The sequence below is a fragment of the Epithele typhae genome (assembly GCF_022376455.1).
Source record: "Epithele typhae strain CBS 203.58 chromosome Unknown BXZ73scaffold_103, whole genome shotgun sequence".
In the NCBI taxonomy this organism is placed as follows: domain Eukaryota; kingdom Fungi; phylum Basidiomycota; class Agaricomycetes; order Polyporales; family Epitheliaceae; genus Epithele; species Epithele typhae.
This window is the reverse complement of record NW_025954294.1, coordinates 1-111,141: the sequence shown is the minus strand read 5'-3', so window position 1 is coordinate 111,141 and position 111,141 is coordinate 1. Positions and strand designations below refer to the sequence as shown.

General features: G+C 58.4%; 34 protein-coding genes across 34 annotated transcripts; 14 read left to right on the top strand and 20 right to left on the bottom strand.

Annotated features, from left to right (window-relative positions):
* Positions 1-1,401: 1,401 nt before the first annotated feature.
* On the bottom strand, positions 1,402-4,594 carry BXZ73DRAFT_82151 (uncharacterized protein; the record flags this gene model as incomplete). The annotated part of the gene is made up of 10 exons (XM_048023655.1): positions 1,402-1,956; positions 2,005-2,747; positions 2,800-2,879; positions 2,933-3,084; positions 3,198-3,344; positions 3,391-3,723; positions 3,785-3,985; positions 4,051-4,271; positions 4,460-4,494; positions 4,563-4,594. 10 exons carry the CDS (start codon positions 4,592-4,594, stop codon positions 1,402-1,404), a joined length of 2,499 nt encoding a protein of 832 aa, XP_047872003.1.
* A 6,079-nt stretch (positions 4,595-10,673) lies between these two features.
* On the bottom strand, positions 10,674-10,835 carry BXZ73DRAFT_3265 (uncharacterized protein; the record flags this gene model as incomplete). The annotated part of the gene is made up of 1 exon (XM_048017825.1): positions 10,674-10,835. A coding segment is annotated over one exon (162 nt), but the record flags the coding sequence as incomplete, so codon positions are not given.
* A 1,667-nt stretch (positions 10,836-12,502) lies between these two features.
* Positions 12,503-16,726, bottom strand: BXZ73DRAFT_55857 (uncharacterized protein; the record flags this gene model as incomplete). Its single annotated transcript, XM_048021405.1, has 10 exons — positions 12,503-13,282; positions 13,342-13,517; positions 13,588-13,774; positions 13,828-13,924; positions 13,979-14,139; positions 14,195-14,399; positions 14,452-14,645; positions 14,697-14,876; positions 15,999-16,217; positions 16,298-16,726. 10 exons carry the CDS (start codon positions 16,724-16,726, stop codon positions 12,503-12,505), a joined length of 2,628 nt encoding a protein of 875 aa, XP_047872001.1.
* Positions 16,727-17,763: 1,037 nt separating this feature from the next.
* Positions 17,764-18,706, bottom strand: BXZ73DRAFT_55866 (uncharacterized protein; the record flags this gene model as incomplete). Its single annotated transcript, XM_048021409.1, has 3 exons — positions 17,764-18,220; positions 18,287-18,462; positions 18,515-18,706. Coding segments are annotated over 3 exons (825 nt in total), but the record flags the coding sequence as incomplete, so codon positions are not given.
* A 1,727-nt stretch (positions 18,707-20,433) lies between these two features.
* On the bottom strand, positions 20,434-22,329 carry BXZ73DRAFT_55858 (uncharacterized protein; the record flags this gene model as incomplete). Its single annotated transcript, XM_048021406.1, has 6 exons — positions 20,434-20,875; positions 20,953-21,104; positions 21,155-21,349; positions 21,401-21,761; positions 21,785-22,035; positions 22,207-22,329. The coding sequence occupies 6 exons, from the start codon at positions 22,327-22,329 to the stop codon at positions 20,434-20,436; spliced, it is 1,524 nt and encodes a 507-aa protein (XP_047871999.1).
* Positions 22,330-22,992: 663 nt separating this feature from the next.
* Positions 22,993-23,859, top strand: BXZ73DRAFT_93080 (uncharacterized protein; the record flags this gene model as incomplete). Its single annotated transcript, XM_048026582.1, has 5 exons — positions 22,993-22,995; positions 23,051-23,092; positions 23,203-23,352; positions 23,562-23,700; positions 23,789-23,859. The coding sequence occupies 5 exons, from the start codon at positions 22,993-22,995 to the stop codon at positions 23,857-23,859; spliced, it is 405 nt and encodes a 134-aa protein (XP_047871998.1).
* A 586-nt stretch (positions 23,860-24,445) lies between these two features.
* BXZ73DRAFT_55872 (uncharacterized protein) lies at positions 24,446-26,329 on the bottom strand (the record flags this gene model as incomplete). The annotated part of the gene is made up of 6 exons (XM_048021411.1): positions 24,446-24,535; positions 24,586-24,756; positions 24,809-25,312; positions 25,395-25,729; positions 25,788-25,869; positions 26,159-26,329. 6 exons carry the CDS (start codon positions 26,327-26,329, stop codon positions 24,446-24,448), a joined length of 1,353 nt encoding a protein of 450 aa, XP_047871997.1.
* Positions 26,330-27,612: 1,283 nt separating this feature from the next.
* On the bottom strand, positions 27,613-28,741 carry BXZ73DRAFT_55877 (diphthine synthase; the record flags this gene model as incomplete). Its single annotated transcript, XM_048021414.1, has 5 exons — positions 27,613-27,961; positions 28,037-28,306; positions 28,375-28,499; positions 28,555-28,626; positions 28,679-28,741. 5 exons carry the CDS (start codon positions 28,739-28,741, stop codon positions 27,613-27,615), a joined length of 879 nt encoding a protein of 292 aa, XP_047871996.1.
* A 1,139-nt stretch (positions 28,742-29,880) lies between these two features.
* Positions 29,881-30,833, bottom strand: BXZ73DRAFT_55859 (ERV/ALR sulfhydryl oxidase domain-containing protein; the record flags this gene model as incomplete). Its single annotated transcript, XM_048021407.1, has 7 exons — positions 29,881-30,085; positions 30,134-30,162; positions 30,216-30,335; positions 30,398-30,425; positions 30,480-30,512; positions 30,560-30,720; positions 30,786-30,833. 7 exons carry the CDS (start codon positions 30,831-30,833, stop codon positions 29,881-29,883), a joined length of 624 nt encoding a protein of 207 aa, XP_047871995.1.
* A 531-nt stretch (positions 30,834-31,364) lies between these two features.
* BXZ73DRAFT_55853 (asparaginyl-tRNA synthetase) lies at positions 31,365-33,255 on the top strand (the record flags this gene model as incomplete). Its single annotated transcript, XM_048021404.1, has 4 exons — positions 31,365-31,709; positions 31,771-32,097; positions 32,152-33,120; positions 33,172-33,255. The coding sequence occupies 4 exons, from the start codon at positions 31,365-31,367 to the stop codon at positions 33,253-33,255; spliced, it is 1,725 nt and encodes a 574-aa protein (XP_047871994.1).
* Positions 33,256-33,766: 511 nt separating this feature from the next.
* BXZ73DRAFT_55873 (uncharacterized protein) lies at positions 33,767-35,564 on the top strand (the record flags this gene model as incomplete). The annotated part of the gene is made up of 2 exons (XM_048021412.1): positions 33,767-34,030; positions 34,086-35,564. The coding sequence occupies 2 exons, from the start codon at positions 33,767-33,769 to the stop codon at positions 35,562-35,564; spliced, it is 1,743 nt and encodes a 580-aa protein (XP_047871993.1).
* Positions 35,565-35,968: 404 nt separating this feature from the next.
* On the bottom strand, positions 35,969-36,807 carry BXZ73DRAFT_82143 (necrosis and ethylene-inducing protein 2 precursor; the record flags this gene model as incomplete). Its single annotated transcript, XM_048023654.1, has 3 exons — positions 35,969-36,331; positions 36,402-36,525; positions 36,581-36,807. 3 exons carry the CDS (start codon positions 36,805-36,807, stop codon positions 35,969-35,971), a joined length of 714 nt encoding a protein of 237 aa, XP_047871992.1.
* Positions 36,808-37,791: 984 nt separating this feature from the next.
* On the top strand, positions 37,792-38,898 carry BXZ73DRAFT_55888 (uncharacterized protein; the record flags this gene model as incomplete). Its single annotated transcript, XM_048021417.1, has 3 exons — positions 37,792-37,920; positions 37,980-38,167; positions 38,223-38,898. 3 exons carry the CDS (start codon positions 37,792-37,794, stop codon positions 38,896-38,898), a joined length of 993 nt encoding a protein of 330 aa, XP_047871991.1.
* A 4,088-nt stretch (positions 38,899-42,986) lies between these two features.
* BXZ73DRAFT_4888 (uncharacterized protein) lies at positions 42,987-43,985 on the bottom strand (the record flags this gene model as incomplete). Its single annotated transcript, XM_048020142.1, has 3 exons — positions 42,987-43,437; positions 43,485-43,672; positions 43,899-43,985. Coding segments are annotated over 3 exons (726 nt in total), but the record flags the coding sequence as incomplete, so codon positions are not given.
* Positions 43,986-44,832: 847 nt separating this feature from the next.
* BXZ73DRAFT_107221 (uncharacterized protein) lies at positions 44,833-46,410 on the bottom strand (the record flags this gene model as incomplete). Its single annotated transcript, XM_048016866.1, has 5 exons — positions 44,833-45,250; positions 45,318-45,499; positions 45,555-45,752; positions 45,807-46,175; positions 46,234-46,410. 5 exons carry the CDS (start codon positions 46,408-46,410, stop codon positions 44,833-44,835), a joined length of 1,344 nt encoding a protein of 447 aa, XP_047871989.1.
* An 827-nt stretch (positions 46,411-47,237) lies between these two features.
* Positions 47,238-48,663, top strand: BXZ73DRAFT_93073 (uncharacterized protein; the record flags this gene model as incomplete). Its single annotated transcript, XM_048026581.1, has 4 exons — positions 47,238-47,309; positions 47,370-47,480; positions 47,535-48,105; positions 48,557-48,663. 4 exons carry the CDS (start codon positions 47,238-47,240, stop codon positions 48,661-48,663), a joined length of 861 nt encoding a protein of 286 aa, XP_047871988.1.
* Positions 48,664-48,882: 219 nt separating this feature from the next.
* BXZ73DRAFT_82139 (uncharacterized protein) lies at positions 48,883-49,542 on the top strand (the record flags this gene model as incomplete). Its single annotated transcript, XM_048023653.1, has 1 exon — positions 48,883-49,542. One exon carries the CDS (start codon positions 48,883-48,885, stop codon positions 49,540-49,542), a length of 660 nt encoding a protein of 219 aa, XP_047871987.1.
* Positions 49,543-51,196: 1,654 nt separating this feature from the next.
* Positions 51,197-51,514, top strand: BXZ73DRAFT_107219 (uncharacterized protein; the record flags this gene model as incomplete). The annotated part of the gene is made up of 1 exon (XM_048016865.1): positions 51,197-51,514. One exon carries the CDS (start codon positions 51,197-51,199, stop codon positions 51,512-51,514), a length of 318 nt encoding a protein of 105 aa, XP_047871986.1.
* A 227-nt stretch (positions 51,515-51,741) lies between these two features.
* BXZ73DRAFT_107218 (Conidiation protein 6-domain-containing protein) lies at positions 51,742-52,319 on the top strand (the record flags this gene model as incomplete). Its single annotated transcript, XM_048016864.1, has 4 exons — positions 51,742-51,757; positions 51,809-52,006; positions 52,059-52,199; positions 52,252-52,319. The coding sequence occupies 4 exons, from the start codon at positions 51,742-51,744 to the stop codon at positions 52,317-52,319; spliced, it is 423 nt and encodes a 140-aa protein (XP_047871985.1).
* Positions 52,320-55,847: 3,528 nt separating this feature from the next.
* On the top strand, positions 55,848-56,510 carry BXZ73DRAFT_55884 (NAD-P-binding protein; the record flags this gene model as incomplete). Its single annotated transcript, XM_048021415.1, has 1 exon — positions 55,848-56,510. The coding sequence occupies one exon, from the start codon at positions 55,848-55,850 to the stop codon at positions 56,508-56,510; it is 663 nt and encodes a 220-aa protein (XP_047871984.1).
* Positions 56,511-58,787: 2,277 nt separating this feature from the next.
* BXZ73DRAFT_55864 (uncharacterized protein) lies at positions 58,788-60,357 on the bottom strand (the record flags this gene model as incomplete). The annotated part of the gene is made up of 3 exons (XM_048021408.1): positions 58,788-59,441; positions 59,906-60,124; positions 60,184-60,357. 3 exons carry the CDS (start codon positions 60,355-60,357, stop codon positions 58,788-58,790), a joined length of 1,047 nt encoding a protein of 348 aa, XP_047871983.1.
* Positions 60,358-61,288: 931 nt separating this feature from the next.
* On the top strand, positions 61,289-61,824 carry BXZ73DRAFT_107215 (uncharacterized protein; the record flags this gene model as incomplete). The annotated part of the gene is made up of 2 exons (XM_048016863.1): positions 61,289-61,688; positions 61,784-61,824. The coding sequence occupies 2 exons, from the start codon at positions 61,289-61,291 to the stop codon at positions 61,822-61,824; spliced, it is 441 nt and encodes a 146-aa protein (XP_047871982.1).
* A 3,040-nt stretch (positions 61,825-64,864) lies between these two features.
* BXZ73DRAFT_93070 (WD40 repeat-like protein) lies at positions 64,865-66,143 on the bottom strand (the record flags this gene model as incomplete). Its single annotated transcript, XM_048026580.1, has 5 exons — positions 64,865-65,018; positions 65,074-65,564; positions 65,614-65,727; positions 65,792-65,903; positions 65,950-66,143. The coding sequence occupies 5 exons, from the start codon at positions 66,141-66,143 to the stop codon at positions 64,865-64,867; spliced, it is 1,065 nt and encodes a 354-aa protein (XP_047871981.1).
* A 472-nt stretch (positions 66,144-66,615) lies between these two features.
* BXZ73DRAFT_93069 (kinase-like protein) lies at positions 66,616-68,389 on the top strand (the record flags this gene model as incomplete). Its single annotated transcript, XM_048026579.1, has 6 exons — positions 66,616-66,931; positions 67,321-67,550; positions 67,602-67,817; positions 67,868-67,897; positions 67,933-68,228; positions 68,287-68,389. 6 exons carry the CDS (start codon positions 66,616-66,618, stop codon positions 68,387-68,389), a joined length of 1,191 nt encoding a protein of 396 aa, XP_047871980.1.
* Positions 68,390-71,880: 3,491 nt separating this feature from the next.
* BXZ73DRAFT_93068 (SNF2 family N-terminal domain-containing protein) lies at positions 71,881-76,418 on the bottom strand (the record flags this gene model as incomplete). Its single annotated transcript, XM_048026578.1, has 10 exons — positions 71,881-72,430; positions 72,495-72,569; positions 72,625-73,235; positions 73,256-73,264; positions 73,306-73,895; positions 73,949-74,433; positions 74,483-74,725; positions 74,752-75,554; positions 75,606-76,167; positions 76,333-76,418. The coding sequence occupies 10 exons, from the start codon at positions 76,416-76,418 to the stop codon at positions 71,881-71,883; spliced, it is 4,014 nt and encodes a 1,337-aa protein (XP_047871979.1).
* A 1,549-nt stretch (positions 76,419-77,967) lies between these two features.
* On the bottom strand, positions 77,968-78,771 carry BXZ73DRAFT_93067 (macro domain-like protein; the record flags this gene model as incomplete). The annotated part of the gene is made up of 3 exons (XM_048026577.1): positions 77,968-77,997; positions 78,051-78,522; positions 78,578-78,771. The coding sequence occupies 3 exons, from the start codon at positions 78,769-78,771 to the stop codon at positions 77,968-77,970; spliced, it is 696 nt and encodes a 231-aa protein (XP_047871978.1).
* Positions 78,772-79,019: 248 nt separating this feature from the next.
* Positions 79,020-80,860, bottom strand: BXZ73DRAFT_93066 (uncharacterized protein; the record flags this gene model as incomplete). The annotated part of the gene is made up of 5 exons (XM_048026576.1): positions 79,020-79,346; positions 79,407-80,260; positions 80,311-80,419; positions 80,474-80,617; positions 80,669-80,860. 5 exons carry the CDS (start codon positions 80,858-80,860, stop codon positions 79,020-79,022), a joined length of 1,626 nt encoding a protein of 541 aa, XP_047871977.1.
* Positions 80,861-81,834: 974 nt separating this feature from the next.
* On the bottom strand, positions 81,835-84,071 carry BXZ73DRAFT_55876 (uncharacterized protein; the record flags this gene model as incomplete). Its single annotated transcript, XM_048021413.1, has 3 exons — positions 81,835-81,916; positions 83,563-83,630; positions 83,742-84,071. 3 exons carry the CDS (start codon positions 84,069-84,071, stop codon positions 81,835-81,837), a joined length of 480 nt encoding a protein of 159 aa, XP_047871976.1.
* Positions 84,072-84,599: 528 nt separating this feature from the next.
* Positions 84,600-86,104, bottom strand: BXZ73DRAFT_107208 (uncharacterized protein; the record flags this gene model as incomplete). The annotated part of the gene is made up of 3 exons (XM_048016862.1): positions 84,600-85,032; positions 85,252-85,991; positions 86,048-86,104. 3 exons carry the CDS (start codon positions 86,102-86,104, stop codon positions 84,600-84,602), a joined length of 1,230 nt encoding a protein of 409 aa, XP_047871975.1.
* A 2,919-nt stretch (positions 86,105-89,023) lies between these two features.
* Positions 89,024-90,702, top strand: BXZ73DRAFT_55886 (mitochondrial carrier; the record flags this gene model as incomplete). Its single annotated transcript, XM_048021416.1, has 6 exons — positions 89,024-89,104; positions 89,203-89,271; positions 89,704-89,902; positions 89,976-90,197; positions 90,256-90,411; positions 90,473-90,702. The coding sequence occupies 6 exons, from the start codon at positions 89,024-89,026 to the stop codon at positions 90,700-90,702; spliced, it is 957 nt and encodes a 318-aa protein (XP_047871974.1).
* Positions 90,703-92,404: 1,702 nt separating this feature from the next.
* BXZ73DRAFT_55851 (alpha/beta-hydrolase) lies at positions 92,405-94,487 on the top strand (the record flags this gene model as incomplete). Its single annotated transcript, XM_048021403.1, has 12 exons — positions 92,405-92,625; positions 92,668-92,733; positions 92,787-92,833; positions 92,885-92,962; positions 93,028-93,172; positions 93,225-93,362; positions 93,421-93,655; positions 93,726-93,992; positions 94,051-94,070; positions 94,127-94,270; positions 94,328-94,355; positions 94,410-94,487. The coding sequence occupies 12 exons, from the start codon at positions 92,405-92,407 to the stop codon at positions 94,485-94,487; spliced, it is 1,467 nt and encodes a 488-aa protein (XP_047871973.1).
* Positions 94,488-96,813: 2,326 nt separating this feature from the next.
* Positions 96,814-99,121, bottom strand: BXZ73DRAFT_107205 (uncharacterized protein; the record flags this gene model as incomplete). Its single annotated transcript, XM_048016861.1, has 2 exons — positions 96,814-97,266; positions 97,793-99,121. 2 exons carry the CDS (start codon positions 99,119-99,121, stop codon positions 96,814-96,816), a joined length of 1,782 nt encoding a protein of 593 aa, XP_047871972.1.
* Positions 99,122-103,985: 4,864 nt separating this feature from the next.
* BXZ73DRAFT_55867 (uncharacterized protein) lies at positions 103,986-105,641 on the bottom strand (the record flags this gene model as incomplete). The annotated part of the gene is made up of 1 exon (XM_048021410.1): positions 103,986-105,641. A coding segment is annotated over one exon (1,656 nt), but the record flags the coding sequence as incomplete, so codon positions are not given.
* A 317-nt stretch (positions 105,642-105,958) lies between these two features.
* On the top strand, positions 105,959-106,402 carry BXZ73DRAFT_82126 (acylphosphatase isozyme Ch1; the record flags this gene model as incomplete). The annotated part of the gene is made up of 3 exons (XM_048023652.1): positions 105,959-106,078; positions 106,151-106,203; positions 106,273-106,402. The coding sequence occupies 3 exons, from the start codon at positions 105,959-105,961 to the stop codon at positions 106,400-106,402; spliced, it is 303 nt and encodes a 100-aa protein (XP_047871970.1).
* Positions 106,403-111,141: the final 4,739 nt, after the last annotated feature.

The window sequence follows — 111,141 nt, the reverse complement described above, 5'->3', positions numbered from 1 at the left end:
GCTGATGCGACAGTGATGGGCTCGGACCTCGCCTCGCCGTATTTTCAAATCCAGGCCTCCAGTGACGCCAGTATCAACTTCAGGGCATTCATATCCGTGGGAATATTGTCGGAAAAACCAAATCGGCCTCGCGAGGCCTCGCGAGGCATTCCGGACTGATCGGTGTTGCGAGGCCTCGCGAGCTAGGCTAATTAGCTCGCAATGTGATTACCGCCGTGACAGCGCCTTGCAATTTGCTGACAGCATGTCACAATCTGCCTAGCTCGGCTTGCAAGCCCTTGCAAGAGCCGCGCGCCAGCTTGCAATCAATGCGGTCACGCTCGCGATTGAGCCTCCGGCGGTTGCAAGCGGCTCGGCATGTTGCGACAGCCAAGCGGAGATCGCAATAGCAGCAGGTCCCATTGCAATTTAAAGCGGAGATTGAAAAGAGGCAACACGCGATGCAAAAGAAAGGGTAATACACGGGTTTTAGCTTCCTTCAGTCGCTTCTTACCCTCCTAATGATCCTTTCTATGAGAACATATCACATATTCACTTGCTCCCTTCTATAAGGCGTATTATTGATTATTGACTCGATCTAAACGGACTACAATTGGTACTATTTCGCCGACACTAGTACTCTACTAATACTCTACAACTACGACTAGATTCACAACTATGGCATACAAATTACGCTACTAGATGATTAGTATATTGTGATTACACTGAACAGAAATGACTCACAGTATGGGGATCGAACTCGCGATTGCACGTCGTTAAAGAGTGAAGGTCTATTGAGGCGTGAAAAACCATTAGTCCATGGGTCTGTTAAGCAGACTGTTACATACCTCTATATACCACATCGTTTCAGCGCGCTTGTGAACTTGCTACCGTCACCTGGCAGTATCCCGTGCTGCCCAGTTAACGGGCATGAGCCCAATAATCTGCAACTGTGTGTCCAGTCAATTTTGCCAGCATCAAGCGACCAGTACCAGAGCGTCGGTGTGTGCACATGAGCCGCGCTCTCGGCCAAACAAACCTAAGCTACCACCGAGATACGCGTCGACAACGACCTTGAGCTCCGGGTCCGGGTGCTGAACATGCAGTCACTTAGACAACAGCGCGATAGATGGGGCTGATGGACAGGGAGGGGCCGAGATGGGCGGCTGTTTCGGATATTGCGTTGTCTGAGGTGTTGTCGGCGACGTAGGACGAGGCGCGGCAACGGAAAAAGAGTGGGTGTCGGAGAATATGAATGAGGGGGAAGCACAAAGAACGGCGCGGGCGATGCGGAGACAATGAGAGCTCAAAACGGCTGGATCGGGATGTTTCAGGATGCGGGAGAGTCGAGGGCGGCGGGTTCGCCAAATATCGGCGATGTAGAAAGAGGCGGCGCGACTGAGCGTGGGGGGAACGCGGAAGTCAAGCATCCAGTTCGGAAGGCTCGCGCCGCCACCTTCGCCCGCTGACGAGATCTAGACGCGGGGTGACGACAACGATGAGGCCGTCCCAGTTGTCGTCCATGAGGACGATGTCGGACGCTTCCTTCGTGACCTCGGTGCCCGTGACGCCCATCGAGAAGCCGACGTGCGCAGCCTTGAGCGCGGGCCCGTCGTTAGTGCCGTCGCCGGTGATCGCCACGATCTCGCCGAGCTCCTTGAGGGTGGTGACGAGGATGCGCTTGTCCTCGGGCGACGAGCGCGCGAGCACCTGGAGACGCTGCACGGTCACGCGGCGCTCGGTGTCTGACAGCGCGCGGAACCGCGGGCCCTCCATGACGATGCCGCCGGGGGTGAAGATGCCACACTGAGTGGCAATGGAGCGCGTGGTGAGGACGTTGTCGCCGGTGCACATCTTGACCTGGACGCCTGCGCGGGCGCAGTCTGCCACCGCTTTGCGAACGCCGGGGCGAAGAGGGTCCTCAAGAGCGAAGAGGCCAGCGAGCGTGAGATCGCGTGCGAGATCCGTCCATGAGACCTAAAACAATGGTCAGAGAGGGCGTTCAACAAGGATGGGGTGACGTACTTCGTCGGCCTTGGGTGACCAGTCGTCCAAGTCTCGATAGCATACAGCGATGGTGTGGAGCGTCTGCGACGCGTACGACGTGATGCTCTCCAAGATCCGCGCCCGATCGTCTTCGTCGGTGACCTTCGTGACCACATTTTCTCGTTCTGTGACAACAACCTGGCGTGCGCACGCCGCGACGAGCACCTCGCTCGCGCCCTTGACGTACAGCCGCGCACGACCTCCCGGAAGACGCACCACGACACCCATCGCCTTGCGCTCGCTCGGGAACGGGAACACCTGTAGAGCCTCAGCAGCCTCTCGAACGGCCTTGTAGCCCGGCCATCTCGAGTCGCGCGCCATCGCCAGCAGTGCGGTCTCCGTCTTGCTGCCCACGAACACGGAGACGCCGGTGTTTGCGTCCGCATCTTCGAACGCGGTGCAGTTGATCGCAATGGCGTCGTTGAGGAGGGCACGAAGGGGAGGAGGAAGCGCGCCGCTGAGGCAGCGGAGCTCGATGGGAGTGGCGTCGGGTGTGGCGCGCTCGGGATTCTGGGCCAGATCGCGGACGAAGGCGAGGTCGCCGCCGATGGTGCCCGCCACGACGGTCATGGCGTTCTGCGTGAGCGTGCCGGTCTTGTCGGTGCAGATGACGCTGGTGTTCGCCATGGTCTCGCAGGAGTTGAGGACTCGGACGAGAAGGTTCTCGCGTGTCATCCGCTTGGTGGCCAACGCCAACGCGAGTGCGATGGCTAGAGGTAAACCTAAAGATGAATTAGAACGCATGCTTCGAGACAGCGCGAGCGATGGGCGTACCTTCAGGAACTGAGGCGACGACGAGCGTGAAGGACAAGATGAGAATGTCCACGAAAGCCAACCCTTTTTGGCTGGGGCTCCTACAAGGGACGTCAGCGATACACCGTCAGAGACGATCGCGAAAGATCCGCACATGTGGGGAGTGTCAGTGCCGATCTTGACGAAGTATCGAATGAGCAGCCCGATGAAGAGCATCAAACCGCCAAGTGAGCCTGCGACGGCGATCCTGTTAGCTAGATGCTCCAGCTTGCGCTGAAGGGCCGTGCCCTCTGCTGTCGCGGAGCGCTGTCCATGTCCCGTCAGAGCGAGGTGCGTACGGAGTGACAAGCATACATACAGGTCATGATGCGCCTATGGAACGAACGAGGCCTGACGGTGATGACAACGTACGAACCTACGCCCTCGAGGATCTTGCTACCACTGATGAGGAAGCAGTCGGTATGCGGAGAGGCGTCCTTCTTGTCGTGGTCGAGCGTCTTCCGCAGCTCCAAACAATCCTCGTACTTCATCTTCTTGATGACGTCACTCTCCCCTGTCGCGCCCGACTTGTCGCAGCGCACGTTGTGGCCTGAGAGAAACACACCGTCGCACAGCATGATCTACGTCGCTGACGACGACGGCATGCACGTCTATGAGGCGCTCTACACCCCCACGGACGACCTTGACGGTGCGCTCGTCCTTCTTCGCGTTGAGCACGCGGAACTGGCGCTCCTTCTGCCAGTCCGTGAGCGAGCCGACGAGCACGACGACGACGATCGCGACCATGATCGCGACGCCCTCGACCCACTCCACCGCGGGCTCGTCCGGGTCGCGCCCAGGCCCAAAGTCCTGGAAGAGGCCGAGCGCGAGAGAGATGACGGCGGCAACGGAGAGCAGGATCTGGACGGTGGGGCGCGGGTTGGAATGTGACGAGGGTGGAATGAGCTGAGGAGGGGGAGGGGGAGGAGCCAGGCGGTCTACTAGGACCGGATAGATCATGGAGGACGCACCACTCCTCCATCTTGAGAAGCTTGCCGGCGGCGACGGCCTTGACGACGTAGCCCTCGAGCTTCGCGGTGTCGAAGCTGCCCGGGCCGTACGCATGGACGGCAAACATGTTGAGCGTGGCGCAGCCAAACCTCGCGGCCTGCATGGACTCGTCGAGATAGGACTCACCGCTGGTCGTCACGAGAATCTGTTGCGCTGCCTGAGCACCACGTACCGACCCCGAACCCCACGAAGAGACAGCCAGGTGAGAAGGGAGGCACATACCGAGCTGTTCGACCCGAGCTGGTTCTTGATCGTCTGTGCGCGGTCGCGCTGCCACTGCGTGTGCGCGGCGATGTAGTCCGGGCCCTTGTCGACCTCATGCTCGGCCTTGAACGCGAAGATGTATATGAGCACTTTCTCCTCCCACAGTTTCGCGTTGTGTGCTCGTGGTGTAGGGTGTAGTACCCCAGCCGCCCGTCGAACACAGCGGTCTGTGGTGCAGCCTGTTCGTAGAAGAAGCCGGTACCGTAGATCGCGCCGTAGATCAACCGTAGACGTCCCCGGCTGCGAGCACGTTGAAGCTGTGCATCGAGATGAGAGCTGTGGGCGTGGAGGTGAGCTTGGGGTTGCCCCACAGGAAGGAGGGGGTCGGAGCGAACCTTGATCCCGAAGGAGTGGACCCTACACTCACTTGTACCCCGAGCATGATCTGACGCGTGCGCCGGGCTATCCCAGAGCGGTATAGACAAAAGTTGGGTGTCTGGGGTTGAATGTGACGGAAACGGAGTACTTACACTGGGGGCGTGCCCTTCGCACATTTCACCATCGTGTCCGCCGTGTCCTCCGGGTCCGCGTCCGCGTCACTGGAGATTGTGCGCCATCTTCTTGGGTGGCTGGCTGCTGGCGTGGTGGTTGAGTAAGCGGGATGTGGATCGAATGGAAGTGCGAGGGGTGCGGTTGAGGTCAGGGAACATGATGGTGGACAGAGGAAGAGAGCAATGCCTGCGCTTATCCACGAAATCGCGCCCATCTACACATAGACGCCGGGCCGGTGCGAGACTCATCTGCACGGGCTGAATTGTGTACCGCTGTTCAGGTCTCGCGGGGGTATGAAACCCACGCAGAACAGATTAATGACATCCGTTTGTGTTGCCAAAATACATCATATGTTTCCGGAGTAGCAAGCAATATCTGAAATGTGTAATACATTCACGGTCAAAGTATCTAGTAGCGTGAGCCTAAGGCTGACCGGCCTTCCTACAGTAGTGATTCGCCAGGTGCATCCGTTGTGACAGCCTATCAGCAGGTGCGGATGCATCTGGTGCCGGCCGGCCCGGTTGCGCTCGACACCGCCTTCCCCAAGCGCGCTCGCGCACCCCCTGGGACAGCGTCGCACCCGGATGTCCAGACACCGGCGCCTCAGGCGCCGCCACCTGAGCTCGCTGTCTTGGACAGTGAGCTCGCCTCCCTCTTTGTTTCACACCACATCTTGTATATGATTAGTGATAAAAATATATTTATTAGTAAACTGCTACATAGGTGTGCTAGTAAGTAACACCATGCCCCTCGGGACAAGGCGGAGGAGGTGGGCGAGTGGGCGACGTGAACGCGGGAGACGCGGAGGCGGGCGACGCGAAGGCAAGTGACGCAGAGGAGAGCGACGTGGAGGGCTCGCGGAGGGACGCGGAGGGCTCGTGGAGGGACGCGGAGGGCCGGGACGAGGCGGAGTAGGTGGTGGGCGACGCGGGCGGGGGTGTGTGGTGTGAAGGGGGAGGAGGCGCAGAGCACCGAGGGCGGGCGACGCGAGCGGAGGAGGCGACGTCGGCGGAGGAGGTGACGTGGGCCGGGACGACGCGGAGGAGGGCCGCGCGTGCGGAGAAGGTGCGCGGAGGAGGGCGACGCGGAGGGCTCGCGGGAGGAGGCGGAGGCAGAGGAGGGCGGCACGGGCGGAAGTGGACGAGCCGGAGGAGGCGGGCAACGCGGAGGAGGAGGAGCGTGGAGGAGGAGCGCAGACGCGGACGCGGGGGGCCGGGACGAGGCGAAGGAGGGGGAGCCTAGTGACGCGCATAGATGCGGGTGGCGAGAGGCGGCGCGGACGCGGACGCGGGCGACATGGAGGAGAGTGATGACGCGGAGGTGGGCGACGCGCGTGGAGGAGGAGGGCCGCATGGAGGCGGGCGAGACACGGAGGAGGGCGACATGGAGGTGGGGGAGGCGGAGGAGGGTGTGCGGGCGCAGGCGGGCTGCGCGAAGGTGGGCGGAGAGCAGCGTGGAGGTGGGCGAGGTGGACACGGAGATCAAGGCTGGCAGGCCGGATGGGCGAAGCCGGAGAGGAGAGGTGAACATTGGGAGTGCAGGAGGGCGGAGCGGGGGACTCACCAAAACAAGGGCCACGGTACATCGCCGCGGCCCCCTAATTCCAATCTCCATGCTGAGGACGTCCGGATGGACGTCCTCCCGCGGTGTGGACGCAGCCGGCAAAGTGGGCGAAGGACGGCATGGAGGTCGAGGTTGAGGTCGAGGGAGGGGGAGGAGGGGAGCTGAACGGTGTCACCAGGTGACACCGGAGTCCAATAGCAGACGAAGGACGACTGTATAGTCGCTATCGTCTGCCTGGACGGTGGAGGCGGAGCAGGAGGAGGAAGAGGAGGCGGGGAGGAGAGCAAGGACGGCGGGAGGGACGCGTGGCGTGCATCACAGCCACGCGTCAATGCGCGCCACGCGTCCTTGCCGCCCACCGAGGCGCGTCTCTACGGGCGCGCATCACGGATCGCCAGATCCGTCCAGATGCATCCGTAGCTGCCGATAGGCTATCGCAACGGATGCACCAGGGAAATCACCTGTGCTCCCGACACAATGGAGGTCGAAGCGACGGAGTGGCTCGACAGTGTGGACTCGGAGGCGGGCGTGCTCGACGTGTTTGACTGGTGGGCAGGATGGGATAACGTTGTAGATGCCGATGCATGCTGTAAGACCTGACCTTCTCGGCGAGAAGTGCCCACATGCAAGTCGTCCTCTAGATCGGAAGGAAGATCGTCGAGATCTACTACATCGGAGTCGTTAGCAAGGTCAACTTCGACGTTCTCGACCGCGATGGTGTGCTGGAGGCCGCCATTGAACACGAAGTCGTTGAATGCCTTGAGAATGAACCGTACAATCTTTGTATCTTGGTTGATGTACATCCACTTGAAGTATTCTTCGTAGTCGGCTTCGTAATCCCGGTGTGAGTCAGGCCCGACTGAGGAGAAGCAAGAGTCGAAAGAAAGAAGATATCTGGTCTGCCACGCAGGGATCTCAGGACAGGCAACGCAAGGTGGAGAAAATAACTCACGACCACAGTCGCCATTGCGACCATACCAATAGTTGCCCGTGTGATGTTGTACTTGACCCCGGTAGAGTTAGATGCAGGTTTCGAGCGCGTGAGTGCGGTCTTTGAGAACATCATGATGCGACAGGTCTAAACACACGACAAAGGACGTTAGAAGGCAAAGCTCGTGGACGTAAACTTCACGAGGCTCACCTTGAGAATTGCTGGGGCCTGTAGCCGGTTATAAACGCAATTTTCCTTCTCCTTTCCGCCAGAGTGCAGAAAAGGGGCCCAAGGACCGTCGTGATCATCACCACGGAGATGAGACAAGATCGGATGAGTCTTCAGAGAGTTGCTGGACGACCATTGGACGTCGCGGAGGGAGTCAATGTGCGAGAAGATCTCAGCCCGCATCTGCTTGCTGTGCGTGATCACATTGGTCTTGAGGCTGCCAATGTGACGGGCGAACTGCCCGATTTTGTAGCGGTAAACATCTCGTATCTGCGTAGAAGTAGAATGGAACAGCTTACATTGTCTCGAATCGACTCACGATGGAAGGCTTTGAGGACGTTCGGAGAGAGAAATTCGCGAAGCTCAGCGGCACGCGCCTGGTGGGACCGGTCGTGAGGATCCTCGTCACTGGGGTCAGGGGTCTTCCAGCGCCACTCGGTGTTGCGTGGATCGCAGGTGGCCGGGTTGGCAGCTCTCGTGAGAACACCGTTGAAGAGCCAGAGCGTCACCCTCAGCCCGTACCTATAAGCATCCGCCTTGACATCGTCGTCGAGATCGTGAACCCCGGGGGCCTTCTTTTTCTTCTTCGACTTGCTGGAGCTGTCGTGGAGGTCTTGAATTTGAAGGTTTGCCGCACCGACAAGCTTGTGAAGCTGATCGTTCTTCCTGTGTGCTTGGTAGAGAGCCTGTAAGAACGACAAATGTTCGGTGAGTGCTTACTCAATAAGGGAAGTGTGTGCGTAAGTTGCGTACCTCCTGGTACTCATCGATTGAAGCGTTGGGCGGGGGCAAAATAATGGGGCCAGGGGCAGTAGGCGTGGTCCCCAATGCTAGTGGAGCATCGCCGCTGGCGGACGTCATCTGCAGACGAAGAGGTGTTAGTATGAGAATCATAGAGTGAGAGTCTACTACGGACCCTTTGAACGTTCAGTCAAGCGGGGGGAAGGGAGCGATGACTGGGCCGGTGCCGGTGGTGAACGGGCCTGGAGTCTGAAGTCTGGATGGCTTGGTATTTATACGTCCGATTGTCCAGTGGGTGAGATGTCAGTGGTGATGACGTGCTACCTATTTTCGATGAGTGCACACCTGCTTTCGCCGAGCCCTCAGATTTTGAGAGCGTCCTGAGCTCCGCGATGGTTCAGGTCCGGATTGAAGTCCTCGACCTCAACCTCATGGCAGCTTCTCGCCGGGCATTCACCCATCGATCGCTGCGCTGCGTGTTCAATCTGTCAACAAGTCCGATCACCTCATGTGTTCCACGAGGTTTCATGTTGGCGATCAGCGTACACTTGAGCACATTGCAAGAGACGTAATATGTCAGAAGAATGCTCACCTTGGATATCGGAAGTGTGTCAGATCATCCTCGAGACTGCCTCGTTCCTGCGCGCGCCAGGTCCACCGCTGCGGCAGCGCCGACTCCTCCAGCCACTCGGCAACTCTTTCTTTTCTGCGTCCTTGTCCGCATTGCCGGCAAGGTGGAGGCAGGCACTCGCGTGCATGCCCACAATACACTTCACAGGGCTCACCGGCGGCTCACCGTAGGGGCTCGAGCAGGCGAGACCAAGGCGGATCTCGCGCGGCAGCACTGCAGTGGGGTAGAACGTGTCCCCGTGCTGTCCAGGGAGGACGTTAAAGCGGTGACCTTACGCTGCCAGGTACTCGCTAGCCACTTCGCCTGGTCTAGCTTCTTGATCACCTGCACCTTTGCGTGCGTGCTATTGTGCGGGGAGGAGCCTGACGAGCCTTCCCCATCGTTGTTGTCGTAATTGGACAGGATGAAAGGTCGAGTCACAGGTCGCATGGCGCAGGTGGCACACCTCGGACGGATCTAGACGGGGGCTAGAGCTAGGAGCGCGAGATGTGGCAGGCAAAGAGAAGGCGGATGTGTCACATACGAGCTGGCGATAACGCATAGCGTTGGCATTGAAAGCGGTGAAGCGACCTGCATGGCGCGAATACTTGAGCTCGTTAGCAGAGGCATCGTGGTGGGAGCGGGAGGAGAGGTAGAGCCTGGAGAGGCTGATGTGCTGGAGGGGGGTGTCGCTGTTGGAAGGGCGCCGGAGTGAGCCTGGTAGTACTCGAACTCCTCCTCCATCAGCACCGTCTTTGTGAAGTCCGCGACGTCTGCGACGTCCGCAACTGCGAATGTTGTGTCGACCTCGAAGCTCGGTGCGCCGACACCGCCCACCACGTCCATGTCCGGCATCTTGATGCTCCCCAGAGCCTTGTCGTTCCAGACAATGGTGAGACCCTCAGGGGACGCGATCTTCGCGTCGACTGCATGATATGGTCGCCGAATGAGAACGAATCAGAGAGGCAAAGAGGGCGGGAACATACATGGTCTGGCATTGGTGATCGACCCCTTCAGGTTTGTCGAACCGTCCCAGACGGGTTCTCCTGCACACCCTTGATCACCACCGTCAAGTTGGTCCAGAGCATGGAGCCAGACACAACATCCTGCACGATTGGCTGCGCAAGTGGCACGGGCAGGATCAGGATTGGGCTCGTGTCCGTCTTGATCGTCACGTTCGGCTGCGTGTAAGAGAGCGTAGTCGAGTACTCCCCGATCGTGACGCCCACAGTGAGCGCGACCTCCGTGGCAAGCCCGTGGCGAGCCTTGTGAACGCCTTATCGACGAAGGGAGGGAGGACGAAGTTCCTACAAGATTCGGTCAGCCTCCGCAGGTAGCAAAACGTAGATGGGAGTGCGCACGTGAAGATGGTGTTGACCACCCGCTTCGACCCACCGACGCTGTTCAGGTGGTGGTACCCGCCGAGCATGACGAAGTGGTCGAGGGGCACCGTGTCCTCGCTCGCCTGCTCCGCAAGCGGCTTCGTGACCGTGAAGAGACTCTGCAGGTCCATGTTGAGGTTGAGGTTGAACACAGGCCCCAAGGTCATCGTCGACTTGCCCGCGGACGAGAAGGTGGAGGGAAATGCCCCGGGAGATGACGTTGGACGAGATGTGTGTGATATCAAGTGTGGTGGTGATTCTAGAACTCGAGTCCGAACGCAATGTCGCCAGAGCCTGCTCGTTCGTGATCAGCACCTCATGCGACCCATCTCCGCTCATGTACTCACCGAGTGTGATGTTGCTCGGGTTGAACAGGTCCGACGTGACCTTGATGAGCAAAAAGTTCGCGAATCCTTGGATCACGTCCAGGCTCGTCACGACCAACGACCTTGCGTTCAGGCCCTGCAGGCCCGCGACTGTTGACTTGACCACGAACTCGATGTTCGTCAGCGAGAGCACGCCGATGGCCGTGTTTGCGTCCGTGTCCGCTCAGCCGCATTGTCACGCTCTTGCCCGTTGCGGTGTCCGAGAGGAACTGCTTGAACACGGTGTGCTGCCCATCCGCGAAGTCGAAGGGCACGCCGGCGAACGCGAGGTGGATCGCGCGCGCGTCCACGTCTGTCGTGCTTGGGCCCTTGGAGATCGCGAGCGTCGCGAAGTCTGCGCCGTCCGTCCTGATGGAGATCGTCTGGCCGACGGCGGTGATATCATTGGGGAATGCGAAGGGGAGGGCGAACCGGGGCGTGGTGGTGTCGTTGCAGCCGAAGGCGGGGGAGAACGCGAAGTCCTGTGGCGAGGGTGCACGCTGGTTAGCACTGCCATGTCAGAAGTACTAAACCCAAACGCACCATCGTAATTCAATGCGTTTCGGGGGGCGAGATCGCGTCGTAGACGAGCGGGATCAGGCGGCCGGAGGTGAGCTGTGGGAGCTCGGCGAGGACGGCGGCGTCGGGGAGGGCGCGGTCGAGGACATGCGTGGTGGTGGCGGCAGCGGCGGTGCCCGTGGCGGACACCCGCTGGTGAACAGGCCTAGGGCAGCACTGACTCGTGAGGTGCCATTGCACGCAAGAGCACAGTGCATGCGAGACCACGCACGCGAGGTGACGGTGTGAGATGCCAACGCATCCGCGAGACGGTGCACGGGAGACGGCGCGAGGGAGACAGCGCTGGCGAGACGGTGCGTGCGAGGGAGATGGCACATGGGAGACGGGAGACGGGAGACGGGAGACGGGAGATGGGAGACGGGAGACGGGAGACGGCGTGGGCGAGTGAGACGGCGCGGGCGATCCCTCGCCCATGGGAGACGGCGTGGGCGAATGACGGCGCAGGCGAGACGGTGCAGGCGAGTTGAAGGCACGGTGTGGGTGAGAGACGGCGTGGGTGAGAGACGGCGTAGGTGCGAGACAGCACGAGCAAGATGGCGCGGGCAAGAAGGCGCGAGTGAGACGCCGGTGCAGACGGTGCGGGCGAGATGGTGAGACAGCGCGAGCGAGATGGTGCAGGTGAGAAGGTGTGGGCGAGAGATCGCGTGGGCGAGCGAGACGGCGTGGGCGATCCCTCACCCACGGGAAACGGCATGGGAACATGACGTGACTGATGGACGACGCCGGCGGAGGAGGGTCGTGTGAGTGGGCTACGATGTGGGTGATGAGGTGGGCAGCGTGTGCTGACGACGCCGGCGGAGGACGCCAGTAGGGAGGAGGATATGGACGTGGCGCGCGGAGGCAGGCGACGCGGAGAAATGTCACACGAGCAGTGCGGGGAGAGGCAGAGGTCTGGGGAGGGGTGAGGGAGGACATAGGTGTGGACAATGTGGAGAGGGAGGAGGCGGCAGACGATGCGGGGCGAGGAGGCGACGTTGGACGGGACAACTCGGAGGTGGAGGAGGGCGGCACGGGCAGACGCACACAAGGCGGAGGGGGGAAAAGCAGGAGGAGGGCAAGGCAGGTGGAAGCAGGCGGTGGGCGGCACGCAGGCGAGCAACGAGGAGGTGGGCGAGGCGGAGGAGGTGGGCCGACATTCAGTAGCCCCACGGGAGCCAAGGGTACACGGGTTCTGGAGACCGCACCCGCACCCGTACCCTAAGCACCCGCACCCTCGGTGATCCCTACGTGGCGAGGAGCTAAGTTGTCAAGCCCGTCAGACCTGTGGAGTTTCAACTCAGTGAGGGTGAGAAGCAGGACTGTACTAACGCCGGTTTAGGTCGTCGGGTCACAGTTGCAGATAAGGCTGGGGCCGATACAGCCAACAAGGGGGTACGAGGAAGACACGGTGTGTGGATGCAGGCGCCTGGGAATCAGTTCCCACGCGTCGCGCGTGTAAACGCTCAGCGCAGCGCAGTCTGCACCACAGACTCTAGCTGTGCGGGGTATGCATTAGTCAGTCTACAACTAGCCTTGTACACTATTCAGCCCATTCTGGAACTCCACTTTTGAGCCTGAGGAACATATCTGCATCAACCATGTCCACCACTAGTCTGTCAAGTCCACCATGACCCGGATCATCCATTACCAATGCACCTCGAACCACGGATAGCGCGGAGATGAACAGGTCTTGTGGTGGTGTTGAATCTGTGAGTCGATGAAGCCCGAGCTCTTTGTCAATCTTGGTTCGTGGTCCAGGTGGAAAGTTGAGTCGTTCTGCATAGATGATGGGGTAAAGGGTGTCTGCAATGCTGATAGCAAACACCAAGCGCATTTTTGCGAATGCAAGGTGGCCAGAGGAGAGCTGATATATGATATAATCATATCGTGGGACGTTGTGGAACTGTTCAGAGCATCGCAAATAATCTGTCTCGGATTTCCAAGTGACTTGTGAGCGATATGAGACCTTCAAGTACCGTGACATGATAATCTGTGCACATTCAGTTACCCAACCAGCCAACAAGATGTGAAAGTTGAGGCTCACAGGATGGGATGTATCCAAAAAAAAGCCCTGAGTGGCAGACTGTGCTTCAAGGAAGTCTTGGAGCTTTGAATGGAAGTGTAAAGGCATGTTATTCACAGCTATGATAGTTGCAAGAGGTGTGGCTGCCGATCTTGAACCAAGGTAGACATGACTAAATTGAAAATCACTGGTATTAGGAGCTGGAGGCCCCTGCGGTAGATTTTCAAGGCCTTGTAGAGCCTGAAGCTTGAACCTGATTTGTTTTGCAATAGAGAGCTGCTGCTCATACCGAGCTATCTAATATTTCCTTGTTTGAGATCTGAATAAAAGGGTACAGAAGAAGTGTAATTCTTTACCTGTTCCTCCACATTCTTGAAGTTTGTGCGCTGTTCAAAAATATCCTTGAGCACACCATGTGACTTCTCAAAGGGCTTGCTGGTGGTGTTCAGAGTGACACCTTTCTGCAGAATATCATCAGGTGCGTGCTGTTGTGTGTGCATTTTGGGAAAGTTCCAATTCTTGTCTGGGTGGACTCTCAAGTACTCCTATAATATTTGAAACAGTCAGTAAATATATTGACAAAATAGGAGTGATGTGTGCACTTTGATAGCATCTGAGAAAAGAGGTAGGGTTGCCTGAGAAACAATCCACAGTGGTGAGAGTATGACATTCAAAGCCTGAATAAATATCCAGGATATTGTAGAGTCGGATGCATTTCATGAGAATGTATTCGCGGCTGTTCTGAAATGCTCTAGCTTGGAATAGTGTGTATGCTGCTGGAACCAAGATCTTGGCAGTGTTTTAATTAAAAAAATCCTTAAACACACTTCAGTTAAGCACACCTTTGAGATATCTTCATACTTTGACCCATCAGTGAAATTGACAGATGTAACCTCACTGAAGTGATTGAGATTTGACCACCGTGGAACTTTGTCAAACCTGTAGTCATATTTCAGTCAGATATATGGTACAATATAGCTTCAGAGCACTGACGCTTCATTGACATCCAGCCTCTGATAGGATGGCCGTGCCTCCATCACTTTCTGGAACTCAGCAAAGAGATGGTCACTGAACAAGCCACCGTGATAGGCATGTAGTCGGTCCCAGGAAAGTGTTTGATGCGGATCAGAGAAAGGAACATCCCAAAAAACATTCTGAGGCACAAACAATCAGCCAGTTTAATATACCATTATATTAATAGACACTCACAGTCAGAGGCCGAAGACCAATCGCTTTGCATGCATCCTCCTTCTCTTGCTTGCTGCGATTGCTGAGCACAATTGAACTTGATTCTGATGCTGTACGTAGGGGATGGAGTGTAGTGGTTCCCAAAGTAACTTGCTCTTTGGATGGAACTAGACAGATTGGGCACGGACAAGCACCCTTGACACCACGGATGAGAGACATCACACACCTATTTAAATTTCAGTGTACCTGCATAGCTGGGAAGCTTGGGAAGGACTTACTGCTCTTCATAGTCTGCTGTGAGAATCAAAATAATTGCCCATAGCACCCGCAGCAACCCATCCCCACACTCGACTGGATATCCGAGTTTAGCGTGTTTTATGAATGTCTCCAGCAGAATGTGGAAGGACTTGTGCCAGACAATTCTTTTCAGAGCTGTGAATCCTAGACGTCCCTCTTCGACATCATCCTCAACCTGGACCTATAATTAGGAGGTATACACCTGATACAAGAATTGAAACCATACAATAGGGAGAAATCCCACAACTTGCCCTCCACCATACCCTTCGCCATTTCGGATATGAGAGGGGAGGTTGGCGAGTCGTGCGATAATTGGATAACCTTTTCTGGTTCCAAATGACGACAAGCGGGTCTTGTCAGCATACAGCTGGAAGGCTAGGAGCCACCCTTTCTGTCCAAGTTGGTCCTACAATGTTGTGTTAGCATAGTATTCACTGTGTGAAGGTGGCACGGCGACATATTATAATGCTGCCGGGAAGCACACATAACCACGCGCCTCGCATAGCACTCAACGCACGAAGCACGAAGCACTGGATGTGACACACTGGCAGACAAGATGCACATAACGCAACGCAACGCATAGCGCGCAACCCACGGCACGCGATGCACCACGGCGCACAACGCACGTCGTGCAACCCGCGGTGCATCGGCCGCGGCGCGTCAGATGCCGGCGACACACCGACGCGACACACTGGCAGACGCTACGCTGCGCACGCAGCACACACAGAACAACGCACAGCACATAACTTGAGTGCCACGGTACGTGATGCACCGCGGCACACGACGCACATGATCGCGCAACCCGCGGCATGTCGGCCGGACGTGACGCCCTGACGCGACAAACCGGGAGACGTTACGCTGCGCACGCAGTGCACAACTCGAGTGCCACGGCACGCAATGCACGTCGCGCAACCTGCGGTGCGTCGGCCGCGGTGCGTCAGATGCGACACACCGACGTGACACACTGGCAGACGTTACGCTGCGCACGCAGCGCACGCAGCGCACGCAGCACAACGCACAGCGCACAGCGCATAACTTGAGTGCCACGGTACGTGATGCACCGCGGCACACGACGCACATGATCGCGCAACCCGCGGCACGTCGGCCGTACGTGACGCCCTGACGCAACAAACCGGGAGACGTTACGCTGCGCACGCAGCGCACAACTCGAGTGCCACGGCACGCGATGCACGTCGCGCAACCTGCGGTGCGTCGGCCGCGGTGCGTCAGATGCGACACACCGACGCGACACACTGGCAGACGCTACGCCGCGCACGCGTGACGCAGCACAACGCATAGTGTACAACTCGAGTGCCATGGCACATGATGCACCACGGCACACGACGCACATCGCGCAACCCGCGGCACGTCGGTCAGACGCGACACACCCGACGCGAGTCACTGGCGGATAGAATACACGGCGCAGCATGCAGCGTGCAACACGGTGGCACACAATGATGCACCACGCGCGACCTGTGGCACGCGACACACAACGCATGCAAGTGATAAAATCCGAGTCTACACTTACCTGAATGGCCCACATACGGTCCGCGGTATACGGTTCATCGATGAAGCGTTCCCATGTGTGCGCGCCGGCAGCTCGCCGGAACATCCTTCGAGGCTCCCAGACGAAGTGTCGAGCCAAATGCGGGTCGGTTACAAGTCCAATGGCCCAATCCCAGAGAGATCGGTGTTCAAATTTCCAAGACATCTCTTCAGGTCGCTCATCAGCCACAGCTTTGTACTTCTCAGTGACTTCGGATGTCGTCCACTATTGAAATTCTGATATTAATATGTATCTACACTCGACTCCCATGCGTTACTCACCTCAACATTGTGTTCTGTAGCTGCACGAGTCCAAGTATCCGAGATATCACTTGCTTTAGTGAAGTGGAAGTCAGAGGGGTTGGCGACAATGCGATGGATGATGTCCAGGAGACGATTGGTCTTGTTATTATTCAGGCCTGCTTGGGCAGCAAATTCGGCGAAGTCGAAGTCGACAAGAGACAAGAAGGGAGACTCTGGCTTGCGAGGGGGAAGCTGCTGAAACTCCGGAGTACTATTAGACCCAGACCGGAGCTGCCGAGATGGAGTAGGCACCGGTGGTGGACGGATGTAGCTCTCGAAAGATTCAACCCTGTCAGGGAGACCAAAGGAAGGATGATAGCAAGTTTTTATTGTTTTGCTGCAAGGCAGGTCATTCACCGACAGACTGTCGACAGACACGGCGGCAGGAGCAGTAGTCGGGACGTCCATAGGTACAGTGGTAGGGGTATCACATTCTTCACAACCACAAACAGGATTAAAAACAATCTAGCTACTCCCATACCCAGAGATGCTCACCTGGAGCTCGCACGATTCCAATAGTAGGAACGCCGGCCAGGCGGAGGTCTAGCAACGACGAAATTTAGGGGCAGTGGACGCAGTGAGCATTGAGATCGGACTCACCCGCACCCATAGTTGAACCAGACGGGGGGGGAACGCACCCTCAGAGGAGTCGTAGTTCACGAAGGACGCCTCTGCAACCCCGACCAGACCGTGTGGGTAAGCCTAGACGGCCGCGACAATGAAAGACAATATCTACGATGATCACGACGGATCCCCTCAACGAGGTCGGCACGATCCTCTTCAAGGGCTGCCCTCGTCTTGCATGACCGTTCGTGGTTCTTGATCCCGCTTGGAGCGTACTTCTTGCCGCATATCGAGCACGGGAGGTAAGAGTCAAGGGGAGCGCGAGGGCGACCTCTCCCGCGCGATGACATAAGCTAGTTGAGGTGCTAAACACACCATCCTGAGCGAGGGTGAATAGAGAGAACGCACCGACTTCAAAGTATAAGGAAGGGTACAGCAGAGAAGGAGAGGGGAGGAGTGAGGAAAGAGGAGGGGCCAAGAGCTATCGCAACAGCATCCAGATCTCGCGATATCATCGCAAGATCTGCCGCCCGTCTCGCAACATACCGCAAGACGCTCAAGGGATTGCGATGCCGCTGTCACATCACGGGAGGCATTGCAATCTAATCACAAGGCGGCTACGAGAATCTCGGCTCGCGAGGCCGATTTGAGTTTTCCGACAATGGGCATTTGATCAACCGCCAACGGTCTTGAACCATCAAAGGCATGACTTGAACTGCGCTCCATGTTACGCCGTGTGCACACGTTGCCACCTCTGAAGACATGATAAGTTCGCGGGATAGATCCAGGCAAATTCTTGGCCTTGCCTGTGTTATTACTCTTACAACAAGGGCAGCCTGTCCATGACAGCTAATAACACCTTCCCAAGCTCAAGTCCACACTCACAGGATCAAGGTCGCCTGGTCCTCCCACGACTCAACGACCACCATGTTCCCCTCATCTCCAAACGTCTCCGACTCCTCGCCCCACGGCGACCACGCAGCCCCCCAACCAACCCGTCCCGCAACGCGCCCTCTCTGAACCGAGCCCCAGCGTGCGCCGCGCTTCCTTCCAAGCCCGGCTGGGTCCACAAGCTCCTCACGCCACTCGACCACGGGGCGTGGGCCGTACGTAGTGCGCGCTTCGAACCCGCCCTCGTACGAGGGCGGCAGCGCCACGGTGGCGGGGGCGTCGTGCGCGCTCGCGTGGACGCGCAAGTGGTTGGACAAGGGGGCGTCGAGGACGGCGAGGTTGACGGGTCCGCCACGGTTGTGAGCGGACAGGCTGAACGCCCCGGGGCCGCTGGGGTGGTGCTCGTCGGGCGTGCCGCAGAGGAGGCTGACCTCGCTATGAATCTCGCTGTCGAAGTGGACGACGGGTGGGTGAGCGGGCATCCCGATGGGAGAGCGATGTAGGGATACTTACGCGTCGGTTGTCCGCATGTCCAGACGCGTCGGCTCAGTGACGTCAAGGTTGAAGAGGTGGGTGCGGGCCGTGATCGGCGCACCAGAGGTGTGCAAGCGAAGGGAGCCGAAGGCGTAGAAAGTACCCTTGATGCAGGCATCCATCGCCGTCACACCTACGTGGTCCGCGAGTAAGGACTGGACGTTCTTTTGTCAACGAGCGCGCAAATTTGTAGAGAACAGCGCACACCTCGACATAAACAGCCGACATCCCAGAGTATAGCTCGACTTCTCCGAAGACCGCACCATCCGCCAACGGTCCTAACGAATGTACGAAATGAGGCATGAAAGACACCAGCTTGTTGAGATTAAGGTAACTGCCGTCCGCGTTCGTCGGGAGCTGGACATTGATGGAGTATTGGATCTCGGGAAGGTTGACGGGACTCTGTTCAGGTCGGATGAGTTATATAGAGCGTGCATTTGTGATTAACGGACACTCACAAGTAGCCGCATTTCGGACGGTTGCGAGCTGCACACAACCACCGAGTCTATATCATATTCTGTGGGGTAGTCGGCTTGTATGTCCACGATGATGGCGGTAGTGTTAGGGGTGGCGTTCAAGGAGAACGCAATCGAGCTCTCTCGGTATGCGCCTATGGCGTCGAAGAGAAGGGTGGTGTTGAGGTCTGGCGGCGCGAGCTCCAGCCGCTGTCTTGCACGTGACAGCCCATCCTGCCCCTTTTCGACCATCCACATGTCGCGTCTCATGCAATCACTGGCAGCATACCGTGGCGCGCCGCCGCCAACCTGCGCCAGGAGCCGTGCAACCATCAGCACGAGCGTAGGGACTGAGAGCCTTCAGAGGCAATGACGTACCCATCTCGAGCGCGCGACGAGGTCGGAGCTGCGTACGTGGTATACCGACGCGACGACGAGCAGTGTGAGCGCGCCCATGGAAAAAAGCTTGCACCACCACGCTCGCCGGGATCCCCTCCGCCCTTCGTCCGCTTCGTGCAACATTAGATACGCCTCTTCGCGCCCGAAGGCTCCGTCCGTCACTGGCAGCGGGATTCCTTCGATGGGCGCAACCTGACGCGGGCTGGGGTAGCCTCCGGAGGACATCGTGTGTTAGTCCGGGATACGGTGCTTGAACCTTCGGGGCCAGATGAGAAATCGACTAAAACCCAAGAAATCAAGGAAATGGGTGCAAGGGAGAAGGGGAAGGAAGCCTTGCAAGCAAGCAGGGGTGGGGGAAGGAAGAGCAAACAGGTGGGAAGGTAGACTCACCGGCTCCGTCATCTAATATGTCTCGCCATGACACGCGCCGCACCGCCGCCGACCTGCTGCGCGAAGCACCACCGTCTTTGGCTCCCAAGGACAGATCGCGTTGCTTAAGCAATTCGGAGACAGTGCACCCATCACAGCATCCTGGGAGATCGCAGTTGAACGTGGCCTCCTTGATGGAAGAGCCTCATCGCGAAGCAAGGACGCTGTTCAGAATGCGATTTCTTCAGGCGCTATCGGCGGGCGGCGGGCGACAAAGGCCGTAGTTTGGGATATTGGGCATGGGATGCCGAGGAGGGCGCGCCGAGACACCGTGGGGTTGAAGCTGGCTTGGCGAATGAGAGGGGGATGAAGGGGCTGCGGGAACTGTCATCAGGGCGAAAATGCGGCGGACTGCCACAGCTTTGACTTCTGGGGACGCGCAAGGTGAGCCCAGCAACCGGCGAGACGACAGTGCCATGCATACACGCACCGGAAGCAGTGCCCGTTATCACAATATCTTGGTGGCCACGCGCGTCGCGCACGCGCACCCTAGGGAAGTCGACGAACTGGCCTGCTTTGGAGTTATGGTTGTAGGCATGCTCTTGCATTATAAACGCTGGAATATGACCCGGACGAGAGGCCACTGAGGGTGAGTCCAGATGATGACGGGAAGAGAGCGGAGGCCAGGGCGCAGGCGCGCGAAGGCGTCTTATGTATTGGGATGGCCAAGGCAGCCCACGATGATGAGTATTGTACGCGATACAAGTACAACAGAGTATACAAATGGTATAACGACAGAGGTGCGCTACGTAGCAGTGTCACAGCAGAAGACACGACAGAGTATGTTATATACATGCACCACACCAATTCCCCCCACCAATACACAAACGAACAGCCCCGCGCTCATGCACTTAATTGAATCGGCCTTACGGAGGTCGACAGCGTCACACTGCCCTCACCCGGTCCACTGTAGGGCATCCACAGGACCTTGCCCGTCGCAGACGAGTGCGAGCTCTGCTGAGGGAACGACCTGCGATACCTGTACCGGTTCGACGGATCCGTGCTTGATATCGGATCCACGGCGACAGCGCCGCCCAACGAACGCAAGCTGTACGTGCCCTCGTAGGCGGGATGCAATATCACCTGCACGGGTGCGTTCTGTGTCGTTCCTACGAGCTGCAGGTGGGAGTCGACAGGCTGGTCGTGAATATGGGCGCTGAGAGCTCCGTTGGTGGTGTGGATGTCGACGATGAAAGAGCCATTGATGAGGGAGGGGTCTGGTAATGGTGGCGCGTGGGATAAAGCTGCAGAGGTCGAGAGGAGGTGAATATTGGACGTGAGTAGGCTGCACGAGGGAAGTGAGCAAGAAAGATGGTCATGAGGGGAGCCAAGGATGCGCACGCATTGCTCGTCTGTATCAACACGCGAGACGTATTCGAGGGATCGTTCGCGACAAAGGCGCTGACATCGACCGAAGCGTTTGATGTCTTGAGAGTAAGCTGGTCGGAGGCGTGAAATACACCAGTAATCTTGTCCTTGGAAGTGACAGCCGTCAAGTTCTTTGCCTTCACGAACTATTGGCCGGGTCAGGAGGAATCCGCTGAAAACAATGTAGACTACTCACCGTGCTATCAATCTTGGCAAGGCCCGACTGCAGATTAATGGAGCGGAAGTCTACTGGGCCTTTAAGGTTCACGTGGTGCGAAAATCGAGGGAGGTTGGTTTCGAATGCGTTCACGAACGTCGTGTTTACTGTTCGGTAAGAAAAGACGACCTCGATATGGAAACCGCCAACATCCTTGGGCCATTTCGCTGGTGTCTATATGACCATCAGAACCATGCGGTAAAGAAAGCGCGTGAGATTGAGTACCAAGAGTGCAACGCCCAGTTGAGACGGAGCGCGTTCAACTACGCAGACGTTGGTCATGGCTAGGTCTGCCTTTGAGCCTTTGGGATATATCTTGATCGTCACAGAGTCCTCGGGAAAGTTTTCGTGACTTGACGTCAATATTTCAACGGAGCCATGCGCCAGAGTCCCTCTGCTGAAGAGATAAAGCGCGTCTGAGGACAGCGGCAGTGTTAACGAGAAGGGCGCGACCCCTCGAGTGCTGATATCTCCTGAGACGTATGTGGGACCGAAACATGAGTGCACCAAGCCGTCGGAGGGCATTGGCCAAGGGAACTGGTTCAAGCCATGGAAGAAGAGCAGGTTGATTCGCGTTTGTGAGGAGCTTGATTCCAGAGATGCGAAGACAGTGGAATGCTCACGTCATGACTACCCTTCCTACTGCCACGCCAGAATGCTATCGTCACTACCCCCTTGATAGCCCATGCCACCGAGAGGTAGATGAGGACGGCCCAAAGGAAAGCTTTGATGAAACGTTTCCCTGCGCGCTCTCCTCGCTTGATAGGCCCACCGCGGTGTGGTGGTGGTGGAGAAATGAGAGGGGCCGACGCGCTGCCCGTCTGGGCCTCAACATCGACGTTGCGGGAGGCGCGATACGGCTGGTAAGGTATATGGATTGGTGCAGGGCCGCGACTTGAACCGGCGTGTTGAGGGGTGAAGGTGCCGTAGGCAGCCGATGGCGGGGGAGGTGGTTGTGCAGCGACGAATTCCTGGAAATAAGCGAGGAGGTGGTTACGCCTTACCCAGCAGGAGCAGGTGCAGCAACGCACCTCAATCGAATGCCCAGGGTACGCCGGCGGGGGCGCGATGCGGTCCTCTTCAGGGACGGCGGCCGGCGGCTCCGCGCGGGCTTTGGCGGGCGATATAGGTGCCGAGTCGTCTGGCAAGATCATGGTGTCCGCTGTGTTCGACGGCGAGGGCGACACACGAGGGTGGAGGGGGGACGGAAGCTAAGAGCGCGAGCTCAGGGGCGGCGACGATGCCCAAGACGAGTTATGTATGCGCGTCGGGTGATCAAGTGGGTGTCGCATCCCACATGGAGGAACGCCTTGGAACTGCGCGCGCAGGCGATAGTGGCTGCGCGCCCCTGCGATGACTCACATCTGCCGTTCCTGCGGCTCGGCTCGGATGCGCTCGTGCTGAGAGCCTGTGAGAGGCTCAGGATGGTTGTGTGGGTGGGAGCACGAGGGCGGGCCGGAAGCGACGTCGCGCAGGTGCCATAGATGGCGCAGGCTGCGCCCGAGATTGCGCGTGGTCGGCGGGTCTGATAGGAAATATGCGCGCGAGAACGTGGGTCGTGGATAGCGAATAGTCATACGACGCCAACGACGCGTTCAACTTGAGCAGGCGATGGACGAGGAGGAAGGCGGAGAGACGGCGACGGCGCGGAGCGACCTCTCTCTGGCGGTGCGCGGTTGTCGCGTGCTCCGTGGCTCGCGGCTCCGCCCCGCGCTCGCCTCGCGTCGGGGAACGCGTTGCACGCCCAGTCCTCACTGCTTCCTCAGGCCTCATCCCCCACCATCCCCTCTCACCTCCTACCTTCAACCCGCGCAGACATGGTGAGAATGCCCAACCCTTTCATGCGGGCAATCGTTCTGAGCTGCCGGTCTGCAGCTGCCACTGTCCCTACTGAACGCGGCACAAAATAAGCCGATGGTGAGTCTCCCCTCTGCCTACCGTGGCGCTGAGCACTGAACCCGCCAAGGCTGACTCTCGCCCTCCCCTTGCTCGTCCATGCCCACTTGACACGAACTCGGCTTGAGTAGCTCGTAGAGCTGAAAAATGGCGAGACATTCAATGGGCACCTTGTCAACTGCGACAACTTCATGAACATCACGCTCCGAGAGGTCTACCAGACGAGCGCGGAAGGCGACAGGTTCTGGAAATTGAAGGAATGCTACATTCGGGGCAGTACGGTGAGTACTTCATGGTGGTGCAATGTGCATCTTGGCCTGCTGTATCAGCCATGGCTCGTCGTGCATGTGTGTGTATTCGGGAGAGGCACAGGACGTGCTGCGGCTGGACGTCGCCCATACACACCCCCTGTATACACAAGCCGCTTTTCTATGCGCAAGCCGTCCCTTCACCGCGCGTCCTCGTGCTGACGTCCCCACCCCCACCGCAGATCAAGTACCTGCGCGTCCCAGACGCCCTCCTCGACTCCGTCAAGGAGGAGCAGAACCGTGCGCGAGAAGCCGGCCGCGGCGCGAGAGGAGGCCATGTCGGCGGTCCCGGCACTCGTGGTCGCGGTGCGCCCCCTCGCGGTATGTCCTCCTTCCGTCTCTACACGCGCAGATCCGCTGTGTCCCCTCGTCCGCGATGAACCGATCGACTGACCATTGCTTCCTCCAGGACGCGGTGGCATGCCCCGTGGGGCAGGCCCGATGCGCGGCGGAGGCCGCGGACGGGGGAGGGGTATGTGAGGCTGGCGATGGGCAGGCTGGCCTCGTCCGGAAAGCGGTCGCTTCGGCTCTCTAATACGCACGCCCTCGACGACTCCCGATCACTGTTGTTTTGCTCTCGACCTGTGTACAGCATTTACCATATGTTAGGATCTTCCATTGGATCAGCGATGGCCGTAAACTCGCTTGCGCCAATATTGAATATCGTTCACCGGCATTCACTGCACGCTCCAGTAACGGCTGTGATATATGGATCGAAAGCTCTCGATAGCAGTAATGGCGGAGGGATATTCCGCACAAGGAGTACGGTGGGTGGTCACGAGTGAAGTATGTGCATGATGTGCGAGTGTGTAACGACAGCAGGAATGAGCGAGCGGTGTACGCGGGTATCAAGGAGTGGTCCGGCGGATACATGTGAGCGAGAGCAGTCCATACGTGATATGGCGATGTGAGAGACGGATGCAGTGTACTGGTACAGCGGTGATTGAGCAGTCGTGACGAGGAAGAGAATGTTAGAGATGCAGGTAAATACTTTTGTACAAGGAGGGTCGTATGTCTCGGAGGGGCGTACACGTATATGTTTGGCGTGTGCGTGTGGGGAAGAAGTTTAGTCCCACGTATCTTGCATGACGCCAGAAACGATGTCAAACTCAACGCGGTTTGTGCCATCCTCGTCTGTTTTGCAGACCCATCGTCCCTAGGACTGTCATCAGACAGAGAGGCGCGAAAAGTCTTGGAAATGCTCACGATATATATCAAGTTCCCGATACCGATCAGCCTGAGGACAGAGCTCTCGCGAAGCATCATATTCCGCACGGACTTGATGATAGCGTCCGACTCTCCCCTCCGCCACTTGGACTGGTAGAATCGAAGGGTGCGGAGGTTGTTGGCCTTCGCCACGACCGCCTCGTAAGGAGTCTGCGCAACCGAGTTAGAGATTTCCACAACGCACAACAGGGCGGGCACGCACCCCCTCTGGGCTCCAGATCGTTGAGCACGAGAGCGTCTCGAGCGCGGGGAAGAGCGTGCAGAGGCACTCGACGTCCGCGAGGGACATCTGCGTCGAGTCCGCGGTGAAGTGCTTGAGCGTGTCCTTGTGGATCGTCGCCATGTCGAGCAGAAAGCCGCGGGGGATGAACTGCTCGCCGGCGGTGGAAAACGCGTTGAGCGTGAAGCTCTCGAGGCTCGGGGCGGGCGTGAGCCGGCGGATCCACGTCCAGAGCTGCTGCAGGCCCTGCGGGTCGACCGTGCTCGTGCGCACGGTGAGATCGCGGAGGCGCGCGGCGGGGATGTCGTCGTAGCGCGAGAGCGCGGCGGCCCCGAAGTACTCGGTGTCGAGCGAGTGCAGGTGTGGGAGGAAGGTGAGGATCTCGAGGATGGCGGCTGAGGACGCGCCCTTGAGGCGGAGCGCGCGGAGGCGCGGGAGGTGGGCGAGGACTGTGATGAGGATCGAGGCGGGAACACCTGAACAACGCTGCCGGCGCACGCGGACGAGCAGGGGGAAGCGGTGATCAGGACGTACAGTCTAACGGGTGCACGCGAGAAAGGGAACTGACGCCCAGCTCGAGGTGTGTGAGGCTCTCGCCGAGTTTTTCGGACCAGCCCTGGAGGATGCGCGGCTTGCCCTCCATGCACCAGATCGAGACCTTGTGCAGCCCGGTGAACGCGTGCAGCGCCTCCCAGACGTCGTCCGAGAGCCCGTAGAAGGTCCGCATGACGAGCTCCCGGACGGGCAGCTCGCGGAGGATGTCGAGGTAGGACATAAACTCGCGCTCGCCGGACGAGCCCTCGGCCATGTCGCCACTCCAGGTGAAGCCTTCCAGGTTGACGTACATGCGGAGGGCTTTCAGCGAACCTTCAAGCAGGTCGGGTCTGTAACAGCCGACTGAAGCTGGAGTCTAGTCAGTCGCGATAGCGGCAGTATCGCATCGAGCACAACGAGCACTCACCAGTTTCGGAAACGTGACGCACATGCTTGGCGTATTCTGGCTTCTGGAGGATCGTGATAGAAGGATGCACGACGGACGCTTCCTGGACAAGAATACCGCATAAGAATACCGCATAGCGAGTACTCACGGCTTGGAGTGCCGCTCCACTGTAGCAGAGCAACAAGCAGGTCCAACGGGGAGCGCGTGCACGCACACCCCCGTAATGGTTGATCCACGGCACCGCCAGCCGCGGCCAAGACCGCACAGCAATAGAAGTAGGGACGCATAGGGACAGATGCTGCCCCGATCTCGCGTGCCCGTCTCGTTCAACGCGTCCAGCGGAGGCAGCAGGGATGGGGATGGGAACACGGGGAGCACACCTGGAGTTTGACGAGGCCCTTGTGGGTGGTGATGCGCACGTCGAGCGTGCGGTACAGCAGCGGTGTCGCGGCATAGTGGAAGACCTTGGAGAGCTGCGCGCACGTACAGAGGTCACGGCGGTCGGCGAGGTGTTCGAGGATCAGCGGGAGGACGTCGAGCGGAAGGGCGGCGGCGGCGGACATCGCGCGCCACTGCAGCTGGAGGGCGGGGGGAGATGACGAGGAACAGGGGTAGATGGGACGGCCTGGCCACCGGAGCGCGACCTGCAGGGGAGGCGGGTGCGAGGGAGGTCAGGCAAGACGCGGAACTGGATGCGCAGGGCCCAAGCGCTCACCTTTTCCGACGTCGGCGCGCCGCGGTCCGCCATCGCCTCTGCTTTGACCTTCGTCATCGCGGGGAGGGCCAGGGCGGTAGTCCTAGCAGTTGTCGTCGTTGTCGCCACCATGTCCACGTCGCAGTGTATACCAGGCTCGAGGGGGAGAGACAAGACAGGCCTCTAGGACAAGGGCACGCTTACTTATGGGAACCCTCGCCGGGCGGATTAGATCATGAGGTCCGCGACCCCGCCTGCTGGTGATCGGATAGTCGTCTTTGCTTTCGCTCCGAAGAACGCACGGTGCGCGTCCTGGACGAAGTCGGCTTTGTGCGCGCACAACCAGCGTGCGCCCGCCTCGTGCCCGCCTCGTATCTCCGCGAAGTCGCGTTGGTCCGCATTTCATTCTGTCAAGCGCTACGCGCGTCGTCATTCTCAGGTACGCGGTCTCACTCACTGTTGCCTGTCGCACTTACAACGAGCGGCCGGAGATAGCTTGACTACAAAGCTTTTAAAAAACACGGCATTGTCGCCATCCGGACATCGGGATTTAAACGCTTCAAATGCAGAGGGCACCCCGGAGGAAGATGATGATCAGCAGCCCACAAGGGGTTCACCAACCGCGCAAACGCTATCCACCCCAACGGCCGGATCGCGAGGTTGCACATGACGGCGGCACGCAATTACGTCAAACGACTGCCCTGAACGCTCATATGGGTGCTCACTGCTCGGGACCGCAGGTATAGAAGTGGCGGTGGTTACCCGGCAGTGGTGTCCTTAGCTGCGAAATGACCGGCATGTCCTGCAGCCCGCAACCTGGATAGGTGCGGTGGAAGAGTACTCACGGGCGGACACATAATGAGGAAGAAGTAACACCCCTTCCAAGCTCCAGATCTTCGCGTGCGCTCGCCGGCTCCGGTCGGGGACCTCGATGTATAGCAAACATCGGGGCGCCCGGAGTTCTCGGCCACTCCGGACACTAGAGTTATGGAAGCAGAGCGTGGACAGCCAACGACCCGAACGATTGGCGAACCTACAATACAGCACGCACACTGTCGCCGTCACAAACGCACAAACTACGCGGGTGCTCTAGGAACGAGACGCAGGGTCAGAACACCGCTCCTACTTCGGACCTTCAAACACACCTGCTTCTCAACCGTCCAACGCACATCCGTACACCTTGGACGCCACATCTCTCCAGGTCGCCTTGTTGACAGCGAAGCCCTCCGCGTACTCGACCTCGAGGTGGTGCAACCGCCGACCGACGATAACGAGGCTGTGTAGAGGTTGCCCAAATGTTTCGGGCGGCTGCGCGGCGAGCTCGGCGAGCGAGCCCGCGACGATGCGCTCCTCGGACCCGCCGCCGACGCGCGACAGGGCGATGGCGAGCGTGCGGTCAGGTGTCAAGACCCCCGCGCCGCGCGACGCCTCCACTTCGGCTAGTTGCGACACCGCTTGCGTAATGGACATATACCGCGGTGGCTCGTATATCTTGCGACCGCTGCGCGGCGGTCATCAGCATTCAAGCCGATAAAGCGGGGGGAGGGGGCCGCGGGTGGGAGATAGATGGACTAACCGAGCGAGATTTTCTTCGCTCTGCTCCTTGACTTTGATGTCGAGCAGAACGAGCGTGTGCATCCCAAGCGCCGCATTATCCTGCACACGGTCGTAGAAGCTGTCCGGCTTCCACGTTTCGGTGAAGAACACGAGCGACACCGTCTGCCCGAAGTTGTACAGCTGCAGCCCGCAGGCGCCTACGGCATTCATGATGGACGCGTTGTGGATGATACGCGTCGACACCCCGAGTGCGCGCGCGCGGAGGACGATATCTGTGTGCGTCGTCGCCCTAGTCCGAAGAAACGGCGAATCAGTAGAGTGCTCTCATCGATAGTCTCTGCAAGAAGGTGTACGAACCCGTAAGGGTCTCCGACTACTAGCAGCGAGACGTCCTCCTTGTCCGCGTCGCGGAGGATCTCGTCGCTCTCGGTCTCGACCATGTCCCGATCTGCGATGATCAGTTCCTTCCCATAGAACGCTTCCTTGTGCGGCCACTTAACATCGTATTATCGTACGAGCCTGGTTAATGACGCGTACCAATCGCTCCTTTTGGATCATGAGGATGCTCGTGTACGCCTCGAGGTAGACTCGAGACGATCCTTTGACCGCCTGGATAATCGACATGAGGCCTCTAATGCTGAGATAAAGGGCACGCGGTTACCTCAAGCCCTCTGATAGTGATATCTTTCTCATCGCATAGGCCCAGACCGATGATGTAGAACATGGTGGTGGTTTGGGAGGAAGAGGTTTTCCGATCTCCCGTTCAGATTAGATTTCTACCACGTGCGCCACAAGATCTCAGATTACAGTCGCTCATTAGCGGACTTAAAACCCGACCTAGCGGGCCGAAGGGCGCTTACGCCAGTGGTCTGCCTCCGTCTGCCTTATGTCTTGACCTTGCTGTTGTCCTCCTCCTCCTCATCTAGTGAAGAAACGTCACTATGAACAATTTTGAAGCTCTGGTATGTTATCCCTTCCCTCATCTGCAATCGTGTTCCCTCAATATCATTGCTCTCTAGGTTCTGCTTTCCCGTCTGCGCCCATCCTCACCCGTACACCTCCCTGGAGCGCGCTGCAGGGTTAACCGGACTCCTCCTCATGGAGCGGCGATGCCGTTGATGCAGCGTAAGGATGAGGATGAAGTACATTCTAGTGAGCAGTATCTCTCCCATGCTTCCTGCCCCCATGCCGCAAATCTCGCCCCTTCCTACGAAAGTTTCATCCTCCCGCCGCCGTCTCGACATCCTCTGGACGCAGACATGTGTCACGCCACCACTCGTGCGAGCGATTCCGCTTGCGTTTGGCCGTGATTGACAACATGAGCCCTCGCCGTCCCGTTCGGCTCTGCTCCTTCGCGCGTGCGGCCCACCACGACAATATTTAGCAGTCTTTTAGCAGTATTTCCGATAAATTCTGACCTTCACCCCTCGCGCGACCAACTCTCCGCCATTTGGGCACACATCGCACGCCCACTTCAACTCGCTTTGTCCATCCGCGCGCTCGCGCCTTTCAGCAACCATTTGGCTTCGTCTGGAGCAGTATTTACGGCGCCAAGTCTATCATGTAATTATCCTACTGCATAGCTACTGCCGTTTGCAATGGTTTGCGTCAGGAGCACCTGCCGAGCCCCCTGTTCAAGCCCGGATGGAGACATTTTGGTTAGTCGTGTGCTCTCATCCAACAAAACGCGTCTCACTACGGTCTATGAACAAACCATCCGGGGAAGACTGCGGTGTCCCAAGAAATAAGAGTGATTATAATACATGAGCACTGGGAAGGGCCGCAAAACAGTATACCAATAAATCAATGCAGGGACACACCAACCAATGCCACCACTAGATCCAGGTTCAGCGCCCTCGTCACCTATCGACCACCCTTGATGAGACCCATGGCGGCTTTGTCTCTGCTTGGGTCTGTCTCGAGATCCATGGGGTCGTTCGCAAGACCTTTCTTGCTTGGGTTCAGCGGCTCGTCGCCACAACCGCAATCGTACGTCGCGTCGAGGTTCACGCAGTCAAACTCGGGCTTGCCGAGGCGGGCGTTCACTTGGTTGTGCAGGAAGCACAGCCTGGAGACGGTCAGCATGGGGCGGTGAACACAGAAAGTAGGCACTCACCATGTTGCAGCAGACCGGCGCGAGGACGTCTGGGGAAGATACAGTGAGGGTGTGGTCAATGGAAGCCGCTGAGTAACCGTACCTGCGGGGGAAACTTCTTGAGGAGTAGTTGGAACTCTGCCGCACATTCTCCACAAGGGTAGAGGCGAGATGTGAGATGGAAATAGTTGTATAACGCGTCTCTCTCGTCCTGGCTGGGTTCCTGCGAGGTACAGACCACAGCGTTGACATGTGAGAGACAAGACGACATGGGGACATACTCACGTCCGGGTAACGCAAGGTCATGGTGTGCCTTCGTACGAAACTTTGAGCACATGGTGCATGCAGAGGCAAACATTGTACTCACATCAACTTCCATGTCGCCCGACCAAGCTCAGCTCTGCATCCTCATGAGGACTAAAACTCGGTGTGGTAGCGAGGACTCACTTGGCGGTCGCGTTCCCGAGTTTGCTCATAATCACGTTCCCTTTCACGCCCTTGTCCGGGGCGGGAGGAATGTAACCTCCCTCACTGAAGAAGTCGCCCGTCCATGTATCCACGTATGTCCTTGAAGGAGGGTGGAAAAACGCAAGCGAGCCTACGAGAAACTGTGGCGGCGGAGACGAAGGTGAGTATCACGGCGACGCGTGTATATGGATGCGTTTGGACCTACGAGGGCAAAGATGGTGAATATGAATGCTTTCCCGAAGCGCGTTATCATGTTAGGGTGTAGTAGATGGAGCTTGGGGAGACGTAGGGAAAGGCAGAGGGACTTGAAGAGGCGGAGGTGGTGGTCGACGGACAGGAGAGCGCATCAGCCTGTACGCCCAGATTGCCGCGGTCGCTCGTCGCTCGAGACACGCCGCGACCACTCGCGCGCCGGCCCGCCGAGCCGGGGATATGAGCGCGTTGCTGCCTGAGCTCGGTGTTTGCACGCGAGCGCAGCTTCGACTCACTTGATCGCGCGACCCCCGAGGCTACGGCTGCTCTGCTGGGTGAGAAGCACCAGCCCTGGTTTTCGCGGAACTGGAACTCACCAAATCGTCTTCCAAGCCGAAAGCTGAACGCTGCAATCCCGGAAATCTCGCGTAGATAAGCCGACGCATCTATATCTGCGTTCAAAATCGATAAACAGAGGGTAACAGCAGCTGTATCGCCCAGTGAGTCACCACCGCCATCTCTTACTCTTCTTGACTCGCCTGACCAGCATATAACCCCCACCTCCGTGCTCAAGGAAGCACATACCTTCACCATGGCCCCGATTCATATCGACGAGGCAACAGGCTCCGACGACACTGGCAAGGGCACGCCCGAGGCTCCCTACAAGTCCCTTGCGTTCGCTCTCTACACCCACCCTGATGGGGCCTTCGTCATTCGCAAAGACGCTACCGTGTCGTTCGAGGAGCCCACCCAGTCCGCATTGAAGAAGGCTAAGAAGAGCGCGGACGGTATCGAGAAGAAGCGTAAGAAGGCAGAGGAGCTTGCGGAGCGTGAAGCAAAGGAGTCGGCGGCCACGCGCGAGAAGAAAGAGAAGAAGTTGGAGGAAAGCAAGAAGATTGTGCTGACGATGGACGAGAGTCTGCCTACTCCCGTCAAGGTGCGTTCCATAGCCCTTCCGCCCTGCATCTGCATTCATCCCCGCTTTATCTCTTGTGCAGGCGAAGATCGGGAAGCTCACTCCGCTCCGGGCGAAACGCATCCGCACAAGTGGCTGGGTTCACCGTCTGCGCGACCAGAAAGAGATCATCTTCATCGTCCTTCGCGATGGCACCGGCTACCTCCAATGCGTTCTCTCCGGGCAGGTCGCACAAACATACGATGCGCTCACGCTCACTCTTGAATCGACGATCGAGGTTGTCGGGACCCTCAAGGAGGTGCCGGAGGGCCAGACTGCACCAGGAGGGCACGAACTTGTTGTCGACTACTGGCGCACCCTCGGCGCGGCTCCCGGAGGCGATGACGCGTTTACCAACCGTTTGAACGAGGTGAGCTCGTCCTTTTTGCCGTCACACGACCCACCTGAACCGCTTCACGTCCAGAAATCCGATCCGTCCATCCAAGCCGACCTCCGCCATCTCGTCATCCGCGGCGAGACCGCGTCCGCGGTGCTGAAGCTGCGCGCCGCGCTCCTCGCCTCCTTCCGCTCCTCGCTCGTCGCGCGCGACCTGACCGAGGTCACGCCGCCGTGCATGGTGCAGACGCAGGTCGAGGGCGGCGCGACGCTCTTCAAGTTCGACTACTACGGCCAGCCCGCATTCCTCACCCAGTCCTCGCAGCTCTACCTCGAGACCTGCCTGCCGTCGATCGGCGACGTCTTCTGCGTGCAGGAGTCCTTCCGGGCCGAGAACTCGCACACGCGCCGGCACCTGTCCGAGTACACCCACCTCGAGGGCGAGCTCGCGTTCATCACCTTCGACGATCTCATGGACCACATCGAAAGCGTCATCTGCGACACCGTCGACGGCCTCCTCGCGGACCCGGTCGGGGCCGCGCTCATCAAGCAGCTCAACCCGGACTTCCAGGCGCCCGCTAGGCCGTTCATGCGCCTCGCGTACACAGACGCAATAAAGTGGCTGAACGAACACGGGATCGAGCACGAGGCGGAGGACAAGGACGGGAACGTGATCAAGGACGAGCAGGGGAACCCGGTCATGGTCCCGCACAAGGTCGGGGACGACATCGCGGAGGCGGCGGAACGGCGGATGACGGATATCCTCGCGCGTCCGATCTTCCTGTACGGATTCCCGGCGGAGCTGAAGGCGTTCTATATGAAGAAGATGGAGAAGAAGGAGGGCGATGAATATCCGGATGTCGCGTTCACTGAGAGCTGCGACCTGCTGATGCCGGGCGTTGGGGAGATCGTTGGAGGCTCGATGCGTATTGCGGATGAGCAGGAACTGCTCGCTGCGTACCGCCGGGAGGGTATCGACCCGGAGCCGTACTACTGGTTCACGGACCAACGGAAGTACGGCACCTGCGAGCACGGCGGTTATGGGCTTGGTGTCGAGGTGAGCCAAAGTGTTTTCTGCGAGGGAGATGATTGCTGATCGCTTTCGCAGCGTTTCCTGGCGTGGTTGGCGAACCGGTACACTGTCCGCGAGTGCTCTCTTTACCCGAGGTGGCCAGGTCGTGCTACGCCTTGAACGTACATGTGGCCGGGAGTTCAGAGTTGTATGTATAGATGAAGCCCGAAGTCGAGCTTTCGCGTCTTAATTGCTGCGCTTTGTCTTGACTCCAGCTTCTGGTAAGCGACACGTGTGATAGTTGTTACAGCTCTTTTGTAGTCCTTTTGTCATACGAGCTAGCTGACCGAGTGTACGATTTAGCGTGTGATATCGTTGCAGAACAGCGCGCGACGGGGTCGCACTTGTTGCTGGAAGCGTCATAAGTACTTGGTGTGTAGTATCCAGTCCGTGCGCGCAATGGAGGGGTGGCGGTGGGCTGTGGCGGGGCACATCCATGAGACCGAGATCGATATCGTCCTATTCCACAGTCATGTGACCCATGCGCTGGCCGCCTTCGAGTCCCCCGGCCCCGACATGGACGCGAGCACATCATCACCAGACTTTACCCGACCCTCAGGCTGCTTCTCAGGTTTGTGGTAGCACTATGGCACACTAGTCCGAGGATCTGATGTGTCCTTTGATCATAGTCATGGCGCAACCTGGTCTTCACCGAGCGTTTTCGACAGAAATCCTCTGCGAGGTTTTTGAGCACCTGGACCTGGGCAGACCGCAAACAGAGCTGCCCATTCAGCGCTTTCATAGGCGCCTCTCGGAGCTGGCTTTACTGCGGCTGTCCACGACTTGTCGCGCGTTCTCTGGCCCTGCCTTAGATGTCCTTTGGAGAAGACCACCCAGCATTCTCGCGGTCCTATCTGTTTTGCCTACTTTGCATTCAGATTTTGCAGAGGAATACGTACGTGCCATAACGCACAGCTCACTCATATGTTATGCTCACCGACTTCCCGTAGTACTTCACAACTGAACCTAATGAAAATGAGTGGGAACGCTTCCAGGCCTACGCTTGCCGAGTCACCGATCTCGGCTTTGGGCGAGATCGCCCGCAGCGCATCACATTTGGACAAGAGCGGATATCATCCTCAGTATGGCTGTTTCTATCACGCAAGACTCCTGCCGGACAGGGCCTCTTCCCTCGTCTCAAACGTTTGGAGCTCTTCGAAGAAGCACCTGTGAGGGATCCGGGCCGCAGCCTTCTCCTCTCTCCCACTCTTCGTGAAATCAGGATTTCCACTGCCCTACGTCCTGGAGAAAACCCGAACATCAAGTTCTTTCCCGGCATCGTTCCTATAGTCCAGGAAGCTCTTCGGCTTGTGTCCAAGTTGTACAGCCTGCGAGTGTCGTTTTGGGGGCTCGCGCACCTCCCAAACTCTACGGCTATCGCCGCGAGTTACGCCGACTTGTCGCATCTTCAGACCTTGGGTATCACAAACGTGAATATATCACTACAGCTTTTGCAAGTCCTTTTGTCCGCACCCTCTCTGGAGACGTTGGAGCTTGTCATTGAGGAAATCGACGAAGAACTCGAGAATGTCGACAGGCCTCTCACCTCTGGCCTTTTGGCTCTTCGCCGATTACACTTGACTGGCCTTCCAGATCAACTGGCGTTGTTCGTTGATCTCACCGCCCCTCCGCACGTGAACGCGCTCTCCCTCTACATCACCGCTGATGACTGGAACTTCGACGACGACGATGACGTCGACGAACCCGAGTTCTTGCAAGACTTGCACAGGGCTATCTCACCCCTCGCGCGCTCAAACGCAGGAAGCCTCATGATAGCCTTCTTGAGCTCCCGCACTCCCCCCGTGCGCGACATCACCACCGTGCTTCAACCCGCGCTCGAAATCGCTTCCCTTGCCCGGGTCACCGTATCCGGCGTCGGACAGCCGGACGAAACGCACTTCCCCGTGAGCGACGACGCTCTGCGCACCCTCGCGGACGCGTGGCCGCACCTCCGCGAGCTCGCGATCTCCTGCAAGAAGGTCCAGCTGCCCCGCGTCACCATCACGGACCCCGCCGCCATCGACCGGCCGAGCCTCCGCGCGCTCACCCACTTCGCGGAGCGCTGCCCCGAGCTCGTCCGCCTCGTGCTGCCCACGCTCTGGTTCGAGGCGCTCCCGAGGTCGCCGCGGATGCACGACCTCGTGCGCCCCCCGCGCGCGCCGCACGGGCTGCGCGAGCTCAAGACGGAGCACACGGGCCCCGTGGGCGACCATCTGGTTCGGGCCATGGCGTTCGCGATCGACAACCTCTTTCCGCACCTGGACGTCACCGACGCGCACGCCGACACGAGCGGGCGGCTGACGGAGTGGGGGCGGGTGGAGCACCACCTGCTCATGCTCCGGTACGGGCGGACTGGGACGCATCGCGTGCCGCCGAAGGGCGACTGCGGGCTGGCGGAGGTGCTCATGTTGGACTCGGGGCATGTGTGAGTACCCAGCGTTCGGTCGGGCGGTAGAACGCGCGATCATCCTCTTCGTCTTTCTTGTTCCCCCTCCATATTCCACCTACACGCGTACTCCACTATTAATAGTATTCACAAGTAGTGCACGCCACGGCTTTCCTTGGATTTCTTGATGTGATATGGCTTGGATGGCCACTCCCCTCCCGTTGACCATTGTTCCGTAGTTACTGCTAGCCATGGCCATCGAGTTCCCATGTCTGCCGCCATCGAACCCAACGTTTTCTTGTTGAATGCCCGGCCCAAGGCGCAGAGTATCGCACGCGCCGTCAAGGAGGATAGAAAGGAACGTCGGGAGTTGATCTACTAGTAAACGACAGACAGGTTATGGGGGGTATACCAACACAAACATCATCCACGATCCGCCTCTCCATCTCACAGCTCCGCCTTGACCAGGTTGCTCTCGAAGTTCGAGTCCTTGAACGGCACGTTCGCGGCCCCAAAGTCGGTGTTCTGCAGCGCGTCGCGCGCAGCGTCCGTCAGGCTCTCCCACGCGATCAGCGGCTGCTGGCCGCCGACGTCGCTCGTGAACCCGAGCTGGTGGTCGATCGGCCAGGTCGAGTAGTACCGGATGAGCGGGTTCGTGCCCTGGAGCGGCGGGTCCGTCTCCGCGTCGAACTTGCCGTGCCCGGACGCCGCGGCGCCGAGGATCGTGGGCTCGTCCTTGTTCGGGTCGTCGATCCAGACGACGATGCCTTCCCAGTCGTGGCGATGCCCGATGCCCGAAGATGGCGAATCCTGGAGCGGAGCGAGAGAAGGTGAGCATGTACTCAAGAAGCCGCGGGGAAGTGCGGCGGGTGAGCCTCACCTTGGGCATGTACCAAGAGTACATGATCGCGTACGCGCCGTTGTACGCCTCGGCGCGCGCGTACACCTGTCCGGTGCTGCTCGAGCACTTGCCCTCCGGCGAGCCGGAAGGGGAGAGACCGCCGCTGCGCGACGCGTCAGAGTTCGTTCGCTTCTGCGAGGTGAGGGCGCGCGACTCACCTAGTGTTGCCCTCCGCGTCGACGGCGGGGTAGGGAACACAGCCGTTGACGACCTTGAGGTACGGCTTGTACTTGAGGTAGATCCGACCAAGGTTGCCCGACGGGACGGTCTCCGGGAAACCCACCACGGCGTCGTGCGCGATGACTGCGCGGCGCTCGAGAGGCGCCGCGGAGGTCATAGCCACGAGGAGACCAACGACACCGGCTGCAGCCTTGAAGAACTTCATCGTGAGGCCGGGTAGAAGAGGCGAAGGGTGGACCTAGGCGGAGGGAGAAGGGAGGATGCGCAGTCGAGCAGCGCTGGGGAACGCTGGCTTCGTTGCGCGTGCTCTTATACGTCGCCCATGTCTCCGAGTCTTGTCCGGAGAGTGTCATGGCGAGCAACCCGCACTAGCGCGATGTTCGAAGAATTCTGTGCAGACGAAGAAACAGGTACCTGGGAGTAGGGAACAGCTTTACCCGGCGTCTTCTTGATGTGGTCCTGGTGACCGGCGGTATCTCACGCGCGAATCGTCCTGGGCGCCTCCGTCTCTCATGTTGGACACCATCTCCATTCTCGCCTCTTTTCGCAGCCTTCGTCTTTCCTAAGAACGTCCATGGATAAATAAACTTTGGACGCATACATCACCTAGTTGAAGTTGGCCTCGGTTGACTGAGCCTGTCCCACACATGATGGCGGCGCGCACGTCCGAACTTGGGCGGCACCGAAGAGCATGGCGTGAATCATACACCTCTTGTGAGTACGTGTCTGACCAATTCAGAAATCGGCCAGGGCATGCGCCGGACTTTCGCTGCTCCGGGGCACTGAGCGCGCAGCTACTTTAGCCTGGGCGAAAGTGAGAACAGGTACGTGATTCGCACGGGTGACGATGTGAATAGTATCACTTGACGACGCGGATGCTACGAACCCGTAGGGCCGTATGGCACGGTTCACATGGAGATGAAAAACATGTGCTGAACACTGACTTCGCTTTCCTGCGTGGCGCATCCCGAGTTCCGCTACCTCGACTGTCTTCTACCGATCCAAACTCGCGATATCCTAACATGACGCTCATTTAAACGATGTACCAGGTGCCGCTGCCGGACCAACGCCGCGCCTGTCCTTCGAGGCACCAAACGTAGCCTCAATGCACGCCTAGCGGGCGTGCCAGCTGGGGACCTATATGACTTCAGTCACTGCTGACAAGCGCACCTTGTTTCTACTCCTTACCATGTCCTTCTCCAAAGCGCGCGGTGCCTCGCTCCATCGTTCCACTGAAGTACGCGAACGCGGGCTGCATTCCGGTGGGCCTACACGGCATCCCGATTATTATCTGGAAGATGGCAATCTCGTGATTTTGGTGAGCACACTTCGTCGCGATCCAGCTTGTATTTTTTAGCTCACAGTCCACTACGCTAGGTCGAGAAGACACTCTTCCGAGTGTTTCGCTCGACATTCACCCGGCACTCTCCAGTGTTTCGAGACCTATTCAGCCTCCCCAACCCAGAAGGCTCTACCTCAGAAGGTATGGATGACGCGAATCCCGTGCAGCTTTCTGGAATATCCCCTGTGGACTTCGAACGTCTACTCTGGGTTCTGTATCCTCTGTGAGTTCGTGGCGAACCCCGAGTTGCCGTCACTATCTCATTTTTGATTCTCCAGAAATTACGCTCATCCGAGAGCCGGTACCCTGGCCGAATGGACGTCCATTCTAAGCCTCGCAACACGCTGGGAATTCAGCTCAGTACGCACGCTTGCAATACACCACATCCAAAGCCTGCCCTCCGCCTTCGCCTCCCCCCTTTCTCCCCCCACGCCCTCGCCCGTCTCCACTTCCCCAGATCGGCGGCCCTCGAAGGCCACCTCCACCCCCGTCTTTCCGCTCGACGCCATCCTCCTCGCTCGCGCCTACGACCTCCCGCGCGACCGCTGGCTCCTCTCCGCCTACACCGCGCTCTGCACGCGCCCCGCTCCGCTCACCTCCGCGGAGGCGGCGGGCCTCGGCGCCGAAGACACCTCGCGGGTCGCGCGTGTGCGCGAGGCGCTGCGCGCGCGCGAGGCTGGCTCGCGGCTGGGCGGGTACTGCGCCCCGACAGTGAGTTCCGCGGCACGCGCCCGGTTGAGCGCGGGTGCTGGGACCGTGACGGGAGGAAGGGGCGTTTTGGACTGGAGCGGGAGCGGCCGGGGAGCGACCCCGGCGCCCCGACCTGCGACGGTGCTGGGTACGCGCGCGTCGCCGTTCGCGAAGGGGTCGCCGCCTTCGACGTCGAGGAGTCCGACGGCGTTTCCGGGACCTGCGCGACTCGTCGCGGAGACGTTTGAAATTAGCTGCTTGTGAACCGTTGCTCAACAAAGCAGCGCTCCAGTCACTCTTGCATACTTGCGCTGGCCGCGTATTTATGAGCTATGTATAACCTCTTCCTTGAGACCTTGAGGCTTTGTCGAGACACATGCGCACGGTGTGATGCATCTGTAGGACTTGAATGTGTTTGTAGCAAATGGGGATGTCTATATACAAGGTGTGGCGCCTACAGTATGTCGTACAACATGCATGACGGTCGTGAGGTAGTGATACAAGACAAGCGTGAGCACGTGCAGATCGTGTGGATGTCGTGAGGAGCAGTAGCGAAAGATGAGGGTAGTAAGGCAAACGATGAGAAAGAAAGGCAGCTAGTGGTCGTCGCCCTCAAGTTGTTTAGCGAGTGCTTTGCCGGTACTGAGAACACTACCCCAAAAACCAGTGGGAGTGGAGGCGCTGGGGGACTTGGCGGGTGGAGCGGATACGCTGCTGCTCCTCGCAGAACCACGTCTTCCGGCAGCTGGGGGAGGCACGCCTCTTCCTGTCGGAGGAGCCCTGCCTCGCCCCGCTGGAGGGGGAGCAACCCGACTGGCTGGAGAGGGCACTGTCGGAGTCGCGGGCGACGGGTTCGCACCCCAAGGCTTGCCGCTTGGATCGCGCGCCAGGGGCCCCGGTGTGGATGGTTTCACAACAACGGGCGATTGCGCCACCTTGGGGTTCAGCGGAGAATGTGGGCGGCTGATGCTTCCGGAACGTTGGCCGAGGGCAGACGCGGAGGTCGCGAGTTTGGTCGGCTGCGGCCGCACGAGAGGTGACGTCGGCTCGATCGCGTCGTCGTAGACAGATGGCGCACGCGATGACGCGGCGCCGTCCTCTGTCGCAGTGTCGTATGCCTCGGTGTCTGTCATGTCCCCTGTAGGCTTCTCGTCTCTCGGAGGCTTAAGAGTCGCACTAGCGCCGAAAGGATTCGGGTTGGTAAGGTCACGTTTGGGGTCAGAGACCGTGAGCGGGTCGAGAGGCGCGGAGGTCTCTTTGGCGGCAGAGGCAGGAGGAGTGGTGACGTCCACGGCGGTAGGAGGGAGGTCGGTGCTGAACTCCCAGGCAGTATCAACGTTGTCGAGAGGCGACGCCTTCGGATCCTCAGGAGGCGCTGTGTCGTCTTTTGTCTCGCCTGACTGTGTGGAGTCGGTGGTGTTCGTAGGAGCGTCGGGTTTGAGCGAGAAGCTCGCCAGCTGGTTGACGAGAGCGTCGACGGAGGCGGAGTCTTGGGTGGCGACCGGTGTCGAAGAACGGGAAGGGGGAGTGTCGCGGGGCTTCTCAGCTTGAGATAGGATCTTCGCGGCTTTCGGAGTCGTCAAGTCCTCGACGGTAGACTTTGAGGTGGCGGTTGCGACATCGGCTGGTGATGCGGGGATGTCGGTGGCTGTCGCAGCGTCGGCGGACGCAGAGGCCTCCTTCGATGTTGGAACAGAGGCGGTGTCCTTGTCAGCTGCTACTTGCTCCTCTTTCGCAGCCTCCTCCTTCCCAGCAGCGGTCTTCTTTTTCTTCTTCTTGTTCTTTTTGCCTTTAGAAGCCTCCGCCGCGTCGTCGCCATTCCCCTTGCCGTCCTCTTCATCCGCTTTGGAGTCCTCATTGACGTCGGCCTTCTCCTGCTTGGACTCGGTGGCGGCAGTGACATCGGGAGGTGGAACAGTAGGTGCGGGGGTCTGCGGCCTCGATGATTCGTCCTTCGACTGCTCACCTGCTGCAGTAGCTTTGAGAGCAGCTTGTCTGAGCCTCTTCTGCGCCTTTGTAAGCTTAGGCGTAGGCTCCTCCTTTGCCCCTGCGGCCAGTTCGTCTGCCTTCGTCTCCTCCGCCTTGGGGTCCTCCACGCCAGCCTCCGCCTCCACCTCACCAGCCTTAAACTCGTTGGGGGCCGCATCCTCCGTCTTCTTCTCGTCCACCTCCCCCTTCCCCTTCTTCCCCTTCTTCTTCTTCTTCGACCCTCCCGTCGTCTCCTCCACCTTCTCCTCGGGCTTCTCAGCCACTTGCGTCGCCTCTGCCTCCTTCTTCACCTCAACCTCCACCTTCACCTCGTCCACCTTCACCTTAACCTCCTTCGCCTTGTCCGCCTTCTTCTCGTCCCTCTCCACCTTCTCGCCGTTCGCCCCGTCCTTCCTGTCGCTCAGCTGCGTCGCCTTCGTGTCCGCCTTCGCGGTCTCCGGAGCAGGCGTAGGATCGGCGACAGCGGGAGTCACCGAAGTGCCATCGGGAATAGCGGGCGGAGCAGCGTCGGCCGCAGCAGGAGTCTCAGCGGGGGCGACGATGACCGCAGAGGCAGCGGGGGCGTCGATCACCACGGAGGCCGCGGCGTCAACAGGGGCAGGAGCATCGATGGGTGCAGGCTCGTCGACGGGAGCAGGTGTGTCAACGGGAGCAGGCGGGTCGACGAGAGCAGGCGTGTCGGCAGACGCAGAGGGAGGATCGGCGGGAGCAGCGGTCGAGGTCGGAGCCGGAGTAGCGGTGGGATCTGCGCTCTTCTCATCCTCTTTCTCCTTCCCCTTCTCCTTTGTCTCGTCCTTTTCGGGAACGGCAGGCTCGGGCGTAGGCGGGGTAGCGTCGGAAGCAGGGGCGGGAGGAGTAGCCTCCGCCTTGTCCTTGTCAGCGGCCTTTACCACAGGAGCGGGAGTCCCGGTGCGAGCAGGAGTAGCAGTTCGCACTGGGGTCGCAACGCGGACGGGAGTGGCGGTACGGATGGGAGTCGCTGGGTGGGCAATCGTCGGAGTGGAAGGGGCAGGAGCTGACGCCTTGAGCTGCGCAGCGGAGGGCGTGGTGGGGGTCTGGATCTTCGCAGGAGTCGGCGTGGAGGGGGTCTGCGGCCTAAACGTGGTCGCGATCGGGGTGGAAGGTTTCTTCGACGGCGTGTCGACCTTCGCAGGTTCAGACGTGGACTCAACAGGCTTTGTCTCCTCATTCGGCCCCGCCGCAACCTCGGGGACGGGGGTTGTGTCCACATGCACCTCAACCTTCTCTTTCTCCTTGTCGGCGCCCGCCTTTACCTGCTTTCCCTTCTTCGTCTTAGGTGCGACCTTCGCCGTGGGTTCCACCTTCTCCTTCTCCTGCTCATCCTTCGCCACATCCGCAGCGCCAGGGACCGAGGCACCCGCCTCGGCGTCCTTCGTGCCGCTCTTGTCGTCATCACCGCGCCCGGCGGTCGTCGTGGTCGTCGCAGTCGTACTGGAAGCAGTGCCGTGTGGTGTGGGTCCGGTGCCCGCACCGGGAATAGCATTCGTGAGGTCCGTAGAATCCGTAAGAGTCTTCGTCGCGGTTTCCTCCTTCTCCATCTCGTCCTTCCCCCACTCCCAGACCCCTCCCTCTACCGCCACCCCCGCAGGCTCCGGCGGAGCCACCAGGGCCTCCGCTGCGGGGTCAGTGGGCGCCGCGGGGCGCTCACCTTCCTCCGACCTTCTTCCTCCTGTTTCCTCCGCGCTTGGCGCCGTTGACACTTTCGTCTCCGGTATCGGTTCCGTCGTCAGCCCTGTCGAGGCCACGGAGGGCACCGAAGACGTCTTTGTCACTGGAGGGGGCGCTGGCGTGTCCGTTGAGCTTCCCGTTGACTCCCGCGCCTGCACCGTGGTCCCCTGCGGGTGAAAAAGGGCCATCAGTCGGTTTGCGGAGGACGCGGGAGAGGGGGCGGGGACTGGACCTGTGGCGGCGGCGGCGGCGCTGGCGCTGGCGGGGGGCGGGACGGTCGCGGACGAGAGGTTGAAGGGGTTCAGGGGAGTAGACATGGGAGGGGCCGGGCCGGACGAGGACATGGGCGCGACCGCGGGGGACTGCGGAGCGGTGGCCATGAGGGACGGGCTGCCCTGGGGGCCGCCGTTGACGAAGTCGTTGACGACGCTGCCGATGAGCGTGCCGATGTTCGGGCCCCAGGTCGACATGGGGCTCGGCGCGGACGGCACGGAGTTCGCGGGCGCAGTGACGTTGCCGGGGAGGGGAGGAATGGGGATGGAGATGGACGGAACGTTCGAAGGGAAAGGAGACGCGAGGTCGCTGCCCGTGGACATGGTCGCCTTGAGGGATACCACCTCGACCGAAGGGTTGACGGGGCGGTTCCGGGGCGAGCTAGACGGAGTAGGCATCGTACCCTTGTACGAGGAAACGCCGGCCAACCGGTTGAGGGGAACCAAGGATGGCGAGGGAGGACCGGCGAGAAGACCAAAAACCTCTTTGATGATAGTGACCATGTCGTCCTCCTCGAGGTTGGCCGCGGTCGGGCTCCTGACACCGTTCATGGGCTTGCCACGGGCGCATTCACGCGCCGTCGCGACCAAAAGAGCAGTTTCGAGACCGATAGTGCGACCTTCCTTGAGGGAGAGAGGCTCGCGGCGCATACACAGGTAGAGGAATGAGGGGATGAGGAGGCGTCTGTCGAGTTCGTACGTCTGGTAGAGTTCGATTTTGGGGATGGGTTCGATGGTGAACGTCTCGATTTTGCGTGTGCAGAGCTTTTTGATTTCACCAAATCTCCAGTCGTAAGAGAGCTTGAGAATTGCAAGCCAGTCATCGAGTGGAGCGTCGTATATCGAGTATTTGCTGGAGAGGATGAGCACGGGAAGGGGACGTTGTAAATGAGGACTCACGGGTTGTAGAAAATCCAAAGGAACTTGGAGAAGGCGTCCGCCTCCACATCTTCCAGCGCGAAGGGATGCGCATCCGACGAGCCCTTGCTAGGCTGGCCAGGAGGGGAGGGGGAACCCAGCCGTTCCCTAAACCACGCCGACTCACGCTCGAAGAAGTAGCGATGTACGCGATAGATGTAGTTCTCCACCTAGGCGTATGTCAGTAACGCGTTCAGGACACACAAAACGCATGGCGTGGGGAGCGCTCTGCCGACGGCCGCGTATGTGACACAACTCAAGTCCGTTCACCAACGCTCTTCACCCTCGTGCCCTCCACAAGACAACGCACACGACCGTCCGCAATACCGCTCAGCCGAAATGAACGCGACTTCGCCATCCATCGGCACAACCGCAGAGTTGAGGGAGAGGACTCACGAGGAAGTGGATGTCACCACCATTGAGGTAGTATTTTGGATGCCTCTTGATTGCTTCGGCCGTTTGGGGAGAGAACATGTGGGCCATGGTGGGGGAGTGGGGGAGGGGACTCAAGCTTTCCCCGTCGGGGGCGGAGGGAGATATAGTCCGCGCGGTTGTTCCTCCGTCGATGCCCGCGCTCGGCAAACTGCACGTGTTGGCCGCATGTCGGTCGGGATTGGGTCGTGGAAGGCGCAGGGAACGTCCCGGCCGCCCAGCACGTTGTCGGGGCAGTTCTGCGTTACGTATGGAGGGACGTGGCCGCGGCGACGAGCGCACAAAGTGGGGAGGGAAGACAAGGGATGCTCCACTTGCAGCAGCGGAGCTCGATGGAGCTCGATCATCTCATCGACGCGCGCTTGCTTGGGCACGCGTGCTCCGCGTCGTGCTCAGTCTTCTTTGCTTCCTGCTGCGACGCAGTCCAAGGCCGGGACGTGACCGCGACGGAGGCCGCGAGCGATCCTCTTTTTCTTTGGTTGAACACGGGCTCTGTATTGGTCCCTGTTGGGATGTTTGCAATCCACGCCCCGGCCCCGACACTTGCCGACATGGCTCAGCTTTCCACCGACACGTTGATTTCATCTATGCGACCGCTGACGGGAGGTGCAGCCGGAGCAAGAGGTGGAGGGAAGGACAGGGGTAGAGGCGCGATGCTTCGCATGCAGAGGGTACTTAGCAATGAGAAGCTGGTAGGCTTTAGGTTTGTGGTTTTATGCTACAACAATGCTAATGCATGTCAAGACTTTGGGAAAAGAGCTTGGAGCGGCAGAAACACTGTATGCAGTACGACGCTTGATTCGTCAACTGCAGCGACGATATCCTGACTGGTTCATGTACATATTCCAGCGTTTCAAGCGATACAAGTACATGTGATGAGAACTTCTCTCAAGCGCATCTACAACTCCACCTTGACCACCGCGTTCGTCGTCGTCACCGTCACCCTCCCCTCCTTCTCCTTCTCCTCGTCATTATCTCCCCAGTGCACACGGCCCCTGAGATACGACTCCGTATGATGCTGCAGATCGAAGCGCCGCTTACGACCCTCACCCGCGGGGTCTTCCACCGCATCGTCATACTCCACCTCTGGGCTCGCGTTCGACGTCCGCACCGCGAACGAGCCCTCGAACGCCGGGTGCAGCGACACCGCCGCGTTCTTGTTCGTCGTCCGCACCGCCGCCTGCAGCCGCCCGTCCACGGGGTGGTCGAGGAACGAGAGTACGAGCGGCGCGTTCGAGGTGCGCACGATAGTGAGGAAGTTCCCGCCCGACCGGCCGTGCGCGGAGGAGTACAGGCCAATCTGGCTGTCGAGGATGCTGTGGACAGAGGTTTTAGAACTTCGTAAGCGCGTCGTCTCGAAGGAAGAAAGGGCGCGCGACGTACGCGTTGGTGGTATGCATGTGGACGGTCGTCGGGCGCCCACCAGGGCTGGCGTCGTTGAAGAGGTTCGCGCGGACCGCGATCTCGGCGTTGGTGGTCTTGAGGAGAAGCGATTTCGTGGTGTTGTAGGTGCCGTGGATTGGCTTGTTGTCCGTGGCGAGCGAGATCGTGTCCGCTGCGAGGGCCTGGATGCATGGTCAGCACGAGCCGCTGTGTGGTCACGCAGAAGTGAGAGCGTACGTCGGCGTGGATTGATCCGTTCGTGGTCATGATATCGATGGCCTCGAAGTGCGCGCAGGTGGCAAGGTCGTGTAGGCGAAGATCAAAGTTGGCAAGGTTTGCCGTGAGGGCTTTCAGCTTGAGAGGGGAGTGGCATTGGGCTGCCGGCAAGCGTACGTGCATCTTCAATCGGACGTTTGGTTCGAACCAGTCCGAGCTCTGCAGTGTGGGCTGTCAGAATATCGTTCACAGAGACATAATGATGGAACCCACGAAGATGTTGAGACGCCATTCGCCCTTCACAGGGTTGGTACTGCACACCCTCAAGGCGCTCACGTCACGAATCACATCCGCGCCACCGGCGGGGTAAAGGACCTCGATGTCCACAAGAGTCTGATTCGAACCGGCGTCGGCAGTCTGCGAGATGTCCAGTGTCCCGCCAAATGGTTCCGGGAGCCCCCATGAAGACAATGTCAAGATGTCGCCAGCGTTGAGCGGTAGCTCGATTGGTTGTGTGACGCGAAAGGAAGCTTCGTCGCGGTCCCGACCTTCACAATGCGGAGTCTTTTCCCATATCGCAGATTGACTGCAATACCACGGTTGGCCAGAGTCCTGACGCGCTGGAGTGAGGTCTCGTTCGGTCTGCGCCGTGTATCGGGTGTGAGCGAAAGTGGAAGATATAGAGAAGTGAGATACGAACGACACGGACACGGCTGTTGAACAGTAATATGCCGCAGACGAGGAAGATGAACCATCCCAAAATTCTTCTCCCTTTGGCCAAGCGCCTAGCTTCCTCCGATGGCAGGTCGCCCGCTGGGGGGTTCAGAGGCGGGGCCTTTTCGGGATCGTGCGTATCTTTGCGCTGGAAGTAGTCCATGGCCACGATGGGGCTGGTGGGGAACTGGTTGGGTAGCGGCCTCGGATTATATATATGTACCGCTGGAAACCGAAACTGCGCATGCATGGGAGCCCCGGTCTCACGCCATTGGTGCGTCATGCATGCGTCTGAGTGGGTGGATGGATGCTGTCCTTCTAACTGCCGTATGTCACGCTTCTTGTCAAAGCCAAAGCGTCGAGCCGCATCTCGAGCGTGATCGAATGCACTGCGCAGGGCCAGCCCCGAATGTTGCCGGAGCGAGCTAGCCAATTATGACAGAGTCTAGGTATGTCAGACACACATCAGCAGTGTGACACATAGCATGCGCTTTCGAACATACATCACCAAATAGTTGACATGGGAGCCATCGGGCCCAACACAGGCGCAGTCCCGTTGTAGAGCAAGAGACGCGTCAAATCTCAAGGTGGTGAGTTTTGGAGAGGAACAACGAAGCGCCGACTCATCCCTGAAGACGCCGGGCAAGCCACGCCTGGGCGGCAAAGTGGTCACGTGGGAGATGTGGCTTCCGACAAATCCCGGACTCCAGAGTCCAGTGAGTCCGACCGCCGACCGCGGGCCTCCAGACTCCTTGTTAAGTCTGGAACTAAGCGCACTCCCCCAGCTTTCCTGCAGGGTTACCCATTCACCGCCAATACTTCTATGGAGACTCTCAGATTCACTGGTCTTTCACGTTCTGGCGTGCTCAAGATCTTGATGTGGATTGGCAGTTTTTCGTGACCGCAGCCACCTTTCTCGCCAGCCATGAGAGCGCCTGCACGTATGGCACCTCTCCCTATAACCCTGTCGCAACAAAATTTGCAAGCCCTATGTCGATGCCTTCCCTCAACGGCCTTCCTACCCAACCCCGGTTCCGGCTAGAGCGCTTTGCCGAACGGGAGGTATGTCAACCATTGGTACATACCTTCAACATGATGAGGTCTGGTTAACCTTCTTGAAAGAACGAAGACGGACCTCCGCCTGAGTGGGATGCATATGCAAAGCTTGTGGAGGACTTCGATGAGGCTATGATTCGGGCATGGAAGGAGGAGGTTGATACGCTCCTGGTTTTCGTAAGTCAGCCCGTGCTCTCTCTGCGTGCCCTGAGGTTCACCAAATATGGCCAGGCTGGGCTCTTCTCAGCCGTTGTCACCACATTCAACGTCGAAGGATACAAGCTGCTACAAGACGATTCATCCCAAGTTGTTGTACAACTGCTGCAAACTATATCTCAACAGCTGGCGAACAGTACCCTAACCTCCGCGCTGGCCACGCAAAATGCTCGTCCCTCTTTGCAAGCCGTTCGCATCAACGCCTTGTGGTTTTCGAGTCTGGTTTTCTCACTATTCTCCGCCCTCATCGGAATTCTAGTCAAGCAGTGGCTCCGGGAATACATGACGGTCGCTTCGCTCCCTTCTAGAGACAAATTACGACTTCGACAGCATCGATATTCTGGTCTTGAAGCTTGGCTCGTGCCCGAGATCATGACACTTCTTCCAATCTTACTTGAGTTGTCCCTCATCCTCTTCCTCATTGGCTTAGTGGACTTCCTATTCATGCTGCAGGACGCCGTAGCTGCGATCATATTCTCCCTCGTCGCAGTCGTTCTTCTCTTCTACATATTCACAACGCTATCGCCTGTTTTCTCCAGATGTTGCCCATTTAAATCGCCACAATCCTGGATCTTATCACGCTTCCGTACGAAGGTCATCAATTTTGCCACTTTTCTCGGGATCCTGGCCCCAACTCTTCCCACATTCATATCGGGCGAGGTTCATCTCGTCCAAACCCCGCGGATGCGAAGCTGGGCGGACCGCGACAGCAATGTCGTTGCGTCAATGGAAGACGAGCTCGAGCTCAGTGCCATGACTTGGATCCGCACCAACTTCGTCGACGATCATACTCAGGACTCATTTGCCGCCGTGGTTCCCTGGCTAAAAGGGGACAACGCTTCGACGCTCGTTCTTGGAGCTTTGGCTCAAGCGCTTCATATCCCATTAGCACCTTTCATCAGTCATATCCGACAACGCTCGTGCGCCGAGGTCCTACGCGATGCCGGGAGTAGACTCGACCAGCAAACTCGCGCACGGATGGTAAAGCTCCTTCTCCAGCTACTTCACTGTGTCCCTCGGCACTTCGATTCCTCTAGGATTGGTGCGCTGGATGTCCTATGGACACTATGGGAGTTCTGCCAAGGGGTCTGCCAGGCGGACGTGCAAGACCCACGCCTTTTCCAGTCGGTTCTCGACAGGATGACCGAACTCCTCGCTGAACACGAGCCCTTCCGCCTCCGCCGTGCCACGCTCAATATATTGTACGAATTCACCCAAACATGGTCGTACTTGTACTGTCCGTCCGGTGAGCCACGAAGTGCACCTCTTCCGTGTTTCAGGTCCTCACTCGTCTCGTTGAAAAGCCTTCGAACGCCTGGTCACCTCCGCGCATAAAAGTTACCGCAAGGACAGAAATCCAGACATGTTCTTCAAAGCTACTTCTGTCGCTGTCTACCTTGCGCTTAGCCTCGCGTGGGCCACACCCACCACACAAGTATCCTCCTCCTCCTCTTCCTCCACGACCCCCGTCTTCTTCCCCAACTCCGAGCACGTACCAAGCACAGGCCTCCCGTACCGCCTACAGCTCCTCGCGCTCCTGCGCGACTTCACGCGCTTCCTCGAACAGCGGAACTTCGCGGCGGTCGACGCGCAGGGGGGCTCCGCCGCCGGGCGCCATGGCGCGGCCGGTGGGCTCGTGAACGGCCTCGCCGCGCTCGTGGCGGAAGACCCGGGCCTCGTCGAGCCCGCGCTCCCCGACGCGCTCATCGAGGGCGCGCAGCTCGGCTTGCTAAAAGTCACAGCGGAGGAGCGCGAGGCGCTCATGAGGATCCGCGCGGCATGCGCGGGGCCGCCAGGGCGAGGGTCGACCCTCGGTTCGCCCACCAGGGGCTCGCTGCAGGGTGGGTTCGTGGCGCCCGCACCGGAAGAGATCGCGCGCACGGAGTCACCGGAGGCGATGGATGGTTTGGCAGAGGACGGGCGGATGCGGACGACGGAAACCCTGAAGAGTGCGCACTTTCAGGAAATGGGCCCAGATGTTGGCCGGGCAAAGGATCGGGATGTTTCGAAGAACGTTTGGTGAACAGTGCTAGTGATGGCCTACGGCTAGTTATGTACCGAGTCCTACCTCTGTGCATTGTGCAAATTGTCTATGCATACCTAAATCTATTCTATAAAGAAGGGAGCGGTGGTGTTAGTAAGCCGCGTACGTCGCTTACAGCGATACGCGAAGTTAGCGAAGTTGCCGAAATAAGCGACTCTAACCGAGGTTTTGCCATGTGGCTTCCACGTGCGCCGGGCGGGTGGCCGAGCTGGCGAGGCCGCCCCAGGTCGGGACTGTCTTTCGGCCGAGTTTACGAGGTCGATGCGCGGGGCGATGAGACCGACCAATATTTTGTTATTGATTTTCGTGCAGGAGCGCGAGTGGGGCCAGGGGCAATCCCGTAGTGGGCCACAGTGCGTAGCGCCCTCGCGTACGACCGCGCGACGTGTAGCGCGAGTCCGAGCGCACAGCCGCGACTACCGCGCACGCGCGACGATATCTCCGCGTGCACTGCAGACTCCCCCGCACGAGCCTAGCAAGGTGGGGCAATAGCATGATTTTGTATTGTGGAATTCATGGCATCTGCACGCGGTACAAGGGTATGTCCTACGTTCACGTCCTAACAGATATTTGGACATGAGCCCTCGCGCGCGAGCACAATGCTCACGGGTACTGTGCAATGCGCGCACGGTGCTCACGGCGGTGCGCTCGGACTCGCGCTACACGTCGTGCGGTCGTGCGCGAGGGTGCTACGCGCTGTGGCCCCTCCAAAACTAAAAACGACCCCACTCGCGCGTAACAACGGCCTATCGATGTTTTGGGCCAGCCATACAAGGCCGACCCCTCGCGACACTTCTCGCGTGCGGGCGCGCAAACGCCAGCGCGTGCGTATGCGTTAGAGCGTGACTGTTCGGGTACATGCCCCGCAGAACTGACTATATAAAACCTCACTATCCAACGGGGTAATTACCTCTCTCGCATCCAACGGGATCCTTCAAATCCACACCACCAACACACACGAGTGCATGTCGATAAAAGCTCTGCACGCCCTTTGCAGCACATGCTTCATTTTTTGCTATCACTGTAAGTATTATTTATAATATTCTCAAATACGTGCCCAGCGTCGTGTCTCGAGGGCCGAAGGCCCGTGCGCGCCGTGGCAACGCCACGGGTAAGAACTAGTCGAAAGACAGCGACGGCTGGAATTGCTGCACGACTCGCCGAGTCCCGCGCTCGTGTCGTCTAGCCGCGCTCTCATGTCTCTGCTTATGTCTACGTATGTCACGGGCGACGGAGGTCCTTACGACCTCACTTTAAGAATGCCTCCTGAGGTATGTGCGTAGGCCTCTCCGTGGCTCTTGGGTCGCTGGTGCGGCGGGGAAGCCAACATGCGCCTTCGTTGCATGATGTAGTCTGTGCAATCCATAGTGTTCGCTCCAACTTCATAATGCGTGGTACCGTCAACAAGTGACCTAAGGACTCACTAGTACCGATGTAGTGGGGACAAGAGCCAGGGTGGCGGGCTGGAGGTGTGCATCAGCGGGTTTTGTCAAATATTGTGCTTAAGTTGGAAAACACAAGGTCGCGGCGAATAGCGCTCGCACATGGCTCATCCCATTTCGGCGCCCGCCAACGCAACGTTGCGCTCGACATCCACCTCCCGCAGGCCTCCTCGCCAGAGTCGCATCCCACCATGTCCGCACCATCCACAACCGGCCCCAGGATGACGCACCCTCTCCCGCTGAGCTCCACCCTACACGACCTCGCTCTGCTCCGCGCGTCGGACCTCGACCTCGGCACGCTTCTCCCCTCTCCCACCACGACAGACGAGTCTACGGCGCCGGACGAGGTGGAAGCGAGCGCCGCGCGGTCGCGAGAGTTCGCGAAAGAGGCCCGAGCCGCGCTAAAGCTGGCGAACACGGACGCGGCGGAGCGGGAGGGTGCGCGCGTCGACGGGATACGGGCGCGGTTGGAGGATGCCTTGGAGGGCGTGGATGGCAAAGACCTGTAGGCGTTGGGGCGGTCGCGGAATGCGTCGTTAACGGACGTCATATGCCGTATGTACCATTGTCCGTCGCCGGCCTGCAGTCGAAAGACGTACGGAGCGACGTCATGCCCAGTTGGAGTCACCCCTTTCCATACTGCATATAAGCTCCCCGACCTCCTCTTTCATCCAATCGACCCCACCCCCTTTCCAAACACTCTCCCCAACACACCCATTGTTTCCCCACTATCACAATGTCCGGACACGATCGTACGCGTATGCCCTCTCTAGTCTCGTGACCGTGTCTGACCCGTTCTTCAGAGACCCGTGTTGCCGCCGGCCTCAAAGCTGCCATCCATAACCCCAACGTCTCTGAGGAGGCCAAAGAGCGCGCGCAGGAACGTCTTGAGACGATGGGCGCCGCCCATGTCCACCCATCGTCTCACCCCGTCGGCACCGTCGACACCACCGGCCACGAGGCCAACCGCGTCATCGGTGGATACAAGGCCGCCCTTCACAGTGCGTATACATTGCATGTCCGCCCGCGGGCACTCGCTCACATTTAGCCCAGACCCGCACACGAGTGAGGAGGCCAAGCGCCACGCCAAGGAGATCCTCGAGGCGGATGGCTACACCGTCGAGACCCCCGAGGGCGTGTCGGAGACGGAACACCAGATGCGCGTGAATGCGGGTTACAAGGCCGCGCTGCACAGTACGTTTGCTTTGTTGTGCGACTCTGCGGTGCGAGCTGACCGTCCTCGTAGACCCGAATGTGTCAGAGCAGGCAAAGGTTCACGCGCGCGAATACCTACGTGAACACAACGCGCTCTGAGTCTGCGATCAGGACGTTGTCGGTCCCTTCCGCGTAATGGTGTATGAGTAGTTAGTGCGAACGCAACTGTTCTTGCTCTTCTGTTGTGTCATGTTCATTGTGTTGACTCTCCTGCCGATCTTAAGGAACATTCCTTGGCGCTCCATGCATTGAAGATTCCAGTTGATCTGCAGTAGATGATGATCCCTGCGTTGCGCAGGCAAACCCGCTTTGTCCTGTCAACGTCCTAGTGGCGCTTTAAAGTGCTCCCTCACACGCCGGGGCGACCATTTTTCTGGGAGCTTTTCTGGGAGCTGTTTATAAGGTTTAAAATCCACGTGCAGCCAGAAAAAGTATTTCTATGGGTTTCTATGGGCGAGAGAAAACCTTACTTGTCTTTCTCTCGGCTTTAATGTGGCACTAGAAAGTGGTCGCCCCGGCGTGTCACTGGACGGGGCTTCTAGTGTGCTCTGGCGCTCCTTCACGCAGTGCACGTTCATCGAGGCCAAGGGCGACGTCGTCTTCTTCTTCAAGAACCAGCGCGGCGTGTGGGTGTGCGGACGCCGCCAACCAAAGAGAAGTAGGTGGACGTGCTCGCCATCGCTGTGCTGACTGGGTGATGCATGGTTGGGTATCGTTTGCTCGCTCGTCTCGCTTTCAACAATCTCCCCCGCTCCGCTTGTTACAAAAGTCTTGTTGTGTGTCACTTGTTATACAGATACCGCTCTCTTTGTAATCTACAGCATCCTTCTTGTACTGAACATCCCTGTACTACTGATATGTTGGCGTCATTTTGGCAGACGTGAAAAAGAGGCGCGGGTGGGCATAGCGCCAGCGCTTGTGCACATCAGGCGCTTAGGCGGTGCTCAACGCTGTCTTCTTCTCAACCACGTCCCTCAAGAGCTCAAGAGCTCAATCAACAGGTCATCTTCAACCTTTTTACCGATCGCTATTTTGGTATTTAACGGTATTTCATTGTTAGGGCTCCCATGTGCGCCGTAGACATCAGACCTGCGGAGGTCTTGTTTGCTGGCAGACGATCGATGGAAGCAAAATAACAACCTCAATGCGTTGCATGGGCTGCTGGGCGTGCTTCTGGAAGATAAGTGCACGGATCAACGTTCAAGTGCTCAAAAATGACGACGTCGGATTTATCCACCGCTCACGACTAGGACGCCCACACCAAACAACCCTTGTTTGGCCACACTTCTGAACTCCGCCGCCCAGATTCCAAGCGTTTCGCTGACACGTTGCTCACGGAGAACAGCACTTTGCATGCATAGGCATGTTTCCGAAAGATACGTGCGCGGGCCAGCGTTCAGGTGCTCGAGAATGACGACACCAGATTTGCCTACCGCTCACAACCAAGGACGCCCACACCAAACCCTTGTTTGGCAACACCTCTGAACTCCGCCGTCCAGCCGGGGCCTGACGCGAGCACCCCAAATCATTTTTGAGTGCCGTTCTCTCGGATTCCTGCTCCCCTGCTTGGGCTCTGCGACCAACCCGCGACACACGACGGCCTGCGATGCCCCCTGGTCGCCATGATCTTTCTCCGAGTCTTCTCGCGCTCGGTGAGTAGGCCCTTCTGTCGGGGCTCGGCTGAGGACTTCTGGTGATTAAAATCAAATTTCCAGGAACTGCTGGGAGATCCGAGAGCAACTTCCCGCCCGAGAAGCACCTGGTCCTGCTTGGGCGCGGAGACGTGCAGGAGGCGATTGGCCAAGGCGATACTCGGGACCCCAGTATCGCGGGCCTCGACACGGCCTTTTGCCAGCCGAGTGCGCGGCCTTGTGCTCTGCGCGGGCCTGGCGTGATGCGGCCGCCGCTCGGGATTTGCGGTGGGGTCCGCCGGGCGAGGATAAAAGCCCTCCTCCCCTGCGCTCTCTCTCCTCAGAACCCCCACCACCCCACCACCTCGACGATGCTCTCCCCCACGGCGCACCCCAGCCCATGCGGCACACCATCGGCTCCTAGCTAGCCTCCACTCAACCCACTCCCTCGCCATCTGTCCGCCTCAACGGCGGCGACGGCAACACGCTCACCTCCAGGCAATGCTGTGAGCTATTCCTTCACCCACACGCACCGCCATTCATGCTGACCACTCTCTAGGACCGATGATGCATGGAGCAGGTCGGTTCCCATGTCACTCTCCTCGCCCGGCACCGAGGCTCTGGCGTCGCTCGCGCGTCGCCATCCTCACCGCCGAATGGGCAGGCGAGAGACACCGTGCAGCGGCTTCGTACCGCACCGCACGGGGAGCCCGAGACCTACACCGACTTCGCGGCCCCAGTTGCCTGAAGGCAGAGCCTGAGCGCGGCACCCCGGACCACCCCCGTCGTCGACGATACTCACGAGCCGCGCGCGACGCACTTCAAGCTTGCCTGTGATATGTGCGTGTTTCTCTCATTCTCTCCGCCGACGTCGACGCTGACTTGAGCACAGCAGCTGTGTCTTCAACGACACAAACACATTATTGTGAGTGGCTCGCCTTCCATCGGTTCGAATGCGATCTGACTTCGACCGTTGAACAGTCACTCGGAATTTGAAGACCATATGTATGAATAGGCTCAGTGAGGGCGCGGTTGATCGCTTCCCGCTGTCCAATCCAGCGGCGAAAGTAGGGTATGATCCCGCGCCGGGCGGTACGCACGAACCCGATGAATACCGCTCCGCGATGCTTAGCGGAAAGATTCGGTTCCGGGAAAGTTGTGCGTGCCGCCCTCAGGTTTCGAGCCGTCTTTCTTTTCTCGCGATTGCTACCGCTCTCCTTACCCTCTCCATGCTCATACATACGAGGACGGCGATCGTCAGGCGGCGCGTACGACCCGATGAACGCCACTCCGTGGGTTTCGCGGAATGTTTTCATGGCTCCGGGACACTCGTACGCGCCGGCCCCAGCTCGGCCCGTCCTTGTTTTCTCTCCCTATCTCCCACTGCACTCGTCGCTCTCATCTCTATGCTTATGGATACCTATGTTTCGGACGACGGAGGTCCTTACGACCTCCGTTCAAATTTCTTTCCCGAGGTAATGGCGCAGGCCTCTCCGTGGCCCTCGGGACTAGTACCCGCCGCGCGAGCGGCGGGGAAGCTAACATGCGTCATCCATGTATTATGTAGTCTCTCTCACCAATGCTGTTCCCCCCAATTCGGTGTAGAGGATGAACCTGGTGCGACACTATCTACGACTGGTATGTGCGCGCTGCGCGGGTCACCAATCTTTGCTCCGGGGGCTCGGCCAGCACCAACATATTTGGAGTTGACAAGAGACACACGAAGCGCGTGGTTGGAAGCTTACACGCGATTGTGCTCTGGTAGCCAAAGGGCACATGGCCAGAAAGCAATTCAGAGGAGGGATGGGTGCTTGCAAAAGGATGTGCTTAGTCAGGCAGATCTCGCGCGTATATCGAGGCACGGACGTCACCGCCAACTCTGACTGCGCTTCCATCGTCCCCGCGCGAAGCTCCCACCCAACATGCTCCCTTGCCCCCTCTGCCTCTCCTCGCTCCCCCACCAGCTCCCGACCACATAGCCATCGACCTCTCGAGCATGCACCTCCTCATTCTCGGCGGCACGGGCCCGAGCGGCATCCAGCTCATCGAGCAAGCCCTCGCCCGCCACCACACCGTCGTCGTCTACGCCCGCTCGCCCGACAAGCTCCCCTCCCACATCACCGCCTCTCCCTCCGTCACCGTCGTCGTCGGCGGGCTCGCCGACAAGGACAAGCTCACCGCCGCGCTCGACGGCGTCCACGCCGTCCTCTCCGCGCTCGGCCCCGCGGTCAAGAACGGGCCCTTCCACCCGGGCAACACCCCGCTCGCGAACGGGTACGAGCTCCTGCTCGCGTGCATGAAGGCGCGGGACGTCAAGCGGCTGATCGCGCTCGGCACGGCGAGCATGGCGGACGAGCACGACAAGTTCAGCTTCGAGTTCTCGGTGCTCGTCACCGGCGTCGCCGTCTTCGCGCACAACGCGTACAAGGACGTCGTCCAGATCGGCAAGAACGTGCGCGCGGCGGACCTGGACGTGATGTGGACGCTGGCGCGCGTGCCGCTGTTGACGGAGAAGGAGTCGAAGGAGTACCTGGCGGGCTACGTGGGCGACGGGAAGACGAAGACGCGGCTGTCGCGCGCGGCGTTTGGCGCGTTCGTGATGGATGAACTGGAGCAAAACCAGTGGTGCAGGAAGGCACCGTTGTTGTCGTCGCCGTGAAGGATCATGAAAGGTATGTGCCATTGCTGATGTGGCCAATATTCTTGTCCAACTCTATCCCCAGGTCGCATGTACTGTATGTTCAGGGACATTTGTTTCGTGGATTTTCTGTAGGAAGACGTTGTCTGCAAGTTCTGTGCGCCAAAATGACATGAAATGCATGAACGAGTACCATCCTCCAGGCTCTCATTGCTGTGGCTGTCAACAACCTCGCCAACGACTGCCATGCCCTTAGGACGGACAAGTACTGCACGCGACTCGATTGTCCAGGGTGATGTTGGCGCTGGACACTGGGATGTAAGACAGAAGGACAGACGTCTGAGAAAATTGCCCGTATCTTCTTGTAAGAGTACCATCGTCGCTGTTCTAGTCTCCCCTTACGCCGCGAGCTCGCCTTCCGCCCTCAACTTCGTTCACTCCTCCCATGGCAAGCGTCACATCACCCCTTAGGCAAGTGGTATTAGCACCAGCCTTGCGCGACGCTGTGGCTCGCCACCACCATCAGCGACCTGCTTCTCCCCCATGTTGGAGCGTTCGCCGGCCACCACGGCGGGCCTCGAAACAGTGACATTCGACTCAGCCTGCGCCGCCCATCGTGCGCTTTTTTGCATTGAGATCGCGCAAGGTCCTCGAAAACCCGACGCCGCCGCGACCGTCTCTCGCCCAGTCCGTGGACCGACTTCCGGACGAGTCTCGGCGCGAGCGGCGGCGTTCTCAGTCCACCCTCGCCTCCACCGCCTGCGTTTGGCGGGATGGTTGCGAGGTGGCTTTTGTTTTTGCGGATGGATCCGGTGGGACATGTACATGGTTCGGCCGGGCTGAGTGGAGAACCTGTTGCTGCACTGGCCGGGGCTTCTGTACATGCAGCGCCCCATGTGCAGGAAGGCGTAGGTGCTGAAGACTCGAGTATGATGTGCTCTCCAGAAGCGTTAATCATGACGCAGATATCGGGACTATATGTGGTGCTATGTATGCGCTTGATCAGACATGCTTGTAGAAAATATTTGTACCATGGAGCCGCGACATATCCGCTGGGCGGAAAATCGAGGCATACGGATATGTCGCGGCATAAGACATGCGCGGTTTAGCGTGCTCTTCGAGGCTCCGAGACGGGAAAAAAATGGTTTCCCCCAGTCAGACAACGAAGTTGACATGCTCCGACTCATCGCTGGCGAGCAGTGGCAAATATTACACATCGGCTCCCGGGCCGGGAATCACCCACTGACGTGACCCAAATCACCATATGTGACGGTTCGTGTCAGAGCATGCTACCGCCACTCGGCTCAGCGCGCGATTTGTCGACGCGACCCACGACAGTCTGGCATATATATGTCGCGGGTACATGTCTTGCACCATGAGTGTAGAACGTGCTCAGCGAGCTCCTTGGGTTCGTGTTCGATGGGTTCGCTTTGCTCGGGGGTCCCGGAGATCGCCCACGCGCACACAAAAAGGATCCAGCCGCAGGAAACGGATATCTGCTTGGTATACGTACGTAGATCCCCTAGGGGCGCACCGCGGCAGGCGCGCTGCCCGTCGCCTGTAGCGGCATCGGGGCGTGCAGCGCGCCGCAGCGCCACAGTGGGTATTACCAGAGACGGAGAGCCCGATGCGGAGAAAGAGGGAGAGGCCGGCGCGGTATGTGGGGCAGAAACGAGCGCGGGAATGAATACAGGTGTTGGGGGGAATGCGATGGTAACCTTGTGTTATGTGTGTGCTGATGCGGATGAGAGTTATGCGTATGCGGGGCCGACGAATATAGAAGGGATAGAGGGGGGTTGCGCGCAGCAGAATAGGTACAGAACGGGCGGCGACGCGGGTGGAGGAATATACGGGCGGCGGGCCTAAGCGATTAGGATTAGGTGCCGAGCCGGGCAGCAGACCGTTGGCCCAATATGCACAGATGCGGGGCCGAGGCCGGTATATCAGTATGCAATGCGGGAATAGTCGGGGCACGCGGAAGATGCGAATCGCGAATGGGGAGTGGAAGGTGAGCGCGGGGAAGGCGAAGTCAAAGAGGGAAAAGGGGCGTGGGCCGCGGGCCCGAGGGGAAGGTGCGAGTCGAGAGACAGAGAGGCGAGCAACGAAAGTCTATGGCGGTGAGGCGAAGAGGCCGGGTGGGGAACATGTACAGCGAAGACAACGGGCAGAGCGAGGATGCAAGAAGCGACAGGCGACGACGAGGGGAGGCGACGAGTGGGTGGAGAGCGGATATTTTGCTTGGTGTGGATGCATGCGAGCGGAGAGCGGAGGGAGAGACGCAGCCGACGCGTAGCGGCACTACGGCGATGAGTTGTGCGCGTTCTGCGGTAGAACCGCTAAACTTCTCCGCTTGATCATCCGGGAGATGTCCTTCGCTCTCGCCACCCAACTCGATGGTGGTGGCTTCTTGTCGTCCTTCACCGGCGAGGGTGTCGTCGGAGCCGCCTGCGTCGCGATGCCCGGCGGTGGATTCGGCATGCTAATTGTTGACCGCCTTGACCGCGTGCCCTCCTTTGCTGCATCCGCGTATACAAACGCGGTGACGGGCGTCCTTGGCATGTCGTCGGAGCCGTTGAGCATCCCCTCCTCTTCTGCGTCGTGGTGCGCCTCGACCGTCGCCTCCTCGACCGAGACCCCGATCATGAGTCCGTTGGGCTGCGTGAGGATGTCTCGCGAGCGCGTTTTGGCGCGCGACAGCCGTCGCGCGATCGTGCGTCCGACCGCCTTGCCGAGCGACATTCGACCCGCGATGGTCTCCATCTGCGTGACCTGCTCCTCGTCGTGCTCCTGTGCGTGCGGTGGCTCCGACTCGGAGGCGAAAGAGTCCGCGCTGCCCGCGTACCTCTGCGCCTGGTAGAAGGCGCCGGTCGAGCCGGCGTTGATTATGAGCGAGTTCTTGCGCGACGGCAGGTTGCTCGCGGTCTCGAATGTGCCTGGTGGCACTTCAGGATTCTGCGGGGAGAAACCGGAGATTAGAGACTTGTGATCCGCGCCACCTGAGAGGGGCGCTAGTGCTTTGTCGCAGGCGTGCCTGGAAGTGCTGTGCCCGAGGAAAAGAGAGGCCAGGTACGCCGGAGAGCCCATTGATGGGCGCAGCAGGCCCTCCGTCCAGCACATTACCGTGATGCCCGGTCCAGGCAAACCCCGCCAATGGGGGCGCGGCACATGAAGAAAGAGGAAAAGAGGGTGTGCGCTCGAAGATGGTCGAGTAAATAGGGCGCCTGAGCAGATGAGGCAATGGAGGCGGGCAGTCCCCACAGCCAAGGCGACGCGCTACAGCGCGCCCGCACCGAGTTCGCGCACATCTCATACGACCGTATGCGCCCCCCTGAGATCGAAGACGCGAATAGAGACGGGGAAACGCGCTGTATGCACGGCGAGACGAGCAGCTGGGATCACAAAGTGACGCAACTGACCTGGCCGAATCTCGAGACGGATATGCTCCCCCTCCGACGGTCTCTCTCCCGCGTTGCGTCCTTCTCTCTGGGGACGGAAATGGTGACGGGGCCCGGGGAGGACAGGTTGGATGAGGGCTGTGGTGACGAGCTGGAGGCGGTGGTGGGTCGCGAGAGCTCGTCGTCGAGCTGCTGCTTGTATGCGCGCATCTCGCTCTCTTTCTCGACCTTGGTGAATATCTGGGGCGGGAACTGTTGAGCGGTGTGCGCGAGAGAGGTATGAGGGGTGGGAGACGCACCTGCTCGATGAAGTCGGAGCGTTGGTCGAGAATGTGGGCGTCGAGCGGGGGAAGAGCCTCGGCGATGGGGGAGAGCTCGAGCTCGGCCTTCTCTTCGACGATGGCGAGGCCCGGCGAGGGCGAGCGGGGGCGGGGGGCGCGCGCGGGGGCGAGTTCGGGGAGGGCGAGAGACATGGAGGGCGGACGCGGTCGGTGGACGGGCGTGAGAGGGCATGGGGGGATATAAGAGGTTGATTGATGTTCTCGAAGCGGGCGAAGCAGCATCAACGGAAGGCGGTCTGACCGCCCTGTCCCGGTAACGCGCCCGCGGTTCGTGTGCGCCGCCGACGCGTGTGCCGCCGACGCGCGCGTCCCCGCCGCACGCCGCAGACACCGTCGCTGGGAATGAGGAGCGAGCATGGTGTCTGCACCGAGCCCCGATGCGACCGAGCGGGAGCGAGAGCGAGCCTAGGGCTACCGACGAGGCGAGCGGACGGCGCGCTCGGTCCCATAAGTAAACCGAGGCCCTCCTGTCACGCCAGCCCCGAACGGGGGTCGTCACTCCGGCCCCCGCCGCCGTTCGCCGCCACCTCCACCGAGATCGGCGCCAAAACAGCGCCCATACTTACGCCCACCGCGGTCTGCACCCCAGTTCGAACCGCAGCCGCGTGCCGGTGGTCTGGCATCGCCCATGTGCTTGGAGAGCACTCGGCGCACTCCCTCCAAAGTCATGCAGCCAACCCTGCGATCGAGCCTTGTACTTTCTCGTCCACCCCACCGCAAGTTTCTTGGATTTCTACTCCTTCTAGCTCTCGTGCCCTCTGCTGATGTAGAACTCAAGCGCAAATATGGGGTGAGAGATGGTCCCTCGCTTCAGTGTTCTATCATCAATTCTAGCGAGATGTAACCCTGCCATATATCGCGTACTATACTGCTTTCGTACGCAATATAAACCATCAGAATCACAACTACTCTAAGTTAGCGTACTCTGCTTTCTCACGAATACAATAACAAGCTATAGCCTTTTATTAATGTTCTCTTTAGCCGTCGGCGCTTACGCCACGCGTTACTCCAACGTCATCGCTCTGCAGCTCATCGACTGCAACATCTCCCCACTCTCGCCACGATGAGCTGGATTGCCTACCTCCCCCACGTCATATACTCTACTGCTCTTATCTCCATCAGCATGCACCACCTCTCTGCCCGACATTCCGCCGAATCCGACCGTTCGCACGTCGCCGCCCAGCTCTCCCTCCTCACCGACCTTCGTGACCGCCTGCGCGATCCGGGCAACGACTCCGTGTCGGACGCCGAGGCGGACAAGATCCTTCGTCTCGCCCAGTCCCACGACGTCTTCAAACGCGCACAACCGACAGCCGGGATGGGCGCGGGCTTGGGCGCGGAGGCGGACGAGCTGACGTCGCAGATGCAGGCCGGCGAGCGCGTCGGCTGGCGCGAGGTCATATTCGGTCGGCGGACGGACATGGCGCGGACGGAGGAGCTGGACAGGCGCGATCTCGAGCGGGGTGCGTCCTTTTTGCCCTATCGTGCTGCGTGCCTGTGCGCACTGTGGACGGTGGGTGGGTGTGCGGTGGGAGCTAACGGTTACTCTCGCTCGCAGTGCGCACGGAGATCGAGCGCAGCGAATCGAGCGGGCGGTAGCGCACCTCCGCCGATCTGGCGCGGCCGCACCCGACATCCTCCGCCTGTGGCGCGGGGCACGCACGAAACCGTCGGTGTGCAGTCATCCCATCCCCGCACAGGAGCACACACCGAACACGCACTCGGGAGCATGTCGGGATTCGGCTTCCTCGGCTACGGTGCCCAGCATTCAACGCGAATCGGGTGTTTAAACTTTCAGACTTCGGGCGATTGGAGGCAGCCGCGATCGAGGGGGACCGCACGGGACGCGGGTGCGCTCTCTGCAAATGCGCGGTGGGCACTGGCGAGTGTACCCGCCAGCCGTGTATGTCACGTTTGTCCGTGTCTATTTGGACTTCACGCTATAACGATGTCACTCGCCCATGCGCCTCCAGATCTGTAATGAGGATACTTGCATGCGGACGAGCGAGCCGCGAGCTCATCTGTCTCAAATCATCTGCGCCGTTCAGGCCCCATCTCCGTCCCGTGCTCGTTGCCAGCAAGACGGATGTCAATCATCCACAGGCACAATCGCTCAAACCTAGGCTCAAGCTTCAAAACTCGACCACTTTCAACCCCCAGGGAGTCCGAGACTCCAGGACCTGGCGCCCTAAATATCTCCCTCCTCCGGACTGAGAGCACGACATCAACGCATCACTTCGACCTCCAATCTGTCCATCACCACCAGAATCCTTCGCGAACCGCACACCGCCGCCGTCAGCTCAGCACCCTCCCAGCCTGCTCCGGCCGGGGAGCCCGCGCCGAAGCCCGCGCGGCGAACGGCGAAGCGTTCCGCGGTCCTGCTCAAGTAACCGCCAACTCTAAACTCGTTCCGGCGCGGGTTCTCTTCCTTGGGACTTCGGGCTTCCCCTCCATCGCTCCGTGCGACTTGAGATGCGGATTCGAGGGTGCGAGAAGCGTCGGCGCCGCGCGCCGCGCACACGCGGGCGGCCGAGGTCGTCCCAGGCTCGCCGCGTGCTCCTGGGGTCGCCCGTGGGCGGGCAAGGACTCAGGAGTGTGGGCGCGTGCGAGCGTGGGGGGCTGTGAGGAGTAGGATGGAGGGGGGCGCGGCGGACCGCGCGGCAGGGCGCATGTGGCGTGGCAGTGACGGCAGTGCACTATGTTATACATAACCGGCCGTATGTACCGTGCTGGGGGTGCGCAGTTGCGATCTCGACCGAGTTCAACGACGCCAGGGGACCGTGCGGGTCCAGGCAGACGTTTCGAAACGGCGGGAATAACGAGGTTCAGGCCTGAGGCCTTCAGGGCCGCCGGAGTCAATGCAGTCGACTGCGCGGACGAGGAGTGCGACAGCATCCGGCATTCAAAACACACCGGCCTACAGGTGCGCCCGCTTTCGCCCCGTGAAGCATCATTCGTGATGCACAGCGTCCCAGTGCATCTCCCAAGGACCAAACCCGTCCACACCTGCCGTGCCTGTCCATCCAAACCTTGGACGCGAGGCACATGCACAAAGTTCACCGTCAGCGGTGATAATCAGCACGGCCCGCAGCGGCCCGGTCTACTCTCTCCTCATCCGGTGCACCACCATCATGCAAAGCGGGATGCCATAACGCATGAAATCACGAAGTAGATCCGGGTATGTAGTCTCCCTTCCATGTACGGGGAGTCCACGGACGCAAAACCCGTTACGGCACGCGAGACGGGCATGGTCCGCACCGTTCATTATACCGGCAGGCCTCACACCCGATTTGCACGTACGGGTCACCGCCTGACTGCCCGGAGACCGGAGATGTACGGCGTGTCACACAGTGACCCGCCCGCGCGGACGCAGACTGAAAGGAAGGCCCGATCGTTCGCGTGGGGCGTCATAAAGAGCTCGCGCCCAGCACTCAGCGCCCGCCGAACGGGTTCGATGCGCAAATGACCATGGCGTAGGGCGATCGGGAGGCTGCAGGCTTATATGCCTCCACGGAACCGCGCACGCGCACTCCCGGCGGCGCCTGGGGCCACGGCCGAGGAGTGGAGGCAATCGAGCACGCCGCGGCGGGGGCCGTCAGCTGGGCGACGTGCCAGTGGTGGTGGCGGCGGTGGCGGCCCCGTGCGCGTTCGGTACCGCGGCGGAGCGTGCACACGCGAGGTGGACGCGATCCCGGGAGATGCGCGCCGCGGCGGAGCACGCAGGTCGGCGGAGACAATCGTCAAGCCCGCGGCGAGGTGGGGGTGGGGGTAGAATTTTGGATGCCGCCTCCTCCTTCCCCGTCCCCGACGAAGCAAGAAAACCGCCTGGGCAAGCGCAAGAGGCGGGATCAGTGGCTTTGGATTGGTGTGCACATAGGGGTCCGTGTTCCCGTCACCCCGACACAGGGGGCCGTTACTGCAGCAACGGCCCTCTATAATTGCCGTACCTTCCCTTGCGATCGTGGTTCTCGGAGCTCGTTTTCTTGTCGATCGCCCGGCGGCCATGCCTAGGTGAACCACGAGTGCGGGAGGACAGGCGTGCGTCGATGGCCTGCTCATGTGATCGACGTAAGCGAATGCGGCGAGCTGCCCGAAGGGCTCGCATGCCAGGATTGCCTTTGGTGCATAGGGGACCCTGGAGCAAGGTAAGTTGTTACGGAAGCAGTAGAACATTGAACCTAGTCGAGCGCGGCGATATCGACTGCCTCCGCCGACTCCAGAAGCCTGCTTTGAGCTCAGAAATCGCCTCGCTGTCGTGGAAGAAGATAAGAGTTCGCGGGCTGACGCTCCAGTGGTGAGCTGTACGAGATAAAATTGATGGCGGTAATCAACTTTCATGGTGGTCCGGGAAGGGCGATGGTACAATTCCTCCTAGGTACATTTAGAGTGTCAATCTGGCGAAAGAAAGGCTGATTAGCTGAAGTGCATATTGGGCTGAAACCGGTAACAGTGTTGCTTGTCCACTTTGTCCTAACGTCTTTAGATGGGCGGTACGGTATTAAAAAGGGGAGAGCTTGCAAATATGGTCGGCCGATCTCTTGTGTGCTGTCATTTCCACAAACAGGTCACTGACAATTGTCCGCTGAAGTTTGAAAGGTTCGGCACTCGTACACAGCTCGTCGGATGCGAGATTTCATCGCTATACTCGGAACACGTTCAGTCTGCAATCCCAACTACAGGTAGCCAACAGCCCTTCTTCATACAACGACCACGCACACCCGACCACGAACTCTGTGTGCGCGTCGTGGATCGCAAGCAGATGAGAGCCCCCGGGTGGCGGTGTCGTCGTCCATCTGCAGACACCTCGTCAGCGTCACGACGGCTCCGCACAGAAGTGAAGCTACTCACACTCTGCAGGTCATGTCGTAGCCCGCGCTCGCGAGCACGTCTGCGCGGTGCGGGCTCCACTGCACCTTCCGAACCGCATACTCGTGTCCCGCGAGGTGCGTCTCGCACACGCCGCCGACCGCGGGCTGCCCTGCGCCTGGGTCCCCCGAGCCAGGCCCGAGCCTCACCATACGGCAGTCCCAGGTCTTAACGGCCTTGTCGACGCCGGCGCTCGCTAGCACGAAGGGTCGGTACTTGTTCCAGTCGAGCGAGAGCACCTCCCCGCCGGACGCGGGCACGGTCAGCGCCGCGGCGGTCAGGGGCGCGGAGAACGCGTTCGCGCCTGGGGCGGCGGGCGCGTACGCGGGTGCGCGGAGGTCGAAGATGCGGACCGTGCCGTCGGTCGAGCACGTCGCGATCACGTCGGGCTGGTGCGGGGAGAAGAGGGCTTGATAGACGCAGGACGTGTGCGCTTGGAGCGTGGTGAGAGAACGGGGTCGTTCGGGTGTCCACTGTGCGGAGGTGGGTAGGGATCGCGCGGAGGGACAATCGAGAACTTACCAGCTTCACAGTGCCTTCCCACGAGGAGGAGATAAACTGGTCTTTGTTAATGTTCGACCAGTCCACCGAGAAGACCTCGCGGGTGTGTTCTTGCCAGGCGTGTATGGGAAGATCCTACGTATGCTTGCGGCACTTGGGATCTGGAGACCGATGTTGCACGATGGGCGAGGCGACATACCTTGACCATGACATCCCACAGCTTGATTGACCCGTCTCCGGACCCCGACACCAGTTGGTTCTCATGTATCTCTGACCACGCGACGTCATACAGGCCATCCTGCGTCTCATAACTGGGACGCTCAGGTGCCGTAGACGCCTAGAGCGGGAAGGGCTCACAGATGATCCAAGTTGATGGAGGGCATCCCAGGAGGACCCGGTCCTAGGGAGGCCAGGTGCAGCCTCCCGTTCCCGACGAGTCCATAGTTTGCAGCGGAGGCGATGGCAATCCGGCCGTTGTGGAAGGGCGACCAAGCGATGCCATAGTGCGCAAAACCGGGGGTATGAAGTGCTGCTGGAGGCGGTTTGCTCATTCGTGCGACGAGCAGAAGACGAGCGAGAGGTGGTGGTGCGGGGGAGAGGCGCTGTCTGGCTGCTGATTTCAATGTCGACTCGTAGTCTGAGCACTTCAGCCGGGCCGCAAGATGCCGGGTCAGTGCACGTGACAATTGGTCAGGTATGATCACAGGGCGGTTATCTGTAATGTTTCGCAGTTGAACATAGGATAAGTATGTCGGGGGCGGCCGCACTCGAGTTTCGCGTTCGCAGAGGGCGCACGATGGTCGCGACTGTGTGCACAGCGAGAACAAAAGCGGCAGTGGCAGCCAAACAAAGATTGCATCGGGGACAGACCGGACGCCCAGCGAGGAACAATGACCGTCGCCTCCATCGCCCGTCCTTGTTCTCCTTCCCATCCCATCTCCTCCCCCTCCCGCGCACCCACCCCTCCACGGCCCCTCTTCTCTCCGCCCCCAACCCCCTCTCCCTCTCGCGCCGCGCGCAGAGATGATCAAGCGCATGGCGTCCAAGTTCCACCTCCGCAACCACGGCGACACCGCGTCCTCGTCCTCCGCCTCGGCCACCTCCTCCGCCTACACCCAGTCCACGCTCTCGCACGAGACGCGCCTGTCGATATCGACCGAGCGCACCTCGCTGCACGAATGGGTCAAGCACCAGTCTGAGCAGCAGCACCCCGCCGTCCCCGCCGCGGCAGAGGAGCCGGCCACCGTCCAGGTCCGCCGCACGATGGGCGCGTACCGTCTCTCCGATTTTATCATCCAACGCACCCTTGGCACCGGGAGCTTCGGCCGTGTGCATCTAGGTGAGTGTATGCTCTTCATTTGCGGCTGCGAGGCGTATGAGAGAGGGTTGGGCGAGGACCCAGGGAGAGGGGTAACTGACGGTTGGATGGCGGGTATGATCAAACGGTTTGCAATGCTGGGCAGTGTCTTTTCGTTGTATCGATAAGCCGAAGGTCGTCGCTGGTCGCGATTTGCGGAGGATGAATGGTCGTCGAGCGATGGGCGACTCGCTGAGCACTGCTCAGCTTAATCTCGCACGGGTGCTCGAGCGAGAGATCTGATCAGCGGTATGCTGTTCGGACAACCTAAGCATCCATCCCCAACTACTTAGATATGATGCGCGAGTTAAGCCGCAACTTAATGCGCCACATCTCCAATACGCACCAGGCTGACGCGCGTATACCCACAGTGCGCAGCAAACACAACCTTCGCTTCTACGCGATCAAGGTACTCAGCAAAGACCGGATCGTGCGCATGAAGCAGGAAACGCATACCCGCAACGAGCAGATGATGCTCAAGGCGGTGCAACATCCGTTCATCATCAACCTCTGGGGCGCGTTCCAAGACACTGCAAATTTGTACATGGTCATGGACTTTGTGCCGGGTGGCGAGCTTTTCACGCTCCTCCGGAGATCAAACGTAAGCAGCCCTGCGTTCGCGCGCATGCAGCCACTCAGGATCTCCGTGCAGCGGTTCCCCGACCCGGTAGCAAAATTCTATGCCGCAGAAGTTGCGCTCGCCTTGAACTATTTGCACTCGCAAGATATCATTTACCGTGACCTGAAGCCCGAGAACATCCTCCTGAACTTTGACGGTCATATCAAAATCGCCGACTTCGGCTTCGCAAAATACTGTAACACTACCGTTTGGACGCTGTGCGGTACCCCAGACTACCTCGCACCCGAAGTTCGTTTCCCCCTATCTATTCGTCTTGCATGTACTGACTTCGCCTGCAGATCATTGGGAACGCGCGTTACAACAAGTCCGTAGACTGGTACGCCTTGGCGTGCTCATCTTCGAGATGCTCTCTGGCCTGCCCCCTTTCCATGAACCCGACATCTCTCCTGTCGTCCTCTACGAGAAGATTGCGCAGGGCCCGTCGTGCGTCAAGTGGCCGGCGTTCCATCCCAACGCAACGGACCTTATTCTTAAGTTCATGGAGCGCGACCCTTCAAAGCGGTTCGGGAACATGTTACACGGCGCGGGCGACGTGTTCGCCCACCCGTGGTTCGCGGAGGTCGACTGGAAGAAGTTACTCAACCGTGAAATCACGGCGCCATACCTGCCCAAGATCGCGAGCGACGGTGATGCCAGCGCGTGAGTGGCGGCGTTTCTGGATATATGTGTGGCGTTGATTGCTAACGCTACCCTCTAGATTTGAGCGTTATCCGGAGGAAAACGCGGCGTCACAGTATGGGCAGATGACCCCAGACCCGTATGGCGACCGGTTCCCCGACTTCGACTACACGAGCTCATGACCTGGCTGTCGAGCGCTGGATGCTCTCAATTCACCCCCTGTCGCTTCCGACCCTTCACCCTCCCCACGTGTTGTACTATGTGCATTCAGCCGTCTGTTGTACTGTTTGTACCACCGCTTCATGACCCCACTGCCTTCTCCACTATCTATCATCATCTCGTCAATGCTCTCTGTTGTTTTGTCGCATACCCATTGGACCCTTCTTCGTCTGTAGCTCTTCGAACGCATAGGATGCATCTCTCTCACAACGGACTTCCCTCTTTCCAAGGAACGAACGAATCGCACGAGTGTCATGTTTCATCAACGGCGCCTTCTTATGTATGTGGACACGGCCTTCCAGGACGAGAAGTAGGATAGACAGACGCCATACACAACGTAAACGTTCCCACAGCGTGGAGCCATTAAGACGTGGCTGGCGGCACATCGACAGAGGATGCGACAACAAGTTGGAGGGGAGAGAGAACTCTGAGAGGCATCCAAGGGCGCGTCGATGAGGGGAGGTACGACGGCCGAGCGGAAGACGATGCGACGAGGATGTCGTGAGTGGACTCGGATGCACATCGCGCGGGGATGCTCAAATGCGTGTGCAGAAAAACCGTCGGCATTTTTCGTCCGTCGCTCGAACCCGCCGCGTCGCACCCCGAGCCGAGACAAGCTGCAGTCACGCCGGCGAGCCTTCGCCAAAGGAGGCGCATGCTGGCCTTGGAATGAGGAGACATAGCCATAGACGGCACGTGGAGGTGGAGGTCAAGCAGAAGTGGTTATTGAATAGATTCGATGTCGTTCCAAAAGCCCGCTGGGGTGCGGTAGGGGTCGGTCGATGGAAGTCGTGTGGGGGAAGGCAAAGGCGAGCATGTACAGCGCACCCGGAGCGCGGGCGCGAGGGTGGAGCGATGGCTGTGAGGGGCCGAGGGCCGTGGGGAGGTCGTTCTCAGTCCGGCTTCTCGTGTACAAGGAGGAGTGTGGGGTTCTGTATCGTCCCGATGGCGTTGAAGGATGCGGCTGGCGAGGCGAGGGGTGAGGGGAGAGGGAGTTGTCCGAAGGGGGCTACCATGGGGCTCGTGTGTATCAGGGGAGGTCAAAGTTGCGTTCGAGAGGCCGATAAGTCGTGCTGATGAGCATCCACGGCCCCAACATCCTACATGGGCGCGGGCATCTCACCGCTACGCACCTCGCGTCCTCTGGACATTTGCAACATCACGAGCAGCCTCGTAACCCGATTTCCAAACGGGAAGCAGCCGGGCTCCGATTCGTTGCCGTCTGCACGTAAGGGGGAGGCGGGCAAGTCGAGACACGGAAAGAGCGCGTCCACGTAGAGCGCGAGGCGCATGCTCGTGTCCTCATCGTAGACGTCCTCGTCTCCGTCCACATCCTCGTCCTCGTCCTCGTCCTCGTCCTCGTCCCTGTCCCTGTCCCTGTCCCCAAAGATACCGGCAGTGAGATAGTTGAGGCGATGCCCCATTCGCTGTGGCATTTCGTGGACGCTCTCGGGAAGCCCGTTGAGGGTGACATGGTAGTCGAGGACGATCTTCGTGAGCGACGTACAGCGTTCGGCGAGCACCTTCAGTGCTTGAACGGAAGGAGCTTTAGCATCGGAGGGCCATCTGCCTTCGCGACTTCCATCGTGGTATATCGTGAGATGCCGCAGGAGTGGCCAAGCGGACGCCATGTTTGCCAAGGAAGCGTCATCGAGCATGAACACGTGGCCGTTGATATCGAGTCGCACTTCAGTGAGGAGCTGGAGTCGGCTAGCGGGTGCGACAAAGGCTGTATCCAGCACGAATGGCCCTCCTATCTTTTCTGTGTCCTGTTGAATATCCAAAGCGATGCATTCAAGAGTCTTCGGGACGTGGGAAAGAATGCGTGATATGTGCTTGTCCATGTAATGTTGCATAGATGAGGAATTCGTGAATCGTTCCATGCATTCGGGTGTGGCCGTTGTATTGAGGGTAAGGAGGCGTAGCAAAGGAGGGGATACAACTTGAATGATGTCTGCACATTGGTGGAGTTTTCCGGTTTCCACCCCCACAGAGAGATTATCGAGGGCCAGAAAGAGCCCATGGAGTGTCTTGCAGTCAAAGCGGGGATTAAAACGGAGGCCATGAAGTCGGAGATCTCGGAGGTTCACCACACGTCCAAGTCCGGGCAAGACGCTAACATCGACGAGTCCGTTGAGGGTGAGCTGGGTCAACGACGGTAGTAGCTGAAGAGGGGCGAGATCTTCGACTGCTGGACTGTTATACAACAGTTGTATCCGGGAGATGTTACGTGCACTGACGACGAGAGTGCTGAGGACGTTTCGTAGCTGATGTCTCTGATGAGACGCACAGATCTTGTTGTTCACTGGCGTAAAACTGACTTGCTGGAGGGTCGAAGGTAGCAAGGCAGAGATGATAGGGAATGGAAGCGAAAGATCGAGGTATGGTGAACGAAGGAGGTTGGGAAGAATGGGGTGCTCGCGATTGTAGCGCGGGAAGAATATGTCCCAATCCACTTCGGCGGAGTAAAATATGCTTGAGATGTGCCGGACGTGTCGGGCGTACAGTTCAAAGCGCTCCCAATCTCGTTCGGTGGGGTTTTTATGTAGTTTAACGTGCTGTAACGTTATATTAGTGGGTGTGAACGGGTAGCTCAACTCTCCGGTATATAGACCTACCATGAACACACGGCGAACAAGGGTCCGTTCAGAGCCGGGGAGCAACAACAGCAGCGGACTAAGGTTGTCTAGAGTGTGCCAAAGACGGGGGAGAACTAGGCTGCTGATATCCTTGGAAACGCGTCCCATGACAGCCAAAGTTTTGCGTGTTGAGGGGCCGTTGTGATGTGGTGACACAATATGCAGGATAAGTTCTGAGCAACCTAGGACACGAAGTACTGGAGATCGAAAGTGCTGCTGCTCTGGAATCTGGTGGTGTTTGTTTGGCTATGAGTGGCGGTTCCATGACTTTCCGCGGGGAGACTTACATGCTGAACTGGGCTCTTTGTGTGCCCCTCATTGGCGCGCATCTTGAGTTCAGCAGGCTGAGAAGCGGTAGTTTGAACGTTTCGGTACACCCAGAATGCAAAGAAACTTACCTGCGACATGTGCCAGACCCTCGTCAGTCGTCAAGAAAATCGTTGGCCAAGCTGCATCTCGGACAGGCGCGAACCGTTGCCACAGCTGGCACGCCCAGTGCCCGCCGGCTCAGGACGGCCCGGAGTGGTCTCGATCGGCGTCCGCTGCGAACGCCGGCGCCTCTGCCCATGCACATTGTACGCCCGGAATGGCATCCGTACCGGCCTCCATTGCACGGAAGTAGATCAGGACACTGTGCCATTGAGTGCGTGTGCAAGCAGATGCAAACGGATCCGAGCTGGTGGTGACATCATACATTATCGCGAAAGCGGGGGATAACACAGTCTACACGTGATAAGCAAAGCCCAAATGCATCAAAGACCACAGCACAACCAGTAACAAGAGATCGGGCAAATACAGACACTTCACGCTCCCGCTCACATACTCCACTCCTCGAAGAAGTCGGCGTCGAAGCTGACGAAATCGATCATGTAGTCGTCAATCGTGCGGCCTTCCTCATCTTCGTCTTCGTCTTCGCCGGCCCCCTCGCCGGCCTCCGTGGCGACCTCCGTCACCACAGCATCCTCTTCGGTCGGAGCAGCCTCCCGCGTGTCCGCGGTAGCCTCGGAAAACATGGTCAGAGTCTTCTGCACAGGGGTAGGTGCGACGGGCGTCTCCGTCCCCGCGTTCCCCTTCTCCCCGCCGAAGTCAGCAGCGTCGTCATCCTCGAGCAGCATCTCTTCTCTCGCAGCGACGCGCGCCGCCGCTGCGTCTTCGACGTCTTCGTACTCGCCCAGGGCGTTCACAAGCGCACCCGAGGTGCTGGTGTCGTCGAGCAACGCGCTCCAGTCGAACGCGCCCCGTTGGATGACGAGAGCGTCTAGTGAGCGCTTCTGGTTGGCCTTGCGCAAGAGGGCTTCTTCGACGGTGTGCTGGGAAACGAAGCGATAGATGTGGACGTCGCGAATCTGACCAATGCGATGCGCTCTGTAGAAATGAAAGCAAGGCAATCAGAAAGTGTGCACAGGATGCAGGCGACGTAAAAGCTTACCTGTCTTCGCACTGCCGGTCCATCTGCGGGTTGAAGTCGGAATCGTAGAAAATGACCGTGTCAGCGCCAGTCAAGCTGTTGCCCGCGTCATTAGTCACGAACATCCCAGATGCCACAAATATCCACTCACTTGATCCCCACACCGCCAGACCGCGACGAAGAGATGAAGCAAAACACGCGCGGGTCCGCATTGAAGCGTTCGGTGATGTACTGCCGGTCCTCGATCTTCGTCGCGCCGTCGAGCCGCAAGTACAGGTAGCCGTGGAAGTTGAGGAAGATCTCAAGAATATCGAGTATGCGTGTCATTTGCGTGAAAATGAGCACGCGGTGTCCGCCCGCCTTGCGGTCCCGTAGCAGCTGCGCGAGCACCTGCAACTTCCCGCAATCGTACTGAAGCAGAGACGGGTCCGGGAACGCAATCTGCAGCTTGACGCTCGCGCGGTGCAGCGGTGCGTCGAAAGCGGGATCCATGGCCATCGCAGCAGCCGTAGGGTCTTCGCGAAGGGTAGGTAGAGCGATCAAAGGCAAATCGCGAGCAACGGCGAATGGGGTGACGAACGCAAAGCGGTCGATGAACGGCGCCATCTCCTCTGCCCGGGTGGCGACCGATTTGATGGCAGATCGAATAGTAGTCGGGGTAGTGAGATAGGCCTTCGGCTCGTGCGGGATCTCCGGTGGGAGGAGCGGGGAGTAGAACTTGTGAATCAACGCTAGCTTCTCCGCGCCGTAATGGGAATGTGGCTACACCGGTGACGATTGACGTAGCCGATCTGTGCCCAATGCGCAATAGAGGCAGCGCGCTGTGCCACACCGTGTACTTCTTGAAACCCCTGATTGTTCGCGTGTCCCGCGGAGGAGCTTGCCCAGGTACGTCGTTGATCATGGGTAGAAACTGCGTCCCGTCCAGGCGCTTCGTTTCGCGCGCCGCGATCTCAGGCAAGCCGATGTCATGCACGAACTCGAAACCGAGGAAGTCGAGGTTAAGCGTGTCCTCGTCCAGCCGCGATAAGAGTTGTCTTCGCACGAGCAGCTCTTTGATCTCAAAGTCCGCGACAGCGGAGCGCTGCATAGCGAACGAGGTAACGATCGGGCGGACCTCGAACAAGTCCGGGTGGTTGACGACCTTCCGGAGCTGCATGAGGATGTTGGCGATCTTCTGGTACACGCCCGACTGGAGGTCGTGACGCGTGTCTGTTCGGCCCATAAACTCGTCGTATAGGAAGCGCTGGCGCTTGGAGAGAGGACACATGATGATGTGCTCGAACTTCTGCGGAAGCTCCTTCTCGACATCACGCTTGAGGCGACGGAGGAGGTATGGGCGAAGGACCTGATGCAGCTTAGTGACGCGTGCTTGAGTTTCGTCGTCTATGGACCCGAGCTCGATTGCGCGCTCCAGCGGATCTAGATGGCTGCAAGTCAGCACGCGGTGAACATGGACGAGAACTGACACATACTTGCGAACCAATCTGCAAACTCCTTCAAGTTGGCAAAGTCCGTACCAGACATCAAGAACTGCAGGAGAGCCCATAGCTCCGTCAGGTTGTTCTGGAGCGGGGTACCCGTGAGAAGTAGCCGGCGGAAAGACCGGAACATTAGCAGGGTGTTCCATCGCTGGCTCTTGAAATTCTTGATCATGTGCGCCTCGTCCAGGATCATATAGTACCACCGTTTGCGCTTGAAGACGTGAGAGTCGCGGCTCGCGAGGGTGTAGGACGTGATGCAGACATTGAAGTGGTACTTGTTGTTCCAGCCCTGACGAAGCTCCTTGCGCTGCTTCGTGTTGCCGTGGTACGGGAGGACGTTGAACCCGGGCAGAAACTTCTTGAATTCCATCTCCCAGTTGAGCAGTACGCTCGTCGGCACGATGATCAAATGCGGGCCCCAGATGCCACGCTCACAAGCGAGGTGAGCGAGCAACGCGATAGTTTGAATGGTCTTCCTGCGTGGCGGTCAGTCGCCGTCGAACGGCCGAAGGTCAGAAGACTTACCCAAGACCCATCTCGTCCGCTAAGATCCCGTTGAGGTTGCGCGCGTGTATACTGGCCAGCCACTCCAGCCCTGCCTGTTGGTACGGTCGAAGGTTACCGCGTAAAAGTAGTGGGGGCTTGACTTTCGCATCCGGGTCCCACTCGACCGGCGCGACGGCATAAGGACGCAGGTAGTAAGGAATGCCATTGTAGTCTTCTTCCTCCTCTTCAACGACTTCATCGTCCACGACAGGTGTGATGCCACTGAGAGGCTCCTCCGGTTCGTCGACTGGGACGAGATCGGGGGAGTCGGGGGGGCCGGGGTCTCGGGTACAGGAATCTTGACGCTAAGGACAGGAGGGCCATCGGTAAGTGTGTTGTCAGGAAGGGTGGTGTTCTTAAAGGGCGGCGTCCATCCTGCTGGCAAGTCGTCTTGAGCCAGAGTGGCGTCGAGAGTCCCGTTAGAGATCTCGTTCAACGGACTTTCTTTGACAAGCTGCGGGGTGTGAGGGAGGAAAGCGTCATCGTCCATGTCGAGAACCATAGGGGTAAAGGCTGGGGATGGTTTCCGTTCCGCGTAGAAGTGCGTCAGTATCTTCTCGGTAGTCTTGGGGGTACCGACAGCGCTGGTGGACGCCTCGCTCTGCTCCGTGCGTGAAGGTGGTGAGGATGGCAGCGGCTCCTCCAAGTTGTCTTCTTCTTCAGAAGGAGTCTTGAGGTCCACGTCCATCTCGAGCTCCCTTGGTGACTCGACGATGATCTGCGACGCGCTGTCCACTTCCATGTCTATGTCAGGAAGAAGCATCGAGATGCCCTCGTCCTCTGCGGAAGAGTCGGACTCCTCGCTGTCGTGGTCAGCTTGCCCTTCGCCATCCTCGGTAGCAGGCATGGTGCCCTCGTTGTCGGACCCGTTGGGACCCAGCTCAGGATCTGGTGAAGCGACACTGCGTGAACGACTTCGCGACTCGCGTACGAGGTCCAGACGCTGGACTTGCAAGATCTGGCCAGACTGGTCCAGGATTGCGTTGAGATGCTCTTGCCCGCGTCGTCGTTCTTCTGCTTCCCATTCCAGACGCTCTTGTTCGCGGACATGCTATGATCGTGTTCAATATCAAGAAGACAACTGGGGCAGGAACTCGCTCACGTAAACCGCCTTCCGCCACTGCCCCAAGACCATGTTGAGCGTCGACTTCGCAAGAATCTTCATGCGTGCTTCTTCGGCCTTGTTTTCCATTTGCCAGTGTTTGCGTATCTTGCCCGCCACGTTCGCCGCCATCTCCCGCCCGTCGATAAACCTGACGCCTGGTTCCTCTATTTCGCGTACGACGTGTGCCCACGTATCCTGAGCCTCTGCGCCACGAAACTCGTATGACGAGCGTTCGACCAGCCGGCCTTCCCTCTGAAGTGCGTCTACTCGGCGCCATACGTCTAATTCCTCTTCCAGCTCCGCGTCGATGTTCTCCGTGGTCGTCTCGTAGCCGTGACGGGTGACGAAGGAGGAAAGGATGGCATCGAGAGAGCCGTCGTGTTTCTTGAGCGGTGGCCGCTGCAATGGATGCGAGAACAACGGCGAGGGCTTGCGCACGATGAGTTTGACGCGTTGGACTGGGTGCTTAACGGGCGAGATCGAGGGCTCGTCGACCGGCTGCTGAACACTTGCGCGTTTGCTAATGGACGCCGGCGGCGCTGATATGGATGCGGTTTCGCTAGGCGTGTCCCGCGGTGGCCTGCGAGAAAGTCGGGTGCCGGAAGTAGTGGGAGTCTCGGGTTCCACAGGAACACGCCGCCTTTTGCGGGGAGGCTCAGAGTCGCTGATGGATGTGCGTTGGCTTGACGTGTCCTGTCCGATGAGAGACCGCCTGGGAAGTGACTTTCGGGGGAGAGGAGTGATTGGATCTGCTGCGACTTGCTTACCCTTGCCTTTCCGTGTTGATGACTGGGGAGTGACCTCGGGCATAGGTTCACCGTCTGGGTGCTTGCCTTTCCACTTCACCTCTGCCTTGATGTCCCAAAAGGTGCTCGCGGCGGGATCATCCGCAGTGCGGGTCTTTTTGGGATGACGGGTGGAGGAAGTTGGAGTGCTTGCTGCTTTTATATCTTGGAGTCGTTCTGTATGAGCTCGCCGAGTGGTTCGTCGAGAGGGCCCTGCGGAAGCGCTTGAGCTCAAGAGATCATATTCCAATTGATACTGTATGGTTCAATCAGACAAGCGAATCACTCGGACCCCTGGCAACTTACTCGCTGAAAGACATCCGACCGGTCTTGCTTTGCCACCTGTAAAAAGCGCAGTCAGTATGATACTTTCGGGTAACCGGTCCCAATGCGAAGAACAAAACGCTGCACAAGTAAATACACCAGTCGAAGAGCCTACCCAAGACTTCCTCCACTTCACGGAGCCTTAGTGGAGTCCAATTGCTTACCATCTACGGTCACTACCAACCGCTAAACCTCGCATGGCGACCGTGATTGCACATATTGAAGCGCATCTTAGCCGTAGCAGCAGCAGGACCGCGGTACCCTCCAGAACCGCTTTCGTTTGCCGCAGCGTCGCATGCACATCGGGGCCCAACATTGCATCATCATGCAACATTCAGCCATGATGTGAGCATAAGTCGGGGGTGGGGGCTCGACTTGACGACAATGAATGCAAAAGAATAGACAGAGGGACATACCTCAGGATCATAAGACAACAAAGACACAAACTTCTCGAGATGAAAAGCTTCGCGAATCTACGGAACATGAGAGATGCGCGTAGTCTCGGCCTGATATTGTGCGTACCATCGAGTCATGAACCCCAAAGATCCTGTCCAGCTCCGTCTGCCGCTCCTGAATCCACTGCGCGCGCACCTCCTCCACGCTCATCTCGGTCGTCGACCCCGCGTTCGCGCGGTTTTTCTTGCGGGGACCTTTCGTGCCATTTTTGCTGCCCGTTGCCACGCTCGAAGAGGCCTCGGAAGCGTGCACAGACTTCCGCCTCGCACTCATGGTGCACGGATGCGCGTGGGATGGCTGTATGCGCTTGATCTCCGCAGATACTGGACGGTTCGACGCGCTTCTTGTGCTGGGAGGGTATCCGTAAAGTTCCTGACGAGAATTAAGGCGGTTTCGGAGGGAGAGGGGGAGGGGCTGGTGGAGGAAGGAGGTCGAGCATGCTGGGCGTCGTCTGCGAATGTGAGAAACGTGTTTGGTTCGACCAAACAACTCATCGCAGGCGTGTTACTGCTTATGGGAGCGTCGGTGGCGCCACACGGGCGCTCATTCACAAGTCGTCATTCGGAGTTCTCAGTTTTGGCCCTCTGTCATCGTCAGGCACACCGAGGTGCAGCATGACTGCGAAACAAAGCTTTCCGTTCGGCTTCCAATACAGTACATGTGCACGGCGAGTGATCTCGTACGTTCAATGAGTCGTTGCAGTCTGTTACTTTCCCCGCAATCGTCTGACCAACACGGAATTTACATGATGACACAGCGACCCCTCGATCCAACTGTCTGTTTGCTCGGGAAATTCAACGCTTACGGTGAGGGCTACTGGGATCCTTTCCCATCAACGGTTAGCGACATCCTAACTCAGTGGCGCAAGAGGACTCACACTCAGCGGCATCTCCATGATATCCCCCCATTCCAACCGCGACCACTTCTCCGGATCAGCCTTCGCCTCGTGAAAGTGCGCAAACGCCAGCGCGGTCTGCACCGCGCACACCTCCACGGGGACGCGCCCGACGCCCGTCGCCAGTCCGGTCATCGCGACGTTGCGTATACGTTCCCCGGGGCCCGCGTCCGCGTTGTGCTGGTCCACGGCCACGAGCAGCGACCACACGCAGTTGTACACGATCTCGCGGTGCCACGAGACCGAGCTCGGGATGCGCATCGTGGGGCAGAGCGCGAGCACGCGGCATCCGGTCGGGTTGTCCGCGCATGGCGTTCCCGTGAGCGGGACGAGCGTGCAGGTCCCGGGCGGCGCGAAGCCGCGCCAGCGTGCGTAGAGGGTCGTCTGGGCCGCGCGTGTGAGCGCATCAGGATCTGAGGCAGGGGCCAAGGCTTCAGAAAGGACTGCGTCGTAGCTGCGCGTCCACATATCTGTAAGCAATGGGCGGGCCGGTGCGTCGAAGAACTCACCTTCCGTCAAGACGACCGAAGGAATTGGCGGGGGAAACGAGGCAGTCGATGGGCTTTTGGAGATTTCCCAGTGTGCAGTGCTTGATTTCGACGTGCTTTGCGCATTCAGGAGGTACGATCTTATCGAACTCCGTCTTCCAACTCTCGACGAGTCGCGGGTTGAGGTCGAAGAGGATAAAGTTGAGAGCGTCCATCGCGTGCTGAATGAAGAAGGATGCAGGTTTGCTGTCCTGTTTACGTCCTGCTGGTGTTCATGTATTCGTGGTGGTGGATGTAAAGCGACCCGTCTCCGAATGAGATTGCGAGACGACTACAACGTTCCCGACGCTGTCGGAGCGCCCGACATACAAAACATCTATGCTGTCAAACCCAGTTTTATATATGCGACAAGCCCAGATAGAGAGAGAGAAATCTACAGCCCTGACCCAGAAAAAAGTACCCCTCAGCGATACTCCACGTACACCTCCCCCACCAACACGGCACACCCCACGCCCATCGCCACGAGCGAGATTGGCAGATTCGTAAGCAAGAACTCGCGCGCGCGCACGTGGATGCCCTTCCCCACGAGGATGTGCCGCCAGAGCAGCCCAGCGAGCGACGCGGAGAACGTGAGCGTGAACGCCCCAAAGTTCGACCCGAGCGCGAGCGCGTAGATCGCGCCGGTGAGCGCGCGCTGGTCGTGCGTCGAGAGCGGAGTGGGCAGCGAGGCAGAGTAGATCTGGAGGACGCGCGCGAGGAGGATCGTTGCGCCGATGTTCGTGCCACAGATCTGGCGGGATCGCGAGCAGAAATTAGCGACGGCTCGAAGTTGGAAAACGGGCGGACGTACGTTGCACAACAGACACGCCAGGAAGCCCATCCCGCCCACCGCGCCGAGCGAGCCGGTCGCGCGCACCCACGCAGCCCAGCCCTTGGCGCAAAGCGCGACCCAACCTTGCGACGCCAGGCCTTGCACAAGTATGAACATGAGGAAGGCGAAGGGGAGAAGCGCGATCGGGAGGCGCTCGAGAACGTGCGTCACCGTCGGGAAGGTGTCGTGAAGGTGTGTAAAGAAGCGCTGCGAAGACAATAGGAGAGGTGGACGCGAGCGAGGGTGCTTGAGATCCACGGGGGTCGAGGGGAGAATAGGAGATCCAGGCGCGGCGATAGTGGGCGCGCGCGAGCTCAGGTCGTGCAGCTCCAGCTGATGTGTGTCCACAGCGCCTGCGACAACAACTTCTTCATCTCCATCCACGGGCGGCCGCGCGTCCTCCGCTCCAGCTTCCACCGCGACAGAGTCTTCCTGTGCCTCCTTCGTTTTTTGCAACCCCGCATTCGCCCAGTCGTACCATACGTCGCGCATTAACATGATCACCGCCGGAGGCACGGTGACCATCCACACTGGTGCGCCGATTGTGCTCACGCCGACAAGCACCACGAGCGTCACCAAGAGGAGGACACTTCCGAATATCGCGCCGCGTGCGTCGATTAAGGTTGCGCGGACTTCCGCTTGAGTCAGTCCAACGTCGATCCGTGCGGGGATCAAACCTGGGGTGCGGAATAGGACGAAGAGGAGGGGAAAGACGCAGAAAGCGGCCGCGAGGAAAGGTAGGACAACGTGGGCGGCATATGTGAGGAAGGAGATAGAGAATGCGCCGGAGAGGACGAGGTTGGTCGGATTTGAGGAGACAAGCACGACGGACGCTATAAGAGTGTGAGTCAAAGACGGGCGACAGGATCGCACGGAGACGCACCCATGTTGGCAGCGGCGAACTGAGAAAAGATCCAAGCAGTCGGCGGAGTGATTCCGGCGACTCTAGTGAAATAGGCGAGAAATGCTGTTCCAGAAAGGATGACCGGGTCCTACGGGAACGAATCTCAGTACCGTGGTATAGCTGGTGGGGCAAGGCCACTCACGTTTCCGACAATAATCCCACAGACGAGGAAGAAGAGGTAGAGGTACGAGAACAGAACGCGGCCCGACGATCCGCCCTTGCTGGCAACCCAGAAGGCGAGGAAACGAAGGAGCCCTGTAGCGTCGAGCGATATTGAAATGTACGCCTGAGTTGGGTATGAGAACAGTTGGCAGTAAAGGCCAGTCAAGCCTCTTACCAATGAGATGAAGAGGGCCATGATATTCAACGGTTCGATGCCGTTGGTGCCCACTATACCATCTCGCAGAGTCCTTCCATTAAAGACCCCACAGGCTAGAAGAAGCAAGACGGAGATGAGAGGAACGGTGATAAAGTTGAGGTGGAGATGTCGCCGTTTGGGGGGTCGGCCGTCCGGTGGCGCGATGTTCATCGAGACCAGAGCATGCCGCGCGGCTTTGAGGAAGATGGCTGGTATGGGAACATGAAGCGGGAAAATGACCGCAAAATCTAAACACAGCGTGAGCGACCTTTGGAAATAGCATAGTGCATAAGGCTTACTCGACACGAAGAATAGAACAAGAGTGAGGATGGCTTGCCACCTCCCGACTGAAGTGGACTGCGAAGAGTCTATCATCTCCGGTTTTCCGTCGTTGTAAGGAAGTCTCGAATCTGAATCCAATCAGCAGTAGCTGGTCGTCAATCCAAGGCTCGACAGCGCAGTTTTCGCGACTGAAAGACGGATGAGAAGCTGGAAGATAGTGGGCCTGAGGCCTGAGGGGGCACAGGGCGCACCCGGCCGCCACTTTTTTCCGCATACGTCATGACAATGGAGCTCCGGGACGGAGCCCGCACTGCACGTAAATCGGTAAATCTTCTCGATCAGGCCGGTGACCAAATAGTGACATACAAATCAAGCCCCTCGCGTGGACGCACGTGCTCACAGAGATGTGGATTGATGGTTCATGCTCAGTGCAAGTTGGAGTGGCTGATAGAAAGATACAAAAAATGTTGGCGATGTGAGGATGTACATGCTGTGCTTCAAATTGGAATTGCAAGTTGGAATGACGCCGCGAGAAACTCGGTGGCGTGGGAATAAAACATTCCACACATGGCCCGACTCGCGCGCTTCACTGAGATCTCCCGACTCTTTGACTTGCATTATTTCACATTCGTGCTAAGCACAATGTACAACATGTGGAAGACCCAACCAATCATGAATCGCTCAAGATAAGCAACCTCCAGGACTCTCAGACTGCCAACGTGTTTGGCATGTTTCCTCATCATCCCTCACCTCAAGTTTCGAATCGAAGTTGGGCTGGATTATTGCACCACACGAAAGTTGTGCAAATCGAAGGTATGGACGTCCATATTTTACATGCCGCATTTCCATTACTCGTAAACCACCTACTGAGGAGCCACGAACAGCGACGAATCTCCGTCGAGATTGAGAGTGCTGATGCGCTGCGTACCGCCCTCTTCCCTTTGCCTGGATCCAACTAGATTAACGTCGATGTTGTGAGAACAAGCACAACTACACTTACAGTGACGGTCAAAAGTAATGCACACCCTGGCTCTGGCGTCTAGTGCGCTTCATGGCGGGCTCGAATCTCGTCCGTTTGAGACGATTTCTGTATGTACGGGTAGATATTCTGAATGCGAACCTGTGGGTACTTGTTTGAGAAGATTCGGACTAGTATTGAGCGAGATAGGAGGCAAACTCTGTGAGCCACCCTGTCACAGCTGTCACAACTGTGGGCAGGGGGCGACAATGCATGTCTGTAGAAGCAGAACAGCAGAGAGTTGAGAGCTGCGATTTATTTGAGGCTTATTAGGAGTCTGAATGATGCTCTGTGTATGAATTTCAGGCTGCAGAAACTTCTGGTTGGGTCATGTTTGAGCAAACATGGTTTTGAGCTGCCTCAACTCAAATCCGACCATTTGTTCGCACAGGCTCGGTCTGACTGCTACTGCAACAGTATGGAATATTTTTAACATGCTCATAGACGTGATTGATGCAAAAAACCAGAGGAGAAAAGGTGCAGATGTGGTTGTAGAAGGTGCACTGTGGTATTGATCAATGTCACACACATCACAAATCGATGTCTAGAACAGGACAAAGGACCCTGTGAGGCACGAAACTGCTGTGAGAACTCCCCATAAAGAAAGGCTTTCAGATAAGGCACGCAAGGTTGGCCGCTATGGCTTCGTTGCATGGGTACATACTCAGGAAGTTGCCTGATGTGACATGTGCGGCTTCACCAAGTATCCCCCGTCCCAGGTTCGCCGTGTTTTTCGCAATTCGTGCTTGGTATTTGTCTGTATCAACTTTATAAGTCTCTGAAATGTGCTCAAGCTAAAATTCCAGCATACAGACAGCCAGGAAGGCAAAACAATGGAGGCAGGGCAATCATTGAATATGATCATGTCACATCAGACAACTTCCTGAGTATGTACCCATGCAACGAAGCCATAGCGGCCAACCTTGCGTGCCTTATCTGAAAGCCTTTCTTTATGGGGAGTTCTCACAGCAGTTTCGTGCCTCACAGGGTCCTTTGTCCTGTTCTAGACATCGATTTGTGATGTGTGTGACATTGATCAATACCACAGTGCACCTTCTACAACCACATCTGCACCTTTTCTCCTCTGGTTTTTTGCATCAATCACGTCTATGAGCATGTTAAAAATATTCCATACTGTTGCAGTAGCAGTCAGACCGAGCCTGTGCGAACAAATGGTCGGATTTGAGTTGAGGCAGCTCAAAACCATGTTTGCTCAAACATGACCCAACCAGAAGTTTCTGCAGCCTGAAATTCATACACAGAGCATCATTCAGACTCCTAATAAGCCTCAAATAAATCGCAGCTCTCAACTCTCTGCTGTTCTGCTTCTACAGACATGCATTGTCGCCCCCTGCCCACAGTTGTGACAGCTGTGACAGGGTGGCTCACAGAGTTTGCCTCCTATCTCGCTCAATACTAGTCCGAATCTTCTCAAACAAGTACCCACAGGTTCGCATTCAGAATATCTACCCGTACATACAGAAATCGTCTCAAACGGACGAGATTCGAGCCCGCCATGAAGCGCACTAGACGCCAGAGCCAGGGTGTGCATTACTTTTGACCGTCACTGTACATGCCAAATGCATTCACTTCGGCGGGCTCCTTCGACTTGCTCTGCGTCCACGCGAACTTCATCGTCGGCTGTCCCGAGTTCAACAGTTAGCACTGCGTCACTCCGTGCTGTTTCCGCACCACGTAGAGTCGCGGGAAGACAAAGAAACTCACCATCTGCTGCCCATCGCTACCCTGCACCGTCGCTCCCGGCTCAAAGCTTGCGCTGTCCGGGTCCCAGCGCCCCTGCAGCGCAAGGAGGGCGGCCTTCAGGCCGTCCTTGTCCACCGCCTGCCCTCCGACGACCCCATCAGCGTCCTGCGTGAAGAAGTTGGCGAACCGGGTGCTGAACAGGTCTACGGGTCCGGGGCCCATGTGCAGGTGCGCGAAGGGCCCGGACGTGGGGGTGTTGAAGTGAATATACGGGGACGCGAGGAGTGTGGAGAGGCGATCCTGAAGGAAGTCGGGCGTGCAGGGCGTGTCTGCAGTGGTGGTGGTGGTGGTGGTGGTGGTGGTGGTGGTGGTGGACATCGTGCGTTCTTGTGCGGGTGTGTGCAAGGGTTGAGGATAGGCTGTGGGGGTGGATGATGCGCGCTGGGTCGAGGCAGCAGAGAAGTAACTATAGGACTGGTAGGGATGGAAAGGCTGGTATGGAGCCTGTTGTGCGGCGACCACGAGAGAGGGGCGGAAGGGGGAGAGCGTGAAGACGAGGATGAGAAGCGGGCGAGATAAATGGACCATGGGATGGAGGTTTCCGGAGAAGAGCGGGCAAGTAGAGACCGGCGGGAGGACGCGACTCCCGCGAAGGAGACGGGATGACGTCACTTCGGCCGCACAGGCAAGGCACGTGAAGGTGGAGGCGAGACGAGCATTGGCCTCGCTCTTGCCACGACTCTTCTCGGCCACCACCGTGCGTTGGCTAGTCGGGAAAGGAGACTAAGTAGAAGAAGGCTGGTTCTCATAATAAACACGTTATACTGCTTCATTTCCGTGCCAACTTGAACAGCCCCGTTCTCTTTCACACTTCGCCATTCTCCCCCGCTTCTCGCGATGTGTCATCTACAGACCCTCTTCCAAACTGTCACCATGTTCCTCGGGAAATGGACACTCATCGTCCTCCAGCACATAGGCGAGCGGCACAACATTGACAAATTCTCCCGACTCTCCGAGGAGCACCGACACGCCGAAAGGCCGCCCCTCTTCCGACGTGCTTTCGAGTACAGCCTGCTCCAGGCCCGAGCGAACGCGCTCAGACGAGGGCACTACGAGCGTCCGGAGCTTGGGGAGTGCGCGCTTGACTGCATCCGTCGTTGCAGTCGAAGGGAAGGGGAAGTTTGCTGGGAGGTCTGCTGCGGGCGGGCGTGTGTACTCGATGACCATCTCTTCCAGGTTCGAGAAGACGGGTTCGGGCTGAACGAGGTGCAGGAGATCGGCGTCGGTTACCGCACACTCCATGTCGCCGAAGGTGAACCGGAAGGATGAGATGAAGGCCCTGTGGCAAGGGAGGTGTTGGCGCGTAGCGCGCCAAACACGCCTCCAGCCGTAAGCGGGATGATGTGCGTGGGTGGGGCGTTGACGGCTGAGGAGGGGGAGAGGCAGAGTATGAAGTAAGGTCATTTAGGTGCTGTCCGAAAGCGGAAGTGATGCTGGCCAGCGCGGTCGCATGTTCGTCGGTCGCGTGCGAAGGTGAGGGTGCGACGGCCATGCAGACGACGACGGCTCTGAGGGGACGGATGATCCCAGTAATTCGAAGAAGGAGCCGCAATCCAGCGCGGAAGCGACGACCTTGAGGCGCTGTAGCGCCGGGAATCCAGAGCCCGCCTTCGCCAGCCGTTTCGGGAGGTACTTGTCGAAGTAGCCGGCGTCGCGGTCGCGCATCTGGAAGCACAGGTCGAGTTCGGAGAGCACGGGGAGCGACATGAGCGACAGAACCATCTGCTCAGTCAGATGTGCTTCGTGTACCACGTTGAGTCGGCGAAGATGAATGAAGGTCCACCAGGGTACTCGCTCGCGAAACCCCTGAGATTTCGCAAGGCTGTCTTCGTGACCGGGATCGTCTACCAGTTGTACATCCAACTCCGAGAGCTTTGCCAACGTGGGGTGCATGACCTCGTGGATGTGTCGGAGGGAATCTGCAATTTCCCAAGAATCGACCAAGCGCCAGAACTTCAGGTCCAAAGCAAGGCTGAGACGCGAAATCACCGGGGAGAGAGTGACGAGGGCATCGCAGGTGTGCTCGATGGCGGAGAACCATCGGAGATCCGTCAGACGTGGAAACAGATAACCGCTTCCCAGCGAGTTTTCTAGCTCTTCACGAAGCCTTGGTTGGACATACTCGTGAAGTAGGTGGACGGCATTGCTGCGCTTCGGCACCCAGAGGTACTTGAGCCTGCGGGCGTATCGCTTGAAGCGCGCCCATTCGGCGTCGGATGGTGAGACGTAATGCGGAACCTGTCGGCACCATCAGTGGTCCGTTCTGACGAATTTCGCTGTTCGGAGCAACCCACCCAAACTCGTTGCTGCAAAAACAAGCTATTGTATATCTCTGCGCCTGGGAAGAGCATGAACAGGTGTTCCGCCGAGTCTATGCTCTCCCAGAGAACGTCCAGAGCGTCATCAGAAAGCGCTTTGCAGACACGAGCTGCAGAAGCTAGAGCCGCTTGACGTTGTCGCCGCAGGCGCGACTCAGGCTCTGAAATTCCATCGTGATAGGGACCGGGGGAGAGACAACGCATGATCTCGAGCGACAGATCGCCACAGTAAAACACTTGGTGGGCGGTTGGTCGCCGTGTTGTGGCATCTGCTGGATACCGGTGGGTTAGATGACTGTGAACGATGTGGGTAAGAACTAGACCCACTTGACGTCTCTAGGAAAGATGTGACGGCCGCCCGGGAGGCCGTCTGTACATCTGCCGATTGAGTCATTTTGCGAGAAGGGAGCTAGGGGAGAGGGGTGCAAGAATCGCAGAGAGGAAGGGGGGGTTCCAGTGAGTGCTTGGAAGTGCGGCAGTACACTCGGCTTATCATGTTCTGCGGGGCGGCGGTGGCAAATAGGTGGCGGCTGACCTTCGGACGAGTCCAAGGCGCCACCATGCCCGGATCCCCTAATCTCTATACCCGTGTCTCTGAAACGGCCGACCATTCCAATAGGCCTGAAAGCCGCGCTGGACACTTACGTCACAAGTAATGCGATTGAGGAGCCGACATAGGGTTAAACCCCCCGGCCCTCAATCGCTGGACAGAGGGGCACGTTTTGCGTGAACATGCGCATCTGCGTAGGTAGTAGCACCTAAGACATGATCTCATGGCACGAAAAGCACCATTGTTCAACACACGAGGACTTGGAACAGCCAGCACTCACCCGTCACTTGCCTGATCGCCCTGACCGCGACAATGTCGCCTCGCGCGCCTCCTGCGCCCCTAGGAGCGTATCGGGAGGAAGATTTTGTGTAGTCGATCCCCGCCGGTGGCACATGGGCCCGGAGGCCATCGCACAGGACGGAGACCACGAGGCATTTGAAGCACGGACAACCGCATGGCAGCCTCACTTGCACGCCGAGTCCTTGCGAGGTGTTTCTATCTGGGGGAAAACATCATATAGAGCACCGGAGAACAAAATCCAACTGGAAGCAGACACCATGTATTATATACAAGTGCATGCGCACATATCAGGGGCGGCGAAAGTCCTCGCATCCACCTCCAAGTCTCGTTCCTGCGCTTGACCGCGGAGGTCCTTGAAACACCCAGTCGCCCGATAGAGGATGGCGTATGACACCTGGGGGTGACGAGCCGCTCAAAGATCGTGCTGTCGATTGCTGAGCAGAACAGGGCTGCGTGGGCATCCATCGGGAATATATGGTGTGGGGGAGGGGAAAGACGATGGCGGCGACGTGGAGAGTACTTACTCTCGGTTCCTTGCGTTCTCGACCTCCTAGGTCAGTGGCGAGTTCATGCGGTGCGCGTAGCAAGTCGTCTCCGTGCGCCATTCGTGTCCAGGTGTGGTCTTCAATTAACGCAACTAGGTAGTGTACATTGTTGAAGTGATATCGCAGAAACAAGACGCCTAGCAGACACGCAGATTTGAGCACGTTGATTGAAAGGTAGAGACGAGCCAGGAAGTACCGACGTACCATACAGATGAAAGTATAAATCCGTCACGGCTTTGCTTGCTGAGATCGAGTGAATATTGCTTGAGCAGCGTCCACAAGAGCTTGTTCTGGCTTGTCTTCCTTCTGAAAGTATTGAAAACAAGTGCGGAGTAGCAGGAGGGGTGTTACTCCAGACCAAGAACTCGTGGATGAACATACACACCTCTTTCGGTGGTGGTTGGACCATCTCTCCCGCCTGCACCCTCGCCACCGCCTGTCATAATTTCACCGTGAGCGTCGGTTCAGAATGGAGCACGGTTCTGTAGTACCTCTACATGAGCAAGCACCGTGTGAGCTGGTTAGAAAAAAGCCAAAGTTGGACTGGTGTCGAGGCTTACCTTCACCCGCACGCATCGTGGCTTTATGTACTACACCCATCAGGACGACCCCGCCGACGGCCATTCCGAGAAGCGAAAAGGTGACGGTGCGGTGGAATATGTCGAAAAGAGAGAGCCGTGCACGGGAAGCCATGGAGGAAAGAGGGTGGAGAAGGAAGCAGGCCGGTCGGCGGACGCGTCGAGAGTCCGCGAAATGCGGCTCGGGGACTTCCGGTTGCCTGCAATCTAATCTTATCTCTTTCCTCAGCCTTTGAGACCTATAAGTTCAAGAACCCATTCGTACATGCAGACATGCGCCTCGACACGAGTGGCTTCAAACTGTCCTACATACCCAGATGGACAACAAAGGGGACGAGACCCACTGAATTTCCAGGCGCCTCGCGCGAACGGGGAAGAAGCGGAACTGGCGACGGAACAGCGCGCTCCCGCACGGTCTCGAGTGCGGGGTCATCCCCGCGTCGCATCCGGCAGTCCCCCTCCTCGTCCCTGAATTTCTCCTGAGGGGCACGCCAAGCGGTGGAGAAGAGCGGGCGGCGGCAGAGAGCAAGGAATACGACCGGAGCATTCACATGCTCTCGCGCGCGTTTAGACTCGCTCCCCCGCTCGCTTCACTAGTCACGCTCTCACCTCCGCCCGCCGCCTAGGGCATATAACATGGACGCTCTCTCCCAGTCGCTCTCTCTCAAACACCCCTGCTCTCTTGCCGGTCGCGAGCTCGATAACACCAACGCGCGCTTCGCCGCTGACAGACTGCAGGTGCGTGCCGCTGATGCCCGTAAACGTACGATCCTGACTCTCGCTTGCTCTCACCGCCCACCATGTCGCGTTATGTACCCCTTCCGCCCTTCGCCCGGCCACCCCGCGCCGCGCGCACGCCGCCACCCTTCATCTCCGCCCAATACGCGTTAGGTTTATCCCTTATACCCATCCACGTACCAGGCCAAGAACTACGCGCGGAACGCCCGTTCGCACACTCGCGGGACGCTCTTGAGCGAAGATGTCGCGTACAGGACAGAAGAAGCCGGTTGGATTCGCGACGCAGTTGACTGCAGGTGGGATCGCGGGGGCGATGGAAGCGGTACGTCGCCGGACTGTTCGCCCTCTGCTGCTCTCGTGCAGACAGCAGTACCCGAGGGAGTGCCGACGGGTCCTTTCTGACTTTCCTGTATTGCGCAGCTATGCTGCCAGCCACTAGACACCATTAAAGTGCGCATGCAGCTGTCAAAGTCTGGAATGGCTCCCGGGGTGAGTTTATCGTCGCCGCTGTCCCCCTGTTCTTGTCGTTGCCTCGCCCAAGCCGCTTCCACACGTCCACAACGACGCGTCTCCAAGCTTCACCCCTCGCCCGTGTCTCTACGCCGCAGCGGTGCCGAACCCTTTCCCCCGCATCCGCCGTCGGAATTGGCGCGGAGGTAGAACGGAAGGCCGCTGCGCCCACCGTTAGGCTGTAGAGCATGAGAATGCGATCTTGGCATGACATGTGCACCTCTTCTAAGAAGTATTCCTCTTAGCTTCGTGGAACGCAGTCTCTTGACGGATCCGACTGAGTCTCACCGCGTGTTCGCGGACCACGGTGTGGACTTCGCTCGTTCTTGAACACGTGTCCTTCTCTCTTCTTTCCCCACATAAGCGCGTTAATTGAAACCCATCGCTCACACACTCTTCGATGCCCTGCAGACGAAACCGCGAGGATTTATCGCAACCGGTGCGCTCATCGTGCAGAGGGAAACCCCGCTCGCGCTGTACAAGGGCCTCGGCGCTGTTCTTTCGGGTATCGTGCCGAAAATGGCGATACGTTTCGCCAGTTTTGAGCGGTACAAGGCGTGGCTTGCCGACAAGCAGACAGGCGCAACAAGTGTTGGGAACATCTTCATCGGTGCGCTCGTCCGCCTTGTCTTTGCATCTTTACACATGTAACCTGTGTCTGTTCTGTTGTGCACGATAAACAGCCGGACTGGGTGCAGGTGTCACAGAAGCTGTCATGGTCGTGACCCCAATGGAGGTGGTGAAAATCCGACTGCAAGCACAACAGCACTCACTCGCGGACCCGCTGGAGGCACCACGCTACCGCAACGCCGGCCATGCCGTATATGCTATTGTGCGGGAAGAGGGCTTTAGCGCGCTCTACCGCGGAGTCTCGCTCACTGCGCTCCGGCAGGCAACAAACCAGGGTGCGTCGCGCTTTATTACTCACTGGGAATGCCGATCCGATGACGTCACTACTCGCAGGCGCGAACTTCACAGCATATCAGGAGCTGAAGAAGCTCGCACACAACCTGCAGCCAGAGCTTACCGACCTGCCGTCGTGGCAACACATGTGCATCGGCCTTGTCTCTGGTGCGATGGGCCCCTTTTCCAACGCTCCCATCGACACGATCAAGACCCGTACGTCGCCTTCCTTATCTAGTCTTTGACTTCCCCCGCTCACTTGTACATGTATCTGCAGGTCTGCAGAAATCTGAGGCGGTGCCGGGCCAGTCCGCGTTCCAGCGCATCACCGCAATCGCGGGAGAAATGTGGCAGCGTGAAGGAGTGCGTTCGTTCTACAAGGGCATTACGCCGCGCGTACTCCGCGTTGCTCCGGGACAGGCCATTGTGTTCGCAGTGTATGAGCGCGTGAGGAGGGTGATGGAGACGATGCAGGGGAGCAGCGAGGACCCGACTTACAGCGAGTAGCCTGGTGGGATGAGCTGCGCGCGGTCTATTGGAGAAAGATGTGCGCTAGAGGTGTGTGATTTAAATAGTGTAATACATGGATGGACTACGTACTTCTCCCTCAGCAATGCCAGCGCTCTCACTATGGCACACCTTGGACCATCCATCCATCTCACTCAAAACTTTTTGGATTATCGGTGATTTTCCCATACCAATTTCGATGTACGTCTGATCCTTTAGATTTTCGATCTTCTCATCACGCCCATTCACTGGATTCAGTATCGCAACGTGTGCTCGTGTTGAACTTCCGCGGATATCCAGACTCGGATGACACTTCCCTCAAATTCACCATCTAGACGCGACGATGCGGAGCAGTGCGGAGCAGTGCGGAGCCCCTCTGGATGGCCTATTATACTGTCTTTGCTTCTGCCGCCGACTCTACGACCGAAGGCTTCTTGGCAACAGAACGATCCTCGCTGCTCGAGAAAACGCCCCGAGTTGAAGTGGGCTAAAGACTTTCCCGGTTCCGCGGTGCTATTTCTCATGGGAGTGAAAAAATTCGTCAACCTCGAGTCTTTCGAAACATTCAAGCGCCCCACGTCCAATATCGACAGCATCGCGTTACAACACCACTCACAGATAAAGAGACTCAGGTCGCTCAGCGTTGGTCTGAAAGTAGATCAGACCCATACTCTCCACAAAGGCTTCCGCCAACTCGACGAGGTTCATTTCGTCGGCTCGGAAGAAGGCATCAAGCGCACGTTCTCCGCGCAGTGTGTTCTGCCTCCGCTCTGCGGCCCCTTCCCGACCATCCGGTACCAGACCAAGGTGCATAAGCTCCCTCGAAGGCGTTCTGGAGGTCGTCAAGTGCGCCCTCGCTGACGCACTTTTACCGGAGCCTCATTGCCACATACCCGATAATCCTCCCCCTGATCATGGTTTCAAAGCCCTTCTCATCCCTCCCTGATGTCGCTGATATCACCGTGGAATTCAACAACAACATACTACTATTGTGCGACCAAGACATGGGCTCCTTCACGCCATGGCCCCACCAAAGTAAACATCAGAAAGAAATATAATTCGAGAAGATATTCAGAAATGTGAGAGTGTGCTTTGGCCCTTATATTTTCTGCAAATTTCAAGATCGGTCCAGAGGAGGACAAGAGTAGCGCGAGGATGTCATGTCCCCGCGCGACTCTATGCCCAAGCGTTCAACGTTCAGCGCTTCCAGCCATATCCTCTCTTCTCTTCTCACTTCATCATGCGCACACCTCACACTTCGTTGCATCTCTCCTGCTCCCGGTCTTCCGACGATCTACACCCGGGTTTCACATCCCAGCCTCCAGTCGTATCATCCTCGCGTGCTGGCCTCCGTTATCAACTGGGCTAATTCTGGAAGCACGGTCCACGCTGCCCCCGCGCTTCCCCACCTGCTTCCCCACACGACCACGCCGGACGACGCACCGCGAACGCAGTCGACATGCTCCCCAATCCGTCCCGCGCATGGTCCGCGCGCGAATACAGCCCCGGTTTAACGGCATTCCCGTTCGTGTCAGCCTGTGTCAGCCCACACCGGGTGCGTCCACCGATACCAATTCGAATTCGACTGGGAAGCCTCCCTCGCAGCGGGACGCCAGGCGGGAGTATATGTAGGACTGGCCCGGGCGCGACGGGTGTGCGCAAGGCGAGCAAGCTCCGCTTCCTCATCCTTCCCCCTCCCCCGATGCGTCTCTTCTCGGTGCTCGCTCTCCTCTACGCGGCCGTCGCGGCCTCTCCGACGTCGCACATTGACGGCCTGCGCGAAGGCGCGAGCCGCGTCGAGATGACGTCGCTAAACATCGCGGACGCGAAGATACGCGCGGTGAAGAACTCGGGAGTATGCGAGACCACGCCGGGGGTGGGGCAGATGTCGGGGTACCTAGACGTGGGGCGAACATGTCCATGGTGAGTGCCTTTGGATTTCGGGCGCGTGAGATGCAAGCTTAGTGCATGGCAGTGGTTCTGGTTCTTCGAGGCGCGAGACGACCCGGAGAACGCGCCGTTCACGCTTTGGTGAGTCTCGCGCGGCTTTCGAAGTGGATTCGAGAGGTCTGAGCGCGCAATAGGCTTAACGGTGGACCTGGGTGTTCGTCTATGATCGGTCTCTTCCAAGGTGCGTAGGTGGCTCACATACTCATGCTCGATTGCCCACATCTGTCTGCAGAGCACGGACCATGCCAGGTCGATGAAGATGGGCAAACCACTGTCCTCAACCCGTTCAGTTGGAACAACATCAGTAACAGTGCGCATATAGTACCCCATCACGTCCTAGCACCCTTCCTGACCTGCCTCGTTTAATGTATCCAGTGATTTACATCGACCAGCCGATTGGAACCGGCTTTTCCTTCGGCACTGTCAACGTAAACAGCACGTTCGCTGCGGCGCCAGCGATCTGGACGGCGTTCCAGGTGCTCTTCGAGAGCCAGGACTTCGCCAAGTTTCAGAGCCGCGAGTACGTGTCTTGTCAGATGCAGATGCCCACTGTGCTGACATGCTTAATGCAGGTTCATATTAGCCACGGAGAGCTACGGCGGACACTACGGCCCTGAATTTGTTGAGTTCTTTGACGAGCAGAACGCGAAGATCAAGGACGGGTCAATACAGGGAGAAGAGATCAACGTCAGCGCGCTCATGATCAACAAGTACGTGTTCGCTTCGACCGACATATTGGACGGCTCCATTGATTGTTGATGCTTGCAGCGGATGGTACGATCCTCTTCTGCAGAACAAGGCTTACCTCGACTTCGCGACGTTCGCGCCGGGGTACGGCCAGCTTCAGAATGACACCGTCCTCGCCGCAATGAATGAGTCGTTCTTCGGCGCGGGAGGATGCATGGAGCAGGAACTCGCTTGCTACGCTGCCGGTGGCGACCAAGGTCTCCCTGGAGAGACCACCGCCAGCAACAAGATCTGCATCAACGCTGACGACTTCTGCGTACGTGTCTTGCCTATACCCCCGCCTTCTGCTGTTGCTCATACGCCTTCTTATGCCTCTTGTTTTGCAGATCGAGAATCTGCTGATCCCATCCACCATCGGGCGCGACATCGATGACCTCAGGCAGTCGGACGACTCGCCGAACCTCTTCCCGCCCGAGTTTTACGTCTCCTTCCTTCGGAACCAGACGGTGATGAATGCGATCGGTGCGCAGGCGCGGTACAGCGAGTGCAGCAACCCGGTTGGCAACCAGTTCGGGCGCACGGGCGACGACGCGCGTTCGTTGCTGCCTGCGCTCGCCAACCTGGCGAACGAGCGGATGAAGATCTTGATCTGGGTGGGTCTCATGTCCCACGTGTGAGGTTGTCAGGCTTACCTCTGTGAACTACCCGTAGGCTGGTGATGCGGATATCAAGTGAGTGTGTGTGAAGTGCTCTTGGTGAAAAAAAGCCTGACGGAAGCCTGAAACAGCTGCAACTGGCTAGGCGGCCACGCTTCCGTGCTCGCGATGGACTGGTACGGCAACGAGACGCTTCACGCGACACCGTTCACGAACATGACGATCGGTGATACGGCGATCGCGGCGATCCAGAACGTCGACAATTTCAGCTTTGCGTGCGTGCCGCCATCCCTCCCCAGTCGCCCTTTTAGCTGACTATTCAATGTTTGCAGACGGGTCTTCCAGGCCGGGCACGAAGTGGTGAGTACCTAGTTCCCTACGCCAACGAGCATGTCTTTGACGCATACTGTTTAGCCCGCGTTCCAACCCGCGGCCGCACTAGAGATCTTCTCTCAAATCATTCGCAAGGAGCAGCTTCATTCCGTCCCATGACACTCTTACCTCCGTATATCAGCCAGCGAATAAGCATCGATTATTTCAAACGCATCCTCCATTCGTGCCGCTGCTCGCTCCGGGCCCTCCGGAGCGCGTCAGTGTCGTCGGACGGGCGTCCGCGTCCGGCGGATCGTACTAAATCTTGAGCTGTGCCGTCGGCTCGCCTGCACCGGTGCGCGCTAAGTTTAACGCGTTCTTTTAGAGGTTTCGTGCCCGAAGAGCCCATACAGCGACCAATGGTATCTTCTGCGTCTCTCCGACCTTCTGACTGGGGCTGGGGCCACCGTCGTCCATCATGGACCTCCCTCGGCGGCGCTGTGATCCACATGTGAGGTCATTCGTGAGCGCTCTTTGCGGAGTTCCAAGCTCCGACTTGGCCGAACATGTGTAGCGCTGCTAAGCCGCGAAGAGCATCTGCTACCGGGGTTGCTAGCCCAAACGCAGAGTAGTGCGGTGAGTATCTCGTGTCGCCGGAAGCCCGCAAGGACCAAGTTCGGGGTCGGGCGGTCATGGGCGGGCATTCGGTTGTTGGAGCCCCCGCTCAGAGTCCGCGGTCGGGCGGTGGTGGCGGGCGGCGTTGCAATGTGCTACGTTGAAGGCTCGCGCGCAGAGCCAGTGGACCCTGGTGGCGGACGGACGAACTTCGGGCACGGGCTTGTTGTTCAACGCCCGAGGCTTATTCACAGCGACATGATGCAGGCAGTCTCACGATGCGCGCGACGTGGGTGTACCATACGCACGATCCCTTGTGGTCCAGCCGCCGGCTACCGGGCCTCCGGCAGAGTTCGAACTCAGGGGTGAGCGAACGTTGCCAGGGCCGCTCGCCGATTCCCCCCCCCCGGCGCGTAAACGAAAAGTCATGTTCAAGTCTCAAGTGTTAACGTTGTCTCACCGCTCGTCTCGCTAGGAACGCGTCTCGCTGGGGACGCTCGCTGATAGGTCTGCACGCACCGTCTGTTCCGCGCGACGCAGCGTCGAGCCTACGACGGACTCGGGCTCGCTCCGCGCCCCGGTCTGCCGGGCTTCCGCGTTCGTCCACCTTCTCGCATCTCGCGTGCGAGGCGCGCGAGATACGCGAGTGCCGACCAGGAACGGCGAGCGGCGGGATAAATGAAACGACGGAAGGATCGTCCGCGCGGGGATCTCGCTCGTGGCTGCCAGGGGCTGCGGCTGGCCACAGCCGCCCATCGCGGAGGTTTTTGTCGCGTAGCTTGGAGCTCCCTGGAGGGCTGGGATAATAGACGTTGAGGTACTCGACTGTCTTTCCCCCTCGACAAGGACATGCTTCTACTGTGGAGTGTCTTGAGACTGCAACGCACGGAGGCGTAGGCGCGACAACCAATATCGTGTTGTTCGTTCGTTAGGCGTGGCAATAATGTACCAAATCACAAGCCAGGGAAGGGAGACAGGCGCTCTCGAGAGCAACGCGACGTGGTCCAGAGATTCCAGTCTGCAAGGCGCACGGGTCAGATACGGATAAACAGACAGGGCGAGAGCGAGCGTGTGGGTGCATGCGGTGGTAGTAGTACAACAAGCAGCGCGGGGTGGAAGATCAGTGCAGGGGTGGAGAACACAGGACGGGTGGTCGTGAATGAGAGTGGTGGTACATGAGTGTTGGAGTGAGACTGTGGTGGGGAAGCCAGCGTGTGTGCAAGCACACGAGTCAAGTCCGCAGTGGGAGGGGGGAGCACGTCAAAAGGGGGTGACGCTTCCAAGGTCGAAGTAGGGGTGAATCTAAGGTAACGCGCGCAAGGGCGCACGAATAGGGCATCGAGAACGACGAGCGGAGTGGGAAAATAGTGAGGCATAGATATCGATACAAATGAGCTCGCCGCGCAGGTGAAGACGAATTAGAAGCTCGGTGGAGAAGAGCGCGGAGAGCGAGCAAGGGGTGGGGAGGCTGATGCTCTATATTCGTACAGGGGTGGGAATGCGAAGGTCAGAGACAGAATTTTTGAAGGTACAGCGGGCGAGGCAGGGGCGTCGAGCCTTCTTGACCACGCCTCGCCTGTGGAAGGCGAAGTGGAGGGCTGGTTGAAGATCGAACTTCGACGAGGCCGGGTTAACTCCTCCGAGGGCCCCTTGAAGCCCAGGTGAGAGTCATCCCTAGGCAGGTTCCAGACGCATGTCTCCGTGTCCCTGGGCGCGGCACAGCGCCGGCCGTCACTTCATGCGTCATGGGAGTTCCCTGTGTGTGCCCAAGGCCGCAGTCGAAATTGAGTGGCCCTGGATTTGGGAACGTACAGCAGCAGCAGAAGGCATCCGTGTCCACGTTTGTGTCCACTGTCACGTCTCCAGTCCAACAACGCGTTCCGCCGGCGCATCACCGGTGCTCCCTCCGAGAGAATGCGCGCGATATCCACGCGCCCGCGCTGGCGACAGCCGTCGGGCTCCCCTCCTGCCTCGAGCCTGTGTTCGTCGAGATCCGAAGGGTCCCGGCGCGTTTCGGCTTGGACCCGTTCGTGGGTGGTGGGGCGGTGGGAAAGAAGTGGACGGACTCGCCGGTGCGCGTCCCGGAGCCTGAGCCAAAGAGCATCGCGAGCTGCGCTTGTGTGACGGCCGTGGCCGGGCGCACGAACGGGATGGGTGACCCTGTTGGGGTGCGGCGCTCTTCTGGAGAGTTTGTGCGGACAGGTGACGGCGAGCGAAGGCGGGAGAGGGATTCTTGGTGCGCGAGAGAACCGGGGAGGGGGGCGCGCTGGGCGGGGTGGAAGGGAAGGGATTGCGACTTGGGCTTGTGTGACGGCGTGTGCGAGAAGTGCGCGGGCATGGCAGCCTGGGAAGGCAGACGGTCAGCGGGCGTTCCGAGGAGGATGATACGTGGAGGGAGGATGGCAGGTGGAGCCAAAGTCAGGATGAGAAGAACACGGAGTTAGGGAAAGCCGTCTGTGCGGAAGCGGACACGAGGAACGAACATTCAGGTAGTCAATGCACGAAGCAAAGCTCAGGTCTACACGGGCGCATGTGGGGATAGGCTTGGATCACATCTGCTGCGGCCAAAGTGCGACCCCGAGCGTCCACGGAGCCTGTCTGCATGCACAGGACGGTAGGCCACACAGCTCCGAAGTCTAAACCCCACTCGTAGATGCGCGCGTACACCCGTGTCCTCTTCACCGGCCGCGAACCACATCGTGAGAGCCACGGCGACATTGCGTCTCCAGGGAACGCGCAAGCCGCAGCGCCTCTGGACGCACTGAGAACGGAATCATGACGAGATGAAACGCAAAACCGCGCAACGAGGCCGAACCTTGCGGGTGGAACGGGGGAGCAAAGATGGGGGGAGATAGCGCAAGGACACTCACGTGCGACCTAAACTGGATCGAGCCATCGCTTCCGCGCGCCCAGTGCCGCAGGTGGTGCGGCTCCGCCAGCGGCGGGCTGTATACGCGCACGTCCCCGCCGCGCGCCGCCCTGCTCCAGCTCGGTCTCCTGGGCGGCTGTTCGGGCGACACCAGACCTTCGGAGTCGGACGAGGAGAACGACGAGATCGAGTCGCGGTCGTCTTCCGGTGCGTCGTCCGCGTCCGCCTGCACTTCGGCTTCGAGGTCTTCCGCGGCTCGGGCCGCGACTGCTGCAAGCCGAACGATTTCCGAGTCCGGCATCGATAGGTGAAGGAGCGCAGCGAGAGGTTGCCTAGACCCTGGTGCTTGTGGCCGCAGTCGTTCTTGAGGTTCTTGAGGCGGGTTCTGGTACACACTGGTGTTCATGCCCGAGTGTGACCCGTCTTCTTCGCTGAATGGCGTCATTGGGCGGAGCCTGCTGAATCGCCTCCACGAGTATGCACCTGTCGCGGCCACAACGCCCACTTCGACAGCAGCGTCTGCAAGCTCCACGACGGACTGCGCGTAGCACAGATCGGCGAACGCGTCGATCGGCGTCTGGAGGAGCTGGTCGTCGAGAGCGGCAAGCGCCGCGGCGGGGAAGTGCATGAACCATGGCGATGTGCAGTCGAACGAGGACGCGCGGGAGTGGACTGGGGACGCGGAATGTGGCTGAGGGGTCGAGGCGGGAGAAGACGTGGGGGTGGGAGTGCGGGCGGGGGAAATGGCGAGCGATGCAAACTTGGGCTTGAAGAACGGGTCGATGGGGGAGGGGTCGATCCCTTGCTGCTCGCTGAGCGTGGCCTCATCAGACGCCGAGAGATCCGCGTCGCCCTCGTCGTCGTCATCGTCCCCGTACTCAAGGAAGCTGCGCGTGTCCAGATCGAGTTCCAGCTCCCGTGTCCGCCGCTGCTTGTCTTTCCGCCGCGCCGCGCGCTCCTGCTCTCCATCCGCATCCTGGTCCTGCTCTTCCTGCACCTCCTCCAGCCGCTGCACGATCTCCACCGCCTGCACGCGAATCTCCTCCGCGTCCTCCGCGTCCAGGTCGAGCTCCGAAACTGCATCAATCTCGATGTCCACCGTGAGCGGCTTCTCGTCTTGTGGGCCGAGCGAGAGCGCGTCCGAGTCCGTCGACGCAACGCTGTCGCGCCGAACTTGGCTCGCGCGACGCTCGAGAACGGGGCTCGGGGGGAGAGAGACGCGGAAGAGGGTAGCTGGGGGCGATGTGTGCCGGAGGTCGTCGAACGTGATAGGGCTTTCGACTAGCCAGTCCGGGACGAGATCGTACGGTTTGTAGATGCCGCGGGACATCTCGGTCTTGAGAGTCGTAAAGAGTGAAGGCAGAAAGGAAACGAGGCGGGATGTTTGAGGGAAAGAGGTGAGGGGGGGAACGAAACCGGGGGTGGGCGGATGAAAGGGAGGTGAGGGCGAAATGCGGGCTTGAGGGGATATATGAAGCGCTGCTAATGACGCGCAGATCGAACTGTCCACCGGCGATAGCCAATAGGGCGTCTGGGAGGCCAAGTATGGGTTGCGCGATGCGGTAAGCAGAAGCGGTGGCCCTGCAGCGGCGCGTCGGTGTGAGAGGGGAGGGAGGGTATCCAATAAGTATCGATCACGAACCGCGCTATGTGTCGGCTTGCGAGACTGGAACCGGTCGGGAGGAGCGGGGAGACGGAGACGAGTGGGAGACGGCCGTTGGACGATGCTTCACTTGGGCGAGGGCGGCTGGAGGGCGGGGCTTCCTGGGTTCGTGGGATGCAGCGGGGAAGCTCCAGGTTCTTCCTGTGCCCAGTCCAGGGGTCGACGACAGCGCCGCGTCGAGAGGGGGCTAGAGGGGGGGGACAGGTCGAGGTGAGGGAACGTCCGTGAAGGGCGGTCGGAGAGAGCGAAAAGGTCGGGCGCAGGGGCATGCCTTTTGTGATGTGCGCCGCCGAGCGCAATTGTTGGAGCGCCCTGGCCGGCAGCAGCCCCTGGACGAGCGGGACGGTCGGTGCCCGGATAAATTGATAACGCCCAGATGCCGGAAGGACGCCCCGCGGCACAGGACGCAAGGCCCAACTCGAGGCAGGCGGCTCCGGCTGGGCGGACCTCGCGCCCGACAATTGGACCGGCGCTAATGGGACACCTCCCCGCGTGTGACGAGCGCCTATTCACCCCTCCGTCGACGTCCATCGGCATCGACGAGTCTCTTCGATGGCCGCGACTGATGGCTACGTTCATCTAGAAATACAAGGTCGTGCGTTACACATGTGTGCCGACAGGCATAATGCGGCTGACCATTGACGTACGCACAGCGTAGCTTGCAACGTTCTTGTGACGGTGGCACAATAACCATGGGACGGCCTTCGCTTTGATTCTCCGCTGAGCGTCGCCGTCGCTAGCTCCGCCAAGCGGGGATTCCAGCCAGCTGGTATGAGCCACCTTGACGCCGGCCCAATCAGAGTCGATACCATCTACAAGACTGGGCAATCATCACATAAGCACGAAAAAGAAGATACGCACCTTCGCAGAAACAGAAGCTCGTCTCGCGGAGGTGTGCCGTCGTCTTCATGGCGATCGACCTCCGCCGCGACGTCCAATGGCCACCTTCATCTTCCGGACCTCCGGGGTTGCATCCGCCGCTCGCCCTGCGTGTTGCAGCCTGGCATTCCGCAAGGCCACGGAGACATCGGGCGACGCCTCCACACGCACGTCCACCCGCGCCCGCGCCCGCGCCCATCGGGTGTTGTGAACCCCGCATGCGGGCCGCCGGCCTGTCGCCCAGCGGCCGTGCACAACATCAGCGCTGGCGGCGCCTCGTGTCCCGCGCGCGGGAGCTCGCGAAGCCCTCGACGCTCGACGCTCGACGCTCGACTCGGCTCACCGCCAAGAACATGAGCCCTCCTGTGAGGCTTGAGCCGCCTTCGCCCACCGCTCTTCTTCTCGCCGCACGCGATCACTCGCGCGAGAGGGGCTGATCCCCGCGCCGCCCGCGTGCGATGCGCTGCGCGCCTTGTTCTCTCTGGGCGAGGCGAGTGGTGTCGTGCGGATCGATGCCGGAGACCGCGGCCGCGGCGTCGCGCGCGTAGGCCGAGGCCAGGGTCGCGATCGGAGATATCATGCGATTGAGGGGGACGGGCGCACGGAATATCCGGACGACAGTGGGCCGCGTCTTGTGAGGGGATGCTCAGCGAATTTGACAGATGAAGAGCGTCGAAGTAATAGTGTGGTTCCGGTTGCAGCGTTTGGACTGAAGATGGAGATAGGTTCTTTCGTGGCTTCACCTGCAGACTGCCTCTTCAGCGTGGCGAGGGAGATGCACACGAAGACAAAATCCTTTCGGAAATGGCGACGGATACAATACAAGGGATTGTCGTGAACTCACATGTGACGTTAGTGGGCAGTGTCCACGCTGTGCTTGTAGTATGCGGTGATGGGTGGGTGTGGAATTGATGGTCTTCTCGCGTAGCTTCGCGAAATCCGGATATATGCGCCTTGTTTTGCTTTTGGAAGGTCTCAGTGTGCGTATTGCGTGAAAGCGAGATGAGTCTTCTGTTCAGCTAGTATGTAATGCGACATCAATCCGAAGTAGATATGGCGCCCACTGCATCTCCAGAGGGCATGCCATTCTGACTAACGGCTGTGGCGTCTCGATGTTATCGCGTGCTTCGTGGTAACGGTTGACCGATGACTTGATGGTGCATAGATGTCGGGATGATGAAAGGAGCAAGAAAAGATGCGGGCAGCTGAGGACGCGTTATTTGCGTCTGTGTACGCGTCAAGCTCAAGACGCGGCCGTGGCTGAAGCTTAAGTGAAGTCGTGCGTCATTGATTGTTTGGTTTCTTTTAGAATGCCGGTTCATCGATCAGATGGCTAGATATGATTGCTGCAAGTAATTGTGCACATCGTAGTGGTGTAACTACAACAAGACGAGATTGAACTGACAATTCAAGGACAAATGAAGGGAGAGCGAGTTTCAACCCAGGATGGTCGTAAACAGGAAAGACGAATCTGGTCCTACGAAGAGTACGTTTCCAGACCGTTGCTAATCTGTAGTAAGGATCAGTGAAACTTACACCCGGCCTCGGTGAATCCAGCAACTACGGCGAGTCACGATAGGAAATTGGGCGAGACAGAACCAAGGGAGGAAGCGTGGCATCTGCAGGGGGTGCTTTGATGTAGCCGCGCGATCCAGATGGCTGAGGGAGGACCGCGGGTGTTGAACCGGCCCAACGCGATGATGACAGCCCCCGCGAGGGTGAGCTAGGGCCGTCGCGGTGCGGTACTCCTCCGGGGACAAACGCCGGCGCAGTTGGGCGCAAGGGAGCGGGGACCCTGGCCTCGGCACGCAGTGTCGAGCGGCGCATTCCCGCCGCACGGTGAATACCGCAGAGGACATCCTCGGGGGCCGCGACGGCGGCGTCGGTGTATGTAGGGTCGAGGTCCTTCGTCCCAGGAGAAGGCCTCAAGTCAGAGATCCGATCAGATCTAGCGTTCACTGTACGCGAGGGTTGAACGGAGGGGGGAGCTTCAGCCCGAGGTTCGTCTAGAAGTTCTACAGCGACAGCAGAGTGTGTCCGGATATACAATGAGAGGGGAGAGTATGTTGGAGACAGCTGATGGTTATTCGGAAACGGTGTGGACGACAGGTAGATCTCGAAGAAGCGCCCGCGACCCGCACCCAAGAAAATGTGGATCGTAGGGAGAGGAATGCGACTGAGAAGCCGCGCAGATGCCGACCAGACACCAGAACCGAAAGCGACAAGGGGGGATGGCCTGGATTTTGCCAGCATGTTCTGGGGAAGCAAGAGTGGAAGCCACCCTCCAGCTTGAGAAATGATAGCGCGATTACGCTCGCGGAGCCAATGATGGGGTTTCTGGGTGCGAAGTTATCAACTACCGCTCGACGTTCACTGATGGCCAATACGCACCCCAAAACCCAGCCCGACCCGTGGCCACCAGATACCTTCCCCGCTGTTCGATAACCCAATATGAACCGCCCAGGTACTGAGGAGGTCCCAAGCGGCGATGAGAAACAGGGCGAACACGATGGCTTGCAGTCGAGTGTGGGCCAAAATGACGGAAATTGCAATGTGTGGTGTAGTGACCGATGAGGTATAGACATGGACGAGGCAAAGAACCAGGCCACACAGTAACGTGGCTCTATGCTGAATGGAAGGCCGTGACCCCGCGCTCTTGAGGCGCCCCCAGTGGCCGAAGAAGTCGAAGAAAGACGTACAGGACCTGACAGAGAGTAGTTTGGGAGAATCGATGGTGCTTCCATAGGATGCTTGAAGTACTTCAAATATCGTCTTGAGTGCATTAGCGACAGTTGTAGCGCCAGCAGCTAGTGTGCGACATGTTCCATGAACAGATAGAACGGATGCAGCGGTGACCTCTTGGACGGTGTCGAAAGCGTCATGGAGCACCAACGAGAATGCACTTGCGCTATAGCAGATAGATCTTCGGATTAACTCGAGGAGAGCAAGGATAAGCCGGAGGTTCAGTCTTCGACGTGAAGTCTTGGGAAGCGCGTAACCCAGATCCTCAACGACGGAGAGTAGTTCTTGCACGACGAGGGAGAGCGTGACCGTTGTCATGAGGAGGATAAAGGATAAAAAGGATAACAGTAGGACGGCGTCTTGTTGGAGCGAATCATACAACCATGGGGAGAAAGAAGAGTTGGAGACTGTGGCTTGGGAGACGATGGGGTGGGGTGGTAGGATGTCGGCGCCAAGAGCAACGGTGCAGTGTGACAGGAGCACTACTGCGAATGAAATGAACGTGCGTAGGCGTGAGCCGTATGGTGGAAGAGTCATGACCCTTCGTGGCGGGGGATGGGTGGCAGCTGGAAAGCGGGGAGAACACGCACGCCCGTAACGCCGTTAACTGCGCCATCTTGTTGTCACGTGCACACGCCTCGATTAGACCGTCCTGATGGGACTCCGACTCGTCTTCCTCTATCCCATTTCTCTGGTCCAGCGTCGAGCTATGTATATGCAAGGAGAAGAAAGCAGAAGATAATTGCCTTCCTTGGATTGGACGGTGGTTCATCGCCATTATTCCGAGTCTTCGAGGCCCAATACTCAACCAATACTAAGCTACTGTCTAAACTAGAGCTACGTCGAGGTTCCAACGTGCACAAATGAATCCCAGGCATGTTTTCCTCATCGCCGTCACAAGCTCGAGAGGCTACGCGGTGCCTCTCCCGTCCAATTCCTCATCGCCGTGTCGCTCGTTTTGTTCCTCGTCGCCGTGTCGCTCGTCTTCTTCCTCATCGCTAACTCCTACCATATAATAAACTCCGAGCTTCCACCGCTCATATTCCTCGCTCTCCGTTCCCTTCAGAACGAATCCTGTTTCCGAGATCTCCTCGAGCATATCCTCCAGACCGAACAGGTCGACGCCCACATGCCCCACCTCCCGCGAGTCGTCCGGAATCACCATGTGCTCCGACTGCAAGAGCCACCGCGTCGAGAGACGATGGATAACGCAACGGACACGTTCTTCCCCGGGCCCCTCCGTTCCTGACGCTGCGGACCCGGCACCGGGCCCACCAGGGTCGAAGGCGTCTGGCGCGCAGATCTCCGGCCACTGGGCCGCGTCCGTCGACCGCACCTCGCTGGTGTAAGCCTGTTTGTACGAGATCGGGTCCAGAAGACGGACGTTGCGGAGGCTAGGTGTCGCGCTGAGCTTTCTGTCGACGAAGCTCGCGCGGATCGCGTCTGCGTTTGGGGTCCAGAGGGCGTCGGTTTCGATATTGTTGTTCCGCTGGTGGTCCGCCATGATCCATAGATCGAGCCACTTGAGCGAGGGAGAGCGGAAGAGGTATGGTCCGGGATAGGACGGGAAGCGGGGGAGAACGAGGTGTTCGAGAACGGGGAATAGGGTGTCGAGCGACTCTGCGAGACGGGCTTCTTGCATTTGAGTGAGAGATTCGGTTACAGAGAACTTGGGGAAGAGGTGGAGGTAGCGCAGAAGGCGACCGTGGCGCTCGAGAAGGCCCATTGGATCGTATGGGCGATGAGGATGGAGCACAACGGTGAGACGCTGCAACGCAGGGAGGCTCCATCGGATGACTACGTCGCGTTGAAGCTCCGGATGCGCTCCAGAATCGAAGGTGAACGATACTAAGGAGGGAAGGTGCACAGGGGATAAATCCGGTTGGGTGGTGACATGTCGTAGCCAATGGGTAAGTTCGGGGGTCGAGGCGCCTTCGTTTGAACGCTTCAGCGCCAAAGATTGGAGTCGTTGAGTGCTTTGAAGTAGGACCTGGATGTCTCGTATCGTATCGGCGTCCTGAAGAGCAGCGCATATGTCGAGGTGGAGAAGGTGGGACGCCGTTAGGCACAACAACGCTGGGTGGTCGGGAGAAGAGGGCCGGAACAGCCACGTCGGATTGTATATGATCTCCCACAGCCAGCCCTCCTCGGGAAAGTCGAGATGAAGAAAGTTCGGATGGGGAATGTACTGAACCGACTTGACGTTTGGACAGCGCTTGAATATTGTGGCGAGGTCGCGTCGAGCGGGTCCCGCGTACTCGTCTAGCACCATACACGTGTCCATGCGGATGCTCCTCACCATCCGACCTAAAACCCTGCCGACGTCTTCGGACTTCAAGGTGCGTGAAAGAGGGGCAAATTGGCTCATCCTGCGAAGAACAATGTCTTCGTACAGGGCTGCTGTTCCGGCCCACCGCGTCGCTCTGCAGATGAGAGGGAGAGACTTCTTGCCGTGGAACATGCGCAACCAAGGACTGCTGGCGGACCGGCAGGCAGAAGGATCCAGGTGTTGCCGTTCAGTTGAGACGCTGTCCAAGAAGATGTGAAGTTGTATCTCTCTTGGAAGGTTGCATAGCGATATAGAACGACCCCAGCCATGACAGAGGACCTGGGGGATATGGAGACTCGTGAGCTCCTGTTAACATATGCTCAATCAAATATCATAGCGAACCGTTGAAAACTCGGTCATAGAGCGAGGTGTGGTTGCCGGTTGAAATGACTCATCAGTTGGGTTTGGCATTGACGTACGTGATCTCAGTCGCGTCCCGTAACGCGAAGGTAACGGTGTGACATCACATTTTACCTGTTGCGCATGCTTGCATACGATATATGTGGACTTGAGGGTTTGGACCGTTCAACATCTACTCTCCGTCCGCGCCAACCATGGCCATGCGAACTGCTGATTTTAGAGTCAGCGGCAAGGTGCAGGGGGTCTTCTTCCGCGCGTTTGTGCGAAACACTGCACAGGACCTCAGAATTGTAGGCTGGGTAAAGAACGAGCCGGTATGTTAGCGCCTCGGAAGGGGGCTTCATTAACTTTTGACAGTGCTGACACTGGCGTCACTGCATTCTCAGAGTGGAGACGTTGTCGGTACGGCACAGGGACCAGAAGATGCGTTGACGAAGTTGTGAGTCATGCCAACTTCCGTGTGCTCGAAGAGTCCGTGTCTGACTATGCCATGGTGAATGGTACGCAGCAAAGAAGCGCTGCATCAAGGACCTCCTCAGGCCCACGTTAGTGGCGTACAGTTTAGCAATGAATCAGCTTTGGAACGGCCACAGTACCAAGGTTTCGAGAAGGTCAAGAACCACCGTGCCGGCGCGTAGGTTCGATTTCGTCGTTCACCGGTGAGGGTAATTACAAGCTGTAGCAAGGATGTGGTTTCACAGTGTACTGTAGGATTAGGCAGGGATCCCGCAGATAATGATACTTTTATGAAAGATTGTAAAACTGTCGATACTACTAAATTGCCTTGTTTTCGTCGCCTAACATGACTCACGGGTGGAAGAGGAGTTTCAACCTCCTGCCGTGGAGAAACGTGGGTGCACGATGTAGACGAACCGAATCCAGGATTATCTGGGTCTTGAGATCTCATCAATGCATGTTTCCTTGACCATCAATACCAGCCGTATTATGAGAAAGGGTGTATCATTCAGACCGGGAGACGGATAACATGAGATGCATCATGCAGTAAAGTACTGTAAGTCCCGATAGAACATGGACGGGTATCGTAAAAACGAGGGTATCATATAGTATGTGCACGCGACGATGAGATTCACCGCGACTCTTCCCTGCACTTCCTTGTGCCTCCACTACTCGCCAATACAGTCCTAGCGGAGATGCGGAACACCTGCCCCTTCTGTGACCCACACGAGCCTTTCACCATATGGTGAGACGGCATAGCGTGGCCTGATGAGAACTGGTGGGGGCATTTGATGCGTAGGTGCGGACGTCCCACGACGGCGGTAGGACTCGAAACCAAGTAATGTGCACCGGAAACCGGCTGCCACGAGTACTGGAAGCGGTCGGCGTGGTGACGGCGGAAGGAATCGCGGAGAAAGTCGGCAACGGCAAAGACGTCTGGATGGGCGGCCGATGCGGGCGAATTTTGACGAGCGAAAGACGACACGGGCTCTGGTTGAGATATGTGCTGGAACAGTCGGCGCGTGGTGAAATGCATGCGATGGAGAACGAGTAGGGTGTGCGACTGATGGCTGAGACTAGCCTCCGAGATATTCCCCTGATTCAAAGTGAGGGTGGTGACCGAGCCAGGAACGAAGGAGGCGAAGATGACGGAGGAGAGAATGGCCAAGGAGAGGAAGACAGCGGCGAAGATCTTCGGGTGGGAGGACGGCAGAACGGAGGCTTTGCCGACCCAGTGACGGGGAGTAGGCTGGGTGTCGGTGGAGGGGGTACTAATTTGAATGGGATCCTGTCTTTCCGACGACTCGGCGGCGGTTTTGCGCGCGTCGTCATCGGGGCTATTTGTGTTCGACTGAAGAATGAAAGCAGTTGATGAATATATGCGCCACGGGCAACGCGTGCAGGACGTACCGCGGAGCGGAGCAATGAAACGAGGGCAAAAGAGGACAGATTGATAATGACCAAGACAACGACAAAGGCTAGGGCTCTTGAGACAGTGAACAGGACGCGGAAGACGGGGCTGGCGACGATCTTGATGTAGGGCGAGGCGAAGGATAGGAATGCAGAGATCCGGCGAGAGATATACCAGAGAAACCCGAAAATCCATGAGAGATAGGGAAGAGACCAGGCAGTGAACGTGAGGACGGGAGGGAGGATGGTATCGAGGAGCTTGCACGCCAGAATGCACTGGGTGCCGTCCCTGTAGCCCAGGGATGCCACTCATATTTTTGACACTGTAGCCCGGGGATACCACTCGGGTGGGCTCATATGAGCGGGCGCTCTGTAGCCCATATTCCCGCTCATATGAGGACACAGCCACACATGTGAGCCTGCCTCTACCGCCTTTGTATAACACTCTGACTACTATTCCTGCTTTGTAGCTACTACATCTATATAAAAGGATGTACCCTGTGTTGCCTCTCATATGAGCCCGTCGCCTCTGTTGCCTCTCATATGAGCCTGTCGCCTATGTTGCCTCTCATATGAGCCCGTCGTCTATGTTGCCTCTCATATGAGCCCGTCGTCTATGTTGCCTCTCATATGAGCCCGTCGCCTGCGTTCTAACTCATATGGGCACAGCGCTCATGCTGTGTAATATCTAGATGGCTACTACATCTATTTAAAAGCATGTACCTGGTGTTGCCACTCATATGACCATGTAGCCTGCATTGCTGCTCACACAACCATGTCACCTGCACCACCCCTCGTATGTGGGTGGCGCTTCTTCTGCCATACCATATTTATATGCAACCACTTTGCCACAGATGACACTCAAGAAAAGAAGTACATTCAGTGAATAGGGTGGAATCAAGGCAGGTACCTCTGTGTGGCATACACGAAAATAGCCAAACAACCCATCAATAGAGCATAGCCCCACAGCAATTTACAAATGGTACACATAGCAATGAACCATATGCTCAGTAGGCACCAAATGTACACCAGAGGATATTATGAAGACACTGGGTAACGCTTAACAACAGTTGAAAATGACCCCTGGGCATCGTGTGCAAAACGGCCCCACATGGCAGCCTGCCTATAGGCATAGCCTTGCTGCCCAGGCGAGAAACTGGTGTTTGCCCCCCTGTCATTCCACGTCGTTTCAGACGCACGGAATGACGACACAATTGCATCCATCTCAAGGGTGAGCCAGCCGATCTCCTCCCACCATCTATCCTTCCTTTCATGCCCTCTATACCACATGGAGCGACGAGCTGTGAATGCAACAGTGAGTGAGTGTCCTAAAAATATGCCAAACAAATGCTTACTGGCTGCATGGTAGTTTTTCTCTGCATCTGCCCCTTCTCCAGCGAAGGTCCACAGCCATGAGGGATGTTTGTGGCGTTGCCCACGTAAGGACGCTTCCACGATAGATGCATTGATATTGAGGTCTGTAGGAACAATGGGTAGGTACATTGCCATGTGCTTCTGGAGGAGGGCTTGTTCGTCTGGGTCTTGAATATTGTGCAGGCTTGTCGGGACTGCATGTACGTCCGTACATGGCGTGCAATCATTTGGTCGCAGACTCTGATGTCGTCAAAGGAACGTAGGGAGGCACGGGTAGAAGAAGCATTCCGTACGCCCGTGGCAAACTGGTATGACTTGTTCGCGATGCCATCTCTGATGGCGTTGATGCTGTCATGCATATCTGCTTGTCGAAGCTCCCGTTCTTGAACCGCAAGGTGCCAGCAGTTGTTACGTAGGAGATATTCCCTACCCAGGGTTGCAGGGTTGACTATGGGGCGTGACTCTGGCGCACCCACTTGCTCTGGTGCGATAGCAGGGTCCACAGGAATAGCATCACAGACATCCACTCCTTCGTGTGCATCCCATTCCTCACCAAGTGTGTGAGGTGTGGAAAGGGAATCAAGAACTGGGTAAGAGTCGGTGGGAAGAAAGGCAGCCCCAGCTCGGTTGAACCTTTGAATCAGAGAGAGCAGCTTTTGGCGTTCCTGAGCAAGATTAAGGCGAGCGTGGTCGGTGGATGCCTTGCTAAGCTGCCGAGCCATTCGCGCAACAATGACTCTGAAGATATACATGAGATCAGCCTGCAGGATTGAGCCCTGACCAGTGGAGGGGGCATAACAGAAACAAGATGCGCACCTCCGACGATCTATGGCGATACCAAGAACAAGCCATTCTGTGATGTTGGCTGCCCCAGCATTGTTCTCTTCTTCAACCATAGCTGTTTGTGTAGCAATGATCCCAGGCACTAAAGACACATTCAACCACCATATTGAGACGATGCCCGAGATAAACATACACGGGTTTTTGGCAAAGCTGAATATGTCTTTCTTCGCAATGTCCTCGCTTGCAGCATTGTGGGCATCATTAACTGCCTGAGTCCACATTGCAATTTCGTCTTTAGTAGCGACACCATTTATGTCGTCAAACGCTTTCGTGGCAGCTGCACATTCACGATGGGCTGTAATCCATTTCCGACACTGTGTGTGTGCTTGCTCCAAGGATCAACGACTGGGCTGGAAAGAATAGACAGGTCTCACCCATACGAGTCAGCTTCATCCAGTTTGAATCACACATGTGATCGTCTTGAACCTCTTGTCTGTGGGAGGTGCTCATGCCCCTGGTGCTGTCGCCGATGGCATTCAGTGGTTTCCACAGTGGTTCCATAGTCTCCCCATCCTGAATACCTGCCCAACGAACAAAGTTCAAAGAGTAACGGGCGAAGCAGTTGTGTTGATGCCCATGCACATGGAACTGCCCAATTGCCCAGAGAAATGTGGCCTCTGGCGGAATGTCAAGGAAAGGGGAGTTGGCAAATCGTGTGGCCATGTTGACGTGGTACTGGCAAATGATGTCGTAGATGAGCAGGAAGGATGAATAGACTGTGTATGCCTTCAATGCCCAGTTGACAGAATAGTCCATGTTGCGTTGACTGTGGATCATATCAGTCGTGCGACGTATCGTATAGCTAAAAACATACGCTTCTCCACGCTGGAAGTCGACAGCAGAGTGGGGCACAAATACCCCATGCCGTGAACACGCAGCCGCCCCTATGCCTGTGACATCCAAATGGTCTTTTGTGTTGTGGGACTCCAATGCTGCACGATGTGAGTTGCAGGTAGAACGAGGCCGCTAATTTATGTTTTTTCTCAGCCATCAAAGAACCATCAGAGCATAAGTTCAACCCACTGGCTCATTTCGTGCAAGCGCGTCAGCGAGGTGAGCTTTATATGCGCCTGGCCGACCATGTGCATCTTGCCATCCATCAAAGAAACATCACCAGACTCAGAGGCCATCTTCATGTGTTGTGCACAGAAGTTGCCGTCGAAAACGAGGGATGCTGGATATTGGCAACTGGAACAGTCAAATCAGGCTGTGTTGAATAGAAGTCCCCTTCAGAAGGGTCGCAATCCATAGAATTGGGGCCATGGGCCACTAAACACAGGAGGTCGGAGTACCT